The sequence below is a fragment of the Sturnira hondurensis genome, unplaced genomic scaffold, assembly GCF_014824575.4.
Source record: "Sturnira hondurensis isolate 20B ecotype Veracruz unplaced genomic scaffold, ASM1482457v3 Scaffold0004322, whole genome shotgun sequence".
NCBI classification, from domain to species: domain Eukaryota; kingdom Metazoa; phylum Chordata; class Mammalia; order Chiroptera; family Phyllostomidae; genus Sturnira; species Sturnira hondurensis.
Window position 1 is genome coordinate 297080 of NW_028076953.1, and position 128487 is coordinate 425566.

At 42.4% G+C, this 128487-nt stretch overlaps 1 protein-coding gene across 2 annotated transcripts; it reads left to right on the forward strand.

The window, feature by feature from the left end:
• Positions 1-12662: 12662 nt before the first annotated feature.
• LRRC8B (leucine rich repeat containing 8 VRAC subunit B) lies at positions 12663-96913 on the forward strand. 2 transcript variants are annotated; one of them, XM_037045456.1, is made up of 5 exons: positions 12663-12847; positions 64956-65010; positions 79779-79877; positions 88120-90284; positions 94199-96913. In XM_037045456.1, the coding sequence occupies exons 4-5, from the start codon at positions 88146-88148 to the stop codon at positions 94469-94471; spliced, it is 2412 nt and encodes an 803-aa protein (XP_036901351.1). In that variant the 5' UTR covers positions 12663-12847; positions 64956-65010; positions 79779-79877; positions 88120-88145; the 3' UTR covers positions 94472-96913. The 2 variants fall into 2 exon arrangements, with proteins under 2 accessions (XP_036901351.1, XP_036901353.1); XM_037045458.1 differs by lacking the exon at positions 12663-12847 and adding an exon at positions 15821-16088.
• The last annotated feature ends 31574 nt before the right edge of the window (positions 96914-128487 follow it).

The following is a 128487-nucleotide window of genomic DNA, read 5'->3' on the forward strand; positions in this document are numbered from 1 at the left end:
TGCATTGTGTGGCTCTGGGGCGAGGGTCATTTTTCACCCTCTGCACACCCTCCCAACTCCCTGTCACCTCACCCTGCCAAGCTCATGCCCTGCAAAAGAGTCTGCTGCCTGAGTCTGTGGTGTAGAATTTGTCGAAGGGATCTTAAGGGCTAATTTATAGGGGGTCAGAGACTGGGCCGGTATGGCTCTGGGGCAGTGGCAGTTTGCCCCTCCCACCTGAGCCATGTGCCAGACCAGCAGCACCCCATCCCCCACAGAAGATCCACTAGCACCAGCACAAGAGAACCACTAGCTCCACCCTCCCTACCCCCAATGGCCCTCCCAGCTAAGCTTAAGCAACATTGTCAGCAGGTTGTGGCAAGCCTGGTAATGGTGCAGAAGACTCTCCAGGAAGCTCGGGCAGACTCTGGGAAAAACTTCGTTGTGTGGTTCGTGGGTGGGGGCCGTATTTCCCTCACTTGCTCAGCTGGCAACACCCATTCCTATGCAAAGTCCTCCCGAAACACAACCAAATCTTGTTCTGTTTCGACCTGATAAATTCTGATGGCCTCACCCTGATGACTCTCCGAGACTCCACCCCATCACAAAGGTCCCAGGGCACCTAGAGGGTGGCAGATCACTTTGGTGTACTCTGAGAATGTTGCTGAGTGGTCTCAGAGGTAGCACTAGTGCCAGGTTTGGCATTTCTTTCTATATCAAGAAAGAAATTGAAGAAGATACAAATAAGTGGAAGCATGTATGGTGCTCATGGATAGGAAGAATTAACATCCTTAAAATGTCCCTATACCCAAAGCAATCCATAGATTCAATGCAATTCCTATTGAGATACCAATGGGATATTTCACAAAACTAGAATAAATATCCCCCAAATTTATATAGAACCACAAAAAAAAAACCCTGAATAGCCACTACAATCTTGAGAAAGAAGAACAAAGTTGGAGGCATCACACTATACGATACCAAACTACACTAAAAGGCTACAGTAGTGAAGAAAGCATGGTATTGGAAGAAAAACATATAGGTCAACAGAACAGAATGGAGAGCCCAGAAATAAACTCATGCTTACAGAGTTAATTAATATTTAAAAGAGGAGTAAAGAAAATACAGTGGGGTAAAGACAGGCTATTCAATAAATTGTGTTGGGATAATTGGACAGATACATGCAAGAAAAATTAAACTATACCACTTTCTAACAACATACAGAATAAATTCCAGATAGATTAAAGACAAATGTAAAATGCAAAACCCTAAAATTCCTAGAAAACGTATATACAGTAAAATCTCTGACACCTCTTTTAGCAATATATCTTTCTGATATATCTCCTCAGGCAAGTGAAATGATAGAAAAAAATAAACTAATGGGACTACATTAAACTAAAAATGTTTTGCACAGCAAAAGAAACCATAAAAAAACTGAAAAGGCAACTCATTGAATGGGAGAACATATTCACTAGTGATACACTTGATCAGGGGTTAAATGTATAAAGAACACGTATACAACTCACCACCAAAAAAAAAAAAAAAGCGAGGAAGATCAATCCAATTAACAAATAGGCAGAAGACCTGAATAGATACTTCTCCAATGAGGACATAGAGATGGCCAATAGACATATGAGGAGATGCTGAACATCACTAATCTTCAGAGAGATGCAAGTTAAAACCACAATGAGATATTACCACCTCACACCTCCCAGAATGGCTATCATCAATAAATCAACCAAGTGTGGTGAGGATGTGGAGTAAAAGGAACTCTCATGCACTGTGGGTGGGAATACAGATTGGTACAGCCACTGTGGAAAACAGTATGGAGGGCCCTGACTGGTGTGGCTCAGTGAGTTGGGCATCCTTCCACAAAGTGAAAGGTCACCAGTTTGATCCCCAGTCAAGGCACATGCCTAGGTTGTGGGTTTGGTCCCTGGTCAGGATACTTGCGGCACGTATAAAAGGCAACCAATTTCTCTCTCACATCAATATTTCCCTTCCTCTCTTTCTCCCTCCCTTCTTCTTTCTCTAAAATAAATAAAATAAAACAATATTTTTAAAAAGAAAGAAAATGGTATGAAGGTTCCTCAAAAAATTAAAAATAGGAACCCAAACACTTATTCAAAAGAATATACACCACTATATTCACTGTAGTGTTATTTACAATAGCCAAGATGTGGAAGCAACCAAGAGGCATAGGTAGACACACCATGCTTTCTCCCACAACCAAAATAAGGACAACAACAATTTAGAAACAAAATAACAGCCAGAACTGACAGAAAATTGAACTGTATGGAAGTTGGACAACCAAGGAGATAAAATAGACACATTCATCCAGACCAGTAAGGGGGGCGGAGGCAGGCAGCCGGATGAAGAGGGGTCACAGCACAAAAAGCGGTGGCGTGGGCACAAAAGGCACCCTGGGTGTGCAAGATGGCAGCAGGCGGACCCCGGGTATGGGGTGGCAATGGGCAGACCCAGCGAGGCTGTGACTGTGAAGCAGGGCACTGTGCACAAAGATGCTGACTGGGCAGTCCCACATTCACGCGCGGGTAAAACAGGTGAAATTGGGGAGTGAGACAGACTGTGCAACCCAGGGTCTCAGTGCAGAAAATAAACCCTCAAAATACAAACTGAAAACACCTGTGATGGTTGGCGTGCAGGGAGAGACTCCCAGACTCACAGGAGAGTTCATTGGAGAGACCCACAGGGACCCAGGATGTACACAAACCCACCCACCCGGGAACTAGCACCAGAAGGGCTCAGTTTTCTTGGGGGAAGGAGCGGAGGGAACTGAGATTCAACAGAGTGGAGCAAGCGCCACTGTTCCCTCTCGGACCCGCCCCCACATACAGTATCACAACTTAGCCACTGGGTTGCCCCGACCTGGTGAACACCTAAGGCTCTGCCCCTCACTATAGTCACAGGTGGGTGAAGACAAAAAAAATGGCCCAAACAGAAGAACAGATCATAGCTCCACAGCAAATACAACTAAGCGATGAACAGATAGCGAACGTATCAGATGCACAGTTCAAGGCACTGGTGATCAGGATGCTCACAGAATTGGTTCAACTTGGTCACAAATTAGATGAAAAAAATGAAGGCTACATGAAGTGAAATGAAGCAAAATGCACAAGGAATCAATAGTGATAGGAAGGAAACTAGGACTCAAATCAATGGAATGGACTAGAAGGAAGAAAGAAGCAAACAAACAGAAAAGAATGAAGAAACAAGAATTCAGAAAAAATGAGGAGAGGCTTAGGAACCTCCAGGACATCTTTAAACATTCCAACATCCAAATTATAGGGGTACCAGAAAGGGAAGAGGAACAGCAACAAGTGGAAAACTTATATGAACAAATAATAAAGAACTCCCCCAATCTGGCAAAGGAAATAGACTTCCAGGAAGTCCAGGAAGCTCAAAGAGTCCCAAAGCAGGTGGACTCAAGAAGGAACACACCAAGGCACATCATAATTACATCACCCAAGATTCAAATGAAGGAGAGAATTCTAGAAGCAGCAAGAGATAAGGGGACAGTCACCTACAAAGGAGTTCCCATCAGACTGTCAGCTGATTTCTCAAAAGAGACCTTACAGGCAAGAAGGGGCTGGAAAGAAGTATTCCAAGCCATGAAAGGCAAGGACCTACAACCAAGATTGCTCTATCCAGCAAAGCTCTCATTTAGAATGGAAGGGCAGATAAAGTGCTTCTCAGATAAGGTCAAAGTCAAGGAGTTCATCATCACCAAGCCCTTATTCTATGAAATATTAAAGGGACTTATCTAAAGAAAATAAAGATAAAAAACATGTATAGTAAAATGACAGCAAACTTGCAATTACTAACAACCACGCCTAAAACAAAAACAGAAAAAAACTAAGCCAACAACTACAACAGGAACAGAGCCACAGAAACAGAGATCACATGGAGAGTTAGCAATGGGGGAGTGCGAGGAGGAGAAGGGGGGAGAAGGTACAGAGAATAAGTAGCATAGACAGTAGGTAGAAAATCGACAGGGGGAGGGCAAGAACAGTATGGGAAATGTAGAAGCCAAAGAACTTATGAAACATGGACAGGAACTAAAGGAGGAGAATGTGGGTGGGAAAGGGTGTCAGGGTGGAGGGGAATAAAGGGGGGAAATGGGACAACTGTAATAGCATAATCAATAAAATATATTTTAAAAAATAAAAAATAAATTTAAAATAATATTCAATTCTTGTTTTTCCTTATTGGTTCTGGTAGTGACAGGCAGTAGAAATGCTGACTTTTCCAGTTTCAAGGTCACATTAAACTGTGAAATCTAAAGTAAACAGAGCTGGGGTTTTAATTCTGAGTTGACTGGTATATACAACATGGAGAAGGCGTGTGTTTCAAAAATCTCAGAGAATTCATTTTATTTCATTTCTTCATCATTTTGCAAACATTTATTCTGTGCTACTATGTGCAAAAAACACTGTACTGGTTTCTGGTGACGCACTAGTCCATGGGATGGGCGTATCCTTCGCCCTCCTAGGGCCCACACTCTCACAGCCTCCTCCACAGCGTGTTAGGGATCTGCGGTTAACCAAGTGCCAACTTCCCACCTCTTTGCCTCTGAGCAATGGCTGAGCTTCAGGAAGTTTAACAAAGTAACTCCATAAGACTAGGGACTGCTAGTAGATGACATCACTCTTCAGTGCACAGACGATAGATGTAAGTGCATATTGTTTAGAACTGACTGTAATATGTTATTTGAGTGAGTTACTAATGTATTTCATCAGAATGCACACATCTTTTTGTCCTTGAAGACCCTGAATAGCAAAGCATTGTACGTGCTCATTGAATTCTTAAGTAAATTAAATGTACCCAGGAATTTTACTTGACAATTGAGTTCATTCAAAGATGAAGCTAAAGTTGTAAAATTCCCACTCACCTATACGTCTATTTTTCATCCTCCAGGATGCTTCCCCTTACCTTCATTTGTAATCAAGCTGTCTGTAACTCTCCCACCTATACAGAAGTTGTTGTCAGCCACCAAAAGCTATTCGACTCACCGCAACAACAGGCTTTCTGTGAAGCCCTAAGTTCTTTAATTCACCCATCGGGTCTCAAGTTCTCCGAGTAGTCTCTTAGCCACCCGAACCCACTCTCGTGTCTATCAATGTAAGACCCATCTACCTTTGCCCTCAACTTTGTAATGAGATAAAGAACATTTGGTTTATTATTTTATTGCCCTTTTTGTTAATCAGGTTGCATTAAGCTATTGTAAAGCATATTTGAGTCATGGGCTCTGAACAACGTTAATATTCTGTATTAGGGAATTCTACTGGGCCCCCGTATTTGCTCACATATGTGGCTGCATATTTGCCTCTGTTTTTTTTTTTTAAGTTTTAAAGACTTTAAGCTTCTTGAGGGCAAGTGTTTTATCACTTTTATATGCTACACAAAACACAATTTGGTAGAGGTCATGAATTGGAATGTAATTAAGTTTTCAGAGATAAGTTAATAGAATAGCAGGTAATTGGAAGGTGTGTCTGTGTAACAGGGTGCTGAGCTGAAGGTCCCCCAGGGGAGAAAAACCCCATAGTGATAACTTGGGGGGAGGAGGGAATCGGAGCAGGCCATTGAGAGCTATTTTGCATATCTGAAGAACTTGGCCAGTGTTTTAGTAATGTTCAGTAGCTGTGCCTGCTTGGGGCCAGGAAGATGTGCGTGACTCTAAACCCTGATGCGATGTAGCCAGAGGGGTTTCCTGTGCCTGCCAGAATGTCCTGGAGGTGGCTCCTACATCCTAGGGCCACCATTGCTGGCACTAACCATGGCAACCGAGAAAGCAGAAGAAATCAGACTGCTGGCAGTTGTAACCCAGTGTGGGAAGAGTCGGAAATGGGGTTACAGAGGAAGATCCACGCCAGGATTTAAACCCAGGTGTGACAGCTATGCTGGGGCTTAACCGTGTGGTTTGGGAGTGAGGAGAGGGGCTCTCTTGGCCGCACAGCTTAGAAAGAAGCAGAACAGCCGGATGCAGCTGGGGAAGGAGAAGCCTCCTGACCCAGTGGCAGCAGTGCCGGGGGTCTTGGCCACATGATTTGAAAGGATGCAGGAGGACTCCCACTAGCCCACTATGAGGATGCAGTTTGGGATTAAGACGGAGAGCCTAGCTGAGCTATGGACTTCCGTTTTCTTTTCCTGAGACCCCGTACCCCTGACTGGTCTGGTTTGGCCAGGGGAGGCAGGACTGTGTGTGTGTCTGTTTGTGGTTGATTTAAAAGGAGTTTGCAATTTAATGGCAACATTCCACCACCATTCTGAACCTGTATAACTTTGGAATGAATAGCGCCTTTCCTTCTTACCAAACCCCAGCTTTGAGAGCCACCATTTTATGGATGGTGGGCAGAAGTAGAGTAACAGACCCACAGAGGGGTTTCTGCAACATCTGCATTTGGGTTTGTGGGAATCAGGAGAAAAAGCCAAAGAGGATGGCGTTGTGGTGACAGGCTGACATTTGGTTGGTTAGTCCTCACTGACTTATCAAGTCCAGCCTAACACTCTCCGGAGGAATGCTGACAGCCGGGGCCGCGGAAGGGCAAAGGCCACATTCACCACACGGACCAGTGTGGTTCCCCAATCCAGTACAGTGTTTTGCACACAGAATGCGTAGAATAAATATTTTTTTGTATGATAAATGGGTGAGTGAAATAAAATAAAGCCTGAGACTTCTGAAACAGAAACTGTTACCGAACAAAGGGTCCGAGGGGGGGGCAATACTTGGCCCACCGAGGGATGCCAAAAACTGCTGCAGAAAACAGGGACCCCTCCCAAGGACGATACTCTAATATCTATAGGGTTCTTCTGTCCGCCGCCAATTGGAAACACATCTCTCAATGCCAGAGATTTGTGAAAAGGAAACAAAATGTTTATTTAATGCTATTTAGGCCTAATGCCTTCCTTAAAATATTAAAGTCTTTAAGGATATACACCTACACACACACACACAGCGCTCCCTTCTCCCACTGTCCCAACTCCGGGTACCGTAAATCAGGAAAAGAGCACACGTCCGTTTTTAGGTCGCTGGCACGTGAGCTGTGTCGTCTGTCTAAGCAGGATCTCCAATTAATCCAAAGTCATGCGGCACCTTCCACTGGCAAGAGTTCTTTGTACCAAGTTCTAGTCAAAGTCTCTCCTGCTTTCCAGGCTACTCAGCCAAAGGGAGCACGCCAAAGCCGTGTGGGCCTCTTCTACCAAAGCCGCGTCTTTCTTCTTCACCTGGCCGCAGGGATCTCCATTCTGGCAAAGTTGCGTGGTTTTCTCTTCCACCTGGCCAAGAGGGGGTCTGCACTCTGCTGAAACTGCATGGCTCTCCCTCCTAATGGCTACAGGGGTCTACATCTTTCTAAATAGCGTGGCTCTCCCCCTCATCTGGCCAAGAGGGGGTCCTCACTCTGCTAAAGCCACGTGCCTCTCTCGCAGGCACTCTCTCAGAGAAGCAGCTCCCAATTTTAGCCTGGGTAGCCCCCACTCTGCTAAAGCCACATGGCTCTCTCGCAGGAACTCTCTCCGAGAAGCAGCCCCCGTTTTCTAGCCTGGGTTTTTTTTCCACTCACTTCTCCTTGGCCCAAAACTTGGCCACAGCTATTTAACATATCTATGAAACCAGTTAAAGGTTATAGATATGTTAAATGACCACTCCAGAGGTTAGCTGCAAAACTGTTGCTATGCAAAACAGCTCTCAATGGCCCTGCTCCATTCTTCCCTTCCCCTAACTGACACCTTGGGGGGGGGGGGTGAGGACATCCTAATATTTCCTCCAATATTTCTGTACACTTTGAGTTCTGGACACCATTCCAAATCTTTTCTGGGCCCCCCCTTGGCTGCACCCTGTATCAAAACTACACCTGTCTTCCTCTCTATACAGTCCAGGATAGATAGGTCAAACACACTGGAAAATCAAAGCTCCCACCTGTACTGCTAGAACTCAAGACTCCAAGTCCAATGCTCGTCCTGGCACATATCCATTTCCTCTCCAACTCTACAACATTCTGGATCTTGTTCTTTTAAAACAGTTTGATTTTTTTAATTCTTAATAAGCCACGGGTGTATTAGCTCCTGGTCTTAGCAAATCATGTTTGAGGAGTGTTAAAGTTTAGCATTTGGTGTGTAATTATAACTAACAGTTTTATAATAGGCCAAGAAACACACAGAGACACACATGCACACACAAGAGTTGCTGAGGGGAAATCAAGGTCTGGCTGTTGCTGGACCTGCATTACTCAGAACCAAAGAAACGAAAGGGTTAAGTGTGAGGAGCGTGAGAAACCAGCACCGGGGAAACCTCTTGCCCAGATTGCAATATGGTTCAGAGAACACAGATTGTATCCTCACAGGGACCCCAGCAAGCACCACCTTAGTCACTAGCAGAACTCATCAGACCACTTTGCCGAAGCTGAGGAACATCACCTCTGCTTTAATTCTAGGCGTTCAGTCTGGCTTCACATGTGGATATTTTTTTAAAGTCACCTCCTTTTCATGGACGAGAGTTAATAACCAGCTGGCTACCGTGTGGTGGATTCCAATATGTGACCCAGATGACAGTATATATTCTCTTAATGTGAGGCATGGGGAACTTTCAAAGAAATATTTGGACAACTTCCCAGATCAACTAGGGAGGTCAGGCACCCTGCCGCAGGAATTGGTGTTTCTCCTTCGGAGAAGAGGCTGAAGGTCATCTGCCTAGCACCTGTCCTATGGGGAGGGGGCAGTGTATAGTCAAAGCAGAGGGGCCATCAACAGGGTGGGTGATGAGAACACAGGGCAACTAGTCATGAAAGTTTCAGACTGCGACCATGATAACAGATCAACACACACAGAAATGCACAGCTGGTCTGCTTACACAATTACAGTCTGGCTTCCCAGGCCAAGCTACGTTATTCCAAACACACGTGCAATATCCTGCTCATCCTGTTCTTCACCGCTGTGCTCAGGGATTCTTCTCAGAGCTTTCCCCCAGGCTCTAGGAAAGCTCATGTTAAACGTCTGCAACCCAGAAAATGAAAAGGGTAGAAAAGCATGGTCAAGGGACCAAAAATAAATAAAATTCCTTATCAGTGATGATATGCTCAATCTTACACAGCTGAATCAGGGGGCCGCTGGCAAACTTTCTGAGAATGCAAAACCATAAATGACTTATTTTGTTATTTTTTCTGAACTGACATCGCTATAGAACTAACAAACTTAAACCAGGATGCTGAGACAGTATTTAAAAGTAATATTTTAAGTTAGAAACTTAAAGCTAGCCAAACGTCCTCAGACCCGTGTTCAGTATGATTCTTCTCCAGTTCCACATGGCCCACTGACCTCAGGTCCCCTTTAAGGTGTTGCATGCTTTCTGAATATACCTTCTGACGAGAGCATACTACATCTTTAAGTAAAGGAATTATTGTATTTATTTTGGCATATTCCCTCCCCTCTGTCAGATCCCCAGTGCTTTCTCCTATACACTGTAGGCTTTAAATGTTTGATTAATTTAAAGAAGCAGAGCATTTTTCTTTACATAATTTTTAAAATAATAAATTGGAAAAGAACTGTTAATATTAGATAATATCTTCTCTTCCATTAATCATAAACATTTTCTTAAGACTCAGAGAAAACTAAACTCTTACTGAGGCAGGCACATGAAGCGTAGCTCAATCATGTCACTCAGAGGTTCCTGCCCCTCACTGAGGGAATCACCTTAGAAGGGATGTACCAAACCTGAGTGTTAGTTGATTGCTTCATGTGAATTAAGTCATGAAGTAATTCCAAAGTCATGGAATTAAGTCACCAGATGACCAAATTGCGCTGGTCCTTTTCATTTCTGTTATTCTTGACTTTGCTTGTGTCACTGGGTGAAGAAACGGGCCACATGTGCTGTTCAGTCATCCCTTTGTCACAGGAACGTGAAGACCCCCCACCCCAGTAGCTCTTTTTCTACTCAATGGGATGTGTAGAAAGTAAAATCATTTTACTGCTTCTTCTAGTGATTCTCAGTTTACCGCAAAAGAGATTGAGTCCTGAGAATGGGTCAATAATTTTTAGACAACACTGGGGGACAGATAAAGCAAAGGTACAGAATTAAGTTTTCCCAAATATTGCTTCTCTTTCAACACTTAGTTATAATTCCCCTTTCTTCATAAGGCTTTTTCCAACTACCACCACCTGTATTGTTCATTATCTTCATTTCAGACTAAGCAGCACTTCATTTCTGTACGTTCGTCTAAGTTGTGAGCGGCTGAGCTTGAGGACCAGGACCAAGTTTGATGCTTCTTTGATATCACTCCTGATGTCAAGCAGATGGACACATAATATTTGCTAAATATCTATGATGGAAATTTGAATCACCGTTACAGACTTCAATGAATTTGTGTGTGGAAATAGTGATGGAGTCTTTTAGAATTTTTACCAAAATAAATTTATCAGAGAATTCCTTAGAGAATTTCGGATACTCCTATATGGACTGTATATTTTCCAAGATTCCGCAGGTACCATTTTCAAAGAGATTGACTAAGCACAGGCGTGAAAAGCCAAAAACTTTATATTTCTCACTCTAAGGCCTATCCCGAGATGCAAATAATTTGTAGTTACTAAAATACTCTTCTCTCTTCTTTATGGCCTCAGAACAGCATCTGAGGTTATTTATCTTCCTCTTCACTGTAATGCAAGGAGGAGCTGGTATGAAGCCTTGCAGAAGAAGAAAGAAGAGAAACATCTATTTGATGTTACAGTTTCAGAGAAGTATTCCCAGAAGCAATATCACAAATTTAGAAACCCACTTTCTCCAGTGTCATTAATATGTTGTTACCATGAAGTGTGATTTTTAAATGAAAATTATAATAAAATAAATGCACTTCTAAACAACATACCTAATACAGTTTCAATGAATTTTATCACTTTAACTTCCTGCTAATGGTGACTTAGGTTACCAAGCACGGAAGTCACTTTTTCATTCATACCGTCTTTGGTATTGGAATCTTAATTGATCTTAGTTTGTTAAGTTCTCACTTTAGACGAAGAGACTGGCACCCAAGGAGGTTAAATAACTACCCCAAATCACACTGCTGTAACAGAAGAATAATTGTTTACTTATGGATTTGGAAGGAAAGAGAACATTGTTTTCCAAATAGCCAAAGATATGTATATAGAAAATTAGACATTCTCAATTTTTAATGTTAAGACTTTACAATTAGTGTCTCTTCTAGCACTTACTTTTTTCCTTGTTTCATATTTGTGTGTTTTTTAATCTTCCTCTCCAAGGATCAAACCCAAATCTAAATCAGCTTAACAGATCTATACATACACAGGGTCTATGACACATAAGCTGAATAAACTATGTCAGTGACCAAATGAAGGTTCTTTCAGCCTTTCCTCTAAGACCCATTAAGAAGACAGCTGCCAGCCCAGAATGGCAGGGGCAAGAAAATAATGAGCAGTGTCATGAAGAGAGCCTTCTTAATCCCTTTCTCAGTAATTCAGATTATATTCTAATCTGAACATAGTCTTTGTGGGACACAATTTAGTCTCACATAACTCAGTTGCGCCATTTTCTCTACTCCCATCTACACAAACTGATCAAATATGCCCCAAATGCTGAGCGTTTGGTAGTCTTCATTTACTTTTGGGAGGTCCCAGTACAAACATTTTTTAAAAAATGGGAATGTGGTCACCATAGCAGCTCAGAGATACAAATGTTGTCTAATTGAATCATTGTTGAAGATGATAGTTCGTACAAAAACACTGAATTAAACCTGAGATAGGAATGAATAGGGAAGAATGTGTATGATAAAAATACATATTAAGTTTCCCAAATTCCTGTCTTTGTATGATTAAACGCAGGGCCACTTAACTGCAGAAGGAAACCGTTGGACAGTAGATGGGGGGTAGCCCTGCAGTATGTTGATAGTTAAATGCTGGTTATGAGTTTAGGATGGCCCCTCTACCATTTTGTTCTCTCCCATCCCGAAGATAAGAACATTTGAGAGATGGGTGGTACTGGAGGCCCCAAATTTTAACTTAAGTCGCTACAACTGTAAACTCTTCCCCAACAAGCTCAGCCCTGCAGTCTTTCCAAGCACCGAGCGTAGAGAAAGGTAAAGAAACTGCGTCTAAGACCTTAGGTTCCCGCGTGCTCCACCGGAGCCTTCCCTCAGGGCCCAACGCTCGTTATGTAAATCGCAAGTTACCGGGGGCGGGAGGGGGGGGCGACGGAAATCCTGTACTTCCAAAGTCCCCTGCACGCCCGCCTCTCCCTCCAGTCTCGGGAAAAGTCCCCGCTCGTTGTAGCACCCCCACCCCCCGCACCTCCCCGGGGAGATGTGTAGCTGCGCGCCGCCGCTGGCGGACGAGAGGCGGTAGAAAGCGGGCCGGGACGGCCACATGGCGCGCTCCCCGGTTATGGCAGCTGCGCTTTGTTTCCATCAGCGAGGGATGAGTCACTGACCCCCCGCACTCCCAAAGCTGGGCAAACACTCGAGCTAAGGCGGCTGTAAATTTAAGAGCAGTAGCAGCTACCGAAGCAGCCGCAACCTCTCCCTCCTCTTCTTCCTCGGCCACTGCCACTGCCACCGCCACCCCGCGGCGACTGCCCCCGCCCCCTGCCTCCGCCCTGTTCCCTCCTCCTCCACCCGCGAACTTAGTCAGCGGTTCGCGCCGCGGCGCCGCGATTGGCCGGCGGAAGGCGCCGCGTCACAATGGAGCCGGTCGGAGGCGGCGAGCCTGCCAGCGCTGGGGCTTCCCGCTGAGCCCGCAGCCGCCGGCAGCCGACAAAGTGCGGGCGCCCGGGCGCCGCCTGCGCGCCGGGAGCGGCGCAGGGTGGACGCCGCTGGGAGCGCGGGCGCCCGGGGCTGGATTCGCGCAGGTAGGTCGGCGTGGGACGTCCCTGGCTCTCGGTGGAGAGGTTGAGCCGACCCAGGTGGCGGAGGTGGAGGACGCCGTAAGGGGACGCAGCAGGTGGGGTTGGCCGAACAGGTGCGGTTACCTGTCCGAGCCTCATTTGCGAGCCCCGCTTGCGGGCAGCGGGCTCGGCCAGAGAGATGAGTCACGGCCTCTCTGCTCCCTCATCCCCCGCCGCAACGAGGCGGTCCCCTCTTTACCCAGCGGTCTGGGCGCTGCACCTGAGTGTGAGTCCTGCGGCGGTGCGGGAGCAGGGTTCTGGTTTTCCAAGCTAAAGTCTACCCTCTAGGTAATTAGACCTCTCCGGCGGGTGTACGCGTTTGCTCGCTCTCTTTTGCCCTCTGCCATTGCGCTGTTGACAAACATTTTATGCTCATTGGATACTCATTGTTCGCCAACAATTTGAAGGTGGTGGCACTCGATTGTTAGAGAAGGGGGCAACCAAATACCCTGGTAGAGAGGAAAGCTGAGTTTCCTCCTGGGGTGCAGCTGAGCAGGTGGTGAGAGGTCAGAAGGGAGAAGGTGCAGCGTTGGGTCATTACTGTGTCCTCAACTGACTCCCCAAAGTCCATAGATTGTCCTTAGATGACATTTGTGATCAGAAACACGCCTTCTTAGCACCCCCTTCCACCCACCCCATGAAAAGAGCAAACCTACATTTAAAAACAACCTATGAGTGAACTTCCTTGAATAAGTTTGCCTTGCCTAAAAACTTTTTTTAACTCTGTAAAAAGATAACTATGAAAATTTTAAGTTGTAAATAGGCAGCCAACTTAAAATAGGAAATTTGTTCACCTCTTTCTAAGAAGAAATTAAATGGCATGTGCCTTTGTCAGACCGTCTTGTCTCCTAACCCCAAATGTGGGGTTGAAGCATTTAAGAGGCCAAACTGCAGTACAGTATAATTGTGTCACAATTCCAGTACCCCGAGAATCTCTGAGAACTCCAAATGCTCTTTGAGTTGAGGGTGCCAAGGGGACTTTCCTTTGCCCGTGGCATACCTATTCGAGGCTTCATTCTTGAAGAGAATGTGAAATGACAGCTAATTTCTTCCATAACTGGGCAAGTGTGATTTAAGGATAGAAGCCTTTATAGGTCTGATATTCTCTTAGTTCAGGTAATGAAGAGGGCAGAGTTGTCACTGAGTCTACAGTTGAATCATGGCACTTTTCTCATACCTACTATCCCCACAAAATGTTTTATTATAGAAATTACATAAGTGTTAGAATTGAAATTATTATTCTTTGAAATAGTAAATAAGTTTCTTTGAAACTTCTTGGTTTTCTTCAGTTGGAAAGGTGTTCTAATATGTCCAACCTCACATGAGTATATTTTCATCTGGAGTGATTTCATTTGTCTACTTGTTAAGATTTGCTTTTTGAAGACCACTGCTGTTTCTTTCTTCAGAATCCTCATAATGAAAGCAACAATAATTAAAATGAAAAAAGTCCTAGTCAGTATAACTTGAAAAGGATACCAGGTCATCCAAGTTTTTTTTATTTAATAGGTTTTATTTTTTAGAGCAGTTTTAGATTCACAGAAAAATTGAGAGTAAAGTGCGGAGACTTTCCATATACCCCCTGCCCCAACTCGTGCCGCACCTACCCCATTATCAACATGCCCCGCTAGAGTGGTCCTTTTGTTACAGTAGATGAATCTGTTTTGACACGTCATCACCCACAGTCCACAGTATATATGTCAGGGTCCACTCTTGGTGGTGTCCATTCTACAGGTTTTGACAAATGTATACTAACATGTATCCACTATTGCAGTATCATCAGATTATGATGCAATATCATAGTATCACGGCCTTAAAAAAATCCTGTTCTCTACCTACTCATCCCTCTCTCTCCCCATCCCCTGGCAACCACTGATGTTTTGACCATATCCATAGTTTTGTCTTTTCCAAAATGTCACATACCTAAAATCATTAGGGTCTGTAGCCTTCTCGCACTTAGTAATGTGCATTTAAGTTTCCTCCATGCCTTTTCATGGCTTGATAGCTCATTTCTTTTGAGTCCTGAATAATATTCCACTATCCCTCCAAGTTCTCTTAGACTGTGTGGCTGTTTTCCTGCAGTAGCCTGAAATTCGTGATTTTTTGAAGTTGAAGAGGGCAAATATTATAACATTTAAAAAATTCTTGCTTTAACCAAAGTTTTTATTTGTAAATGAGTTTTATTTTTTAATTTTCAAATTCTTTTTGATGACATATGAGTATTTTTATGTTCCTTTTTGATTTTTTGCTGCCTGTGTTAAAATATCCTATTTAATCTAATCCCTGATTTTTATTTACTGTCTCTCAAGATGAAGTTCTGAAGTTTATTTTTGTTCTCCTTTCCAGCATCCTTCTACACTGATACTTTCAGCAACAACTGTATGCTGAATTTGTCATGTTACTCCAGACTTGGTGGAATGATGTACGTTGCTTTTCATATGGGAAGCATATCTCTCCCTGTTGTCCTGACTCCAGAGTACAGAATCTTGGAGCAATTCAGACTCAGAAAGGAACTTTGGAGGCCCAGTTATAACACAGAATTTTTTTAACCAGTTAAAAATGCACTTATTTATGCCATATCTGTTTTCATATTGAACTAACATTTTTACTTTTGCCTTTTCTTTTTTCTTTCCTTTTCTGGGTCTTTAAGATGTTAAATAAAATTAGTGCTAACTCCAGTCACTGAATTTCTCTTCTAATTTCCTGTTATTGCTGTTCATTTAGAAATTCAACAAAGAATAATAATAAACTTCCTGGCTTTCATTTAGGATTCTTCTCTATTCCAACATAATTTAAATTGACTTCAGTGCTGTCATGAACTGGGTAGAGGAAATGAATAAAAAGCTGTCAGAGCTTCAGCCTTGGTCTTTCCTTTTGCCTTTTGACCTTTATGCTGCTTTGATATGGGTCTCATGATTCTGCCTGTCCTTTTCCAGACTGTATCTTTGAACTTCATCTCCTACTTCTTCAGTTTCAGTGTTTCTTGTAACCCTACTTGTCTGTCTCATCCTGTGTTCATTTCCAGGGCTCTATTCTACGGTGCCTCCTCCTCAGTCAGCAGCAGCTTTCATAGACGCTATGTTACACAGCTTCTATTTCTCTTCTGGTTCCGGCACCATGCAGGTGTCTGTGATTTTCCTCTGCCCACCTCTGATGGAGGCTAAATTCTTCACTGTCAAGTAGGGTAGTCCTTCTGATTGTTTCTCAGGTATGCCAGTTTGAAAGTGTATTCAAACCTTCCTTCCTCTGTGAAACTCCTTTGCAGTATTTTCACACTACCCTGCCCCCAATGTATTGCAAATTATAAGCTGGAGTTCTTTGGGCTTCTACCTAAGAGCATGGACTTTGCACACTGATATGTCTGGGTTCAGATGAGTTGCCGGATTAGTTAAGATTAGCTGCCAGTTACAGAGACCACAAAGAACAGTGACTTAACCAAAGTGATATTTGTTTCTCTTTCACATATTTGAAAAAAAAAAGGTTATAGAGAGATAATCCAGGGCTGGTCTGATGACTTTACAGTCTTCTGAGACCTAGGCTGGGTTCACCTCTTACACCTATCATACAGTAAGTGAGGCCCTCATCCTCATGGTCCTAGGTGGAGCTGCAGCCATCACATCCAGGTTCCAAGTAGTAGAAAGGAGGAAAGAAGTAAGGGAAATAGACAGGAAAGGCAAAAGCCTTTTTAAGGAAATTTCCTGATGCTCTCCAACACTTCCTGTTACATCTCATTGGCCAGAACTTAGTCATGTGACCTCACCTCGCTGAACTAGAGGTGGTAATGTGGCCCTCACTCCAGAAGCCTTATGCCCAGCTAAAATGTAGGGGGTTTGTATCCTCAGGAAGGAAGGGGAGAATGAGCGTTGGGTAGCCAAACACCACGGTTACTCTACAGCTCTTTTTCTTGACTAATACTTTCCTACTCACAGTATTCTTAGAATTAAAAGAAATATTATACATGAAAGCATCTTATACAATATCTGGCATAACACAAAGTTTCTACATATGTTAATTCATATTCCTCCTTATTCCTCTTTCATGAATTGACTAATTTCTCTGCTGCAACACCATTGGCATCCAAACCCTATGTTAAATACTTGGGCATTGGCCCAATTGGTGGTATCAGATTGTATGCTTTCGTGGGAGGGAGCAACACGTTATTACTCAATGTAGGCATTTATGTCTTAGTTTAAAACATGGCTTAGATTCCAACAAACAAACATAAAGTATATATATCTATATATCTATATCTATATCTATATCTTGGAATCGAATAGACCCAGATAGAAATTCTGGCTTTGCCACTTAGTGTGAAACCTTAGACTCTTGCACCCTCAGTTTTCCCCATCTGTGAACTGAGAGTAATGACCAGATATGAAAATTAAATTTAAAAATATGTATAAAGTGCTTAATACTGTGCCTGATAAAGTAAGTGGTAGCTTTTCTTCTTTATTTGGTCTAATCTGTGTGAGGCTTTTTGAAAATGAACTCTTATTTCATTAAAAAATGTTTTAATAGTGATCATTTCCATACATATGCAGATGAGTTATTAAATTTGTTAGTCAATCTTTTTTGAGAATTTTCTCCATAATCAGTTTAAACCCAAATAACAGCAAAATCTTTCTTGTATTTTTGTAATCAAAAAGAGAATAGCTCGGCCTTATGCTTCTTCAGCCTTGATTTGAATGATTTAGGGCTATTGCACTCTCTGAAGCCAAAACATTTTCATAATTGAATATATTTCATAGTATTCTTTTCATCAGCTATTTGTTAAACACCTAACATATGCCAGACACTGAGGTTCTGGGAATACAGTGGGTAACAAAATTGCATTCTCTGCCATCAGGAAGGTTGCAGATAACTGGTGGGATTCAGCAAATAAATAAAAAATGCCATTGTGACAGTTGTTAGGAAGGAGACATCCGGGTGTGATGAAAGCATGTGCAAATAAGTGTCTTATGCTTGGAGGTTGAATGGAGTCTTTAGGAACAAAATATTGGCCAGTGAGCCGAGAAGTAAAGAGAGGGTGCCAGAGTGTAGTTTAAAATGAGCTCAGACAGGACCTGTGCCTGCTCTGAGGCAGGGACCAGAATGTGCCATAGGTTTCCAACAGCCTTCTAGAGAAGGCATTTCATAATGTGTGGAGCTGTCTTTAAAGTAAGTGTATGTAATATATATCTTAATGTGATATCTGAAAGGGGCTACATAATTCAGGAATTATTTATTTATTTATTTTTAAATATATTTTATTGATTATACCATTACAGTTGTTCTATTCCCCCCCTTCATTCCCCTCCACCCGCACACTCCCTCCCCCACCATTCTCCCCCCCCCTCTTAGTTTATAACCACATGTCTCAAGTTCTTTGGATTCTATATTTCCCCCGCTATTCTCGCCCTCCCCCCTATCTATTTTCTACCTACCATCTATGCTATTTTCTGCGCCTTCTCCCCCCTTCTCCCCCTCCCACCCCCCTGTTTCTAACCCTCCATGTGTTCTTCATTTCTATGGTTCCACTCCTGATCTAGCTGTCCTCTTAGTTTGCTTTTGTTTTAGGTGTGGTTGTTAATAACTGTGAGTTTGCTGTCCTTTCACTGTTCATATTTTTATCTTCTTTTTCTTAGATAACTCCCTTTAGTATTTCATATAATAAGGGCTTGGTGATGATGAACTCCTTGAGCTTGACCTTATCTGAGAAGCACTTTATCTGCCCTTCCATTCTAAATGAAAGCTTTGCTGCATAGAGCAATCTTGGCTGTAGGTCTTTGGATTTCATGTCTTGGAATACTTCTTTCCAGCCCCTTCTTGCCTGTAAGGTCTCTTTTGAGAAATCAGCTGACAGTCTGATGGGTACTCCTTTGTAGGTGGCTGTCCCCTTATCCCTTGATGCTTCTAGGATTCTCTCTTTCATTTTCATCTTGGCTAATGTAATTATGATGTGCCTTGGTGTGTCCCTTCTTGGGTCCAACTTCTTTGGGACTCTCTGAGCTTCCTGGATTTCCTGGAAGTCTATTTCCTTTGCCAGACTGGGGAAGTTCACCTTTATTATTTGTTCAAATACGTTTTCCACTTGTGGCTGTTTCTTTCCCCATTCTGGTACCCCTATAATCCGGATGTTGGAACGTTTAAAGATGTCCTGGAGGTTTCTAAGCCTCTCCTCATTTTTTTGAATTCTCATTTCTTCATTCCTTTCTGGTCGGATGTTTTGTTCTTCCTTCTGGTCCATTCCATTGATTTGAGTCCCAGTTTCCTTTCCATCACTATTGGTTTCCTGTGCATCTCCCTTCATTTCAATTAGTTTAGCCTTCATATGTTCCTCTAATTTGTGACTATGTTCCTCTAATTTGTGTCTATAATCTACCAGTTCTGTGAGCATCCTGATAAATAGTGTCCTGAATTGTGCTTCTGAGAGGCTGGCAATTTCTCGGTCGCTTAGAGTTATTGGCTCTGGGACTTTGAGTTCTTCTTGCACCATCTTTTGGACTGTTCGTGCCTGTTCTGTAGCAGGATCAGAGCCCTAAAGTGTTCACTAGAACAGGGCAACTAAGTTGCTGGGTTGTGACGTTGTATGTGGGAGCGGGGTCAAAGAGGGCCAATGGCTTCCCCTCTGCTGCCTGCCACTGTGGCCCCGGCGCCGCAGCCACCGCCATCACCAGGCCCACGCGTTTCATCCCACTGCACGCGAGTGTGCCACCGCCGTCAGCCCTCCACCACTGGGTTCGCCCCCTGGGGCCTGTGTGGTCCGTCTCACTGTGCGCGAATGTGCGACCGCGGTCAGTCTGCCCCACACCCTGACTGGGTCCAGGCTGCCTGCGCACCTAGGTCGGGGGATCTGTCCTGCCCGACCCAGCTCCGCTGCTGGCTCTGCCTCTCTTACCGTCCCCGTTGAACGGTTCATAGTTGTCGGACTTCCGTATAATTCCGTTTTCTGGTCTTTGGGTGTGTCCTAGTTCTCCAAACCTTTGTTGTGTTCAAACTTGGTTGTGGGAGAAGGCACAGTGTTTCCACCTATGCCTCCATCTTGGCAGAAGTCCAATTCAGGAATAATTTAATGTATTCATGCTATATTGGCAAACTTTGAATATAAATACTCTGATAACCAAGCAGATGCATGTGATAACGTTGGCGGTAGAGTAGGGTCTTTACAGAGAGGGTTAGAAGCTTGGTGTGCGTCACCCTTAGGAAATGGAATGGGAAGCCCTTTGGCTGAATGGGGGGCCCTATGAAAGGCTGTTGGCAGGAGGATTGGTAGCCCCTTATAGAAAAACAGTAGTGAAAAATGACCACAGGACAGGAAGTGTGGGCAGTGTGTTCCAGAGCTGTGCCTGCAATGGCCTCTGTCAGGGCCATCTTCTACATCCAGTCCCTTCCAGGCCTGAAGCTTTGCAGAGGCAGAAGCCTAGCTCCACACATTGACAGCGGGGTACTGTTTCTCTTCGCCCTGTCCAGCTGAGCTCATTGGTGTCCCTGGGGGAAATGTTGCCTTTCAGAGCCTTGGAGGGTAGCTGGGAGGCTGTGCTTTTATGTCGTGAGGGAGGGCATTACTGAACCTTGGGGACAGCTCTCTGCCATTGGACTGCAAGTTGCTTCTTGCTCTGAGTAGGTAAATTTAAGATGAATTCTGTTCATCTAAGGATTTTAAAGTTCATCTCTCTAGGCAAAACAAAATGAGTTTGTTCCTGGCCCTATTTCAATGCCGAAATAGGCAGTCCTCAGCTGAGCAGTGACTTGTCTTCCAAAGGCGTCTATGAGTCATGATGCAGTTTCTCAGACACTGCGCTGTGCCTGCTGCTCACGTTCCCAGCTTCGCCAAGAGTCTGTCTGTGCCAGCACCACCCTAAGGTGCCACAAACCTCTCACTTTCACCCTCCCAGGAATGCCCTTGCCACTGGGACTCTCCTTGCTCCTCATTTGCCGTGTATTTGGAATTCCTCCCTCAGTGGCACACCAGGCTTGTTCCTACCTCAGGGACTTCTCAAATGCTGTTCTCTGCTGGGAATGGTCTTTCCTTAGGAATCTGCATGACCATCTCCTTCTCCCCGATGAAGAGTCAACTCAGATGTCAGCCTCAGAGATACCTTCCCTGACCACCCCAGGTGAAGTCCCCACACCTGCCCCATCATAGTCTTTCAGACCTTGCTTTATTGTTTGCTTACTTGTTTTCTATTCCCTTTACTCCCTGTTAATTAGAGTATAAGTCCTGTGAAAGCACAGGCCTGTCTCCCTGCTCTTAAGCCTGGTTTATAGTAAGCTTCCCAAACTGCTGCATGTGGTATTCACAAGTAATTTTACCCCTTTGAGAATAAAATGGGGCTAATAATACGCATGTACAGTGCCCACTTCATAGAACAAGTGAGGGCCTGGGGTTATTAGACTGACTGGATTCTTTTTTGCCCCCCAAACTGGCTGTTCATCTTTAGATTTCATATTTTGCAATAACAATACTATTAACTAATTACATGATCCAGAAAAGTCTTTGCCCTGTTCCCCCCGCCCCCCACTGCTCCTTATACAACTGGTAACCTACTTGTCCAGAGACCGTATTCTTTTTTAAATATATATTTTATTGATTATACCATTACAGTTCTATTCCCCCGCTTCATTCCCCTCCACCCTGCACACCCCCTCCCCCACCATTCTCCCCCTTCAGTTTATGCCCACGTGTCTCAAGTTCTTTAGATTCTGTATTTCCCATACTATTTTTTCCCTCCCTCCTGTCTATTTTCTACCTACTGTTTATGCTATTTTCTGTACCTTCTCTCCCCTTCTCCTCCTCCCACTCCCCTGTTGCTAACCCTCCATGTGATCTCCATTTCTATGGTTCCACTCCTGATCTAGATGTCCTCTTAGTTTGCTTTTGTTTTAGGTGTGGTTGTTAATAACTCTGAGTTTGCTGCCCTTTCACTGTTCATATTTTTATCTTTTTGTTAGATAAGTCCCTTTAACATTTCATATAATAAGGGCTTGGTGATGATGAACTCCTTGAACTTGAGTTTATCTGAGAAGCACTTTATCTGCCCTTCCATTCTAAATGAAAGTTTTGCTGGATAAAGCAATCTTGGCTGTAGCTCATTGGATTTCATGACTTGGAATACTTCTTTCCAGCCCCTTCTTGCCTTCAAGTTCTATTTTGAGAAATCAGCTGACAGTCTGATGGGAACTCCTTTGTAGGTGACTGTCCCCTTCTCTCTTGCTGCTTCTAGGATTCTCTCCTTCATTTTAATCTTGGGTAATGTAATTATGATGTGCCTTGGTGTGTTCCTTCTTGGGTCCAGCTTCTTTGGGACTCTCAGAGCTTCCTGGATTTCCTGGAAGTCTATTTCCTTTGCCAGAACTTCCTTGGGGAAGTTCTCCTTTATAATTTATTCAAATAAGTTTTCCATTCATGGCTGTTTCTTTTCCCCTTCTGGTACCCCAATAATTGGGATGTTGGAACATTTAAAGATGTCCTGGAGGTTCCTAAGCCTCTCCTCATTTTTTTTAGAATTCTTGTTTCTTCATTCTTTTCTGGTTGGATGTTTCATTCTTCCTTCTGATCCACTCCATTGATTTGAGTCCCAGTGAGTGCACGAGTTGGTGGGCTGACTGGGGTTGCACATTTGTGCACAGAAGGACGGACCACGAGGCCACCATTGCTTTCCTTTGACCCCGCCCCCACATACAGTGTAACAACCCAGTGACTGAGTTGCCCTGCCCTGGTGAACACTTAGGGTTCCGCTCATCATAGGTAACAGGCACAAACAGTCCAAAATATGGCTCAAGAAGAACTCAAAGCCCCAGAGCCGATAACTCTAAGCAAAAAAGAAATAGCGAACCTCTCAGATGCACAGTTCAAAACACTGGTGATCAGGATGCTCACAGAAATGGTTGATTATAGTCACAAATTAGAAGAACATATGAAGGCTAAACTAATTGAAATGAAGGGAAATGCACAGGAAACCAATAGTGATGGAAAGGAAACTGGGACTCAGAGACCGTATTCTTAAGGTTCCTGCCATCAGCACCTTCCCTAAATAGCCCCTTTGCTGTCTTGAGTCTTTTCCAGATCACTCACTGCTGATTGTCTTCCAACCAGTAGTTGAGTTTGCAGTCTTTCCTATGTTCCACCCCACTCCTCCCATTTGTGGTCTACTCCGCAAGAAAGTAATCGTTCTGAAAGGCAAATCTCATACCATCACTGCCTAGATTAATAACCTTTTAATGACTTTCTTTGCCACAGGATGAAGTCCAAACTCTTTGGTGAGCCATATAATAAAGTCTTCCTCTGTTGGCTTCTGCAGCTCTGCAGCGTCACCCCTGGCCCCCAGTCATTTCTTTATCATGAGTGCGTGTACCGTGGGTGCAGGCTGCGCGATGTCATCCTGGCACACCGGCCACCTGCACTGTTTTCAGTACAGGGAAGAAGATGGCTGCATTCCACGGTTTTCTTCCTCCCCTCTGTTGGGGGACTCGTATCCCCTCTTCCTACACCTGCCCCTCTTTCAGAAATCAGTTCAGTCACATCTACCTACTCTGAAACACCATTCAGGGCACTTTCCTTCTGCCTGCCAACCCCGAGGGCTCCCCACCCCTCCTCTGTGCTGCCTCTGAGGCTGTGTTCCGTTGTAATGTCTCGGCCAGGGAACCGCTCCGCCGCCGCCTTGATCCTCCTTCATTGTAAAGATTATTTTGTTCATCTCTGGGGCTCCCTGGGCCAGGCCTCATACTTGGCATGCAAATGGAAATCTGGGGAAGAATTGGGGGATGAAATTATTTTTTTTAATTTTTAATTTATTAAATTGTTCAAGTACAGTTTTCTGTCTTTTACTCCCAGCCCAGCGCACCTCGCCCCGCCCCCAGTGGGAATGAAATTCTTTATACTTACTACCTAGTCCAGGGCTTTGTTTCAATAACATACTTGTGACTGGCATTTGACTAAAATTTGAAAGCTTTCTTTCAAGGTTAGAAGTAGAAAGACATACTGTATTTATGCTATTGATAGATACCAAGAACAGCCAAATATTTTGTCAGTGAGCTAGTGTTTATTGAACATATACTGTGTTTAGAATTCTGGGTTTGGCAGTTTACAGGGGATGCTTCTGACCTTTCCTGAAATAATCCTGGCTTTGCCTTTGCGTTGGGAGCCCAGATGTTAGGTGGTCAGCACAAGCTCTTGGCTTTCAGATGGTGTTGAACAGTGTCTCTGAATGTTTTTCTTCCAGTATCCCCTAAAAGTATTTTAAAAAACTATGTGCTCTACTCATACATTTTAAAAGTTAATATCTAATTTTTATCATGATTTTAAATAGAGGTAAAAGATGGCATTTCTGATATTATAAATATTAATTTTTATAAAACACTCTTGTACCCAATAGAAGTTAAATTAATACCAAAATGATTCCATATCTATCATATCATCCATTTAAAAAACATATGAACACGCTCTCTTAAAAAAGTAGGGAATGTTGTGTAGTCGTTTCCCTCATGGGACCCATCTCTGTCCTCGTCTCCTATAAAATTCAATCCCAAAGTAATTATTATGTTTGAAAATCTTTCATTGATTATGTTATCATACTCTTGTGACACACAAGAGAAAACTATGCCTTTAATTTTGTAAAGCTCTTGTGACAATATGGTCCTGTTAAATAAAATTTCTTTTAGATTGAATTATTATTTTTTTAGTACACAATTGACTAGAACAAGTATATTACAATTCTGATGAATCAGGTAAAATTTTGTTGGGAAATTATCTCTCAATGAGGTGCCTGGGGCTTAAGAATAGTTTATTTATGTATAACAAAATATTACCTATTGCTAGAGTAAACTAGGCTCCATATTACCTGTATTTTTCAGACCATAAGACACACCTAGGTTTTAGAGGAGGAAAATATGAAAAAATGTTTTGAAGAAAAAATGTGATAAAATATTTGATAACATAAATAACATAATATTTCACCAACGTGAATGTAAACAGAACTCACCAGCAGCACTAACAACCATTGTTCCTCCCAAATTGTTGGGGGAGGGTGCGTTTTATAGTCCAAAAAATACGGTAAATCACTTTTTACTTTTAAAATGTTAAGTTGCTTAAGAAATCTTTTTGCATAAATCAGTACATGGAAATGAAGGCAGTATAATTCCACTCTTCTTTTTTGGAGGGGGTGGGGCGCGAAACCCAGGACCACCCTATTTCTTAAATTCCTGAGTTGTATGCCAGAATTGATCTAGTGACTGATCATAAAAGTGAATTTCAGTTTTCTACTAACAACTTAATTGGATCTTCCTCCATGTTGCTCCAAGCAAAGAAATGGAAACTTTCCTGACTCCCCAAAGGATTTGTTTCTCGGGTCATGAAAGTCATTCACTTTCTTAACCTCTATAACCCTGTCAGTATTTCAGAATGGTCCTATGCCGCAGGCCCTGGAGACTTTCACTCCCCAAGATAGTGCACTATGGGCAGACTCCTGACAAGTGAGGTGTTTGCCTCACTTTTAGGATGTGGGTAAAGGATGAGTGTGAGAAGGGAGGACAGGAGAGGGCTGGGAAGGACCAACAGGAGCTGCACGTGTTCTGGAGCAAATTCTTTTAGCAAATGATCTAGAAATAAATTCTTCCAGAGTATCTCTTTCTACAAACAAACAAAAAACTCCATAGCCCTGTTTACAGATAAACTGGTTAAGTGCTAAAGAAAACTTTTTCAGTCAAATTAGCTCTAAACTCTATAAACTCTAAGAGAAAAGGCCCCTAGTAGACCAATTTAAAGATTTCCTCTTGATGAGCAGTAACATTCAAAAGAGAAAGAGTTAGTGCACATGATATATATATATATATCCAGAAGAAGCTAATTTGATACCACAGTGACTTAATCATCACCATCCATTTTAAGAACCCACCAACAAACTCTTCTTGAACAGTTAGAAATTGTACATAATTTTTTTATACCCATGTTAGACTAGATACCAAAAAAAAGTAAGAAACATTGGTAAAGATCGCTGGATGCTTGACTGACTGTCAGCTGGGTGAGTGACTGGTTTCTAAGAAGAAGTCTCAAATCTCATTGAAAAATAAATTTCTTTTGCATTTTATTAAAAAAATGCTAGTTTCTTCCCAGAATAAAATTGTGAATTACAGCAAGCAAAAAGTGTGGTCCCAGACTACATTTGGGACACCTTTCTTTATGGAGTAATGCAATCTGAAGGGAGAGAAATTAAGCTTAGCTGGCATCCTACTGAATAGGGATCCTTTACTGGGGTCCTGGTTCTTAGGAGCTCTAGCCATGTGTGAAAGGACACTTTACAGATGTCCCCAGTTTTCTCCCAACAGCTTACAGCAAATCCTTCCCAAAATACTTCATGGGGACCCCCACATCACTTACTGTGTTACACGTATGCACATCACTTCTAAGTTACTAAAGCATTTGTATTCACTTTTATCCTCCTGATGATCAGCACTAGATGGAGCAGGTATTATCCTCACAATGCAAATGTAGAAACTGAGTTTGTAACGGGGTATGTGGCTCTGTCTGAGCAAACCCCACAAGTTTGGCACTTGATAAAGCAACTTTTTCTACAAGATACTACCTGACTTTTTTCCCCAGACATGTTAACTTTATAGAAGGCCTTAAGAATTGGAAAACTTGACTTCAAGTGATCATATGAAGATTAAGTAAAATAGACATGCTTCTAAAATGCTTAGTATAGTGTGTGGCTCTTAGACTATTTCTTAAAAAAGAAAAATAACGTATTTGAGTTTATTTACTGTCGTGCTTTATTCTGTGGATTTAAAAAAATCAATACATTGTGACTTTTCTGAGAACGTAATATTTGTCAGGCATCATGCCAGGCACTGGGAATAAATCCAACACTGAAAAAAAAAACCAGAAAAGAAAAACACCCAGGATGTATGCACCATGCTTTTTGCATGGTGCATACATTCTAGAAGAGGGAAGTTAGACAATAAGCAAATACTAGATATGATGTCATAGTGCTATGGAAGAAAATAAAGTGGGTAAAGGGCTAGAGAGTGGTTGGTGGCGGGGGATTAGATGAGGGAATCAGGAACAACATTCCTTGGGTGGGGACTTTTGAGAGGATCTGAATATTATGGTCACCAGAGTCAAGAGTTCCAAACCTTGAGTTGATTTGGGTAAGTTGATTCAAATCATGGTATTCTAGAATTATTTGGAAAAGACCTTAGAGAGTACCTATTGATTTTTAATTTCTTTATGTTATGAATATCCTTAAGGGTCTTTCCCAGAATAATATACACGGACTTATATGTGTAAGATTTGAACATTCCTTGAAATAATCCTGGGGTCACCTTAAGTTCATATCCCTGTTCTATTCTAGTCCTTTGTTTTTACTGATAGGATATTAAGGTTGAGAAAGGCAAAGTGAAGAATGTCCACAGTTTAACAACTAGCTTGTGGCTTACTTAGTCAAGGACCTAAAGAGCCCCACAAAGTTGATCCCCACAAAGTTGATCCCCACAAAGTTGTTTATTTTTTTTTCTACTAAAATCTACTTAACTAGAGTATTGCATTTTCTAAAACAAGTGTCCATTAAGCATCTCCTGCTTTTTTTGTATATCCACCATTTTTATTTGCGTAGAGTAGAACTTCCCCCAGGAGCTACTGTGGCAAGTAGGGTTCCTTTTTCTACTTCCTAACCAGTGACAGCATAGCTAGTCCCCCAAGTGTTCCAAATGTCCTAGAAAATTCTGCACAAGGAGGACTCCGGCTGGTGACAGGGAAGGACAAAATTCGACAAAAAATGGATGATTTATCTTTTCCTACAGTGAAACCTCAGCAGGTCAGGGGCAACAGGGGCTTTGACAGCAGCAGGGACTGAGAGGCCTCTACAGGTCTGTAAATGTGCAGGCAGCAGGGGCCTGGAGCCGCAGAAGGCCTCGGTCCAGTTTCCACAGGGGCAGTGACTCCCTTGGGTGAAACGGCACTCACCCCCATCACCCCACACAGCCATGTCCTCCTGGTATATTGTGTACAAACCTTGGAAGATAAACTTGGGACTTTCAGGAAAGTAGTCATTGTGTCAACTTACCTTTCTAGCCACATTTCTTTGAGGTCTCAACTTTTAGTACTACAAAATAACCCCCCCAAATTTTTTGAAAATCAATGCATAGAAGTTATTAAAGTAAATAATTTAAATGTCATTTTTACAGTGGCCAAAAACCATGTGGTAAAATTTAATACTGCTTTCTAACCAAAACTCTTTTTTAAAAAATTTTCAGTTATAGTTTATATTAAATTATTTTGTATTAGTGTTCAGGTGTACAGCACAGTGGTTAGACAATCATGTACTTTACTAAGTGTCCCAGTATTCCCAGTATTCCCAGTATTCCCAGTATCCACACAGACCACACATAGTCATTATAATACTCCTGGCATATTTTCTGATGCTGTACTTTACTAACTAAAATTTTAAGTGGTAATAATTCACACTGTGGAATGAGTACCTGATTTTCAAAATTGGATGCTATGAAAATGTTTTTCTATTTGCAACCAAGATTTTCTAATAAAATACATCTGGCTTTAAAACTTCCAAAGCCCAGCAAATCGGCCTCCTATAATCATTAATATTTATTGAATTTTTAAGCTGCTTTTTATTGTTGCTCTTAAAGACAAAGAAAAACCTACCTTTTTTCCCATTAGAATACCTCCTTAATACTGTGATATCTCCAGGAGAAGAAATTGTAGGGCTTTTCTTTCTTAATCAGTGAAAGGCCCTTTCCTCTATATTTCCCATCTCCACCCCCACTTTGGGGTATTTCTAGCCTACTTTTCCATCTGTGTGCATTGTTACTATGGTGATGGGCACCAGAGAAATGGAGAACAAAGAGGATGTAATAAGCATCTCCTACGTGGTTTACAAAGCTATAAAGGGATCTAGGTTTTCCAGGCATGGCTTCTTCCTTATTGGGGTCAGAATTGGACCAGCCAGCCCAGCTGGGAGGGGGTGCTGGGGTTATAGGCTGATTCAGGCCCTTCTATTCCCACTTTTCTGTGCTTCACCAGACCTTTCTCTAGAGTCAGGAAGCTGAAGGAAGAGCAATGAGAGCCTGGAGTACAAATAGTAGTGCCACAGAGGGAGTCAACCAATGACAAAAGACAAATGTACTGAAGCGTATTGATGGGAGTCTTGGGCTGGGTTTTAGGTTCACCCGTCATGAATCCTATTGCTTGGTGACATGTTGTTTGCCATAAGCTTTCAATAGAGAAGACTGGCCAACTTAGGTTTTTCTCCCTTCAATGTACTTAGTCTGTATTAAATTAAAATTAAATCTATATTGATTGCTAATAGCTTACAGCATTTGCTTCTGTGAATTGGTTTAAGTAACTGATTAAACTATTACTGCATGCTTATTTTGTAGTCATTTAAGAATACAATGAAATATTTTCTAGGTATTGGTGGAAGTTTGTGTTCTCTATAAGATCTGGGAGAAGGTGCCATAGGTGTTTAACCTTGCGTGCACGTTCATTCTTTCCTAGTTTACATCTTCATTCTTAGACACCCCTAATGAAATACCCAAAGATTAAATAAAATATTCTAGTTAATCAGTTCCATCTCCTGGATAATTGTTTTAAAATTTCATATTATATTTTAAGTTTGCATTGCTTATATTTTTATGTTTAAGGAAGAGATACAGAGTAAAATAACACAATGTTTTAGGATTGTAGGATCCCATGACATTTTTCTAAAATTATATCTTATTGATTATTGATTGCTATTACAGTTGTCCCAATTTTTCCCCCTTTGCCCTCCTCCACCCAACACCCCCCACTTCCTTAGGCAATCCCCACATGTCCATGGGTCATGCATATAAGTTCTTTGGCTACTCCATTTCCCATACCATACTTTACATCCCTATGGCTATTCTATAACTACCTATTTGTACTTCTTAATCCCCTCACCTCTTCAGCGAATCCCTGACACCCACTTCCATCTGGCAACTATTAAAATGCTCTCCGTATGCATGATTCTGTCTCTGTTCTTCTTGTTTGCTTAGTTTGTTTTTTAGATTCAATTGTTGATAAGTATGTATTTATGCCATTTTATTGTTCATGTAACAAAAAAAATAAAGTCATGGGACACGAATAAAATTTTTGGAGCTAAAGAAGCCAGATGTCCCATCTGCCCATTGCATGGGCATGAGGGTCTGAAGTTCCTTCTGGCTCTACATTCTCGACTGGCCCTGTAGCTCCTTTCTTGTTGCCTGATGACCCGTATTTTGCCAGCTTTGCTTTCTGCTCTACGGCCTTTTACACTGATGTAAAAATGTGCTTGGAATCAAACTCATACTTTGAGTTTTTAAAATACCAACCCAGTGTCACCCTCCCAACCAAGGTCAGCCCTTCCCTTCGTGGCCTGAATGAAAGAGCACTGAAGTGGGAGCTGGACGCCCAGTGCTGACTCTGGCCCAGCTGCTGCCTGGGGCAGGCTTGGAGATGCATGTTTAGCCCTATATATAGCGCAGGGCTTCATCAGGAAGAAGGTTTTGAAGCAGAACTGTGACATGAGATTTGTTTGGGGAAGTGATGCTGGCCTCTGTTGGGAGGATGTGCTCAAGATGAAAGGGGTTATATTGAGAGACCAAGTAGGGCAGTAGGGATAGGACAGAGGAGACTCTTATGAAAGGAATTTGAGAAAGGGGTCATAAACTTAAATATTCCCTCCCATTAACTTTCATCTCAAGGATCCCATAGTAATTACTTAAGTCAAACTATGCTTACTTTATAACTTCAGTTGCTTTTTATAGAGGGAATGGATTAAATTCCTCCCGTTATTATTGGGTCCCTCAAATCCTCGAATTTCAGATGACCAGTGACTATGAGTTATATTTAGCACAACTTTAAAAACTGTAGCTTCTGCTATAGACTGAAAGTATGTGTCTCCCCTGCCCCCCCCCCCCCTNCCCCCCCCCCCCCCCCCGGGTTACTATGTTGAAACCTAATCCCCAAGGCCATAGGGTTGGGAGGTTGGGCCTTTAGGAGGTGAGTAGGTCATGAGGATAAAGCCCTCATCAGTGGGATTAGCACCCTTGTAAAGTAGAATCCAGAGGGCTTTCTCACCCCTCCAACCAAGTGAAGACATAGGGGGAACAGCTGTCTGTGAATCGGAAAGCAAGCTCTCACCAGACACAGAATCTTCTGCCACTTTGATACTGAACTTCTCAGCCTCTAGAACTGTGAGAAATGTTTGTTAAGCCTCCCTGACTATGGTAGTCTGTTGTTATAGCAGTCGGAATGCATTGAGACAGCATCTAAAGATGAACGCCTTCTGGCGGGAAATGAGAAAAGACACGGGTAGTCATGTTTGTTTATGGAAGAAGAATGACTCGCTTTGTACAGGAGAGGTCTGTGGAAACCGTGCAGGGCAGTTCCTTGTCTTCCAGAAGGCTTGGAAACTGTGGGCATGTTGGGCAGGTTTCGTGGGGAGAACAGAGCTTGTATTTGTGATGAGTTCATTCCTTCGTGGGCGATTGTTCTCCGATACCTCCAGGGTGGAGGGAGTTTCCATTGCATTTGATGTTATCATCATTGCGAAGGTAGAAAGTAGGCCGGGTAGAATGATTTCTGTTTTTACAATTAATCTGGCATTCTGAGAGACTGTAGCTTGGCTAAAGTCCAGGCAGATAGTAGGCAGGATGGGAGTTCTCCCTCCTCCTTCGTCGTTTTGCCGCCTTCTACTCCGCTCATTACTTTGAAGAATGAGTGAATGAATGAATGTATGTTTACTGTGCTCATTCCGTTGAGCAAGGCTACTTTTTATTCTCCTCAAAAGTTATTTTGACCACTATTCACATTCATGCTAGTTTTACTCTTACAAGTTGTGCAGGCCTAGATAAATACATAATTCTCTCAGTCTCCTCATCTATAAAGTGGCAATAACTTCATGGAGTTGTGGAACATTAAATAAATTAACTGACATTAAGGGGTTAGACTGTTTAACATGTTTATCTCATGATGAGCATTCACTTCTGTGCCTGTTGAAATACACTGAGCCTATTCAACTACTCCAGCCTCACATCAGCCACTTATTAGGTCTATCTTTGTGTCCTCACACTGGCCTTCTTGTCATATCTGCTGAAAAGAAACAGTTGGGAAAAGCTCCACTTGACTTTTCTTTTGATGATTGATAGTTTGTTGTTTCAACTAACTAGGCTTAAATGGACTTTTTCTTGGCTATTTTTTAAAGTGCAGTCATATTACTTAATGCTAACAAATTAGGCTTGTGTAATTATTGATTGAAAAGAAACACTACAGACAAAGTAGAAGAATTTATAGCTGTCCTAGGACCAGAGCAGAAAGACCTTTAAATTTCTGTTATAGCCTGAAATTTTTTCATTTTTCTATCCTCTGAAATTCAGCCTTGATTTGTTTACCAAATGGACAAATAAAAAAATAATGGGCCTTTGCAATAGATATGTAGGCTTTGTCCTTGGAAAGTCTATCCTGATAATTGATCATCAAAGTAATTGACTAACAATACTCAAAGTAATATGTCTAGATGGTATAAAATCCTCATTTTTGTTAGAAGTCTTAAAATTTCTTTGTTTCTTTTCTTGTGCATGAAAGTAACAGAGTCAGTGACTGGTACTTTCCTAATCTTGAAGTGATCGATACAGAAGAAAGTATATTCTAATAGATCATTTTTTTAAAACCATGATTTTTTAAAAAATATGTACACACATGTGTATGAAGAACAAGATGTAAGGATACATAGAATTTCCTGGTGCATAGAGTGGGGGTTAATGAGAGGGGAAGGGACATAGAGGAAGGAAACTATTGTTCTGAAGTTTACCCTCTTGATTCTTGTATTTTTCCTCTCTAATGAAGTCTTCAGAGATACCACATATGGCGAAATTTACAAAAACATTCTTTCTAAACAAAATGTTTTCTTTCCTGATGAAATTCTGCTTTGGTGTTTTGTTGTCTGTGTGCTGGGAATTTTGAAATGTTCTGTGTGTAATTCTGTGATTTTGACCTAATAATCTTATTTGGATTTACCAGGCATAGCAGCTGTTGTTTTTTACCATCTATTGCTAAATTTTATTAATGTCCAAAGTTGAAAAATCCTTTTTTCTATGTTGGCTTGGATTATTCAGAGTTTTACAAAATTTAAGCCTTTCCCAATGCTTGTAATTTTTATTTACTTGCAAGAAAAATTTAACGATAATATTAATTCCACTGGATGGGTTAGGTAGGCTGAACCTGCCTCTTGTAGGACACTAATGCAGCTTGTGGTATGGTTTGTAGAACAGTATTTTCCTGAGAAAGGAAATCTGTTGCTCCCTTTTCTTTTTTTTAAAATATATTTTATTGATTATGCCATTACAGTTGTTCTAATTTTCCCCCTTCATTCCCCTCCACCCTGCACACCCCCTCCCCCACCATTCCCCCCTTTAGTTTATGTCCATGTGTCTCAAGTTCTTTAGATTCTATATTTCCCCTACTGTTCTTGCCCTCCTTCCTATTTTCTACCTACTGTCTATGCTACTTATTTTCTGTACCTTCTCCCCCCTTCTCCTCCTCCCACTCCCCTGTTGCTAACCCTCCATGTGATCTCCATTTCTATGGTTCCACTCATGATCTAGCTGTCCTCTTAGTTTGCTTTTGTTTTCGGTGTGGTTGTTAATAACTCTGAGTTTGCTGTCCTTTCACTGCTCATATTTTTATCTTCTTTTTCTTAGTTAAGTCCCTTTAGTATTTCATATAATAAGGGCTTGGTGATGATGAACTCCTTGAACTTCACTTTATCTGAGAAGTACTTCATCTGCCCTTCCATTCTAAATGAAAGCTTTGCTGGATAGAGCAGTCTTGGATGTAGGTCTTTGGATTTCATGACTTGGAATACTTCTTTCCAGCCCCTTCTTGCCTGTAATGTCTCTTTTGAGAAATCAGCTGACAGTCTGATGGGAACTCCTTTGTAGGTGACTGTCCCCTTCTCTCTTGCTGCTTCTAGAATTCTCTCCTTCATTTTAATCTTGGGTAATGTAATTATGATGTGCCTTGGTGTGTTCCTTCTTGGATCCAACTTCTTTGGGACTCTAACCTTCCTGGATTTTCTGGAAGTCTATTTCCTTTGCCAGATTGGGGAAATTCTCCTTTGTTATTTGTTCAAATAAGTTTTGCACTGATGGCTGTTTCTTTTCCCCTTCTGGTACCCCTATAATTCAGATGTTGGAACGTTTAAAGATGTCCTGGAGGTTCCTAATCCTCTCCTCAATTTTTTTTGACAGGCTTTTTTTAAAGATTTTATTTATTTGTCTTTAGAGAGGAAGGGAAGGAGAGGAGGAGAGAAATATCAATGTATGGTTGCTTCTTGTGAGTCCCCTGCTGGGAACTGGCCTGCAACCCAGGCACGTGGCCTGACTGGGAATCAAACCGTGATCGTGTGGTTTGTAGGCCCGCGCTTCTCCTCGATTTTTTGAATTCTTGTTTCTCTATTCTTTTCTGTTTGGTCATTTTTTTCTTCTTTCTGGTCCACTCCCTTGATTTGAGCCCTGGTTTCCTTTCCATCACTATTGGTTTCCTGTGCATTTCCCTTCATTTCAATTAGTTTAGCCTTCATTTGTTCCTTTAATTTGTGACTAAAATCAATCAGTTCTGTGAGCATCCTGATCACCAGTATTTTGAACTGTGCATCTGATGGTTGGCTATTTCTTGGTTGCGTAGAGTTATTGGCTCTGGGGCTTTAAGTTCTTCTTGAGCCATAATGTTTTGGTCTGTTCGCACCTGTTACGTATGAGGGGCGGAGCCCTAGGTTTTCACCAGGGCAGGGCGACCCAGTCATGGGTTGTGACGTTGTATGTGGGGGCGGGGTCAGAGAGGGGCAATGGCGGTTCCCTCCACTGCTTCCTGCCTCTGGGGTCTGCGCTGTCTGTCTCACTGCTCGCTCCTTCACTTGGTTTGTATGTGCGCGAATGTGTGACCACAGTCAGCCTGCCACCTTGTGCCCTCACTGGGTCTGCCCGTTGCTACCCCACACCTGGGATCCATCCATGGCTGCCTGTGTACCTGGGTCGGGGGATCTTTCCAGCCCAACCCTGCTCCGCTGCTGACTCCGCCCCTCTTGCTGGCCGGTTGAAAGGTTCGTTGTTGTCAGACTTCCGTGTAGTTCAATTTTCTGTGTTTTGGCTGCGTTTTTGTTACAGAAACTTTGTTGGCTTTAAACTTGGTTCTGAGAGGAGGCATAGTGTTTCCACCTACGCCTCCATCGTGGCGGAAGTCCCCTTTTCTACTGGAGAAAAAAGAGATCTCAATTCCATTGTAATTTAAATAGTGTTTGGTATAATTTGGTAAATGTTTGCAGTTTGATATTGATAATTGTTCTTTGGCAAAACAGAATGCAAAGTTGAGAAGGGCACAAGCTTTGAAAATGTCCTAGAGAACATAAACTCAAAATTATAGTCATTTTATTTATTTATTTATCTTTAGAGGGGAAGGGAAAGAGAGGGAGAGAAATACCAATGTATGGTTGCCTCTTGTGCATCCTCTGCTGGGAACTGGCCCACAACCCAGGCATGTGCCCTGACTTGGGGAATCAAAGCAGCAACACTTTGGTCCACAGGCCCGCACTGAATCCAATGAGCCGTACCAGCTGGGGCAGAATTATAGTGATTTTATTGAGTAATTCTACAGTTTTATTTGAAGGATGGAATCATATATTGAATTTTGCCTTTTCATTAAGTTATTTAATATAACAGGAATTTTTAAAAAATAGTTGACAGTATATATTGCTGCCTTTGCCGTCTCTTTTTAGGGGTCCTTCAGTTTGTTTTAATTATAAGGCATTGGTGTTTGAGGTCTCAGAAAGAATTTAGGCATGCTCTTACATTCCTCCCAGGGTTAATTTTCTTGGTTCTGATTCCCACCTGATCTTCATATTATCTATTATATTCCCATTTTTCCTGTTGAGAACTTATGTTTATTGTCATGTTCTCAGGATCCAAAGCAATAGTTTTCCTTGTTGTCAAGTCATGGCCACTCATTCTGCATTTACAGGTAGTGATGTGTAGCAACAACATGCTCTATCAATTACAAAGTCAACTTTTCATACACAATCACATTTGTTTTTGATAATCTAGTGAGGGAAAGAGAAAGGATGGATGCATTTAATTTTTATTTTATTGGTGAACTCCAAGAAGTCAGTCAGTATACCCAAAATAGCACACAAACAGAAAGGCCAGGTCAAGAACCCAGGCCTTTGAACTCCACGTTATTTCCGTCTCATCATACTGTGTCTTCGTGCTGTGTTCTATGTCATGAGACATTCGACATTTCCCATATGAGGAATTGGGTGAACATGCTGTGTAAAACTCTTTTACCAAATCTTAATAAACTTTATAAGGCCAAATTGTTATTCTTAGTTCTCTTTCTGCGAAGCATTTATTGTTGTACTGTATGTGTAGTGAGAGAGGTTTCCTGCTTTCCACTGACATTGTGAGTATACAGTGTAAGAGGTAAGGAACAACGGGATAAAGATAAGAGAGGTGCCCAAAGAGATATGTGTCTAAGTGACAAGTTCAGTGGAAATAATAATGAGCCTTGCAGGATGTGATAGAATTTGGAAAGATGAAGGGAAATGTCTGGGCAGAGGTATGCAGGAAAGAAAGTATACGGTACTGAAATAATTGTGGGTGAAATGATACGTCCAGAGTGTGCTTCAGAACAGTTCAGGGCCATGGGTATGATATGAATTGATAATTGCTACATGAGCCTTCCTTCATCTATTATTAATATTTTTGTATGTGTTAGGAATTTTTTATAATAAAAAGTTGAAATATAAAAATGGTGTATATTTTTATTTTTTTGCACAGTGGGTAGTCTGGCTTGTCTAGAATAAAAGAGTTTGTTCAAAGGCATAGTGGGAAATGACATTGGAGAGGCAGTTTAGGAGCAGATTTGGTGGTGGGAAGGGGTTCATGAGTGCTCGCTGTGGAGTCTGGGTGAGTGGTGGTAGACGCTGGTTCGTTGACTGGACTTGAGTGTTCCTTGAGCTCAAGGAGGAGCTGTAGGGCACCCTGGCATCCTCATCGAGGATGGCAGCTACCCCACTTGACCGTCCACTTAGGCCCTACCACGTCTGATGTGCCGTATTAAGTTTTGGAAGACACATTTAAAGAGGGTTTTGCACAAATCAGGTTTCAATGGTTGGACCTATCAGGAACAGAAGGGTATCTCAAGTCTCCTTAGGAATCTTCTATGGAGAACCCGCCATCAACTCAAGGTTGTCTACCTGGAACAGACTTAATTTTCCTTCTGAAGGTTCTCTGCCCTGTCCCTTTCAAACTCTTTCTCTTGGGGGCTTGAGACTGGGCGTTAAAAGGGAAGTAAAAACATCCTGTGATTCCCCAGTAACATAAAGGTATGTGTGCATGCTGCATCTAATTTAACTGCCCGGAAACAGACGTTAACAGCAGACTGAGTTACACACGTCAGCACTGAACCATTTAGAAAGCCTAGCACTTTGGTGTAGCTTCCTAAAGCAAACTTTTCTCTTCATTCCTGCTTAGAAGGTTTCTCTCCTGCTGCTGAGAAAGAGAAGAGACATGTCTGAGAAATTCGAATAGTTGGTTATATTAAGGAATTGTTAAATATTTGAATGTGCTTCAGTGGTATGCTAGAGTAATGAGAGCTGATTGTTATATTTCAGGAATTTTGCCAGCCAGTTGTTAAACACAGCCATTAAAAATTAAATTATACATACCCAAAATTAAAGTATTAAAATTAATGCTCAAAATATATCACCGTTTAATTATTTTACTATAATTTGCTTTTATTTATGTTAAGGTGATTTATGTCTAATGTATCTGCGTAGTGGAAGTCCTGTAAAATGGTGGGCTGCACATTGCTTCTCAATGCCACGTTCAGTGGCATCATGCTAGGACCCTGAACTTGGCTGTGGTGGGAGTAGTTACACCCTGAAATGGACACGTGCAAAGACTACATATCAGGGCCTTCCCCCCGACCCCCGGCCCTGACCCAGGAACTGCTTGTGAAAATCGACCAGCACACCACTTGTTATGATTACGGTATTGTGGCTATATTTGTTAAAGACTCTTTATCTTTTAGAGATACATACTGAAATAAGACAGGTAAAATGTGACATCTAGAATTTATTTCAGATGTCCAGTGGGGGGTGGGTATTGGATTGCTGTATCAGAGTGATGGGCCCATGGGCTTCATTACACTGCACTCTCTACTTTTGTGTATATTTTAAATTTTCCAAAAAATAAATAAGTTGGTTATACCCAGTAGACATAAAAATTCAGTCTGGTACGTGTCCGTTCCACAGACTTTGATGCTAACATTACTTTGATAAAATGTTATTTTCTAATTTTAGTGCCCTTAGTTGTAACTGGGTCACATAGCTCATTGAGTTAAATGTCTGTTTCTTATTAAATAAAATCAAGAAATCACCACGTGCAGTTTACCGTGCCCATAAGAGCAAAGAAACCCAATAAAGTCCTTACTAGGACACTAAGAAGCTCTTTCTTCACAGTGGAGGGAAAATACATTTCTTGGGTTGTAATCCTGTTTGCAGAACCAGTTGTACAAATAGGGAAAAATGAATCAAGTTATTGCTCAGAGGGCTACTTCGGGCTATGTGACAGCTGTGTGCCCTGTCGATTTATTTTCAGTCTAACTGATTTGAGTCATTGCCCAAGAAACGAGTGCTGTCAAGTGAATTGTCTTTTGTGCTGATGCTGAGAGCCTTTCTAAACATTGCCTCACTGATAGAGTTGGTATGCTTGGTGCTGTTGGCCTATGAATTAAATTAGATCAGTCCGATGACTTAGGAAGCCATAGCCATGGACCTGGAGAGTATTATGCTAAGTGAAATAAGCCAGTCAGAGAAACACAAGTACAATATGATTTCACTTATACGTGGAATCTAACAAACAAACTGAGCTAACAGAGTGGAGACAGACTCATGCCTACAGAGAACAGACTGACAACTGTCAGAGGGGAGGGGGTTGAGGGCTGGATGAGAAGGGTGCAGGGATTAAGCAAAGCAAAAGAAAAAGGCTCCTGGCACAGATGACAGTATGGTGATTGCCAGAGGGAAAGAGGGTGGAGGGGAGGTTGGAAAAAGTAAAGGAGGATAAATGGTGATGGAAAGAGACTTGACCTGTGCTGGTAAACACACAATACAACATGCAGATGATGTATTGTAGAATTGTATACCTGAACCCTGTATAATTTTATTAACTGATTATGTTACTCCAATATATTCAATAAAATGCTAAAGACATTGATAGAGAGGGTGAGCAAGCGCACCATAGCCTATGTATACACTGGCTACATTTCACAAAGAGTGCTCAAGCATAGTATTTTTTGCTAATGTATATGCAGTCATCAAATGGAAAAGTTGCAGCATAAATTTTTTTTAAAGATTTTATTTATTTATCTTTAGAGGGGAAGGGAAGGAGAGAGGGAGAGAAACATCAATGTATGGTTGCCTTTCGCGCATCTCCTGCTGGGAGTTGGCCTGCAGGGAACTGGCCTACAACCCAGGCATGCGCCCTGACTGAGAATCGAACCGCGATCGTCTGAGTTGCAGGCCCGCGCTCAATCCACTGAGCTATACCAGCCAGGGCTGCAGCATAAATTATTTAGAAAACATTTTTTTCTAATTTTGAAGATTTTTAAAATTTCATTCTTAACATGAATTTGTAGTATAATAGTTTCTTCTTGTCTTTGATTATTTAATAATTCATACTAGGTCCAGCTGAACAGAGAAAAATTTATGTTGAGTAAGGAATGCAAGTGGTCACCGTGATTATCCCTTCAAACAGGGTGGTGAGACAATTATTAAGTTTTGTAATGGAGAGAGCAAAGGACATAACAACCTTGAGGGGGAAAGTAGTCCATAATATCTGTCCTGTAATTTTAAGTTTTGAGTCTAGAAATTCAGGCTGAGACCATTCTCTCGGTTTAATCACACACACACACACACAATCAAGGTGTCAAGCAGTGAAAACAACAGGTGTCACATTCAGATAACCCAGGATCAGAACACTAACTAAAAGGAAGTCTGGACTGAAACAGAGACTGAAACCGTAATTGAGATCAGGAAACCAGAAGTCAGAGCAGGATGGCTAAGAGAAGACTTGTAATTCCTCATAAGACAGAGAGAGGCGAAGAAATCACATGGAGAACCTGGGAGATTTTGACACTTGGCAGCAGTTTTTCCTGTGTTAGTTTCTCTGTATTTATAACCTTCAGTGTCCTGTAGGGTCCCTTAGCAAAGGCAACATCGGTCCTGAAAGAATTTCTTTGGTGTATATAAGTAGAAATCATGGTTCAAGATTAAGTTGGAGCATGGAGACTGAGTCATGATTAAGTTAAGGAAACACATATAAGGTATTGGGGTATAAGAATCACAGGACTGTGATTTATTCACTCTCCATTATTTGTTGAGCCCCTACTGTGTAGGCCATCTGCTGGGAATACATCAGTGAACCCCTACAGATGAAAGGTCAGTGTTGTTGCCCTGGCCTCATGGCTCAGTTGGTTGGAGCATTGTCCCCATACACTAAAAGGTTGTGGGTTCAATTTCCCAGTCAGGGTACATACCTAGATTGTGGACTCAATCAGTCCCCTGTCAGGGCACATATGGAAGGCAACCAACTGATGTTTCTTTCTCTTCCTCTCTCTCAAAAAAAAAAGTCCTATGTTCTTTGAGCTTACTGCCCAGTGGGTAAACACAAAAAATAGACAAAATAGTTATACAGTACATTAAACAAAGATAAATTCCATAGAGAAAAACAAAACAGGAAGTATTCTTCAGATTAAATTTCCCAGGGATACATTTTCCAACTCTTATCAAAGCCAGCAAAAAAAAAGATTGATATTTATAAAAATACAAAACATATCACATCTGAAATTCCTTCATGTTTTTATTAACTTTTGATAAACTAAATATAATCACTTTTACTACAACCAGTGAGTTTAGAGCACAAATTAAAGTTGAGGTAGCATGGGAGATGGACCAGCTTTTTAACTCTGAGGTACAGTTTTTTGCTATATTTTATTGTTATGCTATTACAGTTGTCCCATTTCCCCCCCTTCATTCCCCTCCACCCTGCACACCCCTCCCCCCATTCCTCCCCTTTAGTTCATGTTCATGTGTCATAAGTGCTTTAGCTTCTACATTTCCCAGACTATTTTTGCCCTCCCCCTGTCTATTTTATAGCTACTGTTTATGCTACTTATTCTCTGTACCTTCTCCCCCCTTCTCCTCCCACTCCCCTGTTGCTAACCCTCCATGTGATCTCCATTTCTATGGTTCCACTCATGATCTAGCTGTCCACTTAGTTTGCTTTTGTTTTAGGTGTGGTTGTTAGTAACTGAGTTTGCTATCCTTTCACTGTTCATATTTTTTATCTTCTTTTTCTTAGATAAGTTCCTTTAACATTTCATATAATAAGGGCTTAGTGATGAACTCCTTGAACTTGACTTTATCTGAGAAGCACTTTATCTGCCCTTCCATTCTAAATGAAAACTTTGCTGGATAGAGCAGTCTTGGATGTAGGCCTTGGATTTCATGACTTGGAATACTTCTTTCCAGCCCCTTCTTACCTGTAAGGTCTCTTTTGAGAAATCAGCTGACAGTCTGATGGGCGCTCCTTTGTAGGTGACTGTCCCCTTATCTCTTGCTGCTTCTAGGATTCTCTCCTTCATTTTAATCTTGGATACTGTAATTATGATGTGCCTTGGTGTGTTCCTTCTTGGGTCCAGCTTCTTTGGCACTCTCTGAGCTTCCTGGACTTCCTGGGAGTCTATTTCCTGGAAGTCAGATTGGGGAAGTTCTCCTTTATTATTTGTTCAAATAAGTTTTCCACTCATGGCTGTTTCTTTTCCCCTTCTGGTACCCCTATAATTCAGATGTTGGAATGTTTAAAGATATCTTAGAGGTTCCTAAGCCTCTCCTCATTTTTTGTATTCATATTTCTTCATTGTTTTCTGGTTGGATGTTTCTTTCTTTCTTCTGGTCCACTCCCTTGATTTGAGTCCCAGTTTCCTTTCCATCACTCTTGGTTCCCTGTGCATTTACCTTCATTTCACTTAGTGTAGCCTTCATTTTTTAATCTAATTTGCAACTAAAATCAACCAGTTCTGTGAGCATCCTGATCACCAGAGTTTTGAACTGTACATCTGATAGGTTGGCTATCTCTCGGTTGCTTAGAAGTATTGGCTCTGGGGCTTTGAGCTATTCTTCTGCTTGAGCCATAATGTTTTGGTCTGTTCACACCTGTTACGTATGAGGGGTGAAAGCTTAGGTGTTCACCAGGGTGGGTCAATGCAGTTGCTGGGTTGTGACAGTCTGGATGAATGGTTCCTTGTTGTCGGACTTCCATACACTTCAGTTTTCTCTCTGATTTGGTTGTGCGAGGAGGTACAGTATTTTCACCTGCACCTCCACCTTGGCCGGAAGTCCCAGTCAACACTGAGGCACAATGTAAAAGTAGTCCCTTGCGTGTTTGTTAAGAGGAAGGCAATAAACACCCGCCACAAGGAGGGCGGAAGTTATTTTAAAACATCTTTTCTCCTAATGCAGTTTACCTCCAGGTGGGCAAGTGGAAGCCAGTCGAAGAGGTGGTGTGTATGTGTGCATTCTATAACATGTGACTTTTTATTTAAGCAACTGGGTTGCCTTCATAAAAAATGAAGTCTCATTTTTAAATGGAAATTTGAGGAAATGAAGGTATTAGGTGAACTCCTTTACATAGGAGATGGATTCAGGCTGCATTTAGTTCTTTATTTTAAATTACTTATTTTTCCCGCAATTACCAAGTGCAAACCTTTAAACCCAACACTGGCCAGGGTCAGCAGCAAAAAGGAGCAGTCTCACAAACTCATTCTCATACTCTCCCCTCCCCAGGGGTCCAGTTGTCTATCCAGCTATGTGCTAGACCTCACCACCTAAATGGTCCAAAGGTATTGCAAACTCGGCATCTTAAAAATCACACTCATCGTCCTTCTTCACTGATGAATTTCACCATTGACCCTGTGGCTAAAACTAGGGTAGTCACTTGTCCTTGACTCCTGGCTCTCCTTAACATCTAGACAGACAGCAGTCCTTCTGATCAATACCCGAGACACTGTAGAATCCGTGCCCAGAAGCTGTTTAGCAGAGTACCTACTAAAAGTTCTTAAAAGTGATGGTGCTTAAAAATGCTTAGGAGTATTTGCTTTCATTCCCACTTCTCCTCACACCTGGTAGCAGCCTTGTGTCTTGTTTTACCCCTTGGACTGTTCATCTGGTCTTCTGCCTACACCGTGCATTTCCTTTTTCTAGTGAATCCCCCATGTTCCTACCAGAGGGGCAAATTCTAAATTTCTAAATTCAAAATTTTACACTGACCAGCTCCTGTTGCTCCCTTGCACAAAAACCTTCATCGACTCTGTAGCATGTTGCCCATGTGTTTTTGTGGACTGGACCTGAATGGCCTTTTTGTCTCATCTTCAGCTTTCCAACTGGGTTTACTCTCAAGAGCATCACTCAGTCAAAACTTAGTTATGTCAAACCCCTAGTAAGGTTATAAAATAATAATTGTGTTAATAAGTCAGCCTCAATTCAAAGTGAAAGAGCACAATTTACCAGATTGCTCATTGGACTTCCAGTTTCACCAGTCCCACTGGGTTCCTCTCTCTCCATCTCTCCCATTAGCCAATACTTGTTAGATTTTTTCCATGTGCAGGAGTTAAAAATTAAATCTTTTCCTGCTACCTTCAAAGTTTTTCAATCTGGACTAATAACTCAAAATAAATGTTAACAGGAAAAAAACAGATTTTAAGTCTCCCATTCCTGGTCCTTTTCACTGACACCCCCCTCATTGCTGGTCTTCACTACTGTCTTGCTGAATTACTACAGTTGGGTCCTCCCCGGTTCCTTTGCCTTCCTTCTGGCCCCCGCCCTTCTACTGCCCCAGTGAATCTCACAGGCCCTACCAGGTTAATTTTCCTAATGCACTGCTTGCATTCTGTTTTAGAATCAATCATTGTTTTCTTTTGTGAGTCAAGTCATACACTTCATTTGAAATCGTAAGCCCTAAATGTCCTCACTGCCTCACTTATTTGTGAAGTCATCTCCCTCTGGCTATAAAGATTCTCTCCTCAGTGGGACCTGCTGCTTCATTGCTCTCACTCACTCAGCACCTCTCTGCTGGTGCTCTTCTCCAGCTGGAGTTCTTTCTGACCCAGCCTCTGCATACCCGAGAAGCTGGAGATGCACAACACTGTGCTGCTTTCCCCAGTCCCTGACTGTAACTGTTGGCATTTGTGAGAGGCAGTTTTGGGTGGTGGGAAGAACACAATGTTCAGTGTCAGTTATGGGGTTGAGCTCTTGATCCTAGACATGTGACTTAGGCTGCTTTTTCCCCCCTCTCTTTCAGCTGGTATTCTTGTCATAAAGTCAAGTTTAAATGACTTAGGGGGAAGAAATACTCCATAAACATGAAAGCATTATGCAGCTGTATCTCATTGTTTCAACTGTACAGTTTAATCCTTGGTTATATATTTTCCTGTTCCCTTATTCACTTTCTGTATTTTTCCCATCTTTTACCAGTGCTTTAAGGGGAGATATAAGGTAAAATACCAAACAATTCTTATTTACTCATTACTATTCTTTCTTGCCCTGTTCAGCCCACACCATAGCAAATGTTCAGTAAACACCCTTTTCTCAAGAGAATCCAGTGCATACAAGTATCAGCCCTATAGTGAAAGCATGGTACTTGGCACAAGGACACAGTAACAGGAAGAAAATGAGGTGGCCAGAGAAAAGTAGACCAGCTTGGGGACTGGCCTGCCGCAATACCAACTTCATTTATATGTCCGAAGACAAGCTCAGGACTTAGACCCCCTAGGCACTTTCTTCAGTGGTTTTAGACAATGGTGGGAGGATTGACTCATTTCTTATAATTCACAGGGTTCTTACACAGGAGCACGTTCTCACATGTTTGTTGAATTAACTATTCATATAATTTTCACACCGTTATGTGTGCACACACACAGAAAATGTTTATACACATACATGCATGTCAATGAATTGTCTGTCAATGCTGATGTTTATTCATCGTTTCTTTCTTCCTTTTAAATTTCATTGTCATGTGTAGCAGCAGTGTGTCTGCTTTGCAGAGTAGCACTGATGTTCACATTTGCAGTGTGTTTGCGCAGTGTTTGCGGGGGTACCTGATCATGTGCTGAAGTCATAGGCAGTTCAGGGACTACCTTATTTATCTAGATTGCTGAGAAATTGCCTATAAAATATTGCATTGTATATAATATTAAACTTACTTAAATACTGCTTATAATTAAAAATAAAGAATAAAAATAAAGAATAATCATTAATAGGGATTTATTTTAGTTTGCACAGGTGTCTTCTAGCCCCCTCTCACACATAATCCCTAGGAATAAAGGATATGGTAGTGGAATGCAGGAACTTATGATTCTGTTGCCAGTGGAAATAGGATCCTTGTGGTGGTTCAAAAAAAGCATTTTCAGGGACTCAAATGGAAGGGTGAGGTCTGGTAGTGAGATGTACTTGAGTGGAAATCTAAGGCTGCCCCCGGTTTCCCAATGTCTCATCTCCATTTGTCCCACTGTGAACAAAGTCCAGCCCTGTCTTCATGTAGCCCAGTACAAAGGTCAAGGTCCAGAAATTCTGTGCCACTGATTCAGTCCATGTCTGTCCCCATCTGGCTAGTGTAGTCTGTTCCTAGCTGCACTCTGGCTGGCTCTGTGCACAGGCCCACACTTGGAGTGTGCAAGGCTGCCAGACCAGGCTTGACCCCCAGGTGTTGTTAGGGCTACATGGCTGCTATGGAGAAAGAATGCATGAACGAAAAGGGTGAGCACTTGTTACGGGGCAGGGGGGCAAGAGGGAGAGCTCTTTGTTAAGCTTGGGTTATGTTACCCCGGGCTTGGGAAGGCCCAGGCACCCTTTCACGCTTGGGTGGGTTTGATGGGCTTCTGATGGGTCCACCCACTAACAATCTGTATCCTAGATCTTCTAGGATTCTCCTGTGTCTCTTATCCAATCCAAACCTTTTACCAGGCTAGGTACCTCCCCATTATGGTTGTCATCTTAGTTCTTAAGCACATGCCTTGTAATAGAAGCACCTTCTCTGGCACCATCTAGCTTCTACTGGCCATGTGCTCAGCAGAGGACTTTCTTTGCTGTTTTTATTCTTTCCCTGCCACCTTCAGGGCATTAGGCCCCAAGGATGAAAAATGCCTTGGGGAGTATGTGAAGCTGTAACTTCCTAGTGGAGCAAGCTCACTTAGTGTTTGATGCAGTTCCCCAGCTTTATTATTTATGTTGAACAATATCCGATTCCCTTTGCTCCCTTCCTTTATTAATGTCTAGCTACCTATGCTAATAATCTAATGTCTAGTATCCATCTTAGAAGAGTAATATAAATTGTGACAAGTTTTGGTTGATAAACTATCCTTGGACAATTAGAGTAATCATTAGGCCCTGGCCAGTGTGGCTCAGCTGTTTGAAGCATTGTCCTGTAAACCAAAAGGTCGCAGGTTCGATTCCCAGTCAGGGCACATGCCTAGGTGCAGGTTCAGTCACTGGTCAGGGTGCCTATGAGAGGCAGTTAGTTGATGTTTTTTTCTCACCTCAGTATTTCTGTCCCTCTCTCTTCCTCCCTTCCACTCTCTCTAAAATCAATGGGCTTGTCCTCAAATGAGGATTTAAACAAAAGGAATAATCATTAGATACTTTTTGTAACTCTTACTCTCTTTGAGTCACTGAGTCTTTCTACTCAGTTAAAATAATAAACTAATCAAACAGCAAAATTTGTTTCTCTTTTCAGGGAGTTTATAATTTACAGTAGAATAAAGGGAGTGATAGTGACCTCAGCAAAACAACTAAGAAAAACGAAATTTGCTTATTATATTTGAAGTAAAAGGTACATTTCTCTAAAGCACATCACCAGAGATTCTATTGTTGAAGAGTAGGTTTGCTAGCATGATAGTGATAGCTTACCCCTATTTTCCGCCCAGCAAGCAGGCTGGGCGAGTGCTCGCCTTTCGGATGAGCCAGCCTGGCTGTGAGAAGATATTTGCATAGAAGACTGGGGAGATTGCCAAGCAGCAAAATGAAGACTATGCTTTTGAAAGTCCTCGTGTGACTGCTTTTATGAAATTGATGTTTCTAAAGGAATGTATTTTTAAATGGAATTTTAATAGCACCTCAGCTAATTCCGAATGTGTTCTTTCATTTTACTTGGCTTTCACAATGGGATCATATTTGGTTTCACTTCCTGGTTTGCCCACACAAGCCCGTTGCTGGGAAATATTTTAATAAAATGTTTATGAAGAGAAGAGTATTGTTTTATAATGGGTAAGAGCATTTTAGTTTGATTTAGATATAGTTCATATAGTAACTTTTACAGAAATAAGATTTCTGATGCCTAAACTTGTAAATCAGTTGCTTAGAGAAAACTCTTTAAAAAAAACAAAAACTCTTTGGCACTGAATTTAATTATCTTGTGGTAAGGTCATCTACCAAACTGTTTGAGTAGGCACCAGTGGTTACACAGATGAAATGTTGGCCCATAATTTGAGTAATTTTAACTCGATTTTAAAGGGAGGTTTGATTGCATGGTGAGTGACAGCGCCTGACGATTGTTCCAGAAGAAGGGCCCAATATAGCCTTGAGAGGGCACCTTGCTAACAACGGAGTATTCGACACGGCCCGAGAGGAGCCAGCGTGAGTGCGTGTGTGCGTGCGTGCGTGCGTGCATGCGTGCGTGTGTGTGCTTGAAATGACTGTTCTGGAGCGTTATGGCAGTGCATAGGATATTTGGCTATTAATTCCAAAAGTCCTATTTTTACCACAAAGCATCTAATTTTGCCAAAGTATTTAGGTACCACCTAGTATAAAACAAAACAAAATAAAAGCGCCGCACCTAATAAAATCCATTTCTCTTTCAAAAACATCGATTAAGACTCTCTGGAAATACCCACTCCCTCAAAATCTAATTGCTTCATCCAGTTACATCATTTTACTAGATAATCTGATAGTTTAATTTTTTAAGCATAACTATTTTTCTACTTGAATTTTGAGTTTATGTTTTATTTTACAGGGGGATGTGATATGTACCCTAATACAGAATTACATTTCCTGCTCTCATTCTCTAATCCCTTTCCTGATGCTTTCAGACTAAGTTCCCTAATATACAATCCGGTGCCTTAAGTGAATTTTTTCATGATAACCCTGCTCATATAGTGTCAGTGATGCCCTACTGCTTGTATGATCAAGTCTAATTTCCTTTCTGCCCTCATAAGAATATTCAGCTATTAATTCTGAAAGTGGTATTTTTACTTCAAAACAATCATTTCTCAGATGCCTAATATATGCTAAGATCTGAGCTATGTCTTAAAAAGTTCTTAGCCTAACATTCCAGACCTTCTTTAATATTGGACCCTAATCTACTTTCTTATTTTCATTATCTCAAAAACACCACTCCATCTGTGTGTCTCATAACTAACTCCTTAAATTCATCTTGGCTTCCTTCTACCTTCTTTGTTTCTCCATTGTTTCTTCTTTGTTTCTCCATTCCTCCACATTAAAATAGTGTTTGCCCTATTATTAACCTGCTTTCCTTTCACCTCCCACCTACGTAAATTCAATGCATTTTTTTCTTGGCCCAACTTGTAACTCCTATACCATAACTATTATTCCTTTAACATATATTGCCTTAAGACACAGCTATGTGATTTATTTGTTTGACCTTTCTAATATTCATGCTTTATTTCACCAAGGCATGAGCTCATTTTGAGGGTCCTGAGTTTGACACTTTTGTATCCCCTATAGCATCTTGGACAATTTTTTGCATCTAGCAGAAGCTAGTCCATGATTGTTGAGTACACCTAGTGTCAGAGTGGATGCAAGATAAGACATTCCTGCCCTGACTGGTATGGCTCAGTGGATTGGGCACAGGCCTGTGAAGCAAAGGGTCTCCGGTTTGATTCCATCAGGGCACGTGCCTGGGTTGCAGGCCAGGTCCCCAGTGGGGGACACGTGGGAGGCAACCACACATTGATGTTTCTCTCCCACGCTTTCTCCTTTCCTTCCCTTTTAAAAATAAATAAATAAAATATTTTTAAAAAGATGAGACATTTCTCTCACACTTTCTCTTGGGAACCACACCCCTGACCACGACTCACATTAATGATACCTAGGGTCCTCTTCATTTCGAACTCTGTTCAACTAATAGTGGCTAAGTTGTTGCCTTCCTTCAATAGATAAGATTTTTCCACAGTAAAAACAGATGGTGTTGTCAAATATAAATAGAAAAATATTGTTTCTTGCAGTGGGCAAGGGAAAAAAAGATACAGAAAAAACCACACCATTAGCTGTCTTGGCACAAGACAGCTAATCTTTATGCCTTCATGTTTGGTTGCTAAGAAATATCTATAGACCCATTTGCTATGCACAAAGGATAAACTTAAATTTGACTAGCGATTATGCGTGTTGTGCAGCTGAATTTGTCACTAAGCCAGACAAAGCCCAACCCTGATTTAGAAGTCATGTGTTGAGCTTCTAGATGGGGAATGTGGCTTCTGTCTCCTGGGAAGCCATGAAAACTCTAAAATTCCCAGGAGAACATGGTTTCTCTCCTTTGCTAACAGCAAGTGAAGCTGCAGGATCCTGCTGAGCTCTGAAGCACAATGTGAAGAAAAACCCACCTGTCACTTTCTTTGGAATGTGGGATTTCTACTTGATTTCTATTAGTTGTTTGTGTGTTCTTTTAGAAGCCTGACCTTACTCTACCCCTTCAGTATGCCTTGAGCTACCTCCAATTATTCTTGATGCTGTGGCTGAGCTAAAACCCTCTTCTCTGCTAATAGGGCTGGAAGAGTGTCTTTACTTGCTAAAGGATTCAGGGTCCTTTGCACATCACACAGAATTTGGTGAATTGAAGTAAAAGGGATGCAGCTATAATAGGAAGGTGTTGTGGTATTTGCTAAAAGCAAGGGAGTCTAATTTTTGTTTTGTCTGTTCATTTACTATATTTTATTACATTTGTTGTGATACCATTGGTTAATAAGATTATATAGACTTCAAGTGTAGATCTCTATGATACATGATCTGTATATTGCATTGTGTGCCTACCACCCAAAGTCAAATCATCTTCCTTCACCATATATTTAGTCCGCTTTACCCTTTACTGACCGCCCGCCCCCTTCCTTCTGGTAACTATCATCCTGTTGTCTGTGTCTGTGAGTTTTTGTTTGTTCATTTGTTGCTTTCAGTTTTCTCTCCCACATATGAGTGAAATCATATGGTTCTAATTTCACTTAGCATAATATTCTCAAGTCCATCCATGTTGTCACAAATGGTAGTATTGCATCTTTCCTTATGGTTTAGCAATATTCCATTGTGCATGTACCACATCTTCTTTATCCAGTCATCTATCAAAGGCCATTTCAGTTGTTTTCATATTTTGGCCCCCATGAGTACTGCTGCAATGAACATAGGGTGCATATTCTTTACACATAAATGTTTTAAACTTTTTCAGGTAGATACCCAGAAGAGGAGTTGCTAGGTCATGTGGTAACCCTATTCTTAGTTTTTTGAGGAACCTCCATACTGATTTTCACAGTGGCTGTAGCAGTTTACATTCCCAGCAGCAGAGAAGAAGAGTTCTGTTTTCTCTACAACTTCTCCAACCTGTGTTCATGTAATATTTTATAGTAGCTTCTACCTGCTAAGCCCTGGGCATACAGTGATGAGCATGATACGTGTAGAACAGACCTCACAGAGCTTATAGTTTAGTGGGAAAGAAATAAACTTCTAATCAAACTATGACATAGAGGTGTGTGATAAGAGCTATGAAAGCAAGGGATGGGGAACTAAAAGAGCATGTTGTAAAGCGCCGGGTTGGTGTGGTCAGGGAAGACACCCCTTGGAAAGTAACTTCTGTAAGTCATTGACTCTGGATGGCAGTCGCTTAAATGTCTGCCCTGTTTGGTCTTGAAGGTGAGTTTGACCTTCTAAGTGGACTGCTTGGCACTGTTTCAAATTGCAACTGCTTTGCATAAGAATTAGCCCTTGTGGGAGACTGTTCTTAGAACTCAGTGACATACTATGAGTGGTATAATAAGAAATATGCATTTGGTCTTTGCCCCTGGTTCCCAACATAGAGCTCCTAAAACCCTTGGAAGGCCCTGGTAGGAGCACCTTTTGTACTCATAATGAGCCCCTTCCAAACATACCTGAGTTTATGCTAATGAGGTGGCTCTTGATTGGCCTCTAGATAGCTTCAGGATGGCAGCTGGTCTCCAGAGGAACCAGTCATGTGATTTGAGGACTGGAACTTTCAGACTACCCTGACTTCTGAAAAAGAGAGAGGGGCTATAAATTTTCAATAACCAATGGCCAGCAATTTAAAGTCGTACCTGTATAATGAAACTTCCATAAACACCTCTAAAAACAGCATTGGGGAGCTTCTAGGTTGGTGGACAGAGTGGAGTGCCAGGAGCGTGGAGTACTTGGAGAGGGCCGGAAGCTCCACCCCTCCCCCTCCACGCAACATCCTACCCAATGCATCTCTTCCATTTGATCTTTCCTGAGTTGTATCCTTTCCAGTAAAACAGTAATGCTGAATAAAGTGTCCTGAGTTCTGTGAGTTATTCTATGTTCTACTGGATTACTGAATTATTGGAGGAGGTTGTGGGAACCCCTGCATTTGTCATCAAGTCATGCAGGATGGGTAGTCTGGGTACCGGGACTCGTGACTGTGTCTGAAGTGGGGACAGTGTTGTGGGACGAACCCTTAAACCTGTGCAGCCTGACACTAACTCATGTCAGAATAGGATTGCGCTGTAAGACAGCCAGTTCATCTGAGAGAAAACCATGCCAGAGAAAAAGACATTTCTCTATGTTTATCCTAAATGTAAACCAGACTTTGTTCTGCTCCAGCAGAGGAGCAAATGGAAACCAGTGTGTTTGGTCAGCAGCCATTAACCAAACTGCAAATACAAAGCATTGATTTAACACCAAGGTGAAAATGGACTTTTTACCTGAAATAATAGATGACATAGAGCCCATTCTTTCAAAACTGACCTGTTTCTCTTACAGCATTCTTGCCCAGTGATTCACTTGCCACATATTTTTTGGGGTGGGGGGTGGGATAGGAGCATGAAGAGATAAGCAGCGTTGGCTGACTGGAATGTTTCGAACAGTCTTCTGTGGTTTGGGCAAATAGGTTGCACTTCATGGGAACTGTGAGCCAAAGCGTGTGGGTCATTTAGTTTGTTGTTTGTTTCTTTCATCTTAAATCCCCAGTTGATCAAATGTAAATGGTCTGTTATCAGTCCACTATTGCAAGGTTCTTTTGGATAAATTGTTCCACTCAGGTTACCATCTCACAGTGCAGTTCTGTGTGTGGCCCGCATAGTTCTACCTGGAGCCCTGGGCCTTTTTGCAAAGTTCCTTTTGACTTCACAATAGGATTTAAAAGTTAGGAGGTGTCAATGACCTTGTAACACTTGCTGTTTTGTTTCCTTGAAACCCAAGCAAGGGTAAATAAAGCTCACTTCATGGGTTGTTTTTAATTTAAGATAATGTTTCAAGGCAATCCCCCTTTAAAATTACTTAATCAGCAAAAGAATTGTCTTTCTTTGAGTTCCCCATTACATTTATGTGCCACTTTAATGATTCCAAAATACTTCCACAATATTTACTTTACCACTAAATCAACTCTTAGGGCTGGTATGATGGTCCATATTTTAAAGCCGAGGACAGGGAGGCCTGGGCTCGCGAGTGCTCCGACCCCGTGCAGGTGGCGGTAGAGGCAGGCCTGGGACTCCTGGCAGGGCGCATTTTCCACCCTGCAACCACGGAAAACCAATCCCTACCTCTCAGTCACACTTGAATGAAGAAGCTGAGGCTTCACGCCATCAGCAACAAGGCCCCTAGGGTTGGGAGAAGCAAAAGGTATACAAATAAAGTAAAGTTGGGCAGTTTGCACTTGCCTGAAGCAGCTCAGAACATTTCCTGGGCAGCACCTCAGCAGGAGGACAATCGCTCTGTGTTCCCAGAACTGACTGCCCTGATAATGACTGGTACTGACCAGGAAGTAGAAGGAAATCTTTGTAAAAATGCCCAGTATCTGGGAACACAGATGCCAGTAACATGTAGAGACAGCTGGAGGCTTTAAAAATCTCTTCCCCTGTAGTCGAAACTATCAGAATCCATGACGCAGGCAGCCTGAGCTGAGTTTAGAGGTGGCCGTACTGACTTGGGTGATTGTGTGCCCGCAGTGAACCACGTGGTGGAGCATCCTTTCTTCCTACTGCAGCTCCTCTCAAGTGAATGAATGGTGGCCACAGTGGTCATAGAATATGTAGTTCAGTCTGCCCTGCCCTTTGGGATCAAACTCTAGCTTTCCTGAGCAGGAAATAGCAAGATTGAATAAAACAACAGGAGAAGTTGGGTATCTTTTGAACAAGTTTCGTTGCCGGGCGTCCCCCACCCCTTCCTAAGACGTTATTTTGTCTTTATAATAACAAAGAGCAAATCAAAGAGCTCTCTCCTGCAATATGGAAGTGGGACTAAGAAGGGCAAGAAAGGAGGATATTGCAGTTATCCTCCTCAAAGATGGAGCAGGCTCCACCCTAGGCAGTAGTACTTTTGTTGCTGGTGGAGCTCTTCCATGGGATCATGAGAAAGGCATTTCAAAGACCCTCGCACAGGAAATTCTGGAGTGGCAAGATTTATTCAGGTGGAAATAGAAGGCTGCACCTATGTCCCATCTCTGTCTGCTTTGCCGTGGAAAAAGTCCAGCTGTGTCTTCAGCAAGGCCAAAACAAAGGCCAGTGTCCAGAGTTTCTGTTACATTGTTAAGTCCTAGTCCCCAACCACGTAGCTTAGCACTATTCCTGGCCGTGCTGCTCTACCCAGGCTCCACCTGCAGCCTGCATGTGAAGTCCATGGCTGCTGGCTGTGAGGCTGCTAGACCCACATGGTTACTACGGAGAGAACACACAAACAAAGGAGGTGAGCATGAGTGTTCCCTGGAGAGGGGAGATGGGAGGGGCGGGGAGGGGACTTCTTTAGGCTTGGAATGGACCAGGTGCTTTTCCAAAATAACCAATCAGCTTCCCAAACCTTCACAGGCTTGTGCTGGGCTGGACTCTGAACCAGTTGATCCCTTTTCCAGGTTAGATGGCAGGCCTCTATAGTCACCATTTGGGCTCCTATTGCACATGCCTCATAGGAGCACCTCTCCCTGTGCTGTTTTGACCTGTACTGCACATGTGTTTTTCCCCCACCTTCCTGCGTAGTCTGGGTGAGTGGACCAGGGAGATTGAAAAGTTGTCCTTCCTCACTGTGTGGGGGAGGGAGGGTTGTTAATACCTTTGGGGGGGGGGCAATGCTGAGATCCCCTGGAGTATGCGCAGCTATAGCTTCCTGCCTAAACAAGCAGGCTTACGCTCCCTGGTTGATTATGCTCAACAATATGATTCCCTTTGTTACCCTTCTTTATTAATAACTAGCTAATTACTTGCAGTAGGAGTATCAGAAATGCAGAAGAAGGGACTAGCTAGTTTAAGAAAAGAACTGACCTTACTGATTTGAGAGAATGGAGAACAGGAAGGCTTTTGGGTTGGGTGCCTGAGCTCTTGATATGCTAACACCATTCAGCATCATTCAGCATCATTCAGCATCATTCAGCATCATTCAGCTATCAGTCTTGATGTTGCTACAGGTTTTGTGTGTATGTGAGCAAAAATGGTAGCTTCAAATGGAAACGTGCTAAGTTTGAGCTGCTTGCACACATCTCCGTGGATAGCCAGAAAGATGTTGGGAGATGAGTCAGAGGTTTAGGATTAGGGAGATGCGCTCACCATGTCCTGATAGTTCGGGAATCATCTACACAGATGATCTTTAAGAGCAGAGGATGTCACCCCAGGAGACATAAGCATCCACTGGCTGAATCTGTTGAAGTACTACTACAAATACTTCCCAGTTGCCTTTTTACCTTCAGTTAAAATCATTGCTTTCGTTAATTATATGCTTGATCTGATGACCTTCTTTCCTTGCTACAACCCACTTTTACTTTCTTTTTAGCAAGACCGATTTATTAGTTGCCAGTGGAAGACTATTCAGTGCTCTTGTTACAGAACAGACACACTGGGGCCTGGACTCCAGAGGATGGTATACTAATACTGTCCAGACCACCTACTGGACTGGACTGTCTGCTGCCAATCGGAAAAACGTCTCTCAGTGCCAGAGATTTGTGAAAAGGAAAGGAAATGTTTATTTAATGCTATACAGACTTAAAGTAGTGACCTAACATCGTCATTAAAATATCAAAGTCCTTTAAGATATCCACAGATGCATGCAGTGCTCCCTTCTCCCCCTGCCCTAATTCAGGGTACTGTAACTCAGGAGAAGAGCAAAAGTTCAGGATCCAGGCTCCTGCCACCATCCACTGTGTTACAGCCGTCCAGGCAGGATCTCTAATTAATCCAGAGTAATGTAGCACCTTCTCATGGTCTCCTGGCAAGAGTTCTTTGTTCCCATTTTCCAGGCAAAGTCTCTCCTGCTTCCCAGGCCACTCAGCCAAAGAGAGCACCCCAAAGCCACGTGGGCCTCTTCTACCAAAGCTGTAGGGGTCTGCACTCTGGCCAAAACCGCATGGTTCTTTCCTCCACCAGAGCTAAGAGGGGGGTATTCACTCTGCCAAAAGCGCATGGTTCACCCTCTTCACATGGCTGCAGGGGTCCTTACTCTAGCAAAGCCACGTGGTACTCCTTTTTTCCCCAATGGCTGCCATGTCTGGATTTAAATCCCCACACCAATCTTCTTCTGTACTCCCATTTCTGACTCCTACAATCAGTTACACCTGCCAACATTCCTGCATGATTCCAAGTTTACTCGGCTGCCATCGTGAGTCTGGGCAGATATGGCCCCATGTCCTTGAGCCAGTCTTCTCCAAGCTCCCATGCAGGTGCTGTACCTCGGGGGACCTGCCCCCTAGTTACATCTTGGGGGGGGGAGTGACTTCCATCCCCCTGGCTCCAAGCATGGCCACAGCTATTTAACATGTCCAAGTGATCTACCAAAGGCTATAGATATGTTAAATGCTATGGATTAGCTGCAAGGCTGTGGCTGTACAAAACAGCCCTACATGTTCCTGCTCCATGTGTCCCTTCCCCCAACTCACACTTGTGGGGGAAGGGGTGAGGACATCTTATATGTCTCTCCAACATTTCCTAGACACTTTGAGTTCTGGACCCCATTGCAAATCCCTTTTTGGGGCCCCTCTCTTGGCTGCGCCCCGTATCACTTCCTAGGAAAGCATACACATTCTTCTTGGACTCTTTTCCTGTGCTGTCACTTTCTTTGAAGTCCTGTCCAGTTCTCCCCACCCCAGAGAAGTCTCTTCAGGGTGGGTGTCCCACAGCTCCAGCTGCAGTGAATCCACTCGTAGGCTATTGGAACATGGGAACGCAGGAAGTCGGGGCTCTCTCCATCATCTGACTCTCTGATACTACAAGTGAAGAAACTCAGGTCAGGTGAGGCAAGATAATTTGCCCTACGTTCTACTCCCAGGTAGATGTAAAGTAGGGAGCGGAAACTGGGTCTCCTGACACTTTGTGTGGGTTGACTGACTTAATAGATTGACTTCTTAATAAAAGAAGATTAACAGGGGGATCGAATACTTTTCAAATTCATCAAAATTTATTTCTGATTCTTGTAAACATGTGGGTGCTTTCGCAGTCATTTTGGGGAAATAAAAAGATCTTATGTGTGCTTCCCTAGACAGTCACAGGAAGAGTTTTGAGTGTGTTAACTTCGTATGTGGCCATTTATGTAGCTTAAAAAATCTACTCTGTTTTGGACAGATTAGTAGGGTCATATCTCTCCCACCCAGATCCTTCTAATTCAAGGTAGCAAAATCAATAATTAAATATTTAGTATTTATTATAATAACCTATGAATTGTAGACAAAGCAAATTTGACACAGGAAAATTATGCTTGGGTTGTTGGCCTGTTTTTAGTAGATTAAGGCTCACTATATATTTAATTTGTGCAATCCATTTATGTTAATTTAAAACCAGTCAGAACAGTTTTTCAGGATTATAGACTTGTTTGTTAAAATGTATGAAACATAAAATTTACCATTTTAATAATTTCTAAATGTACAGTTATGTGGCATTATGTATATTTTTATTATTGGGCAGCTCGATTATATATATAGATGTATATATTTAAACATAGGTTTATACATTTAAAACATGGCCTTTGCTTGGATGACATCGGCTGCACCTGTCTTGTCTGCAGCATGAGTCTTGGCTGGGGAGACAGGCATTGGGTCAAGAAGTGGAGGTTGCTTGCACAGGTTCATGGTTTTTCTTTTTAAGTTGCATCACTATGTGCTATTTTGGCTTCACAAGTCTTTGTCCTCGCTATGGGCCATATGTTAAATACTTGCGGTAATGTACATTTATATTTCATAACACCGGAATAGTAACTGCAGTCATGTGATATATTATAAAATCTAGCATGGAAATTAGAATTTAGTTGGAGAACCTAACACCCTCACATCCACTGTAGTTTCCCTTTACAGGATAATATTGTAAAACCGACCTTTAAAGGACTAATTTTCGATATAGCTACTACTCTGTTAATAAATTACCATTTTTGAACACTTACTTGGTATCTGCAGCTATGCTAGTAAGCATTTGATTTATAGTTACCTCATTTATTTCTTGAAACTTCATTAATATCTATTTTACAGATGAGAAAATTGATACTTAGCTTATCTAAGGTCAAGCATGTGGTCAATGACAAAGCCACAACTTGATCCTAACCATTCTGCTATACCCCCTTTCAGGTCTCTCAAATATTCATAAGAATTTGAGGATAAGAACTAGGCCTAACACAGTAATGTATTGGAAGTAACAACAAATTGAGGTCCATGATACTCATTTATTAAGTCACTCAGAAAGGAGGTCATATTTCAGTGATCTGGTATTAATTTATTTAAACCACATTTTAATAGGAAGGCAGGAAGAAAAACCATGTAAAACATGATTTAAATACTGATTAAACTTCAGTGATTCCTTGTGTCATTCAGTGGGTGGGTAAATGTATCTCTGTAAGAGATGCGGGCAGGATGCGCCCTTGCTCCAGCTACTTGACCATCCATCTTAATTACTTAATACAGGCAGGCAGTGTGGGGGGAGCAGTTCACTAAATGGAATACCGAGTAGTGAGCTAGAAAAACTATTATAGATCTGATTTTTTTAGGTTGTGTCTTGTAGTCTCTCTAAAAGACAGATTGCTGATTTTTTAAAAACAGATGTCATATTGTATTTAAAACTCCATTTTATATAGCTCATTGGAGAGGCGGTGTAGCAGATGGCTCTTAGGGGTGGTGTGAGTTCTTATTTTGCTTTGTGAGCCTGAGCAAGTTTCTTAGTTCCTCCAGGCCTCAGCCTTCTCGCCATTAGAGCTGAGGTCGTAACACCGTGGCAGGCACACAGTCAGTCACAGCCTCTGCTTTCCATCTCCTGCCGTTTTTTCCCATTCAACAAATAATTATTGAGAATCTCTTGTGTATTAGATCCCGTCCTGTGCACGGAACTCTTCTAAGAGGTCAGAACGAGAGGCAGGAAGGTGTGTAACAAGCTCTCTGTGAGGCAGTTTAACAGACGTATCGTAGAACTATCAGCACTTCATTAATGCTGAAGAAGCATGAGGTATGGAGCAACTATGTTTTTAGGGGTCAGCAGGCAGTTTAAAATGAAAAAAAGATGTTCATTTTAAACATCTTTTGTGCTTAATGGTCACTACTTGGCAAACATTAAACCTCTGTAATCCGTGGTCCTAAAGTAGCTCAACCTAAACACTAGGCTGATTTTTGTCATTGGGTTAAGGATGTGTTATACCAGATGCAGCAGTCTTTACAGTGATCGTCATCAGAGGTTGTTAATATTATTAGACTGAAACCATCCGAGAACATGCAGTGTTGTCAGTTTGATTATAGTTCACAGGAGTTTGGAATTACAGTGTATACAGGGCCCCTACTGTGTAGCAGGCCCTGGGGAAATAAGAAATGCCCTCAGTATCCTAGAGCCCCTGGTCTTGGGGGAGGGTGAACAGGGCATGGTACGCACCATCCTTGTTTGGGTGATAACTTGATAATTCTACTAGTTCCAGCATTTTTCCCATTTCACTATGCTGTTAACTTGTGCAAAAGAAGAATTTTAATAGTATAATTTGATAACATATTAATGGCATTCGGGAATGCTGTGGCATCTATCCAGTAATCCATCACTGATTCAGAATGACTCACCATCATTATAAAGCAGCCAGCCGTGCTGCATCTGACAGCAGTACTCTGTTCAGATTTGTTAGATGTCATGTTTGGGGGGGAGTTGGCAACTATGAGTTTTTCTCCTTTCTTCCTGAAGGTGAAGGCTTCACTCTTAGCCTCTGCTTCTGAATCTCCATGTGTGTCATGGGGCGACGGAACGGAGTGCGGCTCTGTCCCCACGATGTTGTTCTGCCGCCCTTCCAGGCCCGTCGTGTGACCACACCAGTGGTGTTCACAGGCCTCCTCCTCCTCCATACCCTTGATTCCTGACGGGGTATTATGCGGATCTGGTATTTGTTCACTTGGTAGTTATTTCCTCATTTTTTTTATACTGGGGACAAGGACAGGGCTGAGACATGGGGTCTGTCTTGGTGAGCTAATTACTTGTTACCCTGGGAGGCTAATGATTTGATGCCACATCAGACTGTTACTCTTTAAATACTTGTTTAATGTATTTTTAAGAAATGAAGACAAGCTCTCTATGAGGGGGAAGAGAGCAGTAGCCAGAGAGGCCCTCTGTCCCCTCTCTGCCGGTTCCTAGGATCTCAGCTGACCAGAGAAAGACTAGCAGAGTCCCCATCTTTCCTTCCAGCCACATTCTGGACTGTCCCTGAGAAAAGTTCTGGTAGATACTATTTTTGTAGAATGTAGTTAAGTTTCCAGAGATGCTTTCAACATCCTGTTGATGAATCGGTGTCGGGAAGCCAGTGTACTCTGCAGGCCCCCCAGTCTAGCCCTGGGAAGAGACACTGGGGTGGGTGCAGGGATAATGTCCCAGCCCTCAAGGAACTTGAGGCAATAGCTGTGATATACTACAAAGCAGTGTGAGAGAACTACTGGTCAAGTGTCCTAGTAGCAAAGGTGGAAGAGCAGTGGATTCAGCCTGTGGGGGTCAGAGTGGCTCAGGAAGGCCGTTCTTGGAGGTGATCCCGGGTGGGGCAGATGGTAGAATGAAATGTTCCTTTCAAGTTGATGAAATAGGACACTTTAATTTCACTTCACCTGAAGCCTTAAATGTATGGAATTGCACAAAGCGGGGTAACTGCAGCACTGCAGTGATTCCGGCCGTATCTGATTACTTGCATCATGACATCCAGTGACTAAAGGAGAGTCTGAACTTCTTGCTGAATCTTAAATTTTAAAATTGTATTTATCACCCAAATGGAAAGCCATTCCCAAATTCCAAAAGTTTACAGTAGTTCTTTGCTTTACTACAAAAGAGTAGTTTTGTCAGTCTCTGTTATTTCTACTGACAAGCAAGGAATAAAGGCATTCAGATTTCTCCGTTTCCACAGTGAAAACCCGGGGCTTCGTTTTGCTCTCAGAAGGCTGACCGCCCCTATTGCTCCTTAATCTCTTTCAGGGGAACCTTCAGAAAGGAGGTCTCATTTGAGAAAGGAAACTCTCAGTGTTTTTCTTGGCTTCCAGATTTGGAGATGACTTTCTGGAATTTACTTTTTAAGTGAAAATACATGTCTTGTGTCCTGCTTATGGGGGAAGACAATGTTTTTGAGGGAGTAGGTGATGCCAGCTTTCTAACACTCGTTCGCCTTGCAAACTGGGGAAGCTGCTGCTGGCTGGCTGGCTGGGCAGCTGGGGCTGTCGGAACTACTGTGTGTCCCAGTCCTATTTTTATCCTGCCTCACATGGACTAGTTATTCTGTTCTAAGAGGCTTTGCCATTTAGTATTTTCACATTCTCATCCTTCCAACTTGTATTTTTGTTTGCCGTTAGGGAGGAAGAAAGGCAATAACTTTCACTTTAGTTTCTAAAATGAGAATGATTTGGCTTTTTAATCCTGGTGAAGAAACTGGACATTTTGAGGTGTGTGTGTGTGTGTGTGTGTGTTAACTTGACAGCAATGGCTGCATTCTGAGATGACAAGTTGTCATTATGAGAGGGCTTTCATTAAGTTCTACATTTATGAAGGGGGACCAAAAAAACCTGGAATTTATTTATAAAAAATTGTGTATTCTTACATGTTTAAACTTCAGTCACCTTCACAGTACTCTCCATTTCATGCAATACACCTATTAAGATGTTTTTTCCACTGCTCAGAACAGTTTTTGAACTCATTGATTTTGATGCCTTCTAATGCTTCTGCCATTTTTTGTTTTACCTCTTCCACATCAACGGAACATTTCCCTTTGAGGACTTTTTTCATTCAGAGAAACAGAAAAAGTCGCTCGGGATGAGATCAGGTGAATAGGGAGGGTGGGGCATGGGGGGTCATGTTGTTTTTTGGGCAAAAACAGCTGAACACGTAGCATGATGTACGCAGGTGCACTTGTAAATCACCCATCATGAAATGGGCAAACACATTGGAAGAGTTCAAAAAAAAATTCACTGAGGCCAGACGCAGCCTTTCACAACACCACCAGCCGGTACGCTAATACAGATGAGTCCCTGGAACACTCACCTAGTGGGGGAAGCCTGTACTACAAGGGGCTTGTCCTCCAGAAGATAATCCCCATTGTTGGGGGGGGTCTCTCCTTGTATATTTTGCAAAATATTCCTCTGGTTTAAGTAAATGTTAAGTAAGAAAAAGGAATGAAATTTGTTATTAATTAAACATGTTGGAAAGCATGCAACCCAATTAATCAAAGAAACAAAAAATAAAGCAATAGTAAGATTATTTTTTCATTCAGAATTAGTGAATTTGTTTAAATGATGATTCCTACATCTACTGAGGGTTCTACTCATATATTGGGAAGAAAATTAATACAACCTTCTGGGGAGACAGTCTGGTATTACATATCGAAGCCTTAAAANGAAATTTGTTATTAATTAAACATGTTGGAAAGCATGCAACCCAATTAATCAAAGAAACAAAAAATAAAGCAATAGTAAGATTATTTTTTCATTCAGAATTAGTGAATTTGTTTAAATGATGATTCCTACATCTACTGAGGGTTCTACTCATATATTGGGAAGAAAATTAATACAACCTTCTGGGGAGACAGTCTGGTATTACTTATCAAAGCCTTAAAATGTTCATGCTTTTTGACCCATTACTCTCAACTTTAGAAGTCAGTGCAAAGGAAAACATATGAACAGAGTACAGAGATATTTACAGCATTAGCAATAAAAAGAAAAATCCAGCATTCTGTAGCAAAATGGTTTTGTAAACTGTGGTATAGCCATGTATGAACTGTGTTTAGAGAAACTATAATATTGAGAAAGCCTATGATGGGGCAAAGCGGATCTCAGTACTATGCCATTGCACTTTGCAGTGACACTATCATGTAAAAGTGGCAGTCCAGCAAAAGCCAAACTAAACAAAAAAACCTGGAAGGAGAAAGTCATCTCAAATATTAAACCTTCCCCCCGCCCCATGTTTCCATGTTTTCTGTAAGAAACTATATATTTTCAGTGGGGGTTTCTATCTTTTACTTATGAAATGACACAATGCTTATCTCATTTTTCACTAAAAATTTAATGTTCATTTGTTTATTTTTCAAGATGTTATTTAATTTTAGAGACGGGGAAGGGCAAGAGAGAGGAAGAGAAACAACAGTGTGTAGTTGTCTCTCACGTGCCCCACACTGGGGACCTGGCCCGCAACCCAGGCATGAGCCCTAGACTGAGAGTCTGAACAAGCGACCCTTTGGTTCACAGGCAGGCACTCAATGCACTGAGCTACACCAGCCGGGACTAATGTTCATATTTTATGCTTTATAAATTGTGTGGTAATGAGGTTAAATCTGTAATTTGTGACAGTAATTGTTTATTTCCCTGGGTGTTAGTTAATACTTTTCATGATAGGTCTGAAGGTGATCTCTTTAACTCACTTTTTTAAAGTATTTTTATTGATTATGCGATTACAGTTTTCTCAGTTTTTCCCCCTTTATCCCCCCTTTGCCCTGCCCTACCAACCCTCCAGCATTCCCCCTGCTTAGTTCATGTCCATGAGTTATACATGAAAGTTCTTTGAGTCCTCTGTTTACTATACCATTTTTTATCTTTCCCCATCTATTTTATGCCTACTAATTATGCTTCTTCCCTGTACCTTTCCCACTGAAATCTCCATGTGATGTCTATTTCTCTAATTCTGTTCCTCTTCTAGTTGTTTGCTTAGGTTTTTTTTTCATTGTTTTTCTTTTCTTTTAGGTTCATTTGTTGATAGTTGTGTGTTTGTCATTTTATTGTTCATATTTTTATCTTCTTTTTCTTAGATAAGTCCCTTTAACATTTCATATAATAAAAGCTTGATGATGATGGACTCCTTTAACTTGACCTTATCTGAGAAGCACTTTATCTGCCCTTCCATTCTAAATGAAAGCTTTGCTGGGTAGAGCAATCTTGGCTGTAGGTCTTTGGATTTCATGACTTGGAATACTTCTTTCCAGAGCCTTCTTGCCTGTAAGGTCTCTTTTGAGAAATCAGCTCACAGTCTTATGGGAACTCCTTTGTAGGTGACTGTCTCCTTTCCTCTTGCTGCTTTTAGGATTTTCTCTTTGTCTTTATCTTGGGTAACTTAATGATGATATGCTTTGGTGTGTTTCTCTTTGGTCCAACTTCTTTGGGACTCTCTGAGCTTCCTGGACTTCCTGAAAGTCTATTTCCTTCTCCAGATTGGGGAAGTTTTTTTTTCATTATTGGTTCAAATAAGTTTTCAACTTCTTGGTCTTCCTCTTCTCCTTCTGGCACCCCTATAATTTGGATATTGGAATGTTGCAGGTTGTCCCAAAGGTTTGTAAGAGTCTCTTCACATTTTTGAATTCTTGTTTCTTCATTTTGTTCTGGATGGATGTTTGTGTTTTCCTTTTGTTCCAAATTGTTGCTTTGAGTCCTAGTTTTCTTCTTGTCACTGTTGGCTCCTTGAATATTTTGCTTTATTTTATTTTGGATATCTTTCATTGTTTTTTCATCTTTCAACCAAGCTCGATCAGTTCTGTGAGCATTTTGATTATAGAACTTTAATCAAAGTTCTACTGAGCTTTAAATTCTCCATCACATAGGTTGGCTATCTCCTCATTGTTTAGTTTTCTGTCTGAAGTTTTGCTCTGTTCTTTCTTTTGAGCCGTATTTCTTTGTTTGGCACACCTGTAAGTTGTGGGGGCGATGAGGCCTTAGGTATTCATCTGGGCAGGGCAGCCCCCCTTTTCCTGCTGCAGTGCTGCCTGTGGGGAGGGGCCAGAGAGGGAACAGTGCAGCTCGCCCGCTTGTCTCCATCCCACTTTCCAAGGAACTCTGGTGAGACTGGGAGTTTCTTCCACCACAGTAACCACTGTAGTCCACAGCCAGCCCTGAGTCTGTTTTGTCCTCAGCCAGCCCTGCCCCCCAGGGTCCTCTGCCTTGCTGCAGCCAGCCCCACCCGCTGGTCCTTGGTCTCCCTCCACCCCCATTTTTTCTCAGCCAGCCCCGGCCACATGGCCTCACTGCGGGTTCTTACTGGTCTGGTTGTTTTGGTTGATTTTTTTCTTTAATTCCTTGGTTGTCGGAGTTCATGCAGTTTGATTTTCTGGCACTTCTGGTTGTTTATTGATTTTAGATTGGTTGTTATCCTCCTTTTGGTTGTTCGAGGAAGCAAAGGGTTTCTACCTATCCCTCCATCTTGCTTGGAACTCTTAACTCACTTCTTTTTTTGAGGTTACCTTTTGTATGTTTTATAAAGTTGTAGATATTGGAAATTTTAGAACCACATAAATCGATGAATTGTGTTACATTACTGTGATGCTTAAAATATAACAATATGTTTATGATTTCCCTTTAGGAATATTTCAGACAGAAACTAATTGCAGAGGTTCCAATTGACCAGCATTCACAGGGTAAGATTGACATTCTGAATTGTTAATGAACACCTGGTAAAGATAATTACTATTATTGGTACCCTGGGGCAAACAAACACTGAATACTTAGTGTGTAAAAAATAGTACTCTTTTTATAGATGGTTTGAGTAAAGTCCTTTTGATGTCTTTAAGACAATCAAACAGAAAATTAAATCTGGTGTACACTTTGGTAAAATGTCACCCTACTATGCTCTGTCAGTTTTGTATATAGTGAAGTGTGTGTGTTCATGTTTGATATTTGTCATTTTTTAACATTAAAGATCCAAAGAATATAATAAATGTCTGTGAGAGATTTAGACTGCATGCCTTCAAGTCAATATTGTTCTGATTTTTGTTTAAGGTAGTACTTCTGTAGAACTTTCTAATGTGTAGAAGTAGTAGGCTATCTAGAGTAGGTAAGTCAGAAACAAACAAGTCCTGTGCTCTGTTGCTTCCTGCAAATATCATTCTTCTTTTACAGCTATAGCAGAGCTTTTGACTTGACATAGTAAATGGTTAATTATTATTATTAATTTTTTATTTTAATAATATCCTTTATTTTTCTCCTCTTGCTGGGCTGCTTAGAGATACAAATCTAGAGTATCTGATCTTAAATTACAATGTATTGGGAGAACCAGATAGAATCATAATCAGAATATTGCTGTGCACAGAATATCTCTGGAATTTTTTTTTAAATATTTTATTTATTTATCTTTAGAGGGGAAGGGAAGGAGAGAGGGAGAGAAACATCAATGTATGGTTGCCTTTTGTGCGTCCCCTGCTGGGAACTGGCCTGCAGGGAACCCGCCTGCAACCCAGGCATGTGCCCTGACTGGGAATCGAACCATGATCCTCTGGTTCGCAGGCTCCCACTCAGTCCACTGAGCTACACCAGCCAGGGTTAATGGTTAATCGTTATACTGCATTAAATAGCATGGCCCTCTAGTGTTGAAATACAACATATGTCTCAAAAGTGTGTCACCCAGTTCTGAACATAACAGTCCAGGCAAAGCAGTGGTGGGGACAATGGGTCTGTTCCCTTGTATTCTGAACACTTCTTATTATAGATCTTTTGACTTCCTGAGTATATCCACATTACCCTGCTGATTCATTCACTTGACTATAAATTTTTAAGAGCTAATATCGTCAGCTGTTCCTCCGCTTATGACTCCTCAGTGGCTTTTCCATCACTCTCGGACTGTTTATTATCCAAACTCTTTACCTTGGCTATAAGCCTTCCATCACTCTCCTACTTTCCAAAGGCTGCTAACCTGCCAGCCGAGTGGCCTCATTTCTGATCCTCACACATCCTAAGTCTCTTGCTCATGCTCCCAGAATGACCTTCCATGGTATCGTCTGCCTGGTCCCATTGGATCTGTGTTTGAACGGCAGTCCCTCTAAAGAGGCCTTTCCTGTCCACCGACCTAAAGTAGCTTATAGTCTGCATAGTGTTTCTGATTGCATTGTGTCTTGCATATTTGGTTATTGTCTCACTGGGAGCAGGGGTCTTGTCTGTCTCACATACCTGTACTTCCCCGAACACTTAGAACTTACCCTGGCACACAATAGGCATTCTGAATATTTGTTGCAAGAACAGATTGAAGTTCTGACCTCTCTGACAAGTGCTGTTTTCAGTCATGTTTCCACCATTTTCTTGGGTTATTTGGCTTGTGTGGTACTTTTTAGATTTAGACTGCATCTCATTTTGGTACTGAAGTGACCGTATGAGATGGGGTGTGCTTAGTGTGCATGTTTTCTCTCTACGATAGGAATATAAATGCTGTGAAGGCAGAAACAAGGCTTTGTAACTCCTTGGTATACCTTTGTAATTCTAGCCTCTATAATTGAGTACGCATAAATTTTACTTTAGATAAGGGGTTAAGACTAGTCGCTTAATCATATTTTTAAATATTTCCAGAGTACACTGATTTGTCTGCTTCAGAGCTAAAAAAACCCCTCATTTTGAATTATAGTTGAAAAATCATAACATAGAATAACTCTGGGTGTATTTGTAACTTCATGTTCCAGAACCCTGGGTTGGGTTTTGTTTTTGTTTTGTTATTGAAAGGTCTATTACTAATTAGGCTACATGGCCAGAATCAGTGCTACCAACCTTCTAGTTCTTTTCAAATTAGGAAACTTGGGTGTAAGCCCATGTTCTACCCTCTGACCCTAGAGAAGTCACCTGAGCACCTCTGACCTTTAGTTTCCTTATTTATAAAGAGTTGTACTCTGGACTTCCGCCAAGATGGAGGCGTAGATGGAAACACTGTGCCTTCTCCCACAACCAAGTTTGAATACAACAAAGGTTTGGAGAACAAAGACACAGCCAACGAACAGAAAATTGAACTATACAGAAGTCCAACAACAATGAACCATTCTACCAGATGGGTAAGAGGGGCGGAGCCAGCAGCGGAGCAGGGTCAGGCAGGAAAGATCCCCCGACCCCAGGCACCCAGGCATCCGGGGTAGTGTTGGGCAGACCCAGTGAGGGCTCCAGACAGCAGGAGTGAGAAGTAAGACGGACCACGCAGCCCCCAGCAACGAACCCAGCAGGGGCAGACCACAGTTGCACATTTGCAAGCAGTGGGACGAATCATGAGGCCCGCGGTGGCGGCGGAAGGAAGCAAAGGGTGCCCGCCATTGCTTTCCTTTGGCCCCGCCCCCACATACAGCGTCACAACCCAGCAACTGGGTCACCCGGCCCTGGTGAACACCTAGGGCTCTGCTCCTCATACATAACAGGCATGAACAGACCAAAATATGGCTCAAGAAGAACTCAAAGCCCCAGAGCCAATAACTCTAAGTGACCAGGAAATAGTGAAACTCTCAGATGCACAATTCAAGACACTGGTAATCAGGATACTCACAGAACTGGTTGATTTTAGCCACAAATTAGAGGAACATATGAAGGCTAAACTAATTGAAATGAAGGGAAATACACAGGAAACCAATAGCGATGGAAAGGAAACTGGGACTCAAATCAAGGGGGTGGACCAGAAGGAAGAAATGCCCAAACAGGAAAAAGTGAAGTTATAAGAATTCAAAAAAATGAGGAGAGGATTAGGAACCTCCAGGACATCTTTAAACGTTCCAACATCCAAATTATAGGGGTACCAGAAGGGGGAAAGAAACAGCCACGAGTGGAAAACTTATTTAAACAAATAATAAAGGAGAACTTCCCCAATCTGGCAAAGGAAATAGTCTTCCAGGAAAACCAGGAAGCTCAGAGAGTCCCAAAGAAGTTGGACCCAAGAAGGAACACACCAAGGCACATCATAATTACAGTATCCAAGATTAAAATGAAGGAGAGAATCCTAGAAGGAGCAAGAGATAAGGGGACAGTCACCTAAAAGGAGTTCCCATCAGACTGTCAGCTGATTTCTCAAAAGAGACCTTCCAGGCAAGAAGGGGCTGGAAGGAAGTATTCCAAGTCATGAAATCCAAAGACCTACATCCAAGACTGCTCTATCCAGCAAAGCTTTCATTTAGAATGCAAAGACAGATAAAGTGCTTCTCAGATAAGGTCAAGTTCAAGGAGTTCATCATCACCAAGCCCTTATTATATGAAATGTTAAAAGGACTTATCTAAGAAAAAGAAGATAAAAAATATGAACAGTGAAAGGACAGCAAACTCACAGTTATTAACAACCACACCTAAAACAAAAGCAAACCAAGAGGACAGCTAGATCAGGAGTGGAACCATAGAAATGAAGAACACATGGAGGGTTAGAAACAGGGGAGTGGGAGGAGGAGAAGGGGGGAGAAGATACAGAAAATAGCATAGAGGGTAGGTAGAAAATAGATAGGGGGAGGGCAAGAATAGTAGGGGAAATACAGAATCTAAAGAACTTGAGACATGTGGACATAAACTAAAGGGGAGAGGGGGGAGGGGTGTGCAGGGGGGAGGGGAATGAAGGGAGAAATAGAACAAGTGTAATGGCATAATCAATAAAGTATATTTAAAAATTAAAAAAAAAGAGTTGTACTCTGATCTCTGTGGTTCTTTTCCCTGGAGTCAATAGTCCATTTGACTCTGCTCTTGTGAAAGGCAGGTCACCTATGGAAGAATTAGGAGAAGCAAATGGAATGATGTTCTCTGCTTTCAACGAGTCATCTGAAAGGAGAGCGTGTGTGATTCTGCAGAGACTGCTCGGTCCCTGCGTTTGGCTCTATATTATGGCTTACTTACAGTGGGGCGGAGGTGGGGGTCAGGGAAACGTTGTTACACACAGTGTGGTGGAGAAGGGCATGAGGTTGCGCATTCTCTCTAAGAATTATGCAGTCAGTCACTGGTGGCTTATGCTCAGAGACTAACCTTATAATAATGTGGTTTCGACTTTCATTTTAAATGTGTTCTGGATTAATTTGGTAGTTCACTAAAAGCATCCAAGGACTAAGAAGTCTTTTCCTTAAAAGAGAATTACCATCTAAATTAAATATATGATATATTCCATGACCATCAGAAACAAGAAAGAGTAAAGCAATGATTCTTAAAATCCATAACAACTCAGCTTTTATCAGACTATCAGCAATGTTAGGGTTGTTCCCGTAGTGTTGTCCTACTCAGTGACTTTCGCCTTGGGCCTTTAGGTTACTTTCCTAAAACTTGGATTATTATTATTTTTTATGATCATTTCATAGACCCAGTACCACTCTGCTGCTTTGTGTAAGAGGGGGCAGAATGGTTGTCACACATCTTTATTCTCCTTTGGTTTCTCTGTTACTGGACTAGGGTGTCAGATTCCTTCCTTGAAACTCTTTGACTTTGGTGCTCCAGAAACACTATGCTTCTCCTTCACTGACCCCGCTTCCCTATCCCCCTTTATCCTGTATCTGATAGTCCTTCATTTAATATGTTGTCTAGAGGTGAAAAGTTCTGTTATTCATTCACTAAATTCATTCTCTCAAAGAATTAATTCCTTTCCATGGCACTGTTGACTGCTTAAATACTCATGACTTCCCCTGGGGGATTGAAGATGGCTGCAAATATTTTGTGATTCTTTCCCACAGGAGGTAGAATTTTCCCCTCCCTGTGTAGCCAGGCTGGCCCTGCTTTTTTGACCAATCCAATGTGGCAGAAATAATGTGGAGTAATTTCTAAGGCTGGGCCTTAAAGAGATCTTTAGCTTCTGCTTTGGTGTGCTTGAAAGGTTCCTGCCTAGAGCTGAGCCACCTTGCTGTGAAGAAGCCTGCACAGCCCTCTGGAGGAGCAGCTGGGCTCTGGTCGTCAGCCCAAGCTGAGCTCCAGGCCAGCAGCCAGCCCGTCCAAGGGCCACTCCGGGACTGATTCCTGACCTTCCAACCACGCAGCATGGAAGCCGACACCATGTGAAACAGAACTGCTTCATCATCCCATAGAGTCATGAGAAAGGATAAATGATTTTTTTGGCTGCACAGTTTTGTGATGGTTTGTTACATAGCAGTAAAGAGCCAAAACAAAAACTGGTACCTAGATGTGAGGTGCTACCATAACAAAATACCTGTTATCAGCTTTGAGGCCAAGTGACTGTGAAGACCTGAAGGGCAGCAAGAAAGCTATTAAATGTTTGCTGGAAGAACAGTGAGGAAACTGCTATTGGAGGATATAATACGGTACCCTCGCTTTTCATGGTGACAGAAAAATCAGCAAGACTGTCCCCTACAGTGACTTGGAAGATAGGAAATGAACCTAATGAATTTGTGGATTTAGCATAGGAGATTTTCCCAGCAGAATATTGGAAGTGTCAATTAACTTCTTTTTTTAACCACCTATAATCAAAGTATTGCAGAGATGAGTTAAAGAAGAGACTGTTCCGAATTTAAGCAGACTTTAAGGAAGTATTTTCTTTCTAGAGTCATAATAAAATTGTTTCTCATGAACAGCTTCCCTACCCAGCAAATACTCTGAGAAATGGCCTCAGGTTACAAGATCAGACCCAGAGCACTGCTGCCTGTAAAACTTGGTCTCCAGGTAAAAATAAACACCAGGGCACAGCTCTAAGACCTTGTCTTGAGATTCCAGGAGATTTAAGGCAGAGCCTCCGGGATCTCAGCTAGACAGAAGGGCTCTAGAAGGAATCTTAATGGTATTGTCTCCGAGCGTTGTGGACCTGATTTAGGTGACAAGATCCTGCACTTCAGGACTGCATTTGATGCCATAGTGGGATAAGGCTTTGCTGAGTGGGGCAGGGGCTGGGGAGAGGTGAGCATGCCTCGTATGGATGGGAATGGGAATCTGTGGACAGAGAACAGACGGTGGTGGATTAAACCTGGCTGCACATCCCTTGATACTCCTCCCGTTGAAAGCTGGTGTTTGCTTTCTCTCCCCTCAAATCTGGGCGGGCCATGTAACTCCTATGACCAACAGAATGTGTTGAATGTGCCTCTGTGTAGCTTCTAGGGCTCTGCCATGAGAGAGCAGCAGTTTTCACCTTTGAACTTGGAATGCATCCTCTTAGAACGCAGCCACTATGCTGGGTGAGGGCCTTCCAACAGCCATGTGGAGTCTCACAGAGGGAGGTACCAGCCCGTGGTCAGACCCAACTTCGCGCTTGGTGATTGAGGACATTTTGGATCTTCCAGCTGTCTTTATGCTAGCCAACACCATGAAGCAAAGAACCACCCACAGAATCATGAAAAATAAAGCCACATTTCTTTTAAAGCCTTTAAGGTTTGGAATGTGCACAAAAGCCAACATCCTTCCCATCCATAACTTGTGAGTTCTAGCCTTCGTCCTGGAAAGGCTTTAGGTACACCCTTCCAAACATCTGAATGTACTTTCTTCAGCTTTCTGCATTTTTGTGTTTCAGTTCTTTTTCCCCCAGTATTCATTAATTTAAAATCTATTTTATTGATTATGCTATTACAGTTGTCCCATTTCCCCCCTTTATTCCCCTCCACCCTGCACACTCCCTCCCACCTGCATTTCCCTCCTTTTTAGTTCATGTCCGTGGTTCATACATATAAGTTCTTTGGCTTCTACATTTCCTCTACTATTCTTAACCTCCCCCTGTCTGTCTTCTACCTTCCATTTAGGCTACTTATTCTTTGTACCTTTTCCCCCCTCTCTCCTCACCCACTCTCCTGCTGATAATTGTCCATGTGATCTCCATTTCTGTGATTCTGTTCTTGTTCTAGTTGTTTGCTTAATTTTTTTGTTTTAGGTGTGGTTGTTAATAACTGTGAGTTTGTTGTCATTTTATTGTTCATATTTTTATCTTCTTTTTCTTAGATAAGTCCCTTTAACATTTCATATAATAAGGCCTTGGTGATGAACTTATTTAACTTGACCTCATCTGGAAAGCACTTTATCTGCCCTTCCATTCTAAATGAAAGCTTTGCTGGATAGAGCAATCTTGGATGTAGGTCCCTGCCTTGAATGACTTGGAATACTTCCAGCCCCTTCTTACCTGCAAGGTTTCTTTTGAGAAATCAACTGACAGTCTTATGGGCACTCCTTTGTAGGTAACTGTCTCCTTTTCTCTTGCTGCTTTTAAGATTCTTTCCTTATCGTTAATCTTGGGTAACTTAATGGTTATGTGCCTTGGTGTATTCCTCCTTGGGACCAACTTCTTTGGGACTCTCTGGGCTTCCTGGACGTCCTGGAAGTCTATTTCCTTCTCCAGATTGGGAAAGTTTTCCTTCGTTATTTGTTCAAATGTTTTCAATTTCTTGCTCTTCCTCTTATCCTTCTGGTAGATTGAGATGTTCGAACATTTAAAGTTGTCCTGGAGGTTCCTAAGCTTCTCCTCATTTTTTTGAATTCTTGTTTCTTCATTCTGTTCTGGTTGAATGCTTATTTCTTCCTTGTGGTCCACACCCTTGATTTGAGTCTGGTTTCCTTCCTACCATGTTAGTTCCCTATACATTTTCCTTTATTTCACTTAGTATATAGCCTTCATTTTTTCATCTAATTCACAACCATATTCAACCAATTCTGTGAGCATCCTGACTACCAGTGTTTTGAACTATGCATCTGCTAGGTTGGCTATCTGTTCGCTTAGTTGTACTTTTTTCTGCAGCTTTGATCTGATCTTTCATTTGGGCCTTTTTTTTTGTCTTGGCACACGTGTTACATATTAGGGGTGGAGTCTTAGGTGTTCACCGGGGCGGGGCAACCCACGTTGCCACATTGTGACACTGTTTGTGGGAGAGGTGTCAGAGAGGGAACAATGGCGCTTGTTCTGCTCTCTACCAGTTTTCAGTCACTTTCTTAGCTATCCACAAGTAAACTGGGCCTTTCTGGTGCTGATTCCCAGGTAGTTGGGCTTGTGTATGTTCTACGGCCCTGTGGGTCTCTCCAAAGAACTCTCCTGTGAACTCTCCCAGGGCTGCCTCAACCTCCACAGGAGTTTTCAATCAGAGGCTGTGAGGCTTTAATTCCCTGCGCTGGAACCTGGGTTGGGCAGTCTCTCTGGCTCTCCAGTTGTTCCTCCCGATTTACCTGTGAGCAAATGTGGGGTCACCCAGTCCACAAGCCACCACCTCGCCGTGTCTGCCAGCTGCCCCTCTCCGCCCCTCCTACCAGCCTGAATCAGTGTTTCTTCTTTAACTCCTTGGTTGTCGGACTTCCATACAGTTCAATTTTCCGTCAGTTCTGGTTGTTTTTTGTCTTTTAATTTGTTGTTGTCCTTTTTTTGGTTGTGCGCAGAGGCACAGTATGTCTTCCTGTGCCTCCATCTTTGCTGGAAGTTTCTGTATTCGAGTTCTTTATTGTACAAATATTTATTGGGCACCTTGTGCTAGAAACTGTGGACAATACTACAATGGCATAGGATCAAAACATGAATCTATTTGACTCCTGCTTTCCCATGGACATATCCAATACTGGCAAGTGGTGTGAATTTTCATTTACAGTGACTGTTTCATTCTTTGCTTTCTTTTCAAATGCATTAAATTTTCCTTACTATTTCTGAGCCACAGTTTTCTTCAGTGTCTCCAGTTACATATTATATAATCTACTTTCTCAGCTTACATTTTGTCCTACTTTTCCACTGATCTAAGAGTGAATATATAAACATATAACATCTGAATTTAATTATGTATGAAAAGTCCCCTATATATTAACTGGTGTTAATTTTTCTCATTGAAGCATTTCTCGTTTAAATACTCGGCTTTTTCTTTAGTTTTTGAGAGACCTGAGACTGGCATTGTTAATTGGACTCAGTGAGACAGTGTGGACTGGTGGACAGGCTCGAAATTTGAGTCTGAGGACTTAGACTCAAATCATGGAAATTACTTCCTAATCTCCATTATTTCCATGATGGAAAGAGCCTTTCAGCTGCCCCCTTGTTTCTCATCCCTTCTCCTGAAGTCCATTCACACAAATCTCTACTACTCAGTGACTCACTATTTTGCTCCCGCATATAGCTGAGCCTCTGAGGGATTCATGTGGGAGATGGTCGCTGTTCATTCACAGTCTATGGAGGGGGGTGTGTCCTTAACATCTAGTGAAACTTCCACAAGACTTTAAAGGTAGGCATTTTTCCCTGATATTTTATCACCAATCTGTCCTGTGGGCTTTTGCCTCTTGGGGAGATTTAGAAAATAATAGTAATAAAAATAAAATAATAATAATATTATTATTATTTTTGCCTTACCTGGGCCAAATTGAATTGCGCTGTGGGAGTGGGGCCTGGATTTAGGTTTGTTTGAATAGTACCCCAGGTAGTTCTTATGTGAAGCCAAAATTGAGAACCACGGTCATGTCCACGGTCATTGATTTGTGAGTCTTCTCAATGGTCTCTGCAACCAGCAGCAGCCACATTAACTAGGAATTTGTTTGCAGTGCGCATCCTTGGTGCCTACTTCAGACCTAACGAATCAGAAACTCTGAGGGTAGGACCTCTTACTTTGTGTTTTAACAAGCTCTCCAGTGATTTTCATGGATGTCAGTGTAAGAGAAACACTTCCCTAGATAAATCTTAGTTCCCTTCTAGGTCTCAAAACTAGAACTAGATTTGGGAGACGGGTGTTATTTAAAGTTGCTCTACTGACAAGATCTGAAACAAAGGGACATAAACTCGCATACCAAGTGTCTTGTTAGTGACACCTCTCTCAAAAATTGTTTAAAGAAAAGGAGCAAATTAATCAGGGACATCAATGCTTTGTTTTCCAGAGAGAGAACTCAAAGAGGTGAATTTAAATTTCAGTTAGATATATGTTTGAACCAAGAAACAGCTCAAAGTAGCACTAAACATTTTGAAGGGGTGTAAAATGACTTTCACGTCGATTTTCGGTGAGAGTAAGTAGACAAACTCCATTTTGAATTGCCAGGCTCTACCCCTGTCTGGGGTCAGAGACAGGCGTCTCCGAAGCACCTTTGGTTCTTAGTACATAATGACTCCAAATACCATTAGATAATCATTTGGGTATTTTTTCTCTGGTTATTTTGGAAATGCTTTCAAAGTAAAATAAGGACTAGTGGAAAGTGAAGACGTCTAACTTGAGTATTGTTGTTCCAGTCTTAGAGACTTGGGGGTGAGGTTGTCAAATGAGTTCACATGCTTTGAAAAGCTTTGATGATTTCTAAATGAGGTTCAAAAGCTAAAAATGGGATTAGGCCCTGGCTGGTGTAGCTCAGTGGATTGAGCTTGGGCCTGTGAACCAGAGGATCACAGTTCAATTCCCAGTCAGGGCACATGCCTGGGTTGTGGGCCAGGTCCCAGCAGGGCATGCAGGAGAGGCAACCGTACATTGATATTTCTCTCCCTCTCTCCTTTCCCTCTAAATATAAATAAATAAATAATATTTAAAAAAAATGGCATTAGGACCATAAAACCCTTTATTCTTAACATTGTTTCTTTGCACTGATTTAGTGCATTTGTGTATTAGAAATAGAGATCTGATTTGGATTGAGTCCTCTTGTCTGCAATAATATGGTCTGGAAAAAATGTCCCAGACATCCAAACAGTATTAAATTTTATAATGACAAGCTCTGGCTGATGTAGCTCAGTGGATTGAGCGCGGGCCTGCGAACCACATGATCGCAGTTCGATTCCCAGTCAGGGCACATGCCTGGGTTGCAGGCCAATTCTCTGCAGGCCAACTCCCAGCAGGAGATGCACAAAAGGCAACCATACATTGATATTTCTCTCCTTCTCTCCTTCCCTTCCCCTCTAAAGATAAATAAAATAAATAAAATATTTAAAAAAAAATTTTATAATGACAAAAGACCACTATGCTATAGCTTTCCAGTTAAGTGCTTCAATGAGAAAAATTAACACCAGTTAATATATAGGGGACTTTTCATACATCATTAAATTCAGATGTTATATCTTTATATATTTACTCTTGGATCAGTGGAAAAGTAGGACAAAATGTTAGCTGAGAAAGTAGATTATATAATATGTAACTGGAGACATTGAAGAACATTGTATGTTTTCATCTTTGTTTTTCAAAAGATTGTAATAGAACCCTGTTATAATGCAGATGTTGGGATAAATTGATATCTTAATCATTTGGGACTGCTATGACAAACTACTGAAGACTGGCTGACTTAAACATTTATTTCCCACAGTTCTGGAGGATAGAAAGTCTGAGTTCAAAGTGCATTATGTCTGATGAGAGAGAACTCCCTTCCCCCTTGCTGTGTCCTCACTTGGTAGAGGGGGCAAGAGAGCTCTCTGGGGTTCCTTTTATAGGCGCACAACCTCCATTATCAGGGCTTCCCCTCATGACCTCATTACCTCCCAGAGGCATGACTTCCTAATACTACCACATTGGGGAGTAGGTTTTCCATGTGTATTTGAGAAGGACACACACGTTCAGCCATTGCAGTTGGAGAAGAGATTTAAATACTCAGTTTTTCTTTAGCTTTTGAGAGACCTGAGACTGGCATAGTTAATTGGGCTGAATGAGACAGTGTGGTCTGGTGGACAAGGCTTGAAATTTGAGTCTGAGGACTTAGGTTCTTTTTATATCTATTTCTTCTTATTTTGTCTCCTTGAACATGGTAACTTCTTTGGGCCTACCTTATTTTCTTTATAAAATGTGAAACATAATTAACTCAGTGGCTTGTTATAAGTATAAAATAAATATAAATGAAACTGATTCAAAACTGGGAAACTAAATATTACATTATTAATAATACTAGATTTTTATTTGTTTTATTTACAAGGAACTCATCAAAGGAAATCTACATTAGGTGATTAGAGGAAAAGTTTATAATTCTTAAAAATATGAAAGTTCTTTACAAATAATTTTCAGTTAGAATAAATATGGTGAATCTGAAGTAAGTTATAGTCCTCTAACAGATTAGTTACAGTAGTCTCTCACTGTGGTTACTTAAAGATCTTACTATAGCCCTAGCTGGTATGGCTCAGTTAGTTGGAATGTTGTGTCATAAACCAACAGGTCTCAGGTTCAATTCCCACATACATACCTAGGTTGCAGGTTCTAACCCCGGTCAAGGCATATACAAGAGGGCAACCAGTCTCTCTCCCTCTCTCTCTCCCCACTCCATCTCTCCTTCCCTCTCTCTTTTCATCTCTCTCTAAAATGCAAAGGAAAACATGTCCTCAGGTGAGGATAAAATAAATAAATAAAAATAAAAATGTTAATAGAATTTGAGATTTGTATCTCTGTTTTCATAAAAATACTGTGTTTAAAATAGAAAGTATATTTGTAGTGTATAAAAATTATATTGTATACCAGAAGTATCATCATAGCTGAATCATACTCTGGAATTATGCAGTAATTTCTTTTCTGGCACATTAGAGATGCAATGGAAGAATATATATGTTGAAATGTTCCACACATCAAATGTCTTTATCATGCTTGCTGCACATAAATGCAGTTGTGTATTATACGTTATAAGCGTTTGAAAAATAAATTGTGGGCCCTGGCTGGTGTAGCTCAGTGGATTGAGCACCGGCCTGCGAACCAGACGATCACAGTTCGATTCCCAGTCAGGGCACATGCCTGGGTTGCAGGCCGGTTCCTTACAGGCTAACTACCAGCAGGGGACGCACAAAAGGCAACCGTACATTGATGTTTCTCTCCCTCTCTCCTTCCCCTCTAAAGATACATAAATAAATAAATCTTAAAAAAAAAAAGAAAAATAAATTGTGAATAAGAAGAAACTCATGCTCCAGTGGTGCTAAATATGAGTTGGTATAAAGCTAGGTTGTCATGCACACAAACTGTGCTCTCTGGCCTGCAAAATAATTTAATAGTGGTAATTATTAAGGAGCCTTTACACATAAATTAATAAATCCAAAGTAAATTTTAGACATGTCCAATTTTTTAATCTTTGAAAAATAACAAGATTTTAAGATTATTGCTAAAGATATCTGAAATACAGTTTGGGTCAGTACTCTGAGCTGGATTTAAGTACTTAATAAACCAAAACAGGATCATATGATCAGGGCAAATGTAAAATATGTAATAACCTTCCCAGCAAACTTTCATCAATTACATGGGCACTAAAATATTTTCACACTAAACTTAAAAATTGTTTGTGTTAGAATGTTGTCACATTTCAAACTAATATACAAGGTCTTTCCAGAAGATATCCACCTATGTAGTATGAAAACACAGAGATATTTATTGAAGAACACACAAGAAACATTATACACAGGACAATGACACCTCAGTCCCCTTCAAAGTAGGCACTTTGGGACTTCACAGTCCTCCCAGTCGCCGTCAGCTGCCACATTGTATTTTCCTGAATCTCATTGACGGTCTGAAATCACTTCCCTTTCAAAGGTGATTTTAGTTTGTGGAAATCTAGAAGTCACAGGACACCAAATCTGAGCTGTAGCAGGACTGAGTCACCTGGGTGATTTGGTGTTTCACAAAAAATCTCTGCACGAGACATGATGCATGAGTGGGCACATTGTCATGATGAAGTTGCCAATCACCAATTGCCCATAGCTGTAGCCTTCTGAGTCATCAGAATAGTTTCTGCTGAAGAATGTGCAAAATTTGATGCACATTTCTTGCTTTACTCACTCAGTCATGTTGAATGCGATGGTCACACAGTACACATACTCACTCAATGATGTGTCCCTTCCCCACTAACTAGTACAGTGAAGTCATCGTTGTTCACACATGCGCATTACAGTCCACTCTCCTTGGCTGCCAGGTTACATTGATGTGGTACAAACCATTCTCTTTCTATTAACAATGGCTGGACTTTTTCTGGACAGATCTCTTATATGAAATATAAACTATTGTAAATGAATGTTTGAATGCTAAAATTGGCTTTTATTTACCTCAAAGGTAAAAGTAATGAACTTAAAAGGGTAGCTGCATTTAATAATGTCATAATTTCAGAGAATTTAAGCCATATCTCTAAGCCGTGTCTTAGGTTATTTACTTGTGACTATTTCTAATTAAATGAGCAGGTTAAATTTTAAAAGCTCTGAGTCTCCTTATTTGGATAGATGTGTGGTTTTAAATTTGGTGCAAAAATTATAGGGTTTGGTAGGACATCTGATAAGTAAGACCAACTGTGTGTGAAGACTGAGTGAGAGAAATTAAGATTTGTAGACTGCTTGGGAAAAGCTAAGTGTTCGTCTAAGTGTGTGGATATGGGATTTTAAAATCTGTTATGTCTAAATTTTTCTGTAACTTAAGGGAGTTCAGAGAGTAAGTGTGATTTGATATGTAATTGGGATCCTGTGTATATAGCTTTACTAAGATATGCCTCAGAGTGAACAGTAAACTGACTTATGAAATTTATTTCTCATATTATGTCTTATGATGGAGAAGGTCTCTAAATACAGTATCTCCAGTTTTTTAAGTAACTGCAGCTATTTCAAGATATCTATGCTTTCTCATAGAATGAAGACAAATACAGAGATGGTGTGTCTAAGAAATTTTAAAAGGTGTAGGCCTCCTGATTGAAGCATTGTTGAATTACTGGAATCATTTTTATTGATGTAAGTATAAGTATTTAAAGCACATTATTTTGGTCAATGTTGACTTATGTTGTTTGTTGAATAAATACTCATTCTCTGTCAAATACCTTTATCATTGTTAGCGCTGTTTGAGTTTATATTCTTCTGCAACTTCAGTTGCGTATCTTGAATTAATTTAACTCAGGACCCTTGAGAGAACAAATAAACCCATGACCTTAGAGCTGGGAGAGCCCTTAGAGATGCTCTAGTTCGTGCCCTTAATCCATTATAAGAAATTCATTTGCAATGTCCCTGACAAATGATCATATTATTCACCTAGACCTTGGTGGGGAGAAGGGGTTGAATTCTTTCACAGACTTGCCATTTCAATGGATGTTCCACTACAAATTGAATCAAAATAAGACTTTCTGAAATGTCATCCACCTAGGTCTTCCTCTAGAGCATTTTGCCATATCATTTCCCTACTCATTTTTGTTGTTTATTTTATTTTTTCAGTTACAGTTTACATTTAGTATTATTTTAGTGTACAGCATAGTAGTTAGACAGTCATATACTTTACGAAATGCTCCCTCTGATATTTCCAGTTCCCACCTTTCATACTTAGGTATTACAATATTATTGACTATATTCCCTGTGCTGAACTTTATATCCCCATGACTGTTTTGTAACTACCACTTTGTACTTCTCAATCCCTTCACCGTGTTTGCCCATCCCCTCAAACCCCCTCCGTCTGACAGGCATCAGTCTGTTCTCTGTATCCATAAGCCTCCTTCAGTTTTATTTGTTTTGGTCTGTTGATTCCACATGTAAGTGAAATCGTATGGTGTTTGTCTTTCTCTGACTCATTTATTTCACTTAGCATAATACCTTTTAGATCCATTCATGCTGTTGCAAATGGTAAGATTTTATTCTTTTTTATGATTAATAGTTCACTGTATATGTGTACCACTGCATTTTTTATCTACACATCTATAGATGGGCACTTGAGTGTCTTTTCATATGTTAATTAGCCATCTGTGTGTCCTTTTTGGAGAATTGTCTATTCAGGTCCTCTGCCCATTTTTTTTTGGATTGTTTGTTTTTCTTGTGTGAGTTCTGTGCAAATTTTGGATATTAACCCCTTATCAGATGTATCTGAGGTACATATCTTCATCCATTCAGTATGTTGTCTTTTTGTTTTGTTGATCATTTTCTTTGCTGTGCAAAACTTTTTAGTTGGCTACAGTCCTATATTGCATGGAGAAATATCAAAGATATTTTAAAATATTTATTTATATATCTTTTAGAGTGAGAAAGAGAAGCATTGACTTGTTGTTCCACCCATTCATGCATTCATTGGTTGACTCTTGTATGCGCCCTGACTGGGGATTGAACACACAACCCTGGCGCATCAGAATGATGCTCCAAACAACAGAGCTACACTGCCAGGGCAAAATGTTAGAAATTTTACTATGTTTTCTTCTAGAGTTTTATGGTTTCCAGTCTTACATTTAAGTTTTTACATTCTACACTCTATCTTTGTCTTTTACTTTAGCCATTTTAATTATGATATTTTGGTGTGGGCTACTTTGGGTTAAGCTTGTTGGAAACAATCCACACCTTCTATACTTGTATGTCTTTTTCCTTCACCGGGTTAGGGAAGTTTTCAGTGATTATTCCTCAGATAGGTTCTCATCTGTAGCTCACTCTCTTCTGCTTCTGGTATCCCTGTGATTCATTCGAACATGGTTACTCCTCCTGTCCCAAATTTCCTTTAAACTATCCTTTCCTTTAATCCTCACCTGGAGATGTGTTTTCATTTATTTTTAAAAAAGAAAGGAAAGGGAGTAGAGGGAGAGAGAGAAACATCAACTGGTTGCCTTTCCCATGTCCCAACCAGGGATCAAACCCGCAGCCTAGACCTGTGCCCCAACCAGGAATCAAACTGGCAGTCTTTGGGTGTACAGGATGGCACTCCAAGGAACTGGGCCACACGGCCAGGCTAAACTGTTCTCATTTTTTAAAAATTCTTTTCCTTTTTGCTTCTCCCATTGGATGCTTGCTGATACCTTGTCTTTCAAATCACTATCTCCGTCCTCTGCTTCACCCGATCTGCTGTTGATTTGTCCTAGTGTATTTTTTCATTTCAGCTATTGTATTCTTCACTTCTGGTTCTTGGTTTTGTTTCCACTGAAATGAAAACAAAACATCTTTATAAGCCTTCAAGTCAGATTGCTACAGAGATAGGGAAGGGCTTCCTCTAGGGAAGGAATTCCTCCTAATTTCCAAACCAGTGAAAGGTGACAGAGTGTGAGGAATCTAAAAATGGAATATTGTAGCAACTAAAAACAAGACTCAAGAAAATTGTTTCTGCAAAAAAAATAAAATTCAGACCACCCGCTTACAAGCTAACCTGGAAGCTGGATTATCCTACTAAACAAACACATGTCCTCTTCTCAAGTGCATTTTGCAGAAAATTGTCATTATACTTTTGGCAAAATTTTTCTGTCATAAAGCAATGTCTCTCGGAGGGATGATCATTAAGTTGAGAATTTACTATATAGATTCCTAAAACTAAGTTCCTCCTGATATGGCAAAGGTGAAGCCACGTGATCCAAAAACTGGAAGAAGATGGGTCAAGGTATTCCCAATTTGCAGGCTTGCTTACGATTACCACTCACTTGAGATAGAATTAACCTTGAGTAACTATCAGCAGCATTTCAGAGCTCTCTCTCATTTTTTCTCAGTTTTTTTCCTCTCCTCCTCTTTTATTCCAGCTGCGTTTGTCTGTTTCTGCGTAGTGAAATAGAAGGTATGGAGATGGTGTTAGAGGTCTCGGGCAACAGAAAGCTATCAATTGGATGCTTTTGGCAAGTAACCACTATTTGCTTTGGTGTCCTCACCAATAAAATGGAGACCTCTATTTCTTAACTGTAAAACTAAACAAGCTGATTGAACACAATGAATGGAATACAGTAGGTGCTCAGTAAATACTTGTTTTCCTCTTTATCGTTCTTCTTTCTATGCTGACTTCCCTGCATTCCTCTTTCTCGTGTCCAGAAATCCAGCAAACAAATGATCATTCCTCTAGGATTATAGCATACCTCTAAAAGTCGGCTTTATTTGGGGCAAAGCCATAGAAAAAACAACCAGCATAAACTATTGGTTCTCTGTCATTGGTTATCTATTAAGACAGTGGTCTGATTAGCAGTCCTTGAGACCAACTTCATAGTGATAACGAAGCCACATTTGTATTTGAATATGAAATTCAGAAAATGGCCTTTACATTTTTTAATCTAAAATAGTAAGATCTTAACATTTAATTGGGTAACATCATAATTTAGACACCTGCTGAAATAACTTACTACTAAGATTTGGAGTATGAACCTGGGAATCACACCCTTTTAAAGTATCCATCATACTCATTAAAATTAACTGTAAAGTCAACTACATGATGGTTGCATATATATTTCTCATTCAGCTAAGATGCTTACATATCTAAATATTGCCACAGCTGTGTATACAACAGTTTTGTTAGAAGAACATACATTATAAGTTTTGTTTGATTTTATTGAAGAAAAAGCCAAAAGCATTTTTACAATAATATATCAGCGAAATGCAAAATCAACTACCAGTCTAAGAGCTTTGTGGATCTGAAGTATTTTGGAGAAATGTGTTGAATTTTAGGTATTTCTAGTTTTTTATTTGTTTAATTTATTAGACATACGTCACTCCTGTTCCTTTTTCTTTTTATTGAATTTATGGGGTTGACACTGGTTAACAAATTTACACAGGTTTCAGGTTCATGATTCCACAACACATCATCTGAACACTGTATTATGTGTTCACCCCAAGCCAAGTCTCCTTCCAACACCATTTATCCCCCATACCCTCCTCTACCTTCCCCATCCCCTTCCCCACAGCAGTCAACCACAGTGTTGTCTGTGTCTGTGAGATTTTTCTCTTTTCTTTCTTTCTCAATCCCTTTACCTCCTCACCCAGCCTCCCATCCCATCTTCCCCAAGAACTGTTAGCCTGCTCCCTCTGAGTCTGTCTCTGTATTTTCCTTGTTAGTTCATGTTAGTCATTAGATTCCACATCTAAGTGAAATCCTATGGTACTTGTCTTCCTCTGACCTGGAGAGCATTATGCTAAGTGAAATAAACCTAATTGGTTCTTTTTTATGGTTTTTATGTTTACCATATCTTTGTTGAGGTTCTCACTGAGTTCATCTATTTTCCCCTAAGTTTCTTGAGCATCCTTATAGCCATTGTTTTAAACTATGTACGTGGTAGGTTGATTACCTCCATTTCATTTAGTTCTTCTCCTGGGGATTTCCCCTGTTACTTCATTTGGAACACTTTTCTTTGCTTCCCCGTTTTGGCTGCCTCTCAGTATTTGTTTCTGTGTACCAGGTACCTCTGCTGTGCCTCCCAGTCCTGGTATGGTGATGTCATGTAGTAGGCATCCATGGGGCTTCATGGAGCAATCTCTCTTATTCCTGACCTGCATGCTTCAGGAATGTCTCTTGGCTTATGTGAGCCTTCCTGCTTCAGTTGAGTCTGGAGTACTATTGGCCTCTCTTGATGGTGTTGACTCTCAGACTGGCTGACTATGAGGATTGACCTTGACTATAGTGTATAAGTTAGTCTACTGGGGCTTAACCCCACAAAATGAATTCCCTTCTGGGAATTCGCCCCAGAAGGTTCTGGTACCTCCTGACATCCCCCTTTGGTTGTGCCACTTATGGGATAATTTGGTCATTCCCTGATGTGGCCTGAAGCCTGTCTGTGTTGGTTCTGAGGCTACTTGGAAGAGACGCTAGTGCAGGTCAATGTCAGGCATGCCCGTGACCAGCCCTGAGTTACCTGATTGGAACTATAAAGTGATCTACATTTTGTGGCTGCTTCTGCTTGGCCTGGGTACCCATGGGAGGGGCTAAGCTGTGTAGCAAGCCTAGCTTCTACCAGCACCAAGCATGGGGGCAGATCAGCAAAAGGCCTAAGGCACCCAAGACACACCTCTGCCTGCCAGCTGCCTGTTGGGCTCAGTCACTGAAAATGCCTCGGGTAGTATGTGAGTTGTCAGGTAGGTTCTTAGTGAGTCACCAGGTGGGGTGAGTAGTCTTTACCAGGTTGCTACAGATTTAAACTCCAGGTGCTGGGCCTGAGTCCACTTAGCAAAAGTGTCAGTGTACACCAAGGCCAGCTGCCACCTGCCACCTGCTTCTTGCGTAAGGTCAGGGGACCCGTGTAGTAGGCAGGGTCTCAGGGAGTCATCAAGGTGAAGCGGCAGAGTTCACCAGGTGAAAACATACCAAGATGTGGGCATGTGGAAGGAAGTCTCTGCACAGGAAGAGTGGTGGCTCTTGTTGTGTGTATGAGGGGAAATGGCCCTTGCCCTAGAGTCCTTCCCTGTCATCTCGTCCTCCTCCACCACCACCACCACCTCCTCCACCACCTCCACCACCTCCACCACCTCCACCACCCTCTCCACCACCAGCACCAACACCCTACAAAGTCTGCACTGCTGGCCCAACTCAGGTGCAGGCCAGGAGCTCTGCAGGCCGGAGCCACAGGGAGTCAGGCAGTGAGGCGAGTGCACTCCTCCAGGCCAATGTGGCCCAGAGGGCAGTGCTTGGCCCAGGAAGGATGGTGTTGGAGAGGGACCCAACAGAGGAACTTTGGCATCTGTCCCTTCAGCTCTCTCCCCTGAGATAGACAACCCAGTCTCTCCCTGAATGACTCCAGTGCACTCTGATCCACCTCCCTTCCTCCGAAGCCCATGGTGAGTGGCCACAAATGAGCCATTTTTTCTTTGGCCCTTTGAAACCGTGCCTAGGTTTCCAGCAGACTCCCATCTCACCCTGGTGGTCAGAATCCCCACTGCTTTTCACAGCCCAGTGTTATTTGTATTTCTCTGCCTGGCTGTGGTGTTCCAGGCTGGGGGTCCCAGCATGGCGTTGAAAACCCTTGTTCCTAAGGAGGGGTCTTTGCAGCTGACATATCCCTCCCAATTCTCAGCTGCTGAATGTGGGTGCAAGGACAGCCCTTTCTGCGTCTCCTCCCTTCCTACCAGGCTCAATGTGGCTTTTTCTGTAAATCCCTGGTTATAAGACTTGTGTTCGGCTAGTTTTCAGTTAGCTATTCAGGTTGATTGTTCCATATAATTTAGTTGTAATTCCCATTTGGTCCTGGGAGGAGGTGAGTGCTATCTTGGATTCACCTTCCCTAATCATTTTTAATCTCAGTGGAATATCATCAGTTACCTGTGTTTCTCTGTGGATAATGGTTTACAGGCCAGTAGCTCCTAATTTTTTGTTACCCACTTTATATTTAGTCTGCAGGGTGTGATCTCACCAGCAGGGACAGAATGGCTGTTGTCCCTTTATCCGGGTTCACCAATTAATGTGGCCCCAGATTACACAATAGTAACATAACTATAGTTAGCACTATTAGCTCAAAGTATATATTCATGTCAACTAAAATCTCTAGGTATTTTTCACATTGTTCATCCAGCAATATTTTCTACCTTCCTGACTGCCGTCATGTTTATGGTATTTTGGGGTCTAAGTCAAGGACTTTTTATTTGTCTCATACAATCCTCTTGTTTTTGGTTTTTGCCTTGTCTCGACACACAGTTATGGTTAACTGCAGTTGGATGGGACAGAATGGGAGGAGCTGAGGGTTAGAAATAGACACACTAAAGGAGGGAAAGCCTGGAGAGTTGTATAATTAAGCAACAGGTCCTAAGAGGAGGTTGAATCCATATTATATGATAGGATGTTCACAGAGGATGCAGGTAGAAAGTGGTGCTCCACTCCAGCAGTTAAAGTCAGGGATCATGAGGTGCCCTAACAAATGGGAGAGCGTGGAGGGATAAAGTTCAGGGTCAGATGATAAGAAATATGTTGGAGCTGACGAGCAAAAGAGAACAACTTATGAACCAGTAGCAGAGCCATCTGTCCTGGAATCCTGGGGTCCAAGGCAGGATGCCAGTCCCTAGAAGGGGGATGAATAAGCTCGAAAAAGGCTTCCTTGGGGCACTACTAGTACAAGGGTATCTAGGGAGAGAAACTCAGACCCAGGAAAGACAACTGAGACTTCACAGTCAAGAAAGCACAAGAGCAGCCCTTGAATGTAAGTTAGAACTGGACCGCCTGCAAAAGGTAACCGTGGCAAGTGACTTTTTTCTTCTTCTTTTAAATTATTTTGTCATTGTTCAGTTAGTTGTCTGCATTTTCTTCTTTTTTCTTACCAAATATGTTATTAGATTGAAATGCTTCCTTTTATCTGCTTACTCTATGCCATCTTAAAGGTGGTCTAGATTTTACTAACACTTTTTTAAACAATTGATTTTTTTATTTTATTATTTTTAAATGTTTTATGTAATGTTTCTTTCTGAATGTTATATAAATCATTTATGTAAGGAACATTGAGTACTTTTGAATAGGAATATGCAAAATTCATTTTGCTTTTCTGAAGGCAAAATAATTTAATAATGAACTCTGTCCTTAATCATTTCTTCTATTAGTATTTTGCCATGACAACATCAAACATGAGTCTCCATAGTAAAATATTGTTCAGAATTTTTATTCCCAGTCCCTTTTTAAGCCATTACTGTGTTTTGTCAGCTTCTAAATCCTCTAAGTTGGACATAAACTTAAGTTATAAATCAAGAGTCTGGGGAAAAGGAGGTGATGCATTATATTACATTTTGTTTTGAAATTAGAGTTGGCACATCCCTTGAGAACTGTCCAGAGGGGTCGTTTTATAGAGCAGTGCTCGCTTGGGAGAGGTTCCTTGTAGCGACTGCAACGCAAGTCTCAGGCTACAGCCAGTGCTCCAGGCGTGGGGGCCGGATGTGGAAGGAGCTTGTTGTGAAGTGTAACTCGGAACAAGGAGCCTGAGAACAAGTTCTCCCAGTGTTGGTTGAAGAAAATTTGGATTCTAGTTTTTAATAGCTTAGCCTGGAGTCAGAATCCGGGAGAAAACGAGAGAATTGCTTCACGCAATTCTGGGGAATTGCTTCACGCAATTCAGCCCTGCCCCAGTCGGGTTATTGCCAAATGATAGCTCATCTAAGCTCCTTTACAGTGCACGAACAGTGCCCATTTTCACGTGAAACCTTCTATTCTCCTATTCTCCTTGGTCAGTCCTGCCTTCAAGGCTTTGCCCTTGAGCTGAATCCTACTTAGGTAGATTATGTACAAATAAGCATAGAGTTAAGTGCTTGTTTTGGATACTCTTACTTCAGTGGTTTTTCTTCTATTTTTCTCTTCCAGTTTCTGTACTCCTACAGGGGAAAGTCATGATTACACTAACAGAGCTAAAATGTTTAGCAGACGCCCAGTCATCTTACCATATCCTAAAACCGTGGTGGGACGTCTTCTGGTATTACATCACCCTGGTCATGCTGCTGGTGGCCGTGCTGGCCGGAGCGCTCCAGCTCACGCAAAGCAGGGTTCTGTGCTGTCTTCCGTGTAAGGTGGAGTTCGACAATCACTGCACTGTGCCGTGGCACATCCTGAAAGCCAGTGTGAACGCGTCCTCTGATCCTGGGACACCACTTCCGCTCCCCCTCAGGATCCAGAATGACCTCCACCGACAGCAGTACTCCTACATCGACGCCGTCTGCTATGAAAAGCAGCTCCACTGGTTCGCAAAGTTTTTCCCCTACCTGGTGCTCTTGCACACGCTAATCTTTGCCGCCTGCAGCAACTTCTGGCTTCACTACCCCAGCACCAGTTCTAGGCTCGAGCATTTTGTGGCCATCCTTCACAAATGCTTCGATTCCCCATGGACCACTCGCGCCCTGTCAGAGACCGTGGCCGAGCAGTCGGTGAGGCCCCTGACACTCTCCAAGTCCAAGGTTTTGCTTTCATCCTCAGGGTGTTCAGCTGATGTTGATGCCAATAAGCAGTCATTGCCCTACCCGCAGCCTGGCTTGGAGTCAGCTGGCATAGAAAGCCCAACTTCCAGTGTCCTGGACAAGAAGGAAGGCGAACAGGCCAAAGCCATCTTTGAGAAAGTGAAAAGGTTCCGTATGCACGTGGAGCAGAAAGATATCATTTACAGAATTTATCTGAAGCAGATAATAGTCAAAGTCATTTTGTTTGTCCTCATCATAACTTATGTTCCATATTTTTTAACCTATATCACCCTTGAAATTGACTGTTCCATTGATGTGCAGGCTTTTACAGGATATAAGCGGTACCAGTGTGTCTATTCCTTGGCAGAAATATTTAAGGTCCTGGCTTCATTTTATGTCATTCTGGTTATACTTTACGGCCTCACCTCCTCCTACAGCTTGTGGTGGATGCTGAGAAGCTCCCTGAAGCAGTATTCCTTTGAGGCACTGAGAGAGAAAAGCAAATACAGTGACATACCTGACGTCAAGAACGACTTCGCTTTCATCCTCCATCTGGCTGATCAGTACGATCCCCTGTATTCCAAACGCTTCTCCATATTCCTGTCAGAGGTCAGCGAGAACAAACTGAAACAGATCAACCTCAATAACGAATGGACAGTTGAGAAACTGAAAAGCAAGCTGGTGAAAAATTCCCAGGACAAGATAGAGCTGCATCTCTTCATGCTAAATGGTCTTCCAGACAATGTGTTCGAACTAACCGAAATCGAAGTGCTCAGCCTGGAGCTGATTCCCGAAGTCAAGCTGCCCTCCACAGTCTCACAGCTGGTCAACCTCAGGGAGCTTCACGTGTACCACTCGTCTCTGGTGGTCGACCATCCTGCCCTGGCCTTTTTAGAGGAGAATTTAAAAATTCTCCGCCTGAAATTTACTGAAATGGGGAAAATTCCACGCTGGGTATTTCACCTGAAGAATCTCAAGGAACTTTATCTGTCGGGTTGTGTCCTACCTGAGCAGCTGAGCACCATGCAGATGGAGGGCTTTCAGGACTTAAAAAACCTCAGGACTCTCTACTTGAAGAGCAGCCTGTCCCGGATCCCACAGGTCATTACAGACCTCCTGCCTTCCCTGCAGAAGCTGTCCCTCAATAACGAGGGAAGCAAACTGGTTGTGTTGAACAACCTGAAAAAGATGGTCAATCTGAAAAGTTTAGAGCTGATCAGCTGTGACCTTGAACGCATTCCACACTCCATTTTCAGTCTGAACAATTTGCATGAGTTAGACCTAAAAGAAAATAACCTTAAAACTGTGGAAGAGATCATCAGCTTTCAGCATCTCCAAAATCTTTCCTGCTTAAAACTGTGGCATAACAACATTGCTTATATTCCTGCCCAAATTGGGGCATTATCTAATCTGGAGCAGCTGTTTTTGGACCATAATAATATTGAGAATCTGCCCCTGCAGCTTTTTCTATGCACCAAACTACATTATTTGGATCTAAGCTATAACCACCTGACCTTCATTCCAGAAGAAATCCAATATCTGAGTAATTTGCAGTACTTTGCTGTGACCAACAACAATGTAAGTAAATCCATTCTTCTCTTTATTCAGTCAGCCAGTCTTTCAAGTATCTGCTGTTGTGCTGTCTGATGTAGGTAAAGAAAATGGACTTCAAATCATGCTAAGCTTCCTCTGAGAATGTTCTGACTGCCTGCCACTTAGTAGACAGGCAGCCATGGACAAATTACCAAAACACCGAGCAGAAGTTTTTTATCTAACTTATAAATTGTAGAGATTTTATGAAAAACTATATAAGTAAGCATTTGGCACAGTTCCTGACACGTGGTAATTGCTCAACATACGTTCTCTTTATTCTTTTCTCCCATATTTTACATAAACAGTACAGTTAGAGTATTTAAAACTAGTTAGTTATGACAGAAGTTACTTTTCATTTTGGAAAGGTTTTAACTATTATGCTTAGAAAGTTTCATAAAACTTTTCAGCTTTCCAAATCTGTCATTGGAGCAGAAATTTTTGTGAAAAATACTGTGATCATGAGTTATTCATAAATCTTTTTTGTGATGCGGTAAGAGATTTGAAGTCTGTGTGCGTATCTGGAAAGGCGATTCGAAATGAAAGGCCTGGTTCTATAATGCAGCACTAGGGCTTCTTAGGAGCTTTTTCCAGCATCCAGGCTTTAAAAATGAACCATAATTTGCAACAGTAAAGCCAAGTTAAGGAAAACTTAACATCTTTGAAACACGAAAAAAAGAATAAATGAGTAGTTTCCTGGGTTAAAATGAAGGAAGAGGGGAAAAAAATCATGCTAGCCGACAGGGCAAGAGAGTGATGACAATGTCCATATGGAGAGAAGGGAGAAAGACCTGTCGGAGCCCAGGTCTGCCAAAGGATGAGAGGGATCTTCTAGTTGAAAATGGGAGCTGTTTCCTTCTACCCTACCCACAAACCTGTTATCTCCTAGACCTTTTATAATTCACATTTCATGCTAAATAGAGCTATGAGCATAGCATTGGCTAATAAATATATTGATCACCAGGTATTAATTTTGAAAACAATGGATTGTTAGAGAAATACCAAAAAGTATTGGAATGAGAGCAAAATTCTTGCTGGTTTTTAGAACTCGAAGACTACATATATGTAAAAGGCAGCAGTCCATAAGATAAATGAGAAATCTCCAGGTTGTAAAGGACTACGAGGTTTTTAAACTCTTTTAGGATTGGTCTGGAGTTAGCAGTGCACGTCAGAATTACCTGAAGGGCTTGTTCGAACCCAGAGTACTGGGCCCCACTCCCAGGGTTTCTGATTCAGTAGGTCTGCTGTAGGATTCGAAGAGTTTGCAGTTTTAAATAGTCCCAGATGAGGCGGATGCTGCTGGTTTGTAACCATTCTTGGAAGACTGTGGGTCTAGAGATTTGTCATTAGTGTCATTTAATTACGCAACTGATTAATATTAGTATTTTGGTTACATTTTATTGCTAAATCTGTATAAATCTATTTATACTAATAAAAAGTATAAATATTTTGAGAGGCATTGGTTTCATCAAGTTGTCATACAGTTAAATCACAACATGAAGTTTTGAAAGTCTCAGCTGATTACATTGTTAGCTGGTTATGAATTATTTAAATGTATAAACATGTTAATATTCTTCCAGTTTAACATAATGAAACCTTAAGACTATCGGTACTTTTGACACCAAGTGTACTGACTTGTTGACTGTCTGAACAAAAAATTAGGGTATCAGACACAATCCTGTTTTGGATAAGAGAAGATGTTTGATAGCACATGAAGAATTTTATGCTGAAGGCAGTTTATGGCCAAAGTAGAATGATATGTTTGGCTGGATTGTCTCAAAAGTCTGATAAGCTATTGCTGAGAACCATAATGATGACCATGACAATGAATAGGTGAGGAACACTCTTCTCAGAACTGGGAAGAGGCTTGCTTAATAAAGATACAGAGCAACTGGAACTCACTCAGAAGACAGCAACCAGAGTGATGTACCTCTCTGATGGAACAGGCTAGCCCAATGATGGGAAGAATTGGGGAGAGAAAGGGCAGAGAATAGTCCACAAGTCTGTCTTTGAAAATTTGGAAGACGAATAGAAAAGAAAGTTTATTGGGAGTACCCATGAGTATTAGGACTAGGACAAGCCAATGTCTCATATTCCCCAAAAAGCGGTCTAAAGATTGAATGAATGCAGATATAGATTGTCAACCACTTCATAGGAATGTTTTTAAAGGAAATCAGAGACTTCATGTTTCATGTAGGGACCTTGCTAATTTCAAGATTCCTTCTAACTTTGAGATTCTCATGATTCTTTGAGGTAGACCAAATATTTAGAAAATAAAACAAATTAGATGCAAATTAGATGCATGACTTGAATGCATTTCTTTCATTAACTTAGACTTCTAGCCGGAAGGTGGATAATGTGGAAGTTCCTCATTACCTCACGCATTAATGTGGTGTGATGCAGAAGATCCTTTCTGTGGCAGGACTGTTGTTTCTGACATCACAGCTCAGAAGTGGAAGTATTCCACTTTGCTTCTTGAAATGATTGGATTTTATGCATTTGGTTGGCATGTCCTGAGTGACACAGCGTGTGTCAATGGCCAGAAAACAAAGGAAATCTCACACTGAGAAGGACTGTGAAGTGAGGTCCCAGCCTCTGGGAAACAGTGGGGCATTCTCGTTGCTTCTACCTGGTGTTTTGATGTGCAGTGATGAGCTATATAGAATGCTGATCTCAGCAACTGTGATATTAGATTATTATCAAAGCTATCCAGTACTGAGCATATGTGTGGGTGATGGAGCATTCCAACATAATGAGCATTTTTTAATGCAATAGGGCCATTCTTTAGTTTTTACAGAGAATGTTTATCCTTTTGGAGACCATTCTGACAGCCCTAGAAGTCCCAGCAGAAAGCGGGTCTCAGAGGGGCTGCGCTAGCCCATCAGAAGAGCAGACTGAGCTCCTCTGGAGTGCTCTCTCATCCCTGTTTCGAACACGGCCACGTTCTGAACCAAGAGCCACACTGCTTCCTCGTAACAAAGATGCCCTGTCCCCACCTGTATAAATACGTGGCATATTATAGGGTGAGGTGTGTGCTATCCAGCTCTGCCCTGCCCAAACTCTCCTCTCATGGGGAGTTGAGGGCATTGAGCATTCTCAACTCTCCCCTGGACGTCTTTCCACAATAAACCCTATTGCATAAACATGCAGTGGCTCCCGTGGAAATTCACATGCAACCTGCCCACCAGATAGGGGAGCGGTTCCGTGGAGTGGCTCTAGGAGTTGACCAAATTGCAGCCCACTTATCAAATTTAAAATTATTTCTCTGTTATATGATTTAATTGAACCGTCCAGAAAGCCGGAAGAAGGGTAAATAAGTACTCATGAGTGTGTATGTAGAAGGCAATGAGATGCATACATGTACATTATATATTCTTGTCTCTGCTTCTGCCAATTTTTTTTAAGAGAATGACCTTTTCTGTCTCTACTGTGAAACCCTAAGAAAATAGCCTCATATCTGATCTCAGGATGCTATTCACTACATAAGACAGTAAACTCTTTATGAGGATTCTTGGGAGCAATTTATTTCTGATCCAGGGCTCAAGAATAATTATGATTCTCCTGAGTTACTGGTTTGTTTTTTATCTTAGAGAAAATGAGTATGTAACTGATTAGTTTTTCTTTGAGAATTGCTTATGAGAGTGTTTAGAGCAAAATTTGTTGCCCACCTATATATCACAAGGATTTAGAAGTTTATGGTAGTGTCGATTCTGACTTCATGATGGATGTGCGTACTTTTCCTTTGTATTTGCATCTACTTCAACAAATTTATCATCACTGTTACATGTCAACTTCAAGGACTGTTTTGGGAGAAAGGTAGAGGTATGCATAATAAGTAAATGTATTATAGAATAGGCCATCAAAACTAATTTTACTGGCTCCTTTTTCCCCCCACTTTCTAGATTGAGATGCTGCCAGATGGGCTGTTTCAGTGCAAAAAGCTGCAGTGTTTACTTTTGGGGAAAAATAGCCTGGTGAGCTTGTCCCCTCATGTGGGTGAGCTACCCAACCTTACTCATCTGGAGCTTGTCGGTAACTACCTGGAAACACTTCCTCCTGAACTGGAAGCATGTCAGTCCCTGAAGCGGAGCTGCCTGATTGTCGAGGAGAATTTGCTCAACACTCTTCCTCTGCCTGTAGCTGAGCGGTTGCAGTCATGCTTGGATAAATGTTGACCTAAAATGTCCTAACTTATAAAGATAAAAAATGGGGGATAATTATGACTCACTGTAACCAAATGTGTTATTAAAGCAACTCTGGCCCTAAAGTGTCTGGCCCTAAAGCAGGTAAAAAACGTTAACATGGAACTGAGTTTTGTAAACAATTGATCTTTTACTTACTGACTTGTAAGAAGTACACTTTGAGGGTGGAATGGGGAACATGAAGTTATTGAATCTCTACTTTGCAGTTAAAACCTTGAAGATTATTCTGTCTTTTCCCTCCCCGGTCCCCATTACTTATTTGCACATTTGTTGTAACTGACTTGGTTTGAATGTTTATCACCTAGACCATAAACTCATATAAATTTTCTTGATGTACACTCAGCACTGTCTTCGATTTATGTTCTTAGTTATTTTTAGGCAGAGTGCCTTGTGCTTGGCCAAGTTCCGTCTTGGCTCCTTGTTTCCTGTCCCAGCTTGCGCGAGTCTTCCTTCATCGGGTTTTCTCTGAGCAGCGATGAGCCCTGGGAAAGTGCCTGCTTTTGGCCTGTGCCCAGGACAAGAGCAGGGTACGTAGGACTTGTCGCCCTTGGGACATCCTGAAGATTCACGTATTCTCTAAAATTTCTCCTCATGGAGCATCAGAGCCTTTTTTATTTGCTAGTATGTTTTTATATTAAATGTAAAACAAATACTTTTATTGTTCACTCATGGATCCCAAATGTGCAGGAATAGTTTTTGTGCGGTGCAGAGAACACATGCTAAGAGAAATCCTTTCTCTGAGGATTTACTATGAATATTCTTGGTTTGGCCGCTTACGATTCTCATACTAGTGTGCATTCTCCAAAGTGTTTTTTACGCTCTGTGACTAGTTACTTTTGGATCACAAAAGCCTGTGTTTCAGGCCCTACCATATGGAGGGGTGTCCTTATGAGAGGATGGCCACATCATCTGCCTCTCCCTTCCCTGTTGCTGTGCTGTTGTTCGGGTGCAGTTCTTCACTACATCAGGGACTGTGACGGACGGGAGAGGTAGGGGGAGAGGTAGAGGTTTCTGTCATTAACACTGACTTCAAAATACCTTGTAGAAATTAAGAGTTAAAGGAAAAACTTTACTTGTTTCTCCATCTGTGTCATCTCTAGATACAATTATATGGAAAAACAGCCTCTATTCAGAGTTTAAAATGAGTTCTTAAAGCTCACAAAGAAATAGATCCATTTAACTGGAATTTATCTCATGCCTTTGTTTAACTTTTCTGGAATACATTTTGCTCCTTTTTTAAAAAGACCTTTTGTGTTTGGCCTTTTATCATGCATGTTGTAAAATGAAAATCAACTGACTCATTTTGGGGAAATGTACATTTTAATGTGTTTTTCTCTAATGGGTCTGGGCGTAACCATGCCGTCTGATTCTGGGTGTAACTATGAAGCAATCTGTTAAGCGCCTGAGACAAAACTGGAAAACACGGTGGGTAAAGAATTGTGATGTGCGCTGTTTTGCTTGCTTTGCCCATTCCAAAAAGATGAAAGGGAGTCTTTACAACAAAACGGAGCTTTACTCGCCTGCCACACACCTCTGGACGGACTCTCAGAGAAAGGAATTGTTTGCGTCAAATGAAATTGGAATACTATGAGCTATAAAAAACATGAAACACCAAAGGCTGCCTAAACCTTATTGTTTATTCTAAATGAGAAGAAATGGTGTAAAAATGTAATTCTTACCAAAACTTGCCTTTAGTCAAAACATTCAAGTTCTCAGGGACCCAGGCATAACGGATGAAACTTTCTTTTAGGACTTCAGAAAACTGTATCTGAGGGGGGGGGGGGTTGTTATGTGAGTTGATGGCCATTGGAATGTTTCACAATAGATGTGTGTTCCTTCCATTGTTAGATAGGATTATCTTAAGTTTTGGACGTGACCATGATACATGGAGAGGTATTTAAGTGTTCTTGGAACTTAAATGTTTTTGGACAAATAATTAGCCATAATTCACCTGAAAAACTTCACCCCATTTTTTCTGAACGAGTGTTCAAAACAAATTTCAGCATTTCTCTGACAATCTAGAACTTCACCATGGCTAGTCACTGGTTTTGTTCACAGGCAGAAGTCACTGGCTAAACCTTCCTTATCACCTCTCTGAATTTCTGGACACAGGCTGCTATCAGGATCAACAATGAGCATTATAAGCGTCTCTCCAAACATAAGGGTATATATAGTAACTGGTGCAAGTTCTGTTCTTGATGCCATAGTTTTTAGATTTCTTTTTTATGTCATGACGTCTGACACACCAGTCTTCGGGTCGCTTCGGAAATGACAGGGCACTGATGCGATGAACTCTGAGGCCACCACTTGACATTCAGTATGAGTTTGATGCCACCTTTACCGCATTGTTGGGGCAGGAGCAGATCATATCGTATCATAAGTGTTCATATTCTTTTAAGAAGATTTTAAATGAAGTTTGTTCACTTGTGAAAGTCAGTTGGTATTTGGTTCCCAACGATGTCAGAGCATTTTCCAAAACAAAACAGATGTGGATGTTACTCAGAACAAAGTTGATGGCTTATGCTAGCAGTGGGTTGGTTCATTTACATGCACACATAGACATGCACACACACAGCTATGCATGCAAAGTGTAGCTTATTAGTTTTGGATGGGTTTAGTGTTTTTCCCAGGGTGGCAAGAGGTTAATGATAAGATAGTCCTTTTTATTCATTACTTGTCTTGTAATTATGGAATGTTCTATTCCCTTGGCTATATTTAAAAGAAAACTAAAAAAATAAAAAATAAAAAAAAATAAAAGAAAACTGAACACTCAGCCTTAGTCTGAGAACCTAGCAGTCTGGAGCATTTCTGGTAAGGCAGTGTTCTTCCCTTAACCTACATCAGGATACATTCTCTGTGGTACGTGGACACTGTGTTTTCATTCTTCATCCTGTCTTGTTTTTTTCCCATCAGACTTCAGCGTATTTAATGGTCATTTAACAAATGTTTGTGTGAAACAGGATGACTAGAGGCCCTCAGAATCCCAGCTCCATGGCACACGTGTTTCAGGCGTGTGCTGTGTGGAGCTGCAGGCTGTTACCTGCACAACATTGTTTGGTAGTGGAAATGTTTGTATTTGTTCTTCAAGTGTTTCATGATTCAAATTTTGTATGTTTAATTAAAACACTGCATAATATCCATGGGTTCAGAAACTATTAAAATAATCAAACAATTATTCTGTGGATTTATAGCTTTATTTCCTTGTATTTTTAATAAAATGCCCTTTCCATCTTTGTTCTCTTACCGTGGTCCTGTCCGCATAAGGCATTTTGTTACCTCTCTCCAGTCAGCCACCTCCTTAAACTTGATCAGCACTTACAGAATAAGTGAAGTAACAATGTGCAGTAACAGAATAACTCGTGCTAGAGAACTCGCGGCGATACTTGAGCATGCGTTTACTTGGGGGGGGAGGGGGAGCCAGAGCCTATAATTACGCCTAATGGAGTAGTTCCACTTTACCCATCCCTGAGTATCTAGAGCTGATCCAGCATCCCCCGCCCCTCCCAAAAGCATGAGAATGTAACTGTAAGTCCATTTTCAGGAACTGCATATTGCATAAGAAAGTGGCTGGGTTTTGTTTTTTTTTCCTGGAAACAAGAGGAAGGCTGGTGGGAGAGGGCAGGAGTTCTTTTGTATCCTGGTTTGAATTATGAAAACATTGTATACACAAAACTGTTGCAAAATACCCTGAACATAATTATTTCTCATCCCAGCCGGATGTGAAAGCCAAAACAGTGGAAACACTAGTCCGATTTACTGCTTTCTTCCCGTTTCTGGTCCATCGCTTCCATATCCTCTGGGAACTACCTACTAAGTAAGTACTTTAGGAACTGGACTACAGTCTCTCAAACATATTTTACGCAATTTCATCAACACTAAAGCATTAACATAGAAAATTCAAGCCGAAGTACTGAGTTGAGATGGCTTCCAGTTGAATTTAATTCATATTTAAGTTTTGCATTTGACTTGTATAATACTACAGTACTGCTGAGAAAAACAATTATGAATGCCTCCTGCATGTTATATATTATCTCTAACAGAGATGGTGCAATTTAAAAAAAACAAAGGGGCATAGAATTAGAATGGATGTGTCAGTGCATATATGTGTTGTGTATGATACTAAATATTTATGTTTAAATATTTTTAAATCTTCAAATGTTTCACTCTCCGTGAAGTAATGGGCCAATCTTAAGTAGGAACACTTTCTTGTTAGCTTATTTTATCTGTGTCACATATTTTGAAATCTACATAGTCAGCTTTTGCTTTTGGTAACAAATGATTAGCAAATGTAATATTTTGTGATGAGCTGAATGTTTTTGGCCCTCAGGTTTACCATGTAAATCTGCATTTTAGTGGTAAATCCCTTTGCCTGAGATTCATTAGTTTTGGTAAACTTTACTGTTTTTAAAGTAAATTTTGTGTAAAATAAAGATTCAATTTTTATAATAAATGGCAAATAAAGAACAGATTAAATGTTGGAAGAAGTTGGCTGTACTGTTTTTGACCTGCGCACGCCAAACGTGACGTCCTTCCTCCCACCCTTCCCTGTGCACCTGGCTCGTCACCTTACTCACCAAATGATGGATTTACGCGTGAATCGCATGTGACAGGAACACGAGTTTTCAAAATAAGCTACAATAGTCCCGAAGTAGAAAGCCCCTAAAGAAAGCTGGGCTGAACTAGCACACACTGAGGGGCAAGGACAGGGGAACCCTGTGACTCTCCTAATCAGTTCCTCTTTGGAGTCTGATGATCACAAACCAGCTCCTCTCTCTGCCTCTCTTCTTGCCTCCAGGTAAATAGAAAGTACTGTACTGCAAGATGAAAAATTGACTTACTGAGTAACACAAACACATAAACAATTTGTTACCGAATGGAATCTGTGGGCAGGGCCAAGATACTGTTACCAAAACAAGTCCCCTCCCCCACGTCTTTCTGTACTAGGTTCGTCCAGCCCACTGACAGGTAGAAAGTGTGGCTCTCAATGCCAGAGTGTGGTTAAAAAAAAAAAAGGAACTATTTATTCAAAAGTTATACAGGTTTAGAGTAATGGCAGAATGTCACCGTTAAATCTCAGTCACTTTAAAACACCCACAAACACCCAGGCACAGTCCTGCCTCTCCTTGCTAAAGTAGGCTGGTCAGGGGTACCCTATCTCAGGAAAAGAAGTACAAGTCCGCAGTTCGGCTAGACTCCAGGTTCCTCCCAGTAATCTGTGCTCTGCTGGGCAAGTCTCCCGAAGTCCCCAGCACCATCGGCCGGAACGCCGCGAACTCCAGTTCTTAGTCCAACACCACGTGGCACCTCCTCACGGCCCACCAGCAAGAGTCCTTTCACCCCTTTCCNGTTTAAAAAAAAAAAAGGAACTATTTATTCAAAAGTTATACAGGTTTAGAGTAATGGCAGAATGTCACCGTTAAATCTCAGTCACTTTAAAACACCCACAAACACCCAGGCACAGTCCTGCCTCCCCTTGCTAAAGTAGGCTGGTCGGGGGTACCCTATCTCAGGAAAAGAAGTACAAGTCCGCAGTTCGGCTAGACTCCAGGTTCCTCCCAGTAATCTGTGCTCTGCTGGGCAAGTCTCCCGAAGTCCCCAGCACCATAGGCCGGAACGCCGCGAACTCCAGTTCTTAGTCCAACACCACGTGGCACCTCCTCACGGCCCACCAGCAAGAGTCCTTTCACCCCTTTCCTTACTGTATGGTCTCGAGTTGTCCTTCCCATCTAGTCCTGCGTTGTCTCCCCTTCGTGGTGGCGCCTGCCTTTAGTTTAAATCCCAGCCTGTAACGCCATTTCTGACTCCTCCCACCATCGGCCACACCTGCCAGCAATCCCCAGTTTCAGCGTTTCTTGGCCGCGTAGTCCAGTCAGGCATGGCCCCCAAAGCTTGGAGGGACCATCTCCACGCTCTCATGCAGGCCCTGTAACCAGGCAGCTGCTCCCAGTCACACCAGGGGTCAAAATCTCGCCCATCTCCCTTGGTAGCGTGCTGTTGATATGCAAAATAACCATTTTTCATATGGATATGAAGCTGGGCTATTATTACTATACAAAATAACTCTCAGTGGCCCTGCTCCTGTCTCCCATTGCCCAGCCAGACTTGTGTGTAGGGGGGATATCCTATATTCCCTGACACCCCAAGTTCTGGATCCCATTACAAATCCCTCCCTCCTTTGGGGGGCTCTGGAGCCTCCCAACCTACACCCCATTACAATCTGAGGGTTTGCATAGATCCCTCCCCTTTCATCTCACACACACACCGTTTCGGGAAAACATTAGAAAGCTGATACTCAGATCTTTTTTTTTCTTGTTATTTTTTTTAATTCAATTCTTGTTCAAGTATAGTTTTCTGTCTTGTATTCCCAGCCCTGCCCCCACCCAGTGCTCCCCGCCTCCCTCCCATTTCCGCCCCCCACCTTAGTTATTGTCCACGTGTCCTTTATACTTGTTCATGTGAGTCCATCCCCTTTTCCCCTGTGATTCTCTCCCCTCTCCCCTCTGGACCCTGTCAGCCTGTTCCGTATTTCAGTGATACTCAGATCTTTTCTCTGCTAGAAGACAGAGCTTGATATACACTGATCCAGACTATGAAGGAAGTTAACTGCTGACACCAGATGTCATACTTTTCCCTGGGCGTGCAGTAAATCGAGAATGTGTCCTCCACCTCTTGGTGCCTCGGAACGGGAAACACACTGAGGCAGTACAGCCTGTGCCAGACTCCAGGCGTTGCAGCCATTCACGGACCGCTAGGCATCTGGGGACGCCGAGACCCCGTGCTAATAGGGGACAGGGCGGTGGCGCTCCCAGAGCACAGCCAGTAATGGCTCATCGCAAACTCGGTGAAGGGCCTGCCAGGGGGAGAGGGAGGATTTGCGTGGGGGGTGGGGGGCACGGCTTGGTTCTCTGGACCGCCAGCTATTGCTCCATTTCTGCCACTTCCTCCCTGGATCCTCTGAAAGCCCAGCTTGTGGACTCTGCCCCCGTTCTCTCTCAGTCTGGAGCGAAGCAGTTCACCCAAAGGTGCAGAGTTAGACCTTGAATTCAAACCCCATATTTACAGAAGGGTGTATATGTATATACCAAACACAGATCAGAAAAAATATCATTTTCATCGTCCATAGTCTTCTTTAAAAATACAAATCTCTCTCCACCTCCTGTTATCTCATCATTCTCTGGACTAGAGATGTAAGTCCTGTCTCCTAAATACGGACCAGGCTGTAGAACTACCTGCATTACCAAGAAGCTTTGCAAATTATTTCTTACAATCAACACCTGAAGTTTGTGCACCTTTTTACACAGGCCTGTTTGTTGGTGTGGAGCTCAGCACACTATCTTTTACTCTCTACCTCCCTCTGTCGCTGAGAGGAGAACACACCAAGTAGAAGCTGACCGGCTTCTGTTTTCTTCCCTTCCTGCAGTTTTGCTCGCCTTGCCTTTGTCCAATGCAGCCCCTTAGGGAAGATTTTGAGAATTCAGTGGCCCTCAATCCCAGTCACTCGATCTCAAATGAGATGCACTTAGAAAGCCCCCCGCAGAGCCTGGCACCAGGACCAGACCAGAGGGGGGAAGGAAGTACTTAGCGCCCTTAAAAATGATTCTTTGAATATTTATTTAATATGCATTTGATAGAGGTTAGGGAACTGGTTTTCTATTGCTGAAAATCATGAATTTTCTATCAGCTGTCTGATTACTCCCTTCTCCAAAACAAAACTGTCACAGCGTGAGACAGAGCTTAGATGCGATTGAACAGAGAGACCAGTGGGGGCTGCAGGGCGAATGGGGCTCTCACAGCCCATAGCACTCCTGTCAAACAGCATGACAGGCGAGCCTTCCCCCAGGCATCATGAGCAGGCCTGGCAGCTACTGGGAGTCCCCTCCTTTCCCCCTCAGAGCACCCCACGCTCCTGGCCCCCACCCTCCCCCTTCCCAGATCTCCCTCCCTGCTCACTCCAACCTCTCTCCCTCTCCCTCCCTCCCTCTCTGCTGTTCATTGCTGCCCTAACCACACACTCCAAGCTTACACATCCTCTCCCATTACTAAGGCCTGAGGAAAGTTTGCTGGACTTGTGTTGCCCGGGCAGAAACTCACTGAGGGCTTCAAATTGAGAAAAGATGAAAAATCTGATCATTCCTGGTCCCTGCCCCTTCAGCTGGAGTCTGTCATCCTGGGGCACAGGTGGCGAACACAAGGCCCTCCACCTGTTTTATCCAGCCCAGCACCTTGTTTGTAACTAGGGGGCAGCGCTGAGCTCTCACTTAACTGTTCAAGAGTAGTTATATTTGTACAGTCCTAAAATGGCATTCGGTCCTTTGAAGGCAACCACAAGGCTGATGTGGCCCCTGGTGAAAATGAGTTTGACACCCTTGCCCCAGGGGAAATAACACGGAACAGCACAGTAACGTGAGATAGATGTCAGGTGCTCCACCGGGCTCTTCATGGGGGCTATCGAAGCCCACCCAACAACTTTATTTGGTGTGCTATTCTCATTTTACAAAAATGTAAAATATTTAACTTTCCCAAGGCCTCAGCCTGTTCGGAAGAGGAATTGTGCTCAACCTACAGGCCTGTGAGCTTGTTTCCGCAGAGGGCCAGGAAAACAATACATCAGCACTTCATCCTCAGCTCACTGGTCTCTTCCCCTCGGCTTTAAGCCCGGGGCTCCCTCCTGCTCTGTACCTGTCCTCGTCTGTCTTCTCTCGAGACAGGGGGCCACCCCCTAACCATTTTCTTTTCTCCCTCACCCCCTATGTCGTTCTGGAATTGCAGAACTTTACAATCAGAAGGAACCATGGACTTTTCTGAAGGGGAAAGCCTAAGTAGTTTGGTCACGACAGCAAGCCCACACGGGAGAGAGATGGCATCCAGGCCTGTGCACCCCCCTGTAGAGAGCTCTTTTCACGCATCTGAGCCGGCTCTCAGAGCACAGCTCCTCTGCCCATAACCCGGGCTGGTGAAAGACACCCCACCCCCGACTTGGGACCTGTGCTTTCTCTAAGCCACTGTGTTCCCAATAATAACCCCGCCTGTGCACTCGGCATTGCTGGGCCCAAAGCACTGTAGCTTCCTGTCCCCACCTCACTTTTAAGAAAATTAGGCTCTGAGAGAGCCATCTTCAAGAGCTACCATTTTTGAGAACTACTAAAACATCTGCCATACACTCTAGAAATATCACTAATGCTTAAAACATATTAATGAAGGTAGGCATGATCTCTATTTAACAGAAAAAGAACTAGGCTCAGGCAGGTTAGATGACACACTGGGTTACACAGTGGAAGAGACAGCTGGGATATGGCAGAGCCAGGGTTTGAACTGGAGACCAAGACACCAAATCTCTGCCTTTCGGGTGGTGCACGCTGCCGAGATCATGTAGCAAGGAGGTGACAGGGCTGCGACCCCAGCCTAGGATTCTGACATCTGATCCAGGATTCTGTCCTTTATAACGTGCAGGCTCTGACTAATCTAAGAAAGGATGAATATACATGCAGACGTACACGGATACACAAACAGTTGCACACACCATTTAGTACAGACAAATCATAATTTTACCCAAGGGACCAATGTACTTTTAAACTTTGTGGTTATTTTTGAAAATACACAGTTTGTATTTTGATGCCCTAACCTAAACTCTGAGCACAGTTGCTCTCTTTAGAAGCATGAGGAGGGTTCGGAATTTCGGACCCTACTGGAGATGCTGGATGGAGACCCCATCCTGTTAAGGAGAGTCATTAACATTTTGGGTTTTGTTTTAAGGTGCAGAGGAGGCTCACAGTTTCCTGAGAGTCCGAATTTATTCTAAGAAAATGCTGGCAGACATTTTAGACTTCAAAAATGTCTACCAATTCCAGTTCAGGCTAAATTCATTCTAAATTTGTTCTGCTGAGTTCGCAGAGGAGGAGGAGGGGCAGGTTACGCTGCCTTTATTGAATTCACGTCGTGCTCCTCCTCCCTGGCTTTGCCTGTTGGCTGAATGCACTGCTAAGCATAGAGAAAGCCTCACCCCAAGTTCTGAGAACCCTCTTCTTGAAGCAATGGTTCACTTGGCATTTCCCCTTGGATGCATCGAAATGCTGGCCCTTCAAGGCAAGTGGCATGTCAGGCCCACTGTGAGTCACCCTGATTAGCAGTCTCCAAGGCCCATTCACACAGTGGGACTGCAGTTCTCAAACGTTCTCCCACTTCCGCCCCCACTGAACTCTGCCAAGAAGGGAAGATGACTTACCAAGTGACTTTGCACAATCACAGTAGCTGCTTTTTTATATTCTTTTAGACTAGAAAATGAAAGAAATTGGCCTTCCCTTTTTTTTCCTGGTTGTGTGTCTAATTCCTCCAGCTTAGAAAAAAGTGCCCCTGGAGCACACCCCCCCCCCCCCCCNCCCCCCCCCCCCCCCCCCCCCCCCCGCCCAAGGATAGAAATGAGCCAAACAGCTTGGGTGCTGTTTTAGGTAATCAGCAGAGACCCCAGCTGAGCCCAGGCCTAGAAGCGCTTGCAGGAAATAAACACACTTCTCAGGGGGAGCTACAGCTCAGGGAATCGGCAGTGTTGAGGGTGCCAGAGGCCCCAGCTCACCCAGGATGGGAATATGGGGTCCTTGTGACTTCACCATTTCTAATGTAATCTGTGTTGCTCTGTGTGCTCGGGGCCCCAGCCTACCTGAGCCTCAGGAGAGCCTAGACACTCTCTAGGGGGCCTTCCACCTCCAATATTCTGATGCTCATGAAATGCTCAGTGAGTGGGAAGTGTTGATTAGGGTTAATACAGAGCAGTTTTCTAAAGAGCTTGAGCCTGTCATACATTTACTTTTTCGTTTCTGAAATGATTCACTTGCATGACATATAAAAGGGACTCTTCTTCACTAAAGAACCTAAAACATGCACACAAGCAAAGGAAGATGGAATGAGTTTAAGGTCTGTTCTGAGGTACATTGGCATCAGGAGGCCTGGGAGTACAGTGAAGAGGAGCTATGTAGGGCAGGGCAGAGAGGAGCATTCCCAGGGGAGCCTTCATCATGCTCAGGTTACAGCTCCCAGGAGGAGAAATGTCCTGAGGTTACACAGGTAAAGAGGTGACCTGTGAAGGACTCAGCCCTCCTGAGCTTTAACACCAAAGCTTGAAATCTGAGGCTGATCCATCACCACTGACGTGCAGCCCAGAATCTGACCTGGGCCAACTGTCCAGCCAGCTAGCAGGCTCCCACTTGGAGAGATGCACCTCCAGGCTTGGGTGCTCTGGGGGATGTCAGGTCCTTCCTGCAGTTAGGGTACAGCCCCAACTGTGTGCCAGCTCCAAAGACCAACTGCGCACCCACAGTGGGCTGTCCTGGAGCTGTGTGATGTGCACCAGCTCTGTGTTCTGGTGCCCAGCTTGGGACCGCTCCAGGCTCTGCGGTGCCTAGAGCAGAAAGCAAAACCGTTGTCCTAGACAGAGCCAGACTGTAAGCATGGCTGCCGGGAAGGCACTTGGCTTCCCCCCCACCCCGGCTTGGAGTCCTATCTCCAGCAGTAGCACTTGAGTAACCTCAACTCTCAGCCTCAGTCTCCTCTTCAGTGAAACATAAACTCTGTTCTACAAATGTCGAATGCCTTCTCCTACACAGGTGATGCCTTAGGTGTTGAAGATACAGTGGGACTAATGGGGGCAAGACACACAGGACCCTGGCCTCACGGAAACAAACCTCACAGGGTCTTTGAAGGATCCATGAAATTATGTGTAATGCTTGGCATCTCGTCTGACCCTGCTGGGTGCTCACTCCATGTTAGATCTAATGAGTTTTCCTTCAAAGATGGTAGAAAATCTTTTTAAAGCATGCCCTTTCCCACTTCAGTCTTGGCACATGGACTCCTCTCTCCCTGGGGGACTCTTCCTTGCTCTTTTTGCTTAGCTAATTCCCATTCACCCAGCTCTCAGGTTAAATGTCACTTCTCAGAGTCTCACCTGTCCGACCAGGTCCATATTTAGGTTCCTCTGTTATGCGTTATCTACCTTGAGTTACTCATCACTTTGGTAATTACTACTTGTTTAATGTCTGTGTTCCTGACTAGATTGCAATCCTGGTGTGGACAGGAGCCTTGTCTACCTGAAGTCTCGACATCTGGCTTTGAGACACTCCATAAATATCTGACCATCCAACTGGCTGACATGTGAAGGAGATGTTCCCCTCTGGCTGAGAAAAGTACACTGGGCCAGAAAATAAAGGGAAGCTGGCCCGTCAGGAGCACATGGGCCCTGTATTTCCTTCTTCTTTTCTCTCTCCTCATGTGAAAAGGGGAGACAGCTAAAAGATGATTGGAAAAACAGGCTGTGCCCTGGGAGGCCTCACATCTCCTTGAACATGATCAGGTACAAAGGACGCTGTGATGCCTTCCCCACTGTTGATAAGCGTTCATCCATCACCATCAGGGCACTGCAGCAAACAGGACAGGTGAAGTCCTCTGAGCCACACCCACAGCCACGCCCTCGTCTCTTCTCCCACAGCCAGGAAGCACGATTTAAAGGAAAAGGTGTTGTGTCTTGTAAGTGTAATAGAAGCCTGAAACAGTGAAATCCGATGCCACAGAATTGGAATGGTGTCAGTGGCAGAAACGTACCGTGCTGACTTTTCACTCAGTCGCCCTGTATAAAAGATGCCCCCAGACGCAAAGTACCTCAATACATTGAGGAAGAGATACCAGCAAACAGTCAATTACATGTGACTCATTGGAAATGTTAAATATTCTTGCTCTTTTGTTCCTGTGTGATTTAACAAAACAGCAGTGTGATCCGACTCTAGTGGTTTTCTCTCGGCCAGAGTCCAAATCCTCTGGGCAGTGCTGGCCTTCCCTCCCACGAGCATTCCTGCAGGCCCACCACATGGCCCTGCACCCCATAGACAAAGTGCGCAGATGCCCCGCCTTTCCAGACTTCCATGCCTTTGTCCATGCTGCTCTCTCAGTCGTGAGTCCCTTCCTTCCATATAAATACAGAAGATCAATCAACCTATCTGTTCCTCTATCTATCTATCCGTCCATTCATCTATTTATCTGTCAAACCTCCATTTACTCTTCAACACTAAGATGAAAAACTTATCTCTAACACCTTCTCTGACCACCTACCTTCCCCCCAGTTGAGTGCTTTCATGCCTAACCCTTACAACAACGTGGTAAGATTATTTATAAATTTCCTTCTCACTACACACAAATCATCTTTGGAATCCCCTTCCGCTGGCATGGTGCCTAGCACATCGTAGGTGCAGAATGAATAAAAAGCAGGAAGCCAGGCGTTGACCAACTGTCCTGGGCCCAGTGGGTCAGCCAGAATGCCTAGGGGCAAGTGTATGGGCCAGAAATGACTAGTGGGTACTTTTGTGAACAGACTGTTAAAACAATGAGAAGTCATTAGAGGCTTGTGTGCAAGGGAACAGCATAAAAAAGTAGAATTTGAGTACATTATATGTGGGTTAAGTGCATGTGATGAGGTTAAAGGATGAAAATGTTGTGCCCATTCTACAGGTGAGAACACTGAAGCCTCCGGAAGTTAAATGTTTTACCAAAACACACACAGCTAGTAAACAAAGAAACGTGGTTTAGAATGCAGATCTGATTTCAGAGTTTGTGTTCTTAGATACTACATGAAAACCCAGCCAAATCTGCAAACACCACACTGAACCAGGGCCCTATAGGTCTTCAGGGAGCACTCTCCCAGCTGTGCTAAGGTGGACTCCAGAATGGCACTGACCCTCCTGGGGCCCCTCTCAGTCTCCTCTTCAGTAAAATGAGGCACAGGAACCAGGTGACTGTGAGATCAGTTTCAGGCTCTGCAGGGCTATGGCTCTCTGCAGAACACCCACGCACTTCCTGATCTGGAAACCAGCTCAGTCAAAACTGAGTGCACTTGTGTACTGACCCTAAAAACTGTTTCACGGGTCGCAGTCCTGTCTCCAAAACACAAGAAAGACTGTGAAATGCTATCTTGGAGTTCTCAGCCTTCTTTCCAAATAGTATTTATAATACTCTTGGGCACTGAAGTATGACTGCTGAACTCACACAAGTGTCTGGGGTTTTTTTTGTTTTTTTTTTAATTGATTATACCATTACAGTTGTTCTGTTCCCCTCCTTCATTCCCCTCCACCCGCACACTCCCTCCCCCACCATTCTCCCCCCCCCTTAGTTTATAACCATGTGTCTCAAGTTCTTTAGATTCTATATTTCCCCTACCATTCTTGCCCTCCCCACTATCTATTTTCTACCTACTGTCTATGCTATTTTCTGTGCCTTCTCCCCCCTTCTCCCCCTCCCACTCCCCTGTTGCTAACCCTCCATGTGATCTTCATTTCTATGGTTCCACTCCTGATCTAGCTGTCCTCTTGGTTTGCTTTTGTTTTAGGTGTGGTTGTTAATAACTGTGTGTTTGCTCTCCTTTCACTGTTCATATTTTTCATCTTCTTTTTCTTATATAAGTCCCTTTAGCATTTCATATAATAAGGGCTTGGTGATGATGAACTCCTTGAACTTGACCTTATCTGAGAAGCACTTTATCTGTCCTTCCATTCTAAATGAAAGCTTTGCTGGATAAAGCAATCTTGGCTGTAGGTCTTTGGATTTCATGACTTGGAATACTTCTTTCCAGCCCCTTCTTGCCTGGAAGGTCTCTTTTGAGAAATCCGCTGACAGTCTGATGGGTACTCCTTTGTAGGTGACTGTCCCCTTATCCCTTGCTGCTTCTAGGATTCTCTCCTTCATTTTCATCTTGGCTAATGTAATGATGATGTGCCTTGGTGTGTTCCTTCTTGGGTCCAACTTCTTTGGGACTCTCTGAGCTTCCTGGATTTCCTAGAAGTCTATTTCCTTTTCTAGACTGGGGAAGTTCTCCTTTATTATTTGTTCATATAAGTTTTCCACTCGTGGCTGTTTCTTTCCCCCTTCTGGTACCCCTATAATCTGGATGTTGGAATGTTTAAAGATGTCCTGGAGGTTCCTAAGCCTCTCCTTGTTTTTTTGAATTCTCATTTCTTCATTCTTTCTGGTTGGATGTTTCGTTCTTCCTTCTGGTCCATTCCATTGATTTGAGTCCCAGTTTCCTTTCCATCACTATTGGTTTCCTGTGCATCTCCCTTCATTTCAATTAGTTTAGCCTTCATATGTTCCTCTAATTTGTGATTATAATCAACCAGTTCTGTGAGCATCCTGATAAACAGTGTCTTGAACTGTGCATCTGAGAGGCTGGCAATCTCTTGGTCGCTTAGAGTTATTGGCTCTGGGACTTTGAGTTCTTCTTGCGCCATCTTTTGGGCTGTTCATGCCTGTTACGTAGCAGGATCGGAGCCCTAGGTGTTCACCAGGGCAGGGCAACTCAGTCGCTGGGTTGTGACTCTGTATGTGGGGGCGGGGCCAAAGAGGAGCAATGGCGTCCCGTCTGCCGCCTCTCGCCGCTGCCGCCACCACAGGTGCCACAGCTGCCACCGTCACCGGGGCCCTCGCGTTATGTCCCACTGCACGCGAGCGTGCCACCGCCGTCAGCCCTCCACCACTGGGTTCGCCCCCTGGGGCCTGTGTGGTCCATTTCACTGTGCGCGAATGTGCGACCTTGGTCAGTCTGCCCCACACCCCGACTGGCTCCAGGCTGCCTTCGAGCCTAGGTTGGGGGATCTGTCCTGCCTGACCCTGATCTGCTGCTGGCTCCGCCCCTCTTACCGTCCTGGTTGAATGGTTCGTTGTTGTGGGGCTTCCGTATAATTCAATTTTCTGTCCTTTGGCTGTGTCTTTGTTCTCCAAACCTTTATTGTATTCAAACTTGGTTGTGGGAGAAGGCACAGTGTTTCCACCTATGCCTCCATCTTGGCAGAAGTCCCTCTGAACTCACACAAGTGTCTGTTTATCTGAACAGTCACACTTAGTCAAAGCAGCCTCTCCACGGCCCGAGGGCCTCTATTATGCATCTCACTGAAACAAAGTTCAGCATTGCACTACCCAAACCTGTGGCACCTCACCCCCCACATCCGTCTCAGTCATGCAATTCTCTGAATTCAGGCTACATTTTAGGGTAGGACACATCTCTGAAAGGTTTGTGTGGCTCAGAATGAAGTCTGAGAGGAAAAGTTCCCACTCAAACCACTGAGTAACATCCTGTTGATCTCATCGACTCTATGCAGTAACTGCTTTGATTCAGCTTTTATTCGGAATGATCAGTCTGTTGCTGTTTTCCTGCAACATTCAGAACAAGACAATCTCATCACGGTCAGCTACACAGAGTAGACCTTTCAGAGCATAAAGAAACATCCATCTTCCACCCACATGCCTAAAAACTAGGACTTGCACTAGAGAACACTGTAGGACACTAATGCTTTTCAAGGGCAAAAAAAATGCATTTCTGACTAAAATCTCAATAAATATGTCTAACAAAATTTCCTCATCTTACACACTGGCTTTTCAGAGAGGATCTGAAAGGCCAGTAGAGCGCAATATTCATTAAGAAGATTACCTCTCCTTCAGCCAGACCTGGTTCAAACACTCGTTCTGTCCTGCACTAGCTGTGTGACCTTGGTAAGGGACTTCACCCTGATCATTTTAGGTTCTCTTAGAGATGTAAAATGGAGACAAATAGTACCTACACCAGGAGATGTTTTCAAAGAGACTGGCACATTCTAAAGCACTAAATAAACATCTGTTGTTCTTGCTGCTTTGGCAATGCCCTTGTTACTACCTACTGGAGGCAGAATGGCCTGACTCCTGATGCGGCTGAAGGCACGCGGATTTAGAATGAGAAAACCAGAATATGCACTCCACCCCTGCCACTCACTAGTTGCATGGCCTGTGGGAAATCACTGGATCCTCCCTCCTCAACTCTGCTTCCTCATCTATAAAATAAGGAAAATAAAATAGCTCACTTGCCGACAGCAACCCTCAAGTGCAAACAGAGTGGTTTCTGTGAACTGTGCCAACTGCTCACTGAGCTCTGTATGCAGTACTCTGTTGTTGTCAGTATGATGGACCGAATGTGCCTCCAAAATGACATGGCGAAACCCTGAACCCTGATGTTATTAGGAGCTGGGGCCTTGGTTGGTGACTAGGTTTAGATGAGGTCATAAGGGTGGAGCGCCTGTGAAATCAGATGAAACCTAGATCCAGGACAAAGGCCTCCAGGACTCGGGCCTCCAGGACTCGGCCTCCAGGACTGTGAGAAATAAGTGCCGTTTACACCACCCCGTCTGGGGTGTTTTGCTGAAGCCGCCTGAACTGACGGAGACAGTAACCCCACTAGCAATGAACCTAATCTCTTTATCCAGAAATTTTTGTTGACAAAAATCTTGTGTGCTCAAATGACTATAACTGATTCCCACTGAGGCAGAGAAGTGAAGATTCTGGGGAATCCAAGGTGGCACGTGGATAGAGCATCTACTCCCCCCCCCAAAAAAAACTAACATCTCTTCGTGATTCTCTTAGATTGACCTCTGTGAACACTTAAAATGTGCCCTGGGCAATGGTCCAGGCCTCTGAGGAGGAACTGGGACAGAGACGGGTTGCTAACTATGGTCTTTGCCCACAGAGTGTTGTTTTTAATGTTTTGATTGTTAGTTTTTCAGATTTCCCTTCCCCCCCTTTCCTAGAGCATCTGAAACAACTGGCAATTCAGCTACTCTTCACCTCCCCAGGTACCAGATCCCCCCTGCCTTCCTCCTCAGGTAGAAGTCATTGGGGTTAGGACTCTGATATCAGCCAGACCTAAGTTTAACCCCGCCTCCTCAACCTTCTGGTGGTGTTACCTCACACAAGTCACTTCATCTTTCTATACCTCAGTTTTCTTATCTGCAAAATGGAAAAGGACAATAACCGTCTCCCAGAGTGGCTGGGAAAATTAAATAAGACAGTACATTTAAAAACTTAAGAGTCAAGCCCTGGCTGGTGTAGCTCAGTGGATTGAGCACAGGCCTGTGAACCGCACGATCATGGTTCGATTCCCAGTTAGGGCACATGCCTGGGTTGCAGGCCAGTTCCCAGCAGGGGATGCATGAGAGGCAACCATACATTGATATTTCTTTCCCTCTCTCCTTCCCTTCCCCTCTAAAGATAAATAAATAAAATCTTAAAAAAAAAAAAAACTTAAGAGTCAAATCTGACACCCAGTAGGTACTCATCAGCTTCACCTTCTTTTCCTTAAGCTTTCTTCTTACCATTTCTCGCTCATTATACCTGATTATTGATACCTCTCTGGGGCTTTGGATGAGATGGTCACTAATAAAGTCGATAGCTATGAGTCTGTGAAAGTGTCCTTGGGGAAACTTTAATCAATATTCCTAAGCTGAAACTCTTGTTTGAAGTCTTGACAAACACTAGGGGCTTGGAGTATTTCAGTGAAAGCAGTAGAGGTCTGTTGAATCTACTTGCTCACTGAGCATTTGAAAGTGCATATGAGTGCCAGGGAGAGGGTGGGTGGGAGAGGCAGGGCCAGAGGGAGAGCCCGGGGATGTTCTGAGGACCTCTGGTGTGTGCACAAAAAACTGGCAACTGTGTACTCTTTTTTCCTCATTTCCTTTGTATTTTCTCTTAATGTTGCATCATGAGCATGTGTTACCAATTCAAAAATTACTTCAAAATGTCAGTGATGTTGGAAGAAGGTTTTGATTTAAATACTCTAGAAAGAGGTCTCCCGTGCCTAGAAGGTTAGTGGAGCCTCCCAAACATTCGACGACGTGGACAAGGGCGATTGCGGCTCTTGACCTGCAAACCATTGGCTATTAATAGCCAGAAGAAAATATTCTAATCCTGTGGTTTCCTTGGAAACCATACCTTGGAACCTCTTCCCTCAAGATTTGTAAAGTAACCCAGCACTGTTCAATGCACATTTCACAATCAACTCAAGTTAGTTTTCACAACGATCTTATTAAGTAAGTCATTATTATTCACTTTTTACATATCATAAAATTGAGCCTTAGAGAGTGTCCTAACTAGCATATGAGAGCTGACATCAAACCTGTTATAACCTTTTTAAAAATTACTTATGGAAAAAAAATGGCATGCAACATTGCGTAAATTTAAGGTACATAGCATGTTACTCTGATGCATTTCTATGTTGTTATCTGACTGCTATTGTAGTGATATTTATCATGTGACACAGTCATAGTGTAATACTGTTTATATTCATCATGCTGTACATTGGATCACTATGGCTTATTTACTCTCATTACAAATTCGTACCCTTCAATGTCATCAAGCTCTTCGCCCCACCCCATCTCCTGGTGACCCCAGTTTACTCTCTGGTGGGTTGGGGGTTTGCTGTTGTTAGTGTTTTCTTGTCTTGTTTCTTTGTTGTTGCTTTTTTTTTCAGTCCAAACCTCTTAGAGGTTTATTATAAAGATCATAGGACTGTTACAAGGAATAAATAAATTAATACATTTAAAGTTCTTATTAGAGCCCTGACCGGTGAGGCTGTTCGCTGGGCATCGTACCAGTTCTATTCCCAGTCAGGGCACTTGCCTGGGTTTTGGATTTGGTCTCCCATCGGGACACATACAAGAGGCAATGAACTGATGTTTCTCTCCCTCTCTTTCTCCCTCCCTTCAGCTCTCTCTCAAAATGAATAAGATATTTTTTAAAAAGTGCCTAGAAAGCCCTGGCTGGTATAGCTCAGTGGATTGAGCGCGGGCCTGCGAACCATAGGATCGCGGTTCGATTCCCAGTCAGGGTACTCATGTACCCTGATTCCCATGCCTGGGTTGCAGGCCAGTTCCCAGCAGGGGACTCACGAGAGGCAACCATACATTGATATTTCTCTCCCTCTCTCCTTCCCTTCCTCTCTAAAGATAAAGAAATAAAATATTTTTTAAAAAGTGCCTAGAGCCAGTATTGTTTAATGTAACCCTCCTCAAAGAAGGGCCAACGTTATTATTCTGGAGTTGGAGGAGTTCTGTAAGTTAAAACATGATCGAGTCAGCAAAAGTATGTGAACCCATTTTAAATAAACTGAAATGTAAGATCAGGTCACATTTATTCTGTGACCAAGACCTCTGATTTCCAAAAAGCTTTCCCTTTGTTTGTACTTCCTGTGTGTGTCATCTTCTAGAGACCTCCTGCCACCAGTTCCAAGTGTGTCTGCTTTCCAACCAACATTTTTGGTTTTCATCACAGAGACTTTTAACATGAAATCAGAGAAAAGTAACATTTTAAAGTTCAGCCATTGGGATTGACCACCTTCCCCAGCACCAGTTTTGTTTTTGGATCTTTCCTTTGTGATTTTCACTGGGCTGGCTTTCTCCTGTGGGAAGTTAAACAGGTAAAGCACACTTGCCAGGCAACTTACCACTCCCACTGGTTTGAGGTCCTCCGTTTCCAGCATGTACAGAATGGCAGCCACGTAACTGCTTGCTGTGTAAAGCAAAGGAACGAGTAATATCAGAGCCTGAGTGACTGAAAGTACTCATGTTTCTGCAGGCAAACGTCAGGCTCACGAAAATATAAAACGAGAGAGGAAAATACCTCCCGATCACCACCAGAACTGCCCTGCCCAGTATGACAGCCACTAGCCACGTGTGGCCATTGAGCTCTTGCAATGGGGCTATTTTGCATTGAGGTATGCTTTAGGTGTAAAATACATGTTGGATTTCAAAGAATAGCTAAAAACAGAATAAAATGTATCAATATATTTCTATTGATTGCATGTTCAAAGGACAATACCTTGGTTATATTGGGTTAAATAATATCATTACAATCAAGTGTATTGTTTCTTTTTCATTTTTTTAAATGGAGCTACTCAAAAAATCAAAATTACCTATGTAGCTTGCATTCTATTTCCACTTGGTAACACTGCTCTAGATTAAAACCTTCACTTGACCTTGATCTGACACTTTAGAAACATTAATATCTAAAGTGACTAAATTCAAATCTAGAAATAAGTACATTTATTATATACCTACTAAGAGTGCAAAGATTACTAATAGAGTTCTTGTCCTTAAGAAAAAAAAAGGAGGGTTGACTAAGATTGCTCAAGTCCTATGAGGTGCCGGCGCCTGGCCACACACTGGACTCCAGCCCCGAGCCCACTCTGTTTGGTGGAGGGTGGGGCAGGGCTGGTGAGGGAGGAGAATGTTTCTTGAAACTGATAGAAGCATAGACATTCTCTTCTCCATGATCTTCTCTGTACCCTTATTCACCAACACCCTCTTTCCAGCTCTAACCTGTGTGTTTTAGTCCATTCTAGCTGCTACTACAAAATACCAAAGACAGGGCAGCTTATAAACAACAAACATCTCTCATAGTTCTGGAAGCTGGGAGGTCCAAGATCATGGCACCCATGTGGCTGGGTTTTGGTGAAGGACTTCTGGGTTGCAGACTCAGCAGGGAGCTCCCTGGAGTCACTTTTATAAGAGCACTAGCCCATTCGTGAAGGCTCCACCCTCACGACCTGGTCACTTCCCAAAGGCCACACCTCTAAATGCCATCACGCTGGGCATCAGGATTTCAACCTACGGCTCTGGGAGTCCACAAACATTCAGACTAAAGCATTGTGTGACTTTCTCAAAAGGGCCAAGTAAATGGGCAGGTGGTTGTGTGTTTTATTGTATATTCTACTGACAAGAGCTTTCTCTACCTTTAAACTTGTGAACCTTTGAAAACCTATAAGATAAAGTATCACTTCTTGGCCTTTCAGCTCAGATCAGGTGAAATCCTATGAGGTGATTAACTGCAAGGAGATGATGATGACGATGACGACGACGATGACAATGACAATACTAGGAAAGCATAGAAACTGAGTTACTTACTTCTCATTCATCTCAGTGTCCTATCACACAGCATCAGCAGAGTTTACTCTTATTTTCCTTGGAGGCAAAAGCAATTGTCCTTTTGGATTTATTTCACTTGGTAAGTATTGTTGTTTGACAAGTAATATGCTTTCATCTTCTCTGTTTGCATCTCTAGCTGGCATCTCAAACTTAACCTGTGGACAACTGAATGCTGGATTTGCCATTCCTCCCCACCTGCCCCTTCTTACCCTATTCACCGTCTCAGAAAATGGACACTCCATTCCTCTGGTAATCAGGCAAAAAACCTTGGAGTAATCTTCCATTCCTCTCATTCTCTCATCCACTCCATCAACCTGGCAGTTCTAGCTTCAAAATAACATTGGCTGTAGGGGCAACTTTTCCCACATGCACCCCCCCCCCCGACCGCCACGGATGAAAGCAAACAAGACAAGACATGATGTGATCTGCTTGGGGAGGAGAGATGGCCATTTTCCCAGAGGAAAAAAGCCATGAGCAGTGGCCAGTTTCTCAGAGGAAAAAGGCGTTGAGCTCCCTCCTCCAGGGGCTTTTATTGGGTTGTAATACACAGGAATACAGGGTGGCAAGGATCAAACAGTAGATAACATTTCAAAGAAATCTGAGGGCTTAGTTTGAGTCAGAGTCTGTTAGGAACAGAGTTTTAGGGTTGTCTGCTCCAACCCTTAACATATGAATGAAAGCACTCTTAGCAGAGCAGAATTCACAGGTTTATCAGGAAGTCTTTATGATGCCAGATTTTTCCCCAGGACATGCCCTAGCAAGGCAAGGAGCTGCACCCCTCCCCAACAGGTATTCAGGTTTAAGGGTATTAGAGCCAGGAAGCGCATTTCCCAGAGAACATGGGGACTCAGGCTTTGTCAAAGCCAGTGGGTAAAGAGTCTATTGCTCCCTCTCTGTTGCAGCCTCCCACCAAGTCCTTCCATGATGGCCTCCCAAGTGATCGAGTCTGGCTTAGATTGCTCCCCACTGTGAGGGGTCTTACCCATCATTGACTTCCGACCAAGCTTTGGAGGAAGGGAAAGGAAACTGAGGCAGCATTTGCTACCAGAGACAAGCTTTATCTCCTGTGGCTCACATTCCAAAGGTCGTCCCTCACCCTTAGCCACAAGGGGTCAAGATACAATTCCTAGAACCAGGCAGAGTGGTCCATAACAATTAGCTAGTATTTAACCACTTCTCACCACCAAATGCCAATCCCCCTGGTCCAAACCATCACAGGGCCTCCCTGGGACGGCCACAGTGGTCTAACTTTGTTCCCCCTCACTGTGCTCTCAGCACAGCAGCGACAGTAACCCTAACACACCTTAGATCATATCTCCTCTGCTCAAGACCCTCCAATATGAGAGTGAGAACAGTCAAATCTCTTCCATGGCTCCCAAAGTCCTATGTTCATGGACTTCAGCCATATTGGACTTCTTGCTATCCCTCAAGACAACAAGGCGTCTGCAACTTCAGGCCCCCCACCAAAACGCTCTTCTCCCACTAGCTGCCCAGCTCACTCTCACCCCGCCTTCAGGCTGGACCTCATCTGCCTCCTCTTTGATGAGGACGTCCTTGGCCAATGTATTTTAAATTTGTAACTGCCCTGCCCAAATACTCCCTCCCCATTTTGTTTTTGTCTATAATCCTTATCGCCAGTGCATATATCATGCCTTCCATTCACTTGTTTTATCTCCCCCGAATACGCCCTAACCTCCGCAAAGGTGGAGATGCTCTTTTATTCAATGCTGTCATCCCAGTTTTCAGAACAGCACCTGCCACAAAATAGATGTTCGATGAATAGTTGTTAGCGATTGAATAACCTTTTCGGATGAGAATAATGAGGCCCAGAGAAACTCAGTGTTAGGTCAAGTTCACAGGACTAGTAAATACAAGGGTCAGGGTGAGAACTCAGCCTGTGGATCACTCCCTCAGTCTGGTTGGGGAGATAAGAGGGCTCCTTATCCCACCAGGGGAGTTGGTGGGCTGGGCTGGGCTGGGCTGTGGGGGTAGCACACCCCGGTTCAAATGGAAATCCTGCTAGAGGCACTGAGCTGAAACAGAAACCGCGCTTTTGGCAGCATTGATGACAGTCTCTGAGATAAGGAATGTAATAAGAAGGCATATGACGATGCTTTCCAGTTTTAAAGGGGACTTTCACTATTTTTCTTTCAGCTGTAGCTTTCTGGGGATAATGAATGTACCATATGTCTGTATCTCCAGGTTCCCATACAAATTAGGCAACTAAAAATGCTCGATGATTAAAACAGATTTCTGCTTGTTTCCATAGGAAATCAACTGCCATGAACCCTTAGGAAATGGAAGGGAGAGTGTGTTCTGTTCGAGGTGTTCTCTGGCCAGTGGCTGCCCTCTGTCTGTTGCCCCGGCTCCCGTCCACAGCTGTTCGAAAGGCTGAACAGGTGAGACACTCTCCTTGTATGCCCACCCTGCTGGTGACCAGAAGGCCCTGCAAAGGCCAGCCTTCTCGTCCTACTCCTTTCAGTGCCCACCACCAGGGGGCTGGGCTCTATACCCCCACCCTGCTGGGTTAGGTCCTCAGCCAACCATGCGAGGAAGAGCACCTCACTAACGACGAACGGACACTTGGGAATGCAGGGTCGCCGCCTCATCAGTGTCAGTGTGGTTTCAGCACATCGTGAATCTTCTAGGTGATCTTCTGGTGGACAGAGAGATGCACCATAAGGGATTCTTGCTGGAAGAGCCACAGCTGGCTACTGAAAACTGGACCCTTAATTCAGGGGAGTGGGGGGAACTTTCTGAAAACACAGGCAAGTGGGCCCTGCACAGCTGCGCCGAGGGATGTTTCTAGGAGGCTGTGATGATGCCTCGTTCCTGCTGGCCCCAGAATCAGCACCCATTTTTCTGAAAGAGACAAGGCCGAGAGAAAAGGCTAGAAAACGCTTTCAGCATTGCCTTGCCAGTGGCAATCTCTGATTGGTCTGTGGAAAATTGGTTCAGCAGCTCACTCTACCTTAGGTGAGGGTTGATTAACATGATACCACCCCCCATACACACACACACACAAAGGTAAATTGAGGGGGAGGGGAATTTAACTTTTCTCTGCTTTCTTATCCCAGAATGTGATTTTGACATGTCAGGGTGAGGCCCCAAACTGTAAACTCAGCAGTAAAGTTGAGTGTAGAGTTTAAATTTGGGATGAGACAGCCCTCAATAATGTTTATTCTCTAACTCACTAGCTATGAGACCTCAGGGAACTTAGCGTTGCTACCGAGGATGTAGACAATGCAGAAGTTTCCAAGCCTTTGTACATAACATACCCATTTACTTATAACTCTTTAGCTAAGATTAGTTGCCTTGTCTAGGTGGAATGTTTTTCAAAGAAGGACACATATTATCTTCTGCCAAAATAAACTATTGGTAGGACTTCCTAGAATTAAGACCATAGATCACAATGCATTCCACATGCCTTCCTCTAGACTAGTCAAAATATTTTGACTCCTGTTGTCTTCGAATGACTCATAGGCAAGATTCTTTAGCATGAGGCCACCCCAGCAGGTTGTATGTAAGCCAAATTAGAAGAAATAGTATTATTGTTTTGTGGTCCTGGGGAGACTTATAGTAAATCAGTCTATTACTGCTATAATACACAAAATCACAATTTGATGACTTGATCTATTTCTGTATATTCCCAGAATGGCTACTCAGTACATCTCTGCTCTCTTTTTATCCCAACCCAGTTCTGACACTGACCACTCAGAGTTGATGCAGACTCCACAGTTTAAAGGCAAAGATCTCCACGGGACTGCCCCTACTGCAGACGCTGGCCTCGGGAGGCCCTGGGCCACCCACAATTTTGGCCAACCAACTACAAATTTGAGGGCTCCATGACACCCTCAGATTTGATAATTCACTAGAATGACTCACAGAGCTCAAGTATAAAGTGCTATACTTATAACCACAGCTTTATCATGAAAGATATAACTCAAGACAGCCAAATGGGATGCCTAGGGCCAGGTATAAAAAATGCAGACCAGCTGCACCTTGTCCCAAGGGAGGCAGGGCATATTTCCCTACGGCACATCTGTGAGTTCACCAACCAAGAAGTTCCAGTGAGCCTCAGTATGTAGAGTTTTTATAGGGTTTTCATCACACAGACATGGTTGATAAATCACTGGCCACATAACTGAATTCAATCTCCAGCCTCCCAACTCCCCCTCCCCAAGGAGGCCAGGCTGACCCAAAGTTCCAACACACTACTCACAGAGTCAGTATTTCTCAGATCCAGCCTCCATTCTGAAGCTATCTAGAGGGCCCGCTGAATCACCTCATTAACTTAACAAAGACACCCCCCCAAACCCCATCACTCAGGAAATTCCAAACATTGTAGGAGCTCTCTCTGTACCAGGAACCAGGCACAAAGATATTTTTTGTTATACCATGGTCTCCTATTATTTGCAAATCATCAGGGGGTTTAAGTTTACGCTTTATCCGTTGGGCAGTGGGGAGTCAGTTAGAGCAGGCTGAAATTGTCATTGAGCAGCTGCTGTGGACCAGGCACTCACAACATATGCGCTGCGGGCAGAACTTTTGGAGGATGAGTTAGAGGTCTGCGTGGAGGGCGGTCTGGGGAGGCTACGATGGGAAGACTGGGAAGAAGGCAGCAGCGCTGCGTAACCACAAAGCAATGCGAGCTGACGTAGGGGAGCAGAAGTGGAAATGGAAAGGGGGGACTTGAGAGAGGTTTCAAAGAAAGAATGACAACCTCATCATCTGAAGTGTCAGGTCAATTACAAAAGACTATACAAAGGCCAAGAAGTTAAAACTACTTGAAGAGTTCACCTACTTTCTAAAGCTATCCAAGTAATATTGATAAAGTGGCTCCTCTGTGATTAACAGAACTTGGCATTTCAAACATTAAAAAAAATCAACCAACATTAAAGATCTTAATATTTTATCTCTTGAACAAACTTTAGGATGCCGGCCTGGATTGTAGCGCTACGTTCCCATCGGTTCTTCTGAACAAAAATGGTGAGCACATGGAAGAGCTGTTTCTGTTTTAAAATGAATGTTGTCATTTTTTTAACCTTTCAAGAAATGTGTTCACTTTCGAGTATAAAGTCTTTCCTGTCCTTGTAGGTCACAAATGCATAATGGGGCTGAGGGATGTGGGGTGTTCCCCTGTGTGAGTCCTGTGTCAAAGAGAACCTGTAACTCTGAAGTGTTAAAACTAGGTCCTTCTTCCTGCAGGCAGATTTGGGGTTTACATTATTGAGGGGAGGGGATAAATTATGATTATTTTAATCATCACTGGTATATTAAATTGAAGTAGTAAAAAATAATATACAGTTTATTCAGGCAATAAGAACTCATGTTTACTTAAAAATTATTATATATCAAGTCACAAGATGCTTATTGTTAAGAAAACTGACAACTCTTTTTTTTAAGATTTTATTTATTCTTTTTTTTTAAATATATTTTATTGATTATACCATTACAATCATTCTATTCCCCTCCTTCATTCCCCTCCACCTGCACCCTCCCTCCCCCACCATTCTCCCCCCCTTAGTTTATAACCACATGCCTCAAGTTCTTTGGATTCTATATTTCCCCCACTATTCTCGTCCTCCCCCCTATCTATTTTCTACCTACCATCTATGCTATTTTCTGTGCCTTCTCCCCCCTTCTCCCCCTCCCACTCCCCTGTTTCTAACCCTCCATGTGTTCTTCATTTCTATGGTTCCACTCCTGATCTAGCTGTCCTCTTGGTTTGCTTTTGTTTTAGGTGTGGTTGTTAATAACTGTGTGTTTGCTGTCCTTTCACTGTTCATATTTTTCATCTTCTTTTTCTTATATAAGTCCCTTTAGCATTTCATATAATAAGGGCTTGGTGATGATGAACTCCTTGAACTTGACCTTATCTGAGAAGCACTTTATCTGTCCTTCCATTCTAAATGAAAGTTTTGCTGGATAAAGCAATCTTGGCTGTAGGTCTTTGGATTTCATGACTTGGAATACTTCTTTCCAGCCCCTTCTTGCCTGTAAGGTCTCTTTTGAGAAATCCGCTGACAGTCTGATGGGTACTCCTTTGTAGGTGACTGTCCCCTTATCCCTTGCTGCTTCTAGGATTCTCTCCTTCATTTTGGTCTTGGCTAATGTAATTATGATGTGCCTTGGTGTGTTCCTTCTTGGGTCCAACTTCTTTGGCACTCTCTGAGCTTCCTGGATTTCCTGGAAGTCTATTTCCTTTGCCAGACTGGGGAAGTTCTCCTTTATTATTTGTTCAAATACGTTTTCCACTCGTGGCTGTTTCTTTCCCCCTTCTGGTACCCCTATAATTCGGATGTTGGAACGTTTAAAGATGTCCTGGAGGTTCCTAAGCCTCTCCTCATTTTTTTGAATTCTCATTTCTTCATTCCTTTCTGGTGGGATGTTTTGTTCTTCCTTCTGGTCCATTCCATTGATTTGAGTCCCAGTTTCCTTTCCATCACTATTGGTTTCCTGTGCATCTCCCTTCATTTCAATTAGTTTAGCCTTCATATGTTCCTCTAATTTGTGACTTTGTTCCTCTAATTTGTGACTATAATCTACCAGTTCTGTGAGCATCCTGATAAATAGTGTCCTGAATTGTGCTTCTGAGAGGCTGGCAATTTCTCAGTTGCTTAGCGTTATTGGCTCTGGGACTTTGAGTTCTTCTTGAGCCATCTTTCGGGTTGTTCATGCCTGTTCCATAGCAGGATCAGAGCCCTAAAGTGTTCACTAGAACAGGGCAACTAAGTCCCTGGGTTGTGACGTTGTATGTGGGGGCGGGGTCAAAGAGGGACTATGGCATCCTGTCCGCCGCCTGCCGCCACGGCCCTCACTGGTGCCGCAGTTGCTGCCGTCACCAGGCCCACGCGTTTCGTCCCACTGCACGCGAGTGTGCCACCGCCGTCAGCCCTCGCCCCCTGGGGCCTGCGTGGTCTGTCTCACTGTGCGCGAATATGCGCCCGCAGTCTGCCCCGCACCCCAACTGGTTCCTGTCTGCCTGCGCGCCTGGGTCGGGGGCCCTGTCCTGCCCGACCCTGCTCGCTGCTGGCTCCGCCCCTCTTACTGTCCTGGTTGAATAGTTAGATGTAGTCGGACTTCCGTATAATTCAATTTTCTGTCCTTTGGTTGTGTCTTTGTTTCTCCAAACCTTTGTTGTATTCAAACTTGGTTGTGGGAGAAGGCACAGTGTTTCCACCTATGCCTCCATCTTGGCGGAAGTCTATTTATTCTTTTTTTTAAAGATTTTATTTATTTATCTTAGAGGGGAAGGGAAGGAGAGAGAAAGAGAGAGAAATATCAATGTATAGTTGCCTCTAATGTGTCCCCTGCTGGGAACTGGGAACTGGCCTGCAACCCAGGCATGTGCCCTGACCGGGAATTGAACTGCGATCGTGTGGTTCGCAGGCCCGCGCTCAATCCACTGAGCTACACCAGCCAGGGCAGACTTTATTTATTCTTATTTTTAGAGAGAAGGGAAGGGAAGGAGAGAAATATCAATGTGTGGTTGCTTCTCACGGGCCCCCTACTGGGGACCTGGCCTGCAACCCAAATATGTTCCCTAACCGGGAATTGAACTAGTGACCTTTTGGTTTGCAGCTTACGCTCAATCCACTGAGCTACACCAGCCAGGGCAAAAACCGACATCTCTTTATATTTGTCAATATCCTTTTAAAAATCTTGAAGAACAGATTCCTCCTTTGACATTATATAAAAATAATTAAATTAACAAATAATTTTTGAATCTACTATATGGGAAACAAGAAAAAAATCTAAAGTGTTAAAAGAGAGATACATTTAGCTGTTTAATATTAATAAAAATTAACATTTATTACATGTTTATACTGTATCAGGCACTGTGCTAAGGCACCTTCACTAAATTATCTAATCCTTACAACCATACTATGAAGTACATAGGTACTATAATTATCCCCATTTACCTATGGAGAAACTGAAAATCAGAGAGGCGAAGAAACTTAGCCAAGTTCTCACTTGGAAGATAAAAAGATGACTAATTACTGTAAGAATTTACTGTAATGAAAATGTTAGAAAAGCTTTATGGAGAGAAGATTTGCATAGGACATTTAAAGACTGATGGGAATTGGACAAGAGTGGAGAAATGAAAAAGGGGAAGGAAGAGAAATTGGAAGACAGTATGAAGACATGTACAAAATCAAAGAGGTAGAAAAGATCAACAAAGCCACCAAACGCATGTGCAAATTTGACTGGAGTGTCCCCTCAATGAACAAGTGCAACATTTAGGAAAGTGATTTTGCCAAAAAAGCTGGGTCCGTGAGCATCCAGTTATTGTATAAGTTATAATAACATGCAACAAAGGTTAAAACCCAGATAAATGCAAATCCTTTTAGTTAAGGAATTACACTATTTCTGTGCAGCTACTTGAGGTCTCACAAAGGTCAGGACATGGATTTATACTTGTTTCTCTTCAACCTCCCTTCAAAGGGCTGAATGTAATTTCAACTCCTTAACAGTTAAGGAGCAGTTACATTTATACAGTCCTAAAATTACAGTTGGCCCTTTGAAGGCAACTGTGAGGCTGATGTGGCCCCCAGTGAAAATGAGTCTGACACCCCTGCTCCAGATTCATTGTAGATTTGAGATACAGAAAAGCAGAAAGTTCCACTCAACTCTCGGTCCTTCAAGGCCCTGACAGGAAAAGAGAAAAATACTCACCAATCTTCACAAAAGTTGTTCAGTGAAGCCCATGCTGATTCCTTCATTTTCTTGTGGAAACGGTGGCAGCAGATGGAGAAATGCATCTTGCTCCTGCACCTGAAACACGTCCCATACCGTTTGTCTCCAGGGGCCAGAACACTGAACAGATCTAACATTACGCAGAGTTTTACATAAAACCTTCCCATCACTAGTTTTCAGAAATAATTTTGGAGTTTCAGAGGTTGGGCAGCAATCTACACGTTCTGTACAGTAAACGATTTCCTCATTCTGTGTAATAGTCAAACTGAAATTTTAAAGTTCGTCTCCCCTTGAAGTCCTCAGAAGGCCCCCACAATTTCCCACTTGCATGATCCTTGGGAAATTGGCCAGGATAAGTGGCCAGTCTGGAATGAGGAAAAGCACTGTGACGTGCTTGTGAGTTTAGACAGGGTCACAATATGCCTGTGTGGGGACTGGCAATTGCGGGTGATTTGGGGGCTGGTAATAACACCACTATTGATCATGAAAAAAGAACTGATAACTTTAAAAATGTTGTTGCTTTTTCCTCCTTGTCTGGATATAGACTTAAAGAGAAACACCAAACATTGTTTATTTTTTTAGATTATTTAGTGATTTTTCAAATGCATGTGATGTCAGGAGTTTAAGATACATCGAAACCGTATGTGGAACATTTCAAGGTGGAAATTTGATTAGAGTGTCCTTAACTGGAGCGTCTTGCTATTCCAGATGAGCTACACAGTATTTTCCTTCCCACTCAATGTGGGCTAATGGTCCACACAATTCACCCTTAATGGTCCTGAAATACATTCCTTGCAGAGAGATGAAGAACACATTACACCAGGGAAGATAATGGTCTAGAGATAAAACGCCAAAGAAGCAAGAAAATTGGCATTTATTTCTCTTAAACATTCCAGGTGGGGGAAAAAATCACATTATCTAGCAGTTTAAAACATTCTGACGTTAGGAGGCAGGCAGGCAGTGGTGAGAGAGTGGGCTTTGGAGCCAGGTGGCCAGGGTTCCACTCCTGGTTCTGTCACTTACTGGCAGCATGACCTTGGGCAAGTCACATTACCCATCTGGGCTTCAGGTCCCATCCGCGGAATGGGGACAGTGATATACCTGCTCCGTAGAGTTGCTACATGGGTAAAATGGAATGATATGAGTAAAAGGCTTCAAAACATGCCTTGCATAGAGCCCTCAACAAAAGTTAACGTACTGCCCTATAGTGACATTCAAATCGTGTCACAAGGTAGCAGCCCACCTCTTCAAATTTCCAGACCAGGATCCTCCCAACCTAATTACTGTTATATTCTAAAGTCCCTGAAAAACTTTCAAGCACAAAATGTTTGTTTCAAAGCAATTGATCAATAGCATAATCATAGAAGCCACAATTCTGAGTTTCAATTTAGTTGATGGAATCCGTTGGTAGGAAATGACATCAGAGAATATGTAAAGACTGTTGCCAGGAGCATTGTATAAGCTGAGGGATATTGTTGACACTGAGGAAATCCGGGTGTTTTAATTTTTCTAAATGCAACCACAGTTGTTTTCATTTTGTGGTAAAATGATTCTCCCTTTGGTCACATGAAGCAATTTATCATATCTGACCTCTAGTCTTTTCCTCTTTCTCCACTGCTGTTGGAAGCAATCAGTATAATTAACTCAAGTACTCCCCCCACCCTCACATATCCATTATATGATGGTACTTCATTTTCACTGAGAATTAATTTTTTTTTAATCCCTTAAAAAAAACTAGATAAATGTAAAATATTTTGTAATCATTTTAACGAAATGTGATCATGCTGGACAAAAACTCATGGTGCCTTCTTTGATATTCCATAATCAGACTGCATCAACTAATACTAGCTTTGTATTAAATGTTCCCCAGAAATGGGAAGGGCGGCTGTAGGTGCTGCCAAAGCCGAGAGAAGCGTTCATAGGAGGGAATGTTCACAAGCTTCAGGGAGGGAGAACACCTAAAGATATAAAGTTATTCTACCAATGTTCAATTTGCAGAGGGGAAAAAGCCAGTTATTATCAAAAAGTAAGAAAGGTCTAAGACTTTACTCCTTGCAAGCTGAAAAACTAGCCTGACACAGTTTCTCAGATGCTGGTGGAAGACATGGAATTCCTGAGAGGGAATGAAAGCAAGTTTGTTACAGTAAAAGCAGAGATGAAAGCAAGTTTGTTACTCACAGCAAAAGCAGTAACCATAGTATCGGCATTTTTGTGTCAGTTGCTGGAGCCCCAACACAGTAACAGTAGGTTGTGTTATAGGAGAGGAACCAAGAGCTTAGGGAATGTGAACCTTTCATAATGCATGAGAGTGTGCCCGTGCTTTGCCCTGGAGAGAAACATTATTACACTGGACAGTAAGTAAGTCTGCTTGCCCTTGGCTCACAAGAAGTGCAGTGCCTCGCTCACTGTGTGTGAGAAGTAAGATGTGCAGAAATACCAGAGACCCATGGAAAACTGTCTCCCAATAGTCATTAATAGATAAACTACACCTGTCTGAGTACTCAGTGTGTACGTGTTTGTCTTACACTAGTTTTAACTATTTCTAAAAGGATCTCAAAGAAACCAGAGGCTAATAAGAATATGTAAAGACAAGGGAAGATTCCTCAGTGTACATAAAAAAATAGGGTTATACTATTACCAGGGAGAATTGATGCTATTTGTCCTATTATGGCTGTTTGTAAAGAAAATAGCTGCAGAAAACATCTTCCAAGAGAGCTTATCTTGGTAGACATTCATTAAATGAATAAAACATATTATTTCCTTCTCTTTAAAAAAAAGTCTTATGAAGGTTCTGTTGTCCTTAACTCTAGAATAACAATATTCTATTCTGAGAGATTTTGTTCCTGAAATGTTGATAGATGCGACAAAGGAAACAGTTCCATGATCAAATAAAGGTAGAAAAATGCTAGGTTCAGCAAAGTTAACAAGTATTTTTAATGCAGGACTTCTCAAAGCCCTAAGCATGTCAATATGCATGTTAATCTCTAGGAAGGACACAGTATTCCCCAAGGGAGTCTGACTGCAGGGCGCCTACTTCTCAGGGTACTCAAAGGGAGAGGGCTGCAGAAAGCCTCGTGGAAATGTCTCTCTCAGCAGAAGAATGATGTCTCTATCTCACTGGCGATGGATGCAAAGACAAAGGCGCTTTGGGAAGTTTGGGGAGATGTTGCCTGACTAGTCTGCCCTGCTTTAGACAGATTTCCCAAAGATAGCAGAAATGGATGCCTTCCTGTTTCCTAGATCCCATGTGGGTGATTATATCCATTACTGATTACAATCTAAGAAATATAAATATGTATTATTTTAAGGTTAATGTGAAAAGTTTTAGCACTAAACCAGTCCTAAGAAATCGCCTACTTTAACCCCTTCATTTCAGAGAAGGAGACTGAGCTTCTGAAGACACTAAGAGGCTTGTTCCAAGTCACAAATTCCACACCTGGAATTCAGAACTCATCAATCCCAGTTTATGTTCTTTTCACAAATAGCAACAAAAGGGACAATTAATAATCACTATCATTGATACCAACAAGGTAAACC

What these genes read in the sequence shown, in the direction of transcription:
- LRRC8B (XM_037045456.1), top strand. Translation starts at nt 88,146, where the DNA reads ATGATTACACTAACAGAGCTAAAATGTTTAGCAGACGCCCAGTCATCT. An exon ending in TTGCTGTGACCAACAACAAT is followed by an intron (nt 90,285 to 94,198) that starts GTAAGTAAATCC and finishes CCCACTTTCTAG; the next exon opens with ATTGAGATGCTGCCAGATGG.